This window comes from Notolepis coatsorum (genome assembly GCF_963971535.1).
Source record: "Notolepis coatsorum genome assembly, chromosome: 18".
Classification (NCBI taxonomy): domain Eukaryota; kingdom Metazoa; phylum Chordata; class Actinopteri; order Aulopiformes; family Paralepididae; genus Notolepis; species Notolepis coatsorum.
The window spans coordinates 30,033,202-30,144,535 of record NC_140182.1 but is presented as its reverse complement, the minus strand read 5'-3'; the positions used below and the strand labels follow the sequence as shown (position 1 = coordinate 30,144,535).

Below are 111,334 nucleotides of genomic sequence, written 5' to 3'. Positions count from 1 at the left end.
CTCTCGCTCTCTCTCTCTCACTCTCTCTCTCTCTCTCTCTCTCTCACTCTTTCTCTTCCTCATCTCTCTCTCTCTGTCTGTCTCTCGCTCTGCCTGTCTCTCTCTATCTCCACCCTCTCTTCCCCCCCTCTGTCTTCAGTCCTATAGCAGCAGAGGAGCAGACCCACAGCCCCAGCCATACAGAGAGAGAGAGAGAGAGTGAGAGGGGGAGAGAGGGGGAGAGAGTCAGACGGAGCACCACAGAGGGAGAGGCGGCCGGAAGAAGCAACACCGGGGTGGGAGAGACCCGGCACCATGCCGCGCTGCAGGCTGGGCCCTCCGACCGTGATGCTCCTGGTGGTCCTGCAGGGTGCGGCCGTGGTGCTGCTGTTCGGCTGGTACGTCCAGCTCACGCCCTGCGGCCCGCCGCCGTCGGAGGGCAAGGTCCACGTGCTGCTGGTGTCGTCGTGGCGATCGGGCTCGTCCTTCCTGGGCCAGGTGTTCAGCCAGCACCCGTCCGTGTTCTACCTGATGGAGCCCGCCTGGCACGTCTGGACCGCGCTGAAGACGCCCGGCGCCCGGACGCTGCGGATGGCGGTGCGTGACCTGGTGCGCAGCGTGTTCCAGTGTGACTTCTCAGTGCTGGACGCCTACATGCCGGAGCAACACAACGTGTCCGACATGTTCATGTGGAGCCACAGCCGCGCCCTCTGCTCGCCGCCGGCCTGCGCGCTCACGCCGCGCAACGCGTTCAGCAACGACACGGAGTGCGCGAAGCGCTGCGACGCCCGGGGCCTGCAGGGGGCGGCGGAGGCCTGCCGCTCCTACAGCCACGTGGTGCTGAAGGAGGTGCGCTTATTTGAGCTGGAGTCGCTCTACCCGCTCCTCCAGGACCCCCACCTCGACCTCCGCATCATCCACCTGGTGCGGGACCCGCGGGCCGTGGTGCGGTCGCGCGAGCAGTCCGTCAAGGCGTTCATGAAGGACAACGCCATCGTCCTGGGCAAGGGGGACACGCCGGTCGCCGACACGCAGTACCGCGTCATGCAGGAGGTCTGCCGCAGCCACGTGCGCATCAACGAGCGGGCCACCCTGAAGCCGCCGGACTTCCTCAAGGGCCGCTACAAGATGGTGCGCTACGAGGACATGGTGCGCGAGCCGCTGCTGGAGATCGACGCCATATACAAGTTCGTGGGCCTGGAGATGACGCCGGCGCTGCAGGAGTGGATCTACCGGGTGACCCACGGGAAGGGGAAAGGCACGAAGAAGGAGGCGTTTCAGATCACGTCGCGGAACGCCGCCGACGTCTCGCAGGCCTGGCGCACGTCGCTGCTGCACGACAAGGTGCGCCGCATCCAGGAGGTGTGCAAGGGAGCCATGTCGCTGCTGGGCTACCGGGCGGTGGGCAGCGACAAGGAGCAGAAGAAGCTCGACCTGGACCTGCTGGCCCCCCGGGAGCGCTACCACTTCAGCTGGCTGCCGGCGGCCAAGACGGACCAAGGGAGCGACGACGAGAAATGAGGACGAAGATCAAACACGGACTCATTGCGGAGAAGCGGATTCCTCTGATTATCCTACCTGGATATATAGTTGTACTGTTATAGACCAGGTCTGTCACAGCGGGGGGGGGGGGGGGGGGGGGGGGGGTTGGTAACGTCAATTATTTGCGATGGGAAAAATAGCATAACAACACAGATTACACACACATGATTTAGTTTAGTGTGTTTAGTCTTAAAATCACATTTTCTTAAAATGAGTGGAAACGGCGGTAATGCATTTGACCGAGCCGCGAGCCGATTCTTTCGCTCGTTTTCCGAAAATAACCCAATACGAGTAGTAGGGATGCACCGACGCCACTGTCTAACTGGCGGTGCCGATTCTGTGGACTAACCTCTCACAGTGTCGTCCGAAGCCAAGTGCCAATCCACCGCTTTTACTGAACAGTATTAGACTTAGATCGTCAGTCTGGGGACAATGATGGAGATGTATAATGTTTCTCCATTAGAGGAGATCTAACATGCTTCTATGTGTTAAAAATGCAGCGAGTCCAGTCACTTTGCTTTTATTTCTAGCATGGTACACACTCTGTATTAATAATGGGGGAATTCTCTCATACCGATACTATGAATTTTAGCCTGGTATCGGACCCATACTGATACTCTATTTTAGCCAGTATCGTCGGTACCTGTGCATCCCTAATTATAAACTTAAAATAATTAAGATGGGGAACCCCCCCCTATATCCATTATTCTAACCCAGACATCGTGTCTGTTTGGTTTCCCCCACGGCTGCATGAGGCCTGAGACTGTTGACCAGTGATGCATCTTCCACTGAGGAAGAGAGAAGAGTACAAAGCCAGTATTGTCTGTGACTGGGAGGGAACAGGGTGGTAGAATTACTGTGGCTGGCAGGCAAACTTGGACTGGTGGGGCGCAGAAGTGGAGGAGGGAATAATGTAACTGACTACCCAGGGCCCTGAGCTGGCAGAGGACCCTCAGAGGGTCTGGACTAAAAGCTTTTAAATGTTTTCTTTTGTTGTTGTTGCTAAAAGGTGTGTATGAGTCGCGGCTGGAGAGAGAGAGAGGGGTGGGGGGTCACATCTTGCGCACAGGGCCCAGACTTCCTTGCTATGCCCCTGAACACAATCGTTGTTTTGGAGATTAACTAGACAGATAAAATAGCTAAATGGAATCAATCAGTCATGACGGCCAGTGGATGACTAATGCTAGTTTCTTGCCTTGGGAGTGAGTGCATGATAATGATAATAATAATAATAATAAGGATCTAGATCCGCTCTTTATTTATATTTGTTTACAGGGATTGTTTGTTTGATCAATTGCGTTATTCATAATTATGATGTGTTTTTATCTCCTATGTTCTGAATCTGTAGTGTTTCGCTAGAGTGCTGTGAGGAGGGCTTAGTGTTCTTGGGGGGCTAAGGGATGGGAGGGCCTGTAGCGGGTAGTAAAATCTTAAATCACATTGATTTACAACATGCACATTATACTGAAGAGACCAACGTAGGAGACAGATCAAATGTCAGCCATGAAGTCGTTGGTTTCTCTCATCCATCTCACAGACACTGTCTCTAATTAAAGAAGTTTTTGGCATTTGTCACCATGTGGTGGAAATATTTCTTTACCCGCTCCTCGAGTGCTTACTAGCAGCGTTAGCATGGTGTACTGCGTCTCTAAACCAGGGTGTAGTGTACTGTGTGCGGCTAGCAGCGTTAGCATTACTCTTTCTAAACCAGGGTGTAGTGTACTGCGTGCGGCTAGCAGCGTTAGCATTACTCTTTCTAAACCAGGGTGTAGTGTACTGCATGCGGCTAGCAGCGTTAGCATTACTCTTTCTAAACCAGGGTGTAGTGTACTGCGTGTGGCTAGCAGCGTTAGCATTACTCTTTCTAAACCAGGGTGTAGTGTACTGCGTGTGGCTAGCAGCGTTAGCATTACTCTTTCTAAACCAGGGTGTAGTGTACTGCGTGTGGCTAGCAGCGTTAGCATTACTCTTTCTAAACCAGGGTGTAGTGCACTGCGTGCGGCTAGCAGCATTAGCATTACTCTTTCTAAACCAGAGTGTAGTGTACTGCGTGTGGCTAGCAGCGTTAGCATTACTCTTTCTAAACCAGGGTGTAGTGTACTGCGTGTGGCTAGCAGCGTTAGCATTACTCTTTCTAAACCAGGGTGTAGTGTACTGCGTGTGGCGGGATCATCCCTATGTTCCCCGGGTCCTATGTTCCCCGGGTTCTATGTTCCCTGCTTTGATCTTAATAGATTGAAAATTTTATAATTTTTTATTATTTTATTAATTATTAATGTCCGCCTTGTTTCGAACGGTTAAGCGTAGGCCCTCGTTCGAACTGGTTAAGGTTAGAGTTTGGAATCAGGGCTGGTGGTCTAAAAGTTTCAATCTATCAATCAATCAAAGCGGGGAACATAGAACCCGGGGAACATAGGACCCGGGGAACATAGACATGCTCCCTGTGTGGCTAGCAGCATTAGCATTACTCTTTCTAAACCAGGGTGTAGTGTACTGCGTGTGGCTAGCAGCGTTAGCATTACTCTTTCTAAACCAGGGTGTAGTGTACTGCGTGTGGCTAGCAGCGTTAGCATTACTCTTTCTAAACCAGGGTGTAGTGTACTGCGTGTGGCTAGCAGCGTTAGCATTACTCTTTCTAAACCAGGGTGTAGTGTACTGCGTGCGGCTAGCAGTGTCCCTTATTTATAATGAAGTATGACAATGCTGTCAAGCTGGACAAAAGAAGAAACTTTTCCTTCATGATGTGACAAATGACAAAAATAATAATAATAATAATGTGAACGTATTACTTTGTTATATAACTGACAGGTGTGTTCCAGGGTGGTTGTGTGAAGAACTACCTTAACTTTTTGTAAAACATTTTGGGAAACTCTGTTATGTGCTGTTGTCTGAGGTTGGTGACAGAGGATAGCTCAGAGGGCTAGACCACACACAGGTTTAGGGGCAAGTATCATGGCATTTCCATTATTTTTCTTTTGTATTTTGTATTGTGGTTTAAATTGGGTTATACCATGGATGGTATTACCGTGGTATTATTTAAGTATAAAAGTCATGGCAATCCATGACTTTTACAGTGGCTGGCCTTTACCATAGTATATTATGTATCATGCAACGGCCGATAATACCATGGTAAAACTACCGTGCTACCATAGAAACAAACTCACCTGATACTTGTGTGTGTGTGTGTGTGTGGGGGGGGGGGGGGGGGCTTAAATAAAAGGGTTACAACCACATTCACGTAGGCAGGGGTTGGAAATGCACCTTCTCGCAGTGGGGTTCCTCTTTGCATAGATATCCATCCCTTTTAGATCAAATAATTTCAATAGACAAATTATGAACCAGCACAATCTAGGAGGACTCAGAACTAACTGTGCGCGGAGGAGCCCGTGTGACGCGGTGGTCAGGGACAACAGACGTCTCGCGTTGGACACAGCTGGAACATTATGTCTGCATGGGTTTTAACACTGCAGATTACATGGAACACATTTACATAATGTACGTGCATGCAGAGTACTGGAGCGTGACACGCGTGTGCCCGAACATTTGTATTCACAATGAGTGTACGCAAATTGTTTATTTATGCAAATTGTGTGTTCATGTGCGTGTGTATCATGCATTTGGTTAAGCAGTTTGTCAAACTGTATGTGGCTTCTCCGGCAGAAAGAGCATTTTATGCTTTTATATATATTACTCAGTCTGGTACTCTACATTTTACATTAATCAGTGTCTTACTATTTATCTCCGTGAAAGAAATACTATGAACACAGAGGAGACGCTGTTGAAGTGGAGAGGCATGCTGCCGTGTTGGATCAGTGTTGAATAGCAGTGTTAAATATGTTCAGTCAAGTGATCTTAGGAGAGAAAGGCCCATCCTCTCATTTCAAGCACTTAATTAAGGACTTTGTTTTGCCAATCTTAAAGGAATACTTTGACATTATTATTATTTTTTATTTTAGTTGGTTGCTAACACCACACCACACACACACACACACACACACTAGCTGTGCCACATATGGTTTACAATGAGGAATGCCAACACTTAACTCATTGAGCACCACAAGCTTTCCCCATCTTTCACTGTCTAGCGCCAGCTTTGCTTGACCATTTTCACGATATTTCACGATCTTTGCGGAGATATTGTATATTATAGCTATGGAGACAATAGTATGGCTCATTTGACAGACACTATTTCTAGTCCAACCTGTAAAAAATTGTTTGTTTCTACACACTAGTTTGTAGTTTATTACACGCTAAACATCGCCCATTTCCAAAATAATCCAGTCTTTTTCCATAGATCGCGAGATAAAACGCGTTATATGCAATAAGCCCAAACCGTTCTGGTTGATCCCCTGAAACCCCAAATACTCCCAAATCAAAGGTATAAACCATGTACATATGTTCCTTCACAAAATCATCAAGGAGGGGGGTGGGGGGGAATAATTCCAATGATCCCATCGGCGATCGTGATTACTCGTTTATATGTAATTACACGTGTAACTATAGGTTTTGAGGCGAGCAGATCTGCTAGCCATTGCTTTGCAAGATCTCCTCCGCCTCAGAGCGAGTCTTGATAGTCCAGTTCAGTCATTGTCTCTACTGATCCCTTTCTATCAGAGTTCAGATCGGCATTGCAATTCCAACGTAGGCAAATGAGCCAGGGACGGCTAGAGTGATCCGGATGATCGTTTTAAAACGGGGATCAAAGGAAAAAGGATCTAAAAACGTATTATTACGTGTTTGACGCTCAAGCGTTGGCGGTGAAACACATAATATTACGTGTTTGGCCCCCAATGAGTTAACATTCCAATTTGGAGAAACTGATGGAACAAATATGGAAACTTTATGTGTTTGGTAGAATAAAATAACCAACTGAAATAAATTCTAAATGCCAATGTATCCCTTTATTAGGCCGTTATCTACAGGCATAGATTTTTATTTTAGGCAACGTGGAAACCAGTTTTATCAACATAAAAGATCTTGGTATTTGTAAGGTATTTGATCTTGTATTGAGACTTGTAAAGGCTCCTTACTGCACTGGCGTGGCAGAGCATTCTTGTTTCATGATTATGTGACATTTACTCTAAACAAGTATGGTTGTCAGAAAGCAAAGTTCTCGCTTGGAGATATATTTTTTCTTGAAACAAGTGAAATTATCTGCCAATGAACGCTGGCATGTTTAACAAATGATCTTGAAATTAACTTGATGAGTTTGAAAGAAGACAAAATCCCTTGGTAAGCTTGTCTTAATCGTTCATTCATTTATTCTCAGTGAAATTAAGACCGCAACAAAAGAAGTTGCCAGTATGTACCTTAACATGTTGATGCCCATGTTGTCTTTTCATTGTAACATATAAATGGAAGAAGTCTCTGGGTTTCCCAAAAGCATCTTGATGTGGAGTGTGGCGCCACCTGTTGAGCCACTGTCGCATGACTGCTTAATGATTTACTGGTGTAAATACTTTAAAAAATTTATTTTATGTTACTCCGACATTTCTAAACTGACATATTATTGATTGACTAAATATGAGTTCTGAATGTATTTTGAAGCCAAGAATATTATCTTGGTGCTAAGATGCTTTAGGGAAGCCAGTCCCTGATCAGTAGAAAACAGGTGTTTACTTTTAGAGTAGACACCATACAGTATATTTGCTACATGCTCCCATTGTTCATGTATTCATCATGTCATCACCATATTCCAGAATCAATTGTCTATTGTGTGTCCCCATGGAAATATAAACTCTTGAAGTCACTCCTGGTACTGAAAAGTGACAGAATAATGTTTTTAGTTATTTTTTACACAGTTACATTTTTTTTTCTACACACAGCACATCTGGTTATGCCGAAAGGACGTTTTCACGCATGCTGCTGCTTAGGCTGTCACCCAGATGTGGAGTGGAAAAACTCTTTTTCTTTATTGGTTGATTTTGAACTTGGGTTAAATGGAACCAACTGTGTTGTCCAAATATGCCACACTCCACCTGAAAGTAGTCCAAACTCCTTTGATACAAATGCTTAGAGTTATTTGTGTGTGTCAGTCATTTAGTCATTCTATTCATGAGGTTGACTGGGGAGGAATCTTATAACCATGAGGACATCCTGATGCATTTTAGATAATTATGATATCATATCTTTTTCACTATAACTTTGTTATCGCCCATTGTTGAAGGCAATATGGCCAACTTAAATAGCCTGAAGAATGTGCACATTGTATCGTCATCTTTAGTGCTAAAGTTCTGTTTAAATCATATGGAACAAAGAAGTTACAACATTAAAATACTTTTGCAGTAAACAGTCCAGCAGTTAAAGGTAGAATATGCGATGTCATCAACCAGCGAACTCTAGCCAAATGAGCCCCTCTTGGTATTGCATTTTGTAAACAAAAATTGGTTTTGGTCTTATGCGTGGTTTGGAGTTGAGTGGGGATAGGGGGAGGGTTGCTATTGCTGGCCACCCCTGCAGGCTCTGCCAAGAGAGGTCTGGAGAAATACACAGGATAATAAGAAGAATATAAGAACAATTTCCCTGAATTTCCCCAAGGGGGTCAATAAATGAATATCTTATCTTAAGTTACTAAACTCCAACCCACACATTAGACAACAAAAACGAAAAAGAATGTAAACAATGTGCAATACCAAACAGGGCATGCCTAGAGGGCGCTGTTTGGCGGCATTTCAGATTCTACTATCAAGTGCCTTAACAGCTAGCAATATGTCTCCCCTTATAATGTGAATACTATGAAGCATCTTCTGTATGTGTCTGTTGTATCCACAAGTAAAGAGGGCTTACTGATGTCATGTGATGCTATACTTTGTACAGTTATGACCACGTGATTTGTGCTTCTCTTCTAGACTTGACACTTGACAGGTTGTTTGTTTTCTACGTGTCTATCTACAGTACAACTCAATGACATGTCAGTGGCTCACAGTAGGCCTGGCTGACAGACACTTTGCCTGTGTATTTTTTCCGACGGCAAGATGATTTCTAGATTATGCAGAGTTTATATGGTACTGGTGATTTTAACAATAATGATTGCAATAAATATTTGATTGTATTTCTTCTTTTTTTGCTTTGTTCATGCTTCTTGGTTTAACCTCTTATGATGTGCTTTGCTCATATCCTATATATATATATATATATATATATATATATATATATATATATTAGTGCTGTCAAACGATTAAAATATTTAACTCGATTAATCGCATGATTGTCCATAGTTAACTCGCGATTAATCGCAAATTAATCGCATTTTTATTTTTTTTACCTTAAACAGATCTTTTTCAAGGTCCAAGTTTTAATACTCTTATCAACATGCGAGTCAACAAATGCTTGCTTTATGCAGCCATTTAACACAAAAGGATGACCCTCATGCATTGCAAATTTGCATCAAATTCAAAACCGAGTGATGCACAAAATAACAAAAGAAAATAATAATTTAAAACAATGAATAAAGTGTGCATGAAATAATAGGGGAAAGAAAACGTTAGGAACTTGTTACATTCACACACACAAGGGCTGATTAATCACAAACCCCCCTCTCTCCCTCACACACACTCTCCCAGCTCTCTTTCTCTCTTGCCCCTTCCTCATCTCTCTCACCCCCCTCTCTCTCTATATCTCACACACACATACACACACACTTCAGAAACAAACATAGTATCAATGAGAGCATCAATAATACACCTGAGTGAAGTCTAGTAAAAAAAAAAAAATGTTTAGTTAATCTTGAGTTAAAAAAATTAGTGGCATTAATAGAATCGGGAGTTAACGCGTTAATATCGCGTTAATATTGACAGCCTTAATATATATATATACACACATGCTCACACGCACACACATGCTCAGTCTACACAGAGGCTTTATCAGAGAGGTCAGCCCGCCAATGGAGTCTCAGCCATGTACCTGTTGGCGATGATGGGAATTAGACTGGAAACGTTTAGGTTATTGGTCAGTCTCTACTCTTAGGACAGTCTTATCTCCCCAGGTTTAGCACCTGGACGCAGTGTTGTAGTCGAGTGACTAAATCTCGAGTCCCCAGTGTTCGAGTCCGAGTCACCAAAGAAGAGCCCAGGTCCAGTCTCGGTCGAGTCCCCATTACCCTAGTCTGAGTCCAAGTCATCGAGGTCGAGTCCCCATTACCCGAGTCCAAGTCATCGAGGTCGAGTCCCCATTCCCCGTAGTCCAAGTTCGAGTCCAAGTCATCGAGGTCGAGTCCACTCCACTCTGGCAGTCAAAGAGCTGACATACAAATAAAAAAGGTCTACATGATCAAACTTAAATGACACAGTGGTCACCATCTCAAAGGGAGTTTATTTACTTTGTGACACAATAGCCAAACAAATTCACCAACCATCAATATATTATGCCAAATGATTAGGGCCTATCACAAAAAGAATTTCATAATAATAACTGATAATCAGTCATCATCATCAATTAACAAGTCAGAGTCCTCTTCTGCACCTTCTGAGTCCGAATGCAGTCAATGCTCAAGTCTGAGTCATCAGTGCTTAGGTCCAAGTCGAGTCAGAGTCTGGACTTGAGTACTACAACACTGCCTGGACGTATAAATAATGATCATTTCCACTGAACATTAGAGGTCTGAAGAATCATATTGTTTCTGAGTGTGATGTTATTCTGGAGCAAAGCACTTCAGGTAATATTAATCCACCTTAAAGGGGCACTTCACTGAAGAAAAACAACACCAATTTATTTTGCACATAATCTCATACATATCTCAAAGCTCTAAACCGTTTTACACTCATTAATTTATTTTACAGACAGTTGTTGAGAGTTAATGAGTTTGAATATCTCCTCCTGTGATGTCATCAGAGGACACTGAATCCGTGTGTTGTGTTAATTACAGCTCAATTAAATGATGTAGATGAGAAATATCAAACCCTAATCCTTATCTATTTTTCATCTAAATCATTTCATTGAGCTGTAAGTAACACAACACAAGGATTCAGTGTCCTCTGATGACATCACAGGAGGAGATATTCAAACAATCAATAGCTGTCAAACTAAATGAATGTGTGCAAAACAGTTTAGAGCCTTGGGATATGTGTGAGATGATGTGCAAAATAAAGTACCCCTTTAACAAGTAATGTTTTCCGTTATTGAGTCTTAACATCTTATTTCATATGACAATATGTGAACTAATCTGCCATGGTGCCATTATGGGTGTGATAATCTCACTTATTCTGATACAAATTAAGTTGTTTCAAGGATTTTCTCAAAAACAAGCAACATCATCTTGAAACTGAAGGAGTGATCACCTCCTTAATTAATGATTTTTAATGAATTAATGAATACATTTCCTGGAACAAGTTCAGTTGTATTGGAACAAGTAAAATGACTATCTCACTCCATTGGCAAAATCTCTCACTTGTTAAAATAAGATTAAATATATCAACAGTATGCAATCATGATTAATTGAAAATGGGGGACTGATTGATTGATTGATTGATTGAACATTTTATTAACAGATTGCAGAATGGGTACAATACAGTACGGCTCAATACACACAATTGTTAAGGGGATGCAGACCAGAGAAAGACTTTTGTCTTGTTTACATCAGGGTCCCCCATTTTCAATTCATAGTGACATACACAACACATACATGACATACAGGTATATAGTACTGTTACATTTGTGATATATACGATATGCAAATATACAGTACTGTTACCCAGAGATCCTGACAGAAAATATATACATATGATGGGGAGGAGATACATTAGGAGGGGTGGGTGGGTGGGTGGGAGAAAATCTATACATACGGTGGGGAGGAGACTGTCCATTAGGAGGGGGGGGGGGGGGGGTGGACATTTACGGTGGCCAATTTCGAATTGCAGCCTCCCGTAGGTGCTCTTTGAGAGCGGTTTTGAATGTGGGTAGGGATTAACATGGATTATGTAATTGGTTTGTCATGACAAACTAATAAAAAATCGCGATTTCCGTTCATTGTAAACAATGATGAATGTAGTCACTGTGTGTTGTTGTAGCTACCGGGTAAATCGCGATTTTTTATTAGTTTGTCATGACAAACCATGTGTAAAGGCACAACATATTCCAGTTAACGGTATATTTTTTTAATGATTCATTACGGCGCAATCAATACTTCCATGCGTTCGGGACCTCCATGTTTTGGGGGTATTCATCAGAAAAATCGGATCCGGGATTCGACTCCCATCAGTCGGGCAAGAACTGCGTGTTTTCAGCCTCTCTCCTGGAGCTTAAGGGGGAGCTTAGTATTCCTGCCTCTGAGGAGCGCGTCGCGGCTCATGCGCATGCGCGCGCTCGGCCAATCAGAGCAATTCAGAGCAACGTGGAAGCGCATGTTGGTTGCCTAAAGTGTTCACGCTCCCGGACCCGGCGACCTTTGCCGAATGTCTTCCCCCCTCTATCTCCCATACTTCCTCTCTCTCTCTCTACCGGACTGCCCGGTAGCAAAAACCAATAAAATATCTACCAAAACATATATATATAAAAAGGAAAGACCATTGTGATGGTAAGTTTAGTAAAGGGTCTAAAAAGGTGCCAGTTCCGGATAAACACATTTTAAATTAAGTTTCTATCTACATAGAAATCCAGTTTTGCAAGTTTACACTTTTTGCACTTTTCCCTCTGTAAAGAACCCAGATATGATTATTTAGTGTTGGCTCATGTTCATTAAATTGAGCCTTTCACTTTCACATGATATATAATTTTGTGTTGCATTGCAGTTATTGTTGTACTTTTGTACAAACTATATTTCTCTCAAGCTTTTTCTGTATTTCAACTTCTTCCAGTGTGAAGTAATAAAACCATACTAGCTTTCAGAGTAGTTTCCCCAACACTGCATACACACACACACACACACACACACACACACACACACACACACACACACAAAACAGTGGCTAATACTATCTTGGTCATCATCTTCGTTTTACGTCCCTATTTTCCCACTACAGTGAGGTTGGACGGGGCGATGACTCCACGCCACTGGGCACGGTTTTGTGCCATGTCTTCATGTATCTCCAGATCCCTCATATAATTTTCCACACATCCCCTCCATGTCTGTTTCGGTCTCCCTCTCGGCCTCCGCCCATCCACAATCATCTCCTCCACCCCTCTCAACATCTCCCCCTCCTTCGATCTTCTCACATGTCCAAACCACCTGAGACGTCCATATCTCACCTTGAAATAAATTTCTCTGACCCCACAGATCTCATCCACCTCGGCACTGGTCCTCCCGTCCTGCCATCTGACTCCCGCCACATACCTCAACATCTTCCGATCACAGCTCCTTAACACCACCATCACCCTTTTTGTCATTGCCCACGTTTCACCATACAGGAGAACTGATCTCACACATGCTTCATATATCCCTCCTCTGATCTTTAGATCTATGTTTCAATTCAACAGTAGCTTACTAATTTCCCGCCACTTCCTCCACGCCGCCACCACTCTCGCCCTCACCGCCCTTTCCACTCCCGCCTCACAGTCCATCACATCTGCCAGATAGCGAAACTGCTTCACCTCCTCCAGCACCTCCCCTCCCATCACTAGACCACCATCTCCAACCACCTCCTCCTCTTCCCTCTCACACGTGGGGCATCTAAAATCCCTCACTCCCCTCAGATTTTCCAAACCTGAACATCTTTGGTGACACCATTTCTCACATTCTCTACACTGCACAGAGTTTACTCCCACTCCTCTTCCACAGACTCCACATGGGTATCTTCCTGACTGAATCCTCTCTCCTTCACTCCCTGTTATCATTACCTTTGTCTTGTCGATATTTATCTTCATGCCCCTCTTCTTCATTCCATCCCTCCACTCAACAAACATTCTCCTCACTTCCTCCTCCGAACCTGCCGTCAGCACTAGATCATCAGCATGAAGCAGCTCCACGGTCCTCCTCCTCGTGGATCCCTTGTTGCTTCCTCCATTGGTGGAGGGTTTAATTGGGGATTCTCTGTTGTGAATCTTTGCTGGCAGCAAGACAAATTCCCCCTTGGTAGGGTGGGGCAATCATTCCATATTATAGTTTATTGCTGTAGTTTATGATCAGATATTATAGTTGTAGTTTATGATCAGATAATACAGTTGTAGTTTATGATCAGATATTATAGTTGTAGTTTATGATCAGATATTATAGTTGTAGTTTATGATCAGATATTATCGTTGTAGTTCATGATCAGATATTACAGTTGTAGTTTTAGTTTATGATCAGATATTACAGTTGTAGTTTATGATCAGATATTATAGTTGTAGTTTATGATCAGATATTACAGTTGTAGTTTATGACCAGACATTACAGTTGCAGTTCATGATCAGATATTACAGTTGTAGTTTATGATCAGATATTACAGTTGGAGTTTATGACCAGATATTACAGTTGAAGTTTATGATCAGATATTATAGTTGAAGTTCATGATCAGATATTACAGTTGTAGTTTATGACCAGATATTACAGTTGTAGTTCATGATCAGATATTATAGTTGTAGTTCATGATCAGATATTATAGTTGTAGTTCATGATCAGATATTATAGTTGAAGTTCATGATCAGATATTATAGTTGTAGTTTATGATCAGATATTACAGTTGTAGTTTATGACCAGACATTACAGTTGCAGTTCATGATCAGATATTACAGTTGTAGTTTATGATCAGATATTACAGTTGTAGTTTATGACCAGATATTACAGTTGTAGTTCATGATCAGATATTATAGTTGTAGTTCATGATCAGATATTATAGTTGTAGTTCATGATCAGATATTATAGTTGAAGTTCATGATCAGATATTATAGTTGTAGTTTATGATCAGATATTACAATTGTTGTTTATGATCAGATATTACAGTTGTAGTTTATGATTCGATATTATAGTTGTAGTTTATGATCAGATATTATCGTTGTAGTTCATGATCAGATATTACAGTTGTAGTTTTAGTTTATGATCAGATATTACAGTTGTAATTTATGATCAGATATTATAGTTGTAGTTTATGATCAGATATTACAGTTGTAGTTTATGACCAGACATTTACAGTTGCAGTTCATGATCAGATATTACAGTTGTAGTTTATGACCAGATATTACAGTTGAAGTTTATGATCAGATATTATAGTTGAAGTTCATGATCAGATATTACAGTTGAAGTTCATGATCAGATATTATAGTTGTAGTTCATGATCAGATATTATAGTTGAAGTTCATGATCAGATATTACAGTTGTAGTTCATGATCAGATATTATAGTTGTAGTTTATGACCAGATATTATAGTTGTAGTTCATGATCAGATATTATAGTTGAAGTTCATGATCAGATATTATAGTTGTAGTTTATGATCAGATATTACAATTGTTGTTTATGATCAGATATTACAGTTGTTGTTTATGATAAGATATTATAGTTGTTGTTTATGATCAGATATTACAGTTGTAGTTTATGATAAGATATTATAGTTGTTGTTTATGATCAGATATTATAGTTGTTGTTTATGATCAGATATTATAGTTGTTGTTTATTATCATATATTATAGTTATTACAGTTGTAGTTTATGATCAGATATTACAGTTGTAGTGTAGTTTATGATCAGATATTACAGTAATTTTTGTTTGATGCGAAATATTCCTACAAGGACCCTTTTTTATTTTTTTTAACAGATATTAACAGATAACAGCTCATTTAAACTATGTCGTTTTTACATGTTGTAGATTATCAAATGAATGTTCCAATCTCTGTCTTTGGAAAATGTACTCTGGTTATGGATGGTTTCACAGGAATTCTGTTGCTAAGGAACAGTTTTGGACCCAAATGTATTTCTTGTCAACTATTGCATTAGTAAACATTGCAACAGTAAATTAACTTGGGTCCTTTTAGAATGGAGAGAATAGCCTATTTTCTCTCAAGCCTGATTAAGGATTAGATTATTATGGCTAAGTGACGTGCTGTCATTCCTAAATTTGGAAGAAAAAATATTTCCAATTCGAGGATCCTCTGATAAATTTGACATTTATTGGCAACCATTAATCTCATATATATAGACACATTGGAACGATTACTTCCTGACTGAAGTTACGTTGAGTGTCATGTGGGAGGGAGGGGGTGGGGAAGTTATCGTGGAGTAGGCCTACTTGTTGATTGCAGTTGGTATGTATTTATTTATTCTCTTTCTTCATTTATCTAGGGTCACACAATCTAGCTTTTGTATCACAGATTTAAAGTGCACCTTTGTTTCATTATTTCTATACTGAATAGATTTTTCCGTGTATATACTGTGTATCATTGTGTATATATACTCTTTGAATAAAAACCGTGTTTAAAAATAATAATAATAATAATAATGATTAGATGAACATTTTAAATGAAGCCTACAGATTTAGACTTTGATAGCCTTATTGAGAAGTGAAAATACTTTTAATGAATCTGTATCAGCATTCCCTTATGGTATGGTGAGATGTATGTGTTGGTATGGGGAGATGTATGGGTTGGTATGGGGATAGGGGAGGGGTTGGTATGGGGAGATGTATGGGTTTGTATGGGGATAGGGTAGGGGTTGGTATGGGGAGATGTATGGGTTTGTATGGGGATAGGGGAGGGGTTGGTATGGGCAGATGTATGGGTTGGTATGGGGATAGGGGAGGGGTTGGTATGGGGATAGGGGAGGGGTTGGTATGGGGATAGGGGAGGGGTTGGTATGGGGAGATGTATGGGTTGGTATGGGGATAGGGGAGGGGTTGGTATGGGGAGATGTATGGGTTGGTATGGGGAGATGTATGTGTTGGTATGGGGAGATAGTCTACGAACAGGTCTAAAACTACCTTGCGGGAAAAAAGCTAATCTACGAATTCCAATCTGGCTTCAGAACATCCCATTCCACTGACACATGCCTTCTCTATTTGAACAACCACATCAAACACGAGGTGGCTGCAATCCTACCTGGAGGGGAGAGAACAGATGGTGGAGGTGAACGGTACACCCCCCCCCCCCCCCTTCCAGTGAGCTGTGGTGTTCCACAAGGAAGCATACTAGGACCTTTACTGTTCCTAATTTATGCAAATGACATGTCATCAGCTTGTGACTGCAACTTGTTCCTGTTCACGGATGACACAGCCCTGCTGGTCTCTGACAGGGACAAGTTGCAGGTTGAAAAAGCCCTCAGCTCTGAACTCGGCAGAATCTGCACCTGGCTCGCTGATAACAAACTATCATTACACCTGGGTAAAACAGAATTCATTCTCTTTGGATCAAATAACAAACTCAGCAAGGCCAACGGCTTTTCTGTTACAGTGGGTGACAATATTGTCACAAGGAAAGATTAAATCACCTACCTGGGTTAGTGGGTTCCATCCTAGAGGCAAATCTTTCCTGTGACAAAATGGCAACCAATGTAATCAAAAAAGTCAACCAACGAACAAGATTATTATTTTTTTTGTATCCATTTTTTCTCCTCATTTTATATTTTTCTCCCATCCCAATTTCGTATTGCCAATTCTCCCCCCCTGTCTTGAACATTGCTAGACTATGCCCCCCACTGGTTGGTTGTAGTGAGGATAGAAGCCTTGCATCACGTGTCCCCTCCGGTACACGAGGAGGCAGCCTGTCGCATCTTTTCACCAGACAGCGCGGACTCTCAGTGGCAAGGAGTAACGCGTGGGAGGCTCACGCTGCCCCCGATACTTCCTGTCTCTGCTGTGCAGGCGTCACCCAACCGACCTGTAGGAGTCGCTGTCCACAATGTCCAATCCCCACCCATCGACTTTCCACTCGCTGACTCTGCCAAATGAGCCAGTACGACGGCCGGCCCAAATCGAAGGCAATGCTGAGACTGGGATTCGATACCGGACAAGTGACAAGCGCAATCTCCGCTATGCCACCCAGCCGCCCGAGAACGAACAAGATTCTTGTACCGGATCTCCTCTAAACAAGAATACCTTGAAGACTCTAATTACAGGAGCACTCATTCAAGGGTTCTACGACTATGCTTGCACCTCATGGTACCAAAGCACCTCAAAGGCCCTAGAAACAAGACTACAAACATCACAAAACAAACTGGTCAGACTACTGCTTGGTCTTACTCCTAAAACCCACCTTACCCCTGCCCATTTTGACCACCTAGGATGACAGAGTACAACAACATGCAATGGGCCTGGTCTACAAGACACACTACACCACTAAGATACCCATGTACATGTCGAAATACTTCCCAAAGGTCAGTGAATACCACAACCACTACACCAGAGGAAGCTCAACAAATCATGTTAAACCCAGATTCGGCTCAAACAAGGGACTAAACCCGTTTCGCAATTATGCCACAACAATGTGGAACGCCCTACCCAAAGCTGTAAAGGAATGTGAATCCCTGCCCACATTCAAAACCGCTCTTAAAGAGCACCTACGGGAGGCTGCAATTCGAAACTGGCCACCGTAAATGCCCAAAACCCCCACCACCTCCTTATAGACAGTCTCCTCCCCACCGCATGTATATATCCCCTCCCCGCCCTATGTATATTTCTCTCCCACCCACCCCACCCCCTCCTAATGTACAGTCCCCTCCCCATCATATGTATACTCTGTCAGGATATAGGGGTAACAGTACTGTATATTTGAATACCGTTTATGTCACAAATGTATCAGTACTAAATACTTATATGTCCCTATGCCATAAATGTCATGTATGTTGTGTATGTCATAAATGTCTATATGAATTGAAAATGGGGGACCCTGATGGAAACAAGACTAAAGTCTTTCTCTGGTCTGCATCCCCTTAACAATTGTATGTATTGAGCCGTACTGTATTGTACCCATTCTGCAATCTGTTAAATAAAGTTTTCATTCATTCATTCATTCAACATAGACCGCTATACCAAGAGGTGAATTCACTTCTTTGTACTGTGTCTATGTGTCTTTTGAGGATGTGAGAGTGAGTTTAACCCATAGCACCGCTACTCACCCCAGCCCTTCTTGACTGCGCTTCACGATACCATCCGTTACATATGTATAGAAATTGATGGTCTTAGCTTCCACCCCCCTTTTCAAACCATTAAGTTGTGTCTGTTGTTACTGTTGTCTATTGTATTGTTTTGTGGTGGTTATTGTACTGTTTTGTGGTTGTCTTGTATTGTATAGGTTGCATGGTTTGAAATAAATAAATGAAACTGAAACTGTATGGGTTTTGGTATGGGGAGATGTATGGGTTGGTATGGGGATAGGGGAGGGGTTGGTATGGGGAGATGTATGGGTTGGTATGGGGAGATGGGTTTTTGTATGGGGAGATGTATGGGTTGGTATGGGGATAGGGGAGGGGTTGCTATTGCTGGCCACGTCTCAGACTCTGCCAGTAGAGGTCTGGAGAAATGCACACTACTCAACTCCAACCCACACATCAGACCAAAACAAAAAAATTAAACAAAGAGCAAGCAGGGCACTTTCTCCTAGAGATTGCTGTTTGACAGTAGTCTACAGATTATACCTTTAATCAACTATTTTTGTTGGACTAATTGATCTAATAAGTATTGTTATATTTGAGTTAGGACTTTAGTTTAGTTCCAGGACTGGAAGTTGTATGTAATTTAGGATGTCTAGGAACTCTGACTGTGATATATCGGCTGTTTCAACGTGTGTGTTTTATTGCACACAGTCTTACATATAGACTGTTTGACTTTTTCATGTTGCTGAGGTCGCAATTTCTATTTGGATTATTTGCCTCATTCAATATTTGTGGGCTGGTCGGATGATGCCTCTAGTCAGGGGCGGAGCACAGGAGAGAGAGGGGAGAGAGGGGAGAGAGAGAGAGAGAGAGAGAGAGAGAGAGAGAGAGAGAGAGAGAGAGAGAGAGAGAGAGAGAGAGAGAGAGAGAGAGAGAGAGAGAGAGAGAGAGAGAGAGAGAGAGAGAGAGAGAGAGAGAGAGAGAGAGAGAGAGAGAGAGAGAGAGAGAGAGAGAGAGAGAGACTGCTGCTGCTGCTGCTCACTGTAATGTTGCATCTCTCAAACTCAACACTGCTTTCGGATTGATAACTAATCTCACCACAAACCTTGGGAACTGATTCATGGGTGGAAGTTGAACATTCGCAACAGCAAGTTTGCCCGGTGCTGCTTTGTTGCTGGCCGCGGTGGCAGCAGGTGTAGTTAGGGGCCACTCAGAGAGAGGCTCTACCTCCCGCCTCCTCCCTCCTCGCTGGCCGGTGATTGGCATTCCGACAGATCAAAGATCAGCATTCATTCGCTGTCATGGTAACCCGCAGCTGCGGCAATTGGAGTCGCCGGTGGCGTGCAGCAGCAGCGCCGTGAAAGGACGGGGGAAAGGATACCGGAGGAGGGCCGAACAAGTGAGCAGCAACGGGATAATGGCTACGGAGCCCTCGGATTGAATGATGGGCTCCACCAGCACCACGGCACCGCGCAGCAGCCATGGCTAGATCCACAAACAGAAGCGCCAAGGACGGGGGGGACGCACGGGTCTCCTCCTCCGCTCCCTGCACCGTGGACCGGGCCGCGGAGGCGCGGGACCTCCTCCTCACGGACCCCCGGAGACTGTCTCTCGAGGAGGTGCTGAGATCCTACGAGCAGCCCGTCAACGAGGAGCAGGCGTGGGCGGTGTGCTACCAGTGCTGCAGCGGGCTGAGGGCGCCTGTGACCGGCGGAGTGTACCGGGTGAAGGACCCGTCCTCCATCCTGCTGAACAGAGACGGGACGGTGTCGCTACAACAGGAGCCCCGCAGCGACAACAACAACGGTAGGATCACTTCAGTGCTGCGCATATAGGATATATATTCAACCTGCTATTGTTACTGTCTGCACGCCAAACAATATCATATTCATTCTTCACAATACATCATCGACTCTATTTGATGTTTGTATTCATACAGGGTGTTTGGAAACAGGAGTTTCAATTCATTTTTAACAACCAAGTGTTTTGCTTTTCAGTTGGGTCAAGTGTGTGTTCCTCCAGGTGTCTTTGTTTTTGTCGCACTGAGCCCTCCTGCCCCTAACGGCGGGGCTGGTTTTGGATTATGCCGGTAAATGATTAATTATTCATATAGAACGCAGTTTCCCCTTTTGTATCTTAGACTGGGGCATTTCAGAGAAGTGGAGAGAGGAAGCCCACGGGATAATTGCGCAGTCTTTCGAGCTTCATGGAAAATACCTGCAAAGTGTGTCCCAGGGCAAGCAGGGTCCAACGCTGCGGTGCGGGGCCCAGAAGAGGGTCGCTGGCAGCCTAACTATTAAATTTACAACCAAGACGAGATGAAAAATAAAACTGCGAGAGGAGAGTGGGATATATTAATTGAAAATGGGGGAACCTGATGTAAACAAGTCAAGACTACAGTCTTTATCTGGTCTGCATCCCCTTAACAATTGTGTGTATTCATTGAGCCGTACTGTATTGTACCCATTCTGCAATCTGTTAAATAAAGTTTTCATTAATTCATTCATTCATCATTCATAGAGTGAAGGGAGATAGCAGCGGTGTTGTTAATGCATCATCATGACCGTGCAGATAAAAAAATATATATAAAATATTGGCCACGCATTTTTACAACCGACCCATCCCATGTAGTGATAACAAGATATTAGTTATATCACATTCCTTATCACACGCCATTCCCTTATCTGTCTTCCTCCTTGGACTATAAGTCACCATCTCGTCTCGTGTCAATTCATCATTTTTATTGCATAGTGTGTTGCTAAGAGACTGGCTTGGGGGAGAGAAGGGTGTAATTGGATTTTTCCCAGTTGGGATTTTACAGCTTGGTTAATTCAACCATTTGGTTGTTAATGTTTCACGTGCATGGGCATCTTTCATCCTATAACTTGCCGCGCACGTGCGCCCCGCCATCAAGGCTGGTGTTTGTTTTCTCTCAGCTGTGTGCCATAAACAAAACACAATACAGATCACGTCATTATACAATGGCGCTTTGTGCGCTACGGACTACGGTGATATACGTTGTTGATGCAACCAGCTAGTCCATTGTTGTAGGACAGCTCACTGAAGTAGCACTTTGGTGTTTTAAAGCGACCAAATACACCCCGAAGTATAACCGTATATCAGAAGTTAACTGAAACGTAGACAATTTATTAGACCGTTATAGAGTAAATGGCCAGCTAACCTCTATTTACATTTGTTCTTATTAGAGTATAGAGCAGGGGTTGGGAACCCACATTTGAGAAATTCAGTCTCATCCGGGGACCCAGGCTCATTGAAACACACCAGTACTCTTGTCATGTGGGCACCCAAAATATCATTTTGGTTTTTTCCAGGGTCATATAACCCACTGTTTTGGAGTAATGGACCAAACTGAACTATTAAAAGATGTTCCATGTATAGCTTTAGATATAGTTTGGCTAACTTGACATTTTACAGCCTGGGCTTATAGACTCCTTGTAGAAGTCCCTATCGTTCAAGTGTCCTGCTGCGGTACCAGGCCTATAGTGTACCTGATTACGGTATTAGTCGTTTGTCATAGAGCTGTGTTATAGACCTCTTCAAAGTTGACAACATAAACATTCTAAAGGGGCCCAACACATGTATTTCCTGTAGCAGTGTTTGCTAACGGCAGTCCCTAAAAACCTGGTACATGAGACACCAAGTCACAACCTTTTTGATATCTCATGATACTCACTAACTACAACATGGATACTCTCACATGATACAGTCATGATACTCACTAACTACAACATAGATACTCTCACATGATACAGTCATGATACTCACTAACTACAACATGGATACTCTCACATGATACAGTCATGATACTCACTAACCACAACATAGATACTCTCACATGATAGTCATGATACTCACTAACCACAACATAGATACTCTCACATGATAGACAGTCATGATACTCATTAACCACAACATAGATACTCTCACATGATAGTCATGATACTCACTAACCACAACATAGATACTCTCTCATAATAGACAGTCATGATACTCATTAACCACAACATAGATACTCTCTCATGATACAGTCATGATACTCACTTTAACCACAACATAGATACTCTCTCATGATACAGTCATGATACTCCCTAACTACAACATAGATACTCTCTCATGATACAGTCATGATACTCCCTAACCACAACATAGATACTCTCACATGATACAGTCATGATACTCACTAACTACAACATAGATACTCTCTCATGATACAGTCATGATACTCACTTTAACCACAACATAGATACTCTCTCATTATACAGTCATGATACTCACTAACTACAACATGGATACTCTCTCATGATACAGTCATGATACTCACTAACCACAACATAGATACTCTCACATGATACAGTCATGATACTCACTAACTACAACATAGATACTCTCTCATGATACAGTCATGATACTCATTAACCACAACATAGATACTCTCACATGATACAGTCATGATACTCCCTAACCACAACATAGATACTCTCACATGATACAGTCATGATACTCACTAACTACAACATAGATACTCTCTCATGATAGTCATGATACTCACTTTAACCACAACATAGATACTCTCTCATTATACAGTCATGATACTCACTAACTACAACATGGATACTCTCTCATGATACAGTCATGATACTCACTAACCACAACATAGATACTCTCACATGATACAGTCATGATACTCACTAACTACAACATAGATACTCTCTCATGATACAGTCATGATACTCATTAACCACAACATAGATACTCTCACATGATACTGTCATGATACTCACTAACTACAACATAGATACTCTCTCATGATAGTCATGATACTCACTAACCACAACATAGATACTCTCACATGATACAGTCATGATACTCATTAACCACAACATAGATACTCTCACATGATACTGTCATGATACTCACTAACTACAACATAGATACTCTCTCATGATACAGTCATGATACTCACTAACTACAACATAGATACTCTCTCATGATACAGTCATGATACTCACTAACTACAACATAGATACTCTCTCATGATACAGTCATGATACTCACTAACCACAACATAGATACTCTCACACGATACTCACTTTAACCACAACATAGATACTCTCTCATGATACTGTCATGATACTCACTTTAACTACAACATAGATACTCACATGATAGTCATGATACTCACTTTAACCACAACATAGATACTCACATGATACAGCATGATACTCACTAACCACAACATAGATACTCTCACATGATACACAATCTAGCTCAATCTTCCTCAAAAGGCAGAAAGAAAACACAAGCCCAGGCCTCAGAAGTAGTGCTTTAATCATAATCAAGTATTGAAATAGTTTGGGCGATACAGCCTGCACTATTGAACCAATCCTAGGGCCAACAGGGAGACCCCCCTGACACCACTGCTACAAAACGATTACAGAGGAAACAGGAGTTTCCCCTGATTTAACAGTTTGTGGAGAGGGTGGATTTCATACGGTCTGGTTTAACAGGTCAGCGGTGGAGTGGGTGGTTTAACAGGTCAGCTGCGGAGTGGGTGGTTTAACAGTTCAGCGGCGGAGCGGAGATTGCGCTCGTCACCAATGCAAGAGGCTGCGGTCTCGACTCAGAGAGTCAGCATTGCCTTGGCTCGGGCTGATCGCTATACTAACTCGTTTGGCTGAGTTAGGGGGTGGGGAGCCGTGGGTGGGTCCTGGGCGTTGTGGACAGCGACCCCTACAGTTCGGTCGGGGGGCCTGCTCAACAAGGGTAGGATCTGGAGAGAGGTAGTGCGACCTTCCACACGTTACACTCTCCCAGTGAGAATCTGCGCGGCCAGGCTGGCTGCCGGCTGGCTGCACATGCGTCGGAGGAAAGCATGTGACAATCTCCGGCCTCTCGGACCAACATTAGGGGAAAGTGCGCAACAACCAGGAAGGGGGTTGGGAATTGGCATAACGACTAACAGTGGGATGGGAGAAAAATCTGAAAAAGGAGGAGGGGGAAAAAATATGATAAAATAAAATAAAATAAAAAATAAAAAAAAACAGTTCAGCGGCGGAGTGGGTGGTTTTCATACGGCTCTGTGGGGTTGATGGCCACAGGGTGTGACTGTCCGTCCATCTACCTCTGTTTTTAATAATTTTTCAATGAGAAATATCCCCTTTTTGGCGCCTCCGCCGGATCTTGTTCTGACGGGGCAGAAAAGTTCAGACGACATTAACTTCTTTTGGAGTCGCTGGATACAACACACTCTGTTTGGCCCTTTTGTTACGTCGTCAGCGATGCTGTTGTTTCTGCAAAAGTAGGATTGGATTAGGTTGTAATTTGACTCGCAACCTGCCTGGTTGTAATACTCTCCATTAGGGATGTTCGATATGGGCTTCTATACCGATATTGTCCAACCTCTTAATTTCCGATACCGATATATGTGGGGTTCCCCCCCCCCCCCAAAAACTGAATAATTTCAGGTAATTAACATTACACGTCTCTTGTCGTGGAATTAACACAACATTATTTTTTTGGAATACCGATCATTTCCGATATTACATTTTAATGCCAATATCGGCTGATAATATCGGACATCCCTACTCTCCATCTGTTTACTCCCATCGTTTAGTGGCAGATGAGTGTGGCTGGCCGCTGCTGGCCTCTCCCCAAGAGCACACAACAACCTGTAGAAGCAAACCGTGTCACTCAAAGCCATCGGACTGTTAAACAGAGGCTACTGAAAGCCAGTGGTGGAAGAAGTACACGGGTCCTCTACTTCAGGGGTTCCCAAACTTTTCAGGCCGGGGCCCAGAAAATAAGGCGTCAGAGAGCCGCGGCCCAATGCACATCGTCTGGCCTTTTTTTTTTTTTTTTTGCCAGGCGACCCATTTTTTAAGCCAAATATCACTTCAATCCTATTAAGTTAGTTCAAGTTAGTTATTCATTTATATGTGCTATTTATGAGAGGGCTAACTTGTTGCAAAATAATAATGATAATAATAATAGCCTCATTAAAATACTATTGTTGCTTCGGTTGTTTTCAGCGTTTTATGTGCATAATCTGTTATTTAGTTTGAAATGTTCGTTGAAATAAGTAGATTTTTCGTTTTTGTTTATTTATTAAGTTAATATAAAACCATATAGTCACATTTTAGAATACAATAGAATAGAATTTTAGAATACAACTAGAAACACTGTCCTGGCCTGCTTCTAAGTTCAGTGACCTGACAAAAAAAAAAAAAAAAAAAAAAATTTAAATCATCTCGCGGCCCATCCGTGGCTGCTCGCGGCCCACCTTTGGGTCGCGACCCCGACTTTGGGAACCACTTGTCTACTTAACCCTTTTACTACCACATGACAAAGGGTTAACGACCACACTACAGAAGGTTAGCCGTCTGTAGTGTGGTAGTGAAAGGGTTAACCTTCTGTAGTGTGGTAGTGAAAGGGTTAAGGAAAAGTAGAAATACCCAGATAAAATGGTATCTCTCTTTGATAAAAGTTCTCCAGTCAACATTCTACTTAAGTAGAAGAGAGAAGTATTTTATATTCCATGTACTGAAATGCATATTATGATTGTGTATTCCAGTGCTTGGGAGCATTCAACCCTCAACTCTTCCTCTAAAGGTTATGTTATGTTATGTTATGGCGCCAATTACGTCCTCTTAAAGTTGACGGGCTTCAAAATTGAAATGATCAAAATAATCTTCATACATTTTTGCCATGTTTTCTAGTAACTGATAATAATTATAATAATAACTTTGTTTTATATAGCGCCTTTCATAAGACCCAAGGTCGCTTTACATAGGGGGAAAGAAACAAACAAAAATAACAAACATGGTGGACAGACGCAACATTAAAAGTGGGAAATTAGGGGTTAAAGGCCAATTTGAAGAGGTGGGTTTTGAGGAGTCTTTCGAATGAATTCAGAGTTGGGGCGTTGCGGTGTTCTGCAGGGAGGGAGTTCCAGAGGGTGGGAGCTGCCACGCTGAAAGCTCTGTCCCCAAAGGTCCACAGTCTGGTTCGGGGAATGGAGAGCTTACCAGTGTCTGAGGATCGCAGGAACCGTGACTGAGTGTGGGGGTGGAGGAGGTCGGTGAGGTACTGCCAGAGCATGGGGGGATTTGTAAGTGAGCAGGAGGGTTTTGTAGGTGATGTGGGATTTGATGGGGAGCCAGTGGAGCTGGATGAGGGTGGGGGTGATGTGCTGCCAGGGTTTGGTGCGGGTGAGAAGTTTTGAACATGCATGATGGGTTTGAATCATTGTAGTGGAGTAAAATGAACAATGCTTCCTTTTGAAATGTAGTAGAGCAAAAAGTACTAACCTTCTTAAAAATGAAAGCACTCAAGTAAAGTACAAGTGCCTCAGAATTGTACTTAAGTACAATACTATGTTACTTTGCCACTGTTGAGCGCCATGCAGAAGCCCTAAGCATAGGAAAAGATTATATTGGAAATTTGGACATTCCACATTTTCGCTTTGAGGTTCTCAAACAAACAAACAAACAAACACTTGGGGTAGACTCTTTAGTAGGTGGTGAAAACCCTCTTCTGTTTGGTTAGACATCCTAGTGCAGATGCACTGATCCGGGATCAGTGCCCATGTGCCCTTGATAATCAAACAAAAGTAATCCTAGACAAGCACTCCTCCTACCCTGAGGCCCGGCACACACGAGAGGGATGTGATTACTCATCATAACTCAAGATTCTAGTCGTTGATTATTCTGTAGATGCTCGTGGGAAATGCATAGTATTAAATGCAGGGTGGGCAGTTATTGGAAAATAATGCTAATGTTAAGATAAGGGGGATAAGAGTATTCCTTTTCTTCTCTGTTGTTTTGTTATCGGGAATAGTTCTATTTTCGACATAGGATAACACAAAGTAGCCTAGTTCTCTCTCTGTGTGTGTGTGTATCATGGACAGTGGGAGCTAGCATTGACAAATGCAACTTCCAAATTTGAAGTCTAATTAGGTTCTCCATCGAATAATTGATGACTGATTCTTGACATATCCTGACGCCCAGTGGACACACCACGCTGTGACCCAAAACCAGTCAACACTTTAACATCTTTTGACGCCCACAAACAAAGTTGTGCATCTTCAGAATACTGTATTTAAAACTGAATTTGAGTCATTTTAGTTTAGGAGTTCATCAGTCAATTTCAGAACGGAACAAATTACATAAATGGCTGACTTTTTAAAAGTGTGATCTTTCTTGACAAAAAAAATAATAATATGTGGCCTTTACTGTGGAACCCAGACAACTCTTCAAGTTCTGTGGTGCCATCGTGTGTATAAATGTGCATTATGCACCTCCAGTCTGAGCAGACGTTTCTTTAACAACTTTCAACATCTCATCAATGGATGAATGAATAATGAGGCCTAATGGACATTGTCTTGTTCCACTGTAAAAATGCACTGCAGCTGGAAGGACGCGTATGAAAACAACTGCGCGTGCTGAAAAGCCCCTATAGCCCCTTGTAGCTGATGGTGTTTAGTTACTGTAGCCCCTTGTAGCTGATGGTGTTTAGTTACTGTAGTGATGGTGTTTAGTTACTGTAGCTGATGGTGTTTAGTTACTGTAGTTACTGTAGTGTAGTGTACTGTAGTGATAGTGTTTAGTTACTGTAGTGATAGTGTTTAGTTACTGCAGCTGATAATGTTTATTTACTGTAGCTGATGGTGTTTAGTTACTGTAGCTGATGTTTAGTTACTGTAGCTGATGTTTAGTTACTGTATCTGATGTTTAGTTACTGTAGCTGATGGTGTTTAGTTACTGTAGCTGATGGTGTTTAGTTACTGTAGTGATGGTGTTTAGTTACTGTAGCTGATGGTGTTTAGTTACTGCAGCTGATGGTGTTTAGTTACTGCAGCTGATGGTGTTTAGTTACTGTAGTGATAATGTTTAGTTACTGTAGCTGATGGTGTTTAGTTACTGTAGCTGATGGTGTTTAGTTACTGTAGCTGATGGTGTTTAGTTACTGCAGCTGATGGTGTTTAGTTACTGCAGCTGATGGTGTTTAGTTACTGTAGTGATAGTGTTTAGTTACTGTAGTGATAGTGTTTAGTTACTGCAGCTGATAATGTTTATTTACTGTAGCTGATGGTGTTTAGTTACTGTAGCTGATGTTTAGTTACTGTATCTGATGTTTAGTTACTGTAGCTGATGTTGTTTAGTTACTGTAGCTGATGGTGTTTAGTTACTGTAGCTGATGGTGTTTAGTTACTGCAGCTGATGGTGTTTAGTTACTATAGTTTAGTTACTGTATCTGATGTTTAGTTACTGTATCTGATGGTGTTTAGTTACTGCAGCTGATGGTGTTTAGTTACTGCAGCTGATGGTGTTTAGTTACTGCAGCTGATAATGTTTAGTTACTGTAGCTGATGGTGTTTAGTTACTGTAGCTGATGGTGTTTAGTTACTGTATCTGATGTTTAGTTACTGTATCTGATAGTGTTTAGTTACTGTAGCTGATGGTGTTTAGTTACTGTAGCTGATGGTGTTTAGTTACTGTAGCTGATGGTGTTTAGTTACTGTAGCTGATGTTTAGTTACTGTATCTGATAGTGTTTAGTTACTGTATCTGATGGTGTTTAGTTACTGCAGCTGATGGTGTTTAGTTACTGTAGCTGATGGTGTTTAGTTACTGTAGCTGATGGTGTTTAGTTACTGTAGCTGATGGTGTTTAGTTACTGTAGCTGATGTTTAGTTACTGTATCTGATAGTGTTTAGTTACTGTAGCTGATGGTGTTTAGTTACTGTAGCTGATGGTGTTTAGTTACTGTAGCTGATGGTGTTTAGTTACTGTAGCTGATGGTGTTTAGTTACTGTCTAGCTGATAGTGTTTAGTTACTGTATCTGATGTTTAGTTACTGTAGCTGATGGTGTTTAGTTACTGTATCTGATGTTTAGTTACTGTAGCTGATGGTGTTTAGTTACTGTAGCTGATGGTGTTTAGTTACTGTAGCTGATGGTGTTTAGTTACTGTAGCTGATGGTGTTTAGTTACTGTATCTGATAGTGTTTAGTTACTGTAGCTGATGGTGTTTAGTTACTGTATCTGATGTTTAGTTACTGTAGCTGATGGTGTTTAGTTACTGTAGCTGATGGTGTTTAGTTACTGTAGCTGATGGTGTTTAGTTACTGTAGCTGATGGTGTTTAGTTACTGTAGCTGATAGTGTTTAGTTACTGTATCTGATGTTTAGTTACTGTAGCTGATGGTGTTTAGTTACTGTATCTGATGTTTAGTTACTGTAGCTGATGGTGTTTAGATTGATTAGTTACTGCAGGGCGGCTAGGTGGTGTAGTGGGCAAGGCACTCGCCACCAGTGTGGAGACGCTAGGATTCGCGTGTTCGAATCCAGCTCTCCACATTGTTTTCAGTTTAGCTGGTCGTCCGCAGTAATACACATTGGCCGTATTACGGGGAGGGAAAACTGATGGGTGGGGATCGAACGTTGTGAACAAGCGACTCCTACAAGTCGGTTGGTGCGCCTGCGCAGTAGAATCAGGAAGTGTCGGGGGCAGCGTGAGCCTCCCACGCGTTACTCCTCGACACTGAGAGATCGAGCTGCGCAGGTGAAAAGATGCGACTGCTGTTACCTCAAGTACCGGAGGGGACTTGTGCTATGTATGACTTAGTCCACATTGCAGCCGGCTTGTGGGAGGCAAGAAACAGCGTTCGTGACAGGGGAGGGTTGAATTGGATGATACGAAATTGGGATGGGAGAAAATCTAGAAAAAATGGGAGAAAAAGTGGATAAAAAAAAAAAGATTGATTAGTTACTGCAGCCCCTTGTAGCTGATGGTGACGATGACGGCTGTGTACAGTTGCAAAAGCTTTGGATTTGTCGTCCTCAGACGGGTTCGCCAGCGGAGATTCCAATCATTTCGATCCTCCATACATCCGGCTAGTTGTATTGTGATGTGTTGATATTCTGCCTCAAAATAAATTAGGGTCATCATCAGTGGTGGAACGAACTTCTCACCACAGTTAGGACAGCCGAAACACCACCAATATTTCGCCAAAATCGATCTTCCTTTGTTTGACCGGTAGATGTTTGGTTTTCCCGCACAGGGGACCCCGTTTCCAATGAGTTACAGTGTCGGATGAAAATCTCAAATCTCCTAATCTCGCACACGACCAGAAACTCTCAGCGGTTTTGCACACAATTATTTTAGTTTGACAAGTTACTGAGAGTAAGTGAGTTTGAATATGGCCACCGGTGATGTCATCGGGGACATTGAATCCTTGTGTTGTGTTAATTACAGCTCAAGGAACTGACAAGTGACAAGGTAGCAATCCCTATATAAGACAAGGTTTTGCTATTTTTGCCGTCTACATCATTTCATGGTGCTGTCTCAATAACTGTCAAACTAAATGAATGGGTGCAAAACTGATTTAGAGTTTTTGGAAGCGTGAGATTATTATGCAAAAATAAATCGGCATTGTTTTTTGGCAAAGTCGTCCTTTTTAGATTAACTGCATCTTTTCTGTGGCACGGTGACGCTGCGATTAACCCTTTCACTGTGACAATACAGAAGTGGCAGTGAAAGGGTTAACACTGTTGCCTCATAGCAAGAGGGTCCTGCGTTTGAACCCGACTGGGGGGGGGGGGGGGGGGTCTGTTTATATAGCATTTCCTCCCACACCATAAAAGACGGGTAGCCTACATACTTCCCCATTAGCATTAGAGCTGGATAGGGATGGGTACCGAATCCGGCACTTTTTATGGGTATGAACCGAATCATGTCGGTACTACAGAGTATCGATTCACGGGAGATCCACCGGTGCCACAATTCGCTAGTGTTTTTTTTTTAAGTCTGATGACGTCAACATTTCCATTTACCACTAAATGAAACCTATGAAGTGTGCCGCACGTTCACGTCAACATTCACGTGCACAATACACGCTTACCTAGGATTTGACTTTATTCAACAACAAAGCAGTCGGGGCAATCATGGCAAGCCGAAAACGGTCGCAAGTGTGGTTACACTTTACAAAGCTAGATGCAGACAACGCTCACTGCAATATTATATATATATATATTAACAAATTGTTCTAAATAAATAATAATGATAATACATAATTTGAAGTTTGGATTTTTTTTTTACAACTGAGGTAGATACGGTAGATTACATTTTTAGAGACTAAAGTACCGGAAAAAAGATACCGTTGGGTACCGGTATCGGTTCAAATGTGAACGGTACCCAACCCTAGAGCTGGAGTTGGTCCCCGAGCACTGGACTGAGGCTGGCTGCACACCACTGGACTGAGGCTGGCTGCACACCACTGGACTGAGGCTGGCTGCACACCACTGGACTGAGGCTGGCTGCACACCACTGGACTGAGGCTGGCTGCACACCGTTGGACCCAACGGGGTCAAAGCGTAGACAAAAGGGTGATCTTTGACGAGTGATTTTTATTTTCCATTTTCAGGCTATTTAACTTGATTAATAAATAATCAAGTGGGCTATAGACTTCAATTATTTTATTATATTAATTATTAAGAAAAAGGGCATTCAGACATGATATTCTACATATGAAAAGATATTTGTATATTTTTCTGCAACCACCCCCCCCCCCCCCCCCCCCCCCTCCTCCAAAAAACATCGTACGACTGATTGGAGAGACATTTCGAAGGAGATTGTGTTCATCAATAATAACGACCAACTTGGTTTTCACTTGAAAGAAGTGTCTATTTTTACAGTTTAATTCATAGTGAAGGTGACATGGATATACAGGCTGTATGTGGTCAGAGTCCGAATGAGGTCATGGTGTAAAGCTATAGGATATATAATAGAACTATTTAGATTACTGTATGTGGTCAGAGTCCGAATGAGGTCATGGTGTAAAGCTATAGGATATATAATAGAACTATTTAGATTACTGTATGTGGTCAGAGTCCGAATGAGGTCATGGTGTAAAGCTATAGGATATATAATAGAACTATTTAGATTACTGTATGTGGTCAGAGTCCGAATGAGGTCATGGTGTAAAGCTATATGATATATAATAGAACCATTTAGATTACTGTATGTGGTCAGAGTCTGAATGAGGTCATGGTGTAAAGCTATAGGATATATAATAGAACTCTTTAGATGACTCCCTGTGAGCTCATGCATATAGTCGTACCGCAGTGGAGACATTGAAGGTGTATGAGATCTATCTAACTATGAATGAGAAGTTTATTTTTGAACATGTAATTCTCCATTTCCTCCAAACAAATCACAGTATCTTGTTCCGTCAAACCAAACAATCATAACAACAAATAAAAAAACATTAATAAAAAACATTAAAAAAAAAAGAAAAAGGAATTATAAACAAAAGGTCAAGGGCAATGTGTTTGGTTAGCAGACATGTCCAAAAAAGGAGTAGAGGGAAGCTAAGCTTATTGATCCCTACCCCCTTACATTTATATTTGTTCTTCCATTCATTTGACTAGATATAACATAATTTAGTATATTACAATATAGAATATACTTTTACTTATATTAAAAAAAAGATTAGAAAAAAAACTTGATTCACTTGACAGCAGTGAATATAGTACAGCACTACATAACACAATATAACATAACTTTGTTTATCCTCATTACTCATTTCTGTATTTCTCTAATGTGTATCTTTTTAGCTGCTTTTTAAATTGTGCCACATGTTTACTCAGTTTGATGTATTCAGGTAAATTATTCCACAACTTCACTCCTCACACTAGGGCTGGGCGATATGGATAAAAATCATATCGCGATAACGATATGATAATGTTATCATATTTCTCTATCGATAATTATCGAATTGTTATAAGTATAATTTTTTTTTTTTTTTTTTTATATATAAACAACAGATGTATGTTTATTTTGCAGCAATTCTTTGTCATTGCCGCCATCTTTAGTGTTACATCCCCTCACACTCCAGTTCTCAGGCTGCAGCTGGTTTAAAAGCCAAAGTAAACTGGCTTCTCTGCTGGCTGTGGCTCCAGGGGAGTTGAACAGTTCTGGCTCTGCTCGTTTATTTTCGATCTTTTGGCGCTTTTTTGGTGGACAAGCCACCGCACATGTGCACTGTGACTCGTGACTGGAGTCTAGTTCTGCTAGCACACATAGCCTACTGTGTACAGACGGTTTCAAACTGTATTTTAAATTAGAAAGCAAACTAAATAAATGGACAAGAGAAAAATAAATCTCAATTTGGTCAGTATTGTCATTTGGACAAGCAAAGCCATTACTTTTAAGTTGCAGGCAAGAAAGACAAGTCTGTCCACTGTCTCTGGTTTTAAAACTGCCCTGTTGCAGGTCACAAAAAAAAGAATACCGATATGCACATGCTTTTCAGCGTGGTGTGTACCATTGGTTGTTTAAGATTCCCTCTCCCTCTTAAGTTATATTCTCCTTCCCTGTCTCTGAACCATTTTTGAATGTTGCCTGCGATTAGTTTGTATCTGGCTTTGTATACAATGAGGGCAGTTTTGAAATCCACTAGGTCCATACATTTCAAACTATCTAGCTCTGTCACTCTCAATCCAATCACACACTCACACACACATACTCTCTCACACACACACACTTTTCTGTTTCTTTAAATTTGATTTCTCAGTCCCCATTACCATGGCAACGGATGTCAAGGTCCGTCTACGTGTCCAGTAGGGAGGAGGACAAACTGTCTTTATCATAATCAGACTTGAAGAACAGCTGGATGCGTCTCCATGATACTAACAACTAATGGGTCCCGATTTGACCGTTGTCTGCTCCATAACTGGACCCTGGCTTAACCCTTTCACTGCGACAATACAGAGTTAACCCTTTCACTGCCACACAACAGCAGGTTTACCGTCTGTAGTGTGATAGTAAAGGGTTAACCTTCTGTAGTGTGGCAGTGAAAGGGTTAGTCCAAACCAATGCTGACATCTATTGATATTGGATTTTAATATTTTCTTATTTCGTATCGAATTGGCAGAGGAGAAAAAGTAGATAAAAAAAAATTTCTTGGTCAACTAATGGTCAGGATTTGTCAACAAATCGATTAGTTGATTCAGTCGACAACTTTGTAAAATTGTGTTTCCAATCACACAGAAGAACCTCTTTAAATCGAATGCTTACCAGAGATATGCATTTTTCAGGAACTAACATAAAAACATAAAAAAATCAACTAATTGACCAACAATGTCTCGACAAAGACCAAACCGATTGATTAATCCATTACGGAGAAGTATCATGGTATTTCGGCCGTTAATTTACCAAGTGATGTGTCACCATGGTACCATTTTTGCACTTAATAATACCATAACACCATGGTATAATCCAATTTAAAGCTGCTATATAGATAACATTTTTATGTATAGTAATCATTTAAAAAAAAATAGAAAATGAAAAGGAAAACCCTTTAGAAAGGTGTGGAATAAAAGTATGTATTGATTAATGAATTTATCATTGAAAAACATGTTGTGGGTCCAAAATGAATCTTGCAGCAGGCTTGTATCCCCTCCCTACTTCCCATTTCCCCACGTGGAATGCACCTGATTGGATAGATGACGTGCTGGTGCTCTAGTGCAGGGGTTCTCAACCTTTCTGCTGCCAAGGCACCCCTGTGTTCAATAAAATATTCCAGGGCACCCCTACATACGATAAAGACTTTTCCGGTCCTGTCTTTTTTGCTACAATGATGACAAAAGTGCTTGCTTTCAAAATAATGTTTATTTAAGAAACCGGGAAACACATTTGTGTGTATATGCAGGCTATATAATGCATTATTAACAGGTGTTTCAGGTCTAAATGGCTTAGTACGGTTGACATTACACTGCTTGTAGTAGTAAATCAAATAGCATATTTTTTTTAATAAAATTACAGAAAATTATCACTTAAGTGCTATCTGTTGCAGCGGCACACTTTTCCATAAAAATAGCATATTTGGATAAGTGTGACCATTTCTCAAACTGAAAATCATGTATTTTTTTTTAAATACAGAAAAGGATCACTAAAGTGCTATCTGTTGCAGCTGCACTGTTCTCCATAAAAATTGCATATTTGGATAAGTTTGACCATTTCTCAAAAACAGAAAATCATGTATTTTTTTTTAAATACAGAAAAGGATCACCAAATTACCATTTCTCAAAAAATATAAATAAATACAGAAAATAAGCACTTGTTCACTCGGTGGACATTTCTAGCTCAATGCGAGGTCTGCTGCTGCTGGCTAATAATACCGTCAATACGTGGAGAGATCTTTGGCAACACACATGTCATCCTCAAGGCTCAACTTGGCCCTATATTTTGTTTTCAGAGCTGTCATGGATGAAAAGCCAGCTTCACACAGATATGTGGTGCTGAATGGTATCAACACCTTAACTGCTGCATCATGAGATACTTGGTACTCAGCACCACACTCTGAAACTAGCTCTCCAGGTGCTATCAGATGAGATTTCAATGAGTTCTTCCAACAGTTTGGATGGAAATGAGTCAGGAAGCTTTGTCTCAATGTTGTCTGTAAAGTTTTTTTTTTATCCAAGGTGATCCTTTTCTGTGTTTTATTAAATAATGATTTTGAGAAATGGTCAAACTTATCCAAATATGGTATTTTCATGGAAAACAGTGCAGCTGCAACAGATAGATAGCACTTTAGTGATAATTTTCTGTAATAATAATTTTATTTTTATTTTTTTTAATAAATCTCAAGGCACCCCTGGCAGCTCTCTGCGGCACCCTAGGGTGCCGCAGAACCGCTGCTCTAGTGGAATGCACCTGATTGGATAGATGACGTGCTGGTGCTCTAGTGCAACATCTAGTGGGTCACGACTTTACCACTGTCTGCTCCATAACTGAAACCTGGCTTGCCATGGTATTTTGGGAATACCAGACGACTGCTCTACCTCCTGAACCACTGTCGCCGCAGGACGAGGGCAGACTGCTAGCGCATCGTTCTCTCCGCGAGGTGACCGGCTACTAGGGATGGGTACCGAATACGGTACTTTTAAGGGTATCGACCGAATCACGTCGGTACTACAGAGTACCGATTCACGTGAGATCCACCGGTGCCACATTTCGGTAATGCACATTGTCAACGTATCGTTTACCGCGAAGTGTGCCGCACGTTCACATCAACGCTCACGCGCTTACCTAGGATTTGACTTGATTCAACAACAAAGCAGTCGGGGCAATGATGAGCCGAAAACGTCTGCAAGTGTGGTTACACTTTACAAAGCTAGATGCAGACAACGCTCGCGGCAATATTATATACTAACAAATTTCTTTTTTGTTTTTTTTCCCCCTCCTTTTTCCTCCGATTTTCTCCCATCCCAATGTTAGTCGTTATGCCAATTCCCAATCCCCTTCCTGGTCGCTGCACACTTATCCCCCACAGTCGGTCTGAGAGTGTGGAGGCTACCACGTGCTTCCTCTGACACACGTCCAGCCAGCCAATCAACCGCTTCTTTTCACCTGGCAGCGTGGACTCTCACTGAGAGGGTGTAACGTGTGGAAGGATCACACTATCCCACTTAGATCCTATCCGCGCTTAGCAGGCGCCCCGACCGAACTGTAGGAGTCGCTGTTTACAACGACCCGGACCCACCCCGCCAGCTTCTCCCACCCTCTAATACTGCCAATTGTATTAGTGTGAACGGCCAGCCAAGCTGGTGACAACCCCGGAGCTGTGAGCTGGATTCTAACAGGCGAATCCAGCCGCTCCGGGGTTGGTGACGAACGCAATCTCCGTTACGCCACCCACTAACGAATTGTTCTAAATAAATAATGATAATTTGAAGTTTGGAAAAAATTTTTACAACTGAGGTAGGTAGATGACATTTTTAGAGACTAAAGTACTGAAAAAAGGTACCGGTTCAAATGTGAACTGCACCCTACCGGCTACAATCTGGCGTGTCTCCAGGATCTGTGCCGACACAGACACCCGCCCACCCTGGACACAGACACCACCCACCCTGGACACAGACACCCACCCACCCTGGACACAGACACCCACCCACCCTGGACACAGACACCACCCACCCTGGACACAGACACCACCCACCCTGGACACAGACACCACCCACCCTGGACACAGACACCACCCACCCTGGACACAGACACCCACCCACCCTGGACACAGACACCCACCCTGGACACAGACTCTTTGAAACACTCCCCCTCTGGCAGGAGGCAGCGGTCCATCGGTACCAAAACCTCACGTCAACAGCCTCTTCCCCAATTTTAAAATAACACCAGATCAGGGACCGAAACACATCGGGGGAAATACCTGGGAAATGTCAATAGTGATTACTGCGCTTTTCAATAGCCGGCAGGTTGTCCTCAGAGGTGCCGCTGTTCCCTCCTGACAGCTCTCCAAAGGAGCTGTTCTACAACGCTCCACCACTCCTGACCCCTGACCCGCCCAGTCGCATGTAGGAGGAAAACACTTCAAACTGAAGTTTCAAGTTTGATTTTATTTGTCACGTATATTGTATAAAGTACATGTACATTCCAGACTCTGGCACTCCCTGCCCCCACATATCCGACAGTCTGACTCACTCTAATCATTCAAATCACAACTGAAAACCCATCTGTTCAAACTCTCATATTCACTATAACCTCTGCCACTGTCCTATACCCCCCTGCTGTTTGTTTGTTTTTTAATTTCACTGTTTTTATACTTCCGGTTTGTTTTATTTTTTACCTTGACTTTTAACTGCCTTGCTGTGTTTTTTTTTCTATGATCTGTAAGGTGACCTTGGGTGTCGTGAAAGGCGCCACCAAATAAAATGTATTATTAAATGCTTTGTTCTGTATGAGCCCCTGAGAATGTGCTTCATACAGTAAAAGAGGAATAACACTATACAAACTAAAGTACAATCCAAGCACAATGAGGTACAAATGAGAGACAATGAGGTACAAAAACCTTTTTAATAAGGCAAGGTGCAAATGATGATGAGGTATATGTATAATGTAGTGTTAAAAGTGTCTACACTGCACTGAAACGACACTTAAGCGCTAGCGTCTCTTTTTCTCCACCCCATGTCTTTGTTATGTGTTGCGGTTTGTGTGGAGAAAGCGGACTCCGTTTCGGTGTTGCTGTTAAGCCATTCATATTAGTATTCATCAATACGACCTCTCGAGATCGCTACACTAATTTCCCGTCACTGTCCTACCCCTGCCGTCCCCGTTTGCTGTGGGCTTGGAACATTGTTCTCTCTTGTTGTTGTAACGGATTCTTCCCCCCCCCCCCACGTGTGTTTACTGACCAGTAACCGTGGGACACCGGGCCGGGTGGGGGGGGGTTTATCCCTGGATGTGTGACCCAGTCCGTTGATTATTAGAACCTGTCCGACCTGTTCAGGGGGTCTCATATGATCACCCCAGCCTTGTCCCGGGCGAGGGCATGAATAGAGGGCGTCCTCGGGCCTCGGGGGGAGAGAGGTCTAATGTTCTCCTCTAGTGTCAGTTGGGGACCTTGTTGTCGTCGGGTGCCTTTTTCCATTGAGGCAGAGGGACAGAGGCAGGCTGTGTGTGTGTGTGGCTAGTCCTGCTCTCAGCACTTTGATGTGGGTGGGACAGGAGATACTGTCTGCTGTAACCGTCTCATCTGCTCCCCCAGGCCTCTCTCTCTCTCTTCCTCTATTCCTCTCTGCCTTACTCGCTTCTTTCTCTCTCTCTCGACAAGATGGATGCTCTGATTGATCTCTCTCTCTCAGGCCTCCATCCATTTAACTCTCTCTCTCAGCGTCTGTCTCTGCAGACACCACTCCCCCCCCCTCTCTCTCTCTCCCCCCGCCTATTTCTCTCTCTCTCTCTCAGTTTCTCTATAGTTTCTCTGCAGTGAGAGCTGCTGAATGGGGAGTTTCAGTCCTCCTGGGTGTCATTACTGACATCTGAGCTGAGAGCTAGAAACACACACACACACACACACACACACACACACACATGCACACAAGTATATTCACACACACACATACATGCACACATATGCATACACACACATACAGTACATGTTTACACACTGACCCATGTATGCATGCACACATACTGTATACCTGCACACATACTATACACACACACACAGTACAAACATACACACACATTACTGCAGACATGGCACACACATACATGCATACATATACAAACACACACACATTACTGCAGACATGACACACATACAGTATTTTACAAACACACAATCATACACACATTAATGCAGACATGACACACACACACCAGTGGAGGTTATTGCATGACAACTAGTGAGGCAGTGCTTCACTAGTAATCTAAAAAAAATATATATATTATTATTAACACATTGGTCGGCAAAATCGCTTTTCAGCGTTATTGCCCGCCATGCGTTGACGGCCAACATCGCTGTACAGCGTTTTTTAGATCAATATTTCATTTTTCGCCATGGCATTCATAATTCATCCACCCAACCCCCCGATGCCCTAGCGGGACCCTAGATGGGTCGGCAAAGGCTCAATACCGTCACCTGGTGGATGGTCGGGCGAGTTGCACTCTCGCCAAAACCGGATGTTGTCATCGGTGCGTCGAGGAAATTCCTCCGGCAGTCACATCTCGCTACGGGACTCCTGACGGACACTATAGTACATATGGATTGCTTTCTAAACTTAATAATCGATATGATTTCGGCGTTTATTGCGCCATACAAACCGGAAATGGATCTAGGCGATCGCCGACGAATAATTGGGATCTTTCTCCTCCAGTATCATTGGCGCACGGTAAGAGGACACTAACGTTATTTTCAACCCGATTGTGCATTTCCTTGTTTGCAAACCATCTGATCAATATATCCACCCATACTACATAAAGCCGTTACTGATTATCAAGGAATTATAAACGACCCCCCCCCCCCCCTTTCCTCCACGCATGATGAAGCATAATGTATACCGATCATATACATTTGAATTTTTTAATATAGTGTGTATGGGAAAGAAACGCCAATCGATAATCTATCATATGCGTTTGGGCCTATAACTAGCGTTTTTGGAATTACAGCAGAAAAGATTAAAACTTACTTATATTCTCGAAGGTATTAACACAACAATGTATGAATGAAAAAGTAACTGTCCCACATCCTGAACGATAGATAATCGATGTTGAATGGGCCATAGTAATGCAGATATAGCAATAAAATTTTAAAAGTTATAGCCCTGCAAAGAAGGTAAACATCTCCATAGGCTTTTAACGGTGGCAGAGAGGGGTATGAGATGGGCACAACCCCCGGCGGTCAATGTGTTAACACATTGTCCGCCATGGGTTATATCCATCAATATAGCCAGTCTGCCACCGTTGAAAGCCTATGGAGATGTTTACCTTCTTTGCAGGGCTATAACTTTTAAAATTGTATTGCTATATTAACATTAATATGGCCCATTCAACATCGATTATCTATCGTTCCGGATGTGGGAACGTTATATTTTTTCATTCATACATTGTTGTGTTGATACCGTCTTGAATATAAGTGTTTATAAGCTTTTCTGCTGTAATTCCAAACGCTAGTTATAGGCCCAAACGCATAATTCCTTTATCGTCAGTAACGGCTTTATGTAGTATGGGTTGATATATTGATCAGACTGTTTGCAAACAAAAACTCAGGCTGAAAATAACGTTACTGTCCTCTTACCGTTCGCTGATGAGACTGGAAGAAAAAGATGCCAATTATTTGACGCTGATCGCCTAGATCCATTTCCGGTTTGTATGGCGCAATAAACGCCGAAATCATATAGATTATTGCGTTATGGAAGCGATCCATATGCACGCCAGTGTTTGTCAGGACCCACGTAACAAGATATTACTGCCGGAGGAATTTCCTCGACGCACCGATCACAACTTCCGGTTTTGAGAGTAACTCTCTCACAATCATACACACATTACTGCAGACGTGACACACACACATACAGTACATACAAACACACAATCATACACACATTACTGCAGACGTGACACACACATACAGTATATACATACAAACACGCAATCATACACACATTACTGCAGACATGGCACACATACATACATACAAACACACAATCATACACTCATTACTGCAGATAATGGTAGGAGTGGTCATTGAGGTATGATGTCAGCCATGTCGGCGCAGAGCCAGCCACTCCCATTCCTGCGAGGGACGTGAGGAGGATCTGATGGTTTACTGTGTCAAAGGCTGCAGACGGGTCTAGGAGAATCGGGACAGAGGAGAGGCCTTTTGCTTTTGCTAAGTGAAGTGGTTCTGTGACCACAATGAGGGCCGTCTCTGACTGTGGAGTGACCAGTCCTGAAGCCTGACAAGGAAGCATTGGTGTCCTTGTTACGTGATTAGGGTCTAGGTCTAGAGGTCATTCTTTAGTGATACAAAAGGGCAGTTTTAAACACACACTCTACTCAAATCAGCTGACCTGAACAGATTGTCAGCTTTAAAGGAAAACTCCAACATTTTGGGAAATTAGCTTATTTAACATCTTCCCTGGAGAAGATACATATCTGTGGTAAGTTTTTAAGGGGCTAGCGTTACACAATAAATGAGTTATAATAATACCATCAAGTGTGGATTCACTCGCCCAAACCCTGTAGCCATGCATCGCAGTCATAAAAGGGGCTAACTAGGTCGATAGTCCAGCAACGTTATGACTGTCCTATTCATCAATCTCACAATATTCTATTCATCAATCTCACAATATTCGCTAACGTTAGACAGATGGAATACAGCCTTCCATCTAAAAACATAAATGAAAACTTACCACAGTCATGGTATCCATAAACTTCAATCGGTTTGGATCCTTTGAATGAAATGAAAATGTAAACAAACACTGGCCTCATGTTAGAAAGTAGCACTGGTGACGTGAAATCACTGAGCCCAGAGAGGAGTGGTTCGGGCCGTTCGGCAAAAAATAGTTCAGAGTATATTTGCTTTGAAAACGTAAATGTCTAATTCAATAATTTTTTATTTCTCCACGTGGTAAATGCACAGGTCACAACATGTTTACAGGAACGAGTTTTATTTGGAGTGTATTTCGTGACTGTAGGGAACTTCAGGGTAAAGGTCTGACCCACTTCCAGTGATGAAGCTAAGTTACGCTAACGGTGCGGGCGTTCCCTAAGCCTAATGCATGCAGAGAGACAAAAAAGGTATGTATCTTCTTGTCTAACTCCAGGGAAGATGTTAAATAAGCTAATTTCCCAAAATGTTGGAGTTGTCCTTTAAGAAGTTTAACTTTAAAGCAATGTTCCTACATTGCATACATTACTTTTTTTTTTTTTTTTTTTTTTTTTTATGTTTTTGGTAGATTTCTATTGGTTTTGACTACCGGGCAGTCCGGTAGAGAGAGAGAGAGAGAGAGAGAGAGAGGAAAAATGGGAGACAGAGCGGGGGGGGAGACATTCGGCAAAGAAAGGCGGGTCCGGGAATCGAACCCGGGTCTGCCGTGCCGCGACGCAGCGCGTTACGTGGTTCGCCACTTGGGCGCCCCCAGTACATACATTACTGCAGACATGTCGCACACACATACAGTACATACAAACACACAATTGTACACAGAGAGACTGCATCGCTAGGAAACTAATAAACCCAGGGCTCCCTGCTTCCTTCCATAGCCATAAAGAATGTTTATGACAGCAGTTACAACACACACATATACAAATGGACACACAAACACACACACAGCCAGAAATGCGTGAAAATACTTCCTTTATGGCAGCAGTTATGACAACAATTTTCATTCGAACCTTTTAGTAAGAAACTGCAGACGTACATGCACACACATACATGCACACGCATACACACAGAGGCATGGCTGAGAAATAAACTAGATGAAATCTCCTGCCTTCCTTTGACTTCCATAATGTTAGCAAGGTGGAGGGAGAGATTCAGCAGTTTACACAACAAATCACTGTTGTCACTCACAACCGAGTGACAGAATTAGATGTTCTTCTTCGCAGGTGGTTCAGGGTAACATGAAACACACTCTGTACCGCTGATGTTGTGAGTTATACTCTTTAAAAAAATAAAAGTATTCTCTTCCCCTCACCTGTATTCTAGATTTGTTCCGCACAAGCAAATCAGAGAACCGCTTGTCCACAGAATGGAGATGGATGGAATTTGGACGCAAATAGGGGTGTAAAGTACTTTAGTAATTGTACTTCGTTACAATATTTAAGTACTGTTTTTGGGCATTTGTACTTTACTCGAGTATTATTAGGTTTGTATATTTGTACTTTTACTCAATTACATTTCAGAGAAAAAAAACATACTTTTTACTCCTTACATTTAAAATGCAGACCTACAAAGTACAAATCTCGCAGGTCCAACCATTTTAATTAGTATATTAGTTTCTCTGGCCGAACTAATGTTAACGTTATTAGTCCTGTGGCCGAACTTTATTTAAAAACGGCCAATCAAATCCCCATCAATGGAAAATTAACCCGCCCATACCCATGCTGATTGGTCCTTGTGCAAATGTTTTTTTTCACTTTTTAGTACTTAAGTACATTTAAAAGTAGAAACGTTTAGACTTTTACTCAAGTGTGTTTTTTGCCAGATACTCTGACTTTTACTTGAGTACGATTTTGAGACGGTACCCATACTTTCACTTAAAGGGGAACTCCACTATTTTGGGAAATTAGCTTATTTAACATCTTCCCTGGAGTTAGACAAGAAGATACATACCTTTTTTGTCTCTGTGCATGCATTTTAGCTTTGGGAATAGACGCTCCGTTAGCATAGCTTAGCTTCATCACTGGAAGTGAGGCAGGACAGTAGCCTTACAGTGCCTTACAGTGTATTGCAAGGTCTGACATTGACCAAATTTTATATGCATGACCTTGGTGGGCTCTAGGTCAACTCCTGAAAAGGGGGTCAATGTCAGACCTTGCAATCAAAAGTTAGGGGGCGCACTGAAATTATGGCAAGGGTTATTAGCCCCCTAACTTTTGATTGCAAAGTCTGACATTGACCCCCTTTGCAGGAGTTGACCTAGAGCCCACCAAGGTCATGCATATCAAGTTTGGTCAATGTCAGACCTTGCAATACACTGTAAGGCACTGTTAGGCTACTGTCCTGCCTCACTTCCAGTGATGAAGCTAAGCTATGCTAACGGAGCGTCTATTCCCAAAGCTAAAATGCACGCACAGAGACAAAAAAGGTATGTATCTTCTTGTCTAACTCCAGGGAAGATGTTAAATAAGCTAATTTCCCAAAATAGTGGAGTTATCCTTTAAGTATAATTTCTGGGTACTTTTTACACCCCGTAAAGATGCAATAGATTTGTGTTTTATTTTTGACAGGCATAATTGTTACCTAGCTGTACAGAACCTCTAGGAATATGAGGTAACTTCACGGAAAAAGTAGTTTTTAAAAGCTTTAAAATATTGTCGGGTCTAAACACAGTGCACCCATACCACCTTCTCACTCCTCACGCCGATTCAGAGTCTTGGGTTACGACACGGTGTACCGATGCACGTACCGGTCTGATCCAGCGTACCGATGCACGTACCGGTCCGATCCAGCGTACCGATGCACGTACCGGTCCGATCCAGCGTACCGATGCACGTACCGGTCCGATCCAGCGTACCGATGCACATACCGGTCCGATCCATCGCCGTCACTGAACAGTATAGACATTAGGCCAGCAGTTTGAGGTCATCGCTGGATAGAAATGATTGACACATGATCTCCTTTTCTCCCTTTTAGGAAACTTCTAACATGCCTTTTTATGTGTCTGTAATAATATGACACATATTGATTGACATGGCTACAGTGTTTCAGTCTGGTGTCAGCCTGATATCTGATACCAGTGTTTCAGCCTGATATCTGATACCAGTGTTTCAGTCTATCTGATACCAGTGTTTCAGCCTGATATCTGATACCAGTGTTTCAGTCTGGTGTCAGCCTGATATCTGATACCAGTGTTTCAGCCTGATATCTGATACCAGTGTTTCAGTCTGGTGTCAGCCTGATATCTGATACCAGTGTTTCAGCCTGATATCTGATACAAGTGTTTCAGTCCATCTGATACCAGTGTTTAAGTCTGGCCTGATATCTGATACCAGTGTTTCAGTCTGGCCTGACATCTGATACCAGTGTTTCAGCCTGATATCAGTGTTTCAGCCTGATATCTGATACCAGTGTTTCAGTCTGATATCTGATACCAGTGTTTCAGCCTGATATCTGATACCAGTGTTTCAGCCTGATATCTGATACCAGTGTTTCAGTCTGATATCTGATACCAGTGTTTCAGTCTGATATCTGATACCGGTGTTTCAGTCTGGCCTGATATCTTATACCAGTGTCGGTATCTGTGCGCTCCTATAGAACGCGTTCAGGATACCGGTATCCCCGGTACTGATCCAGTACTGATCCTGTGTGTTTCATGTCCATGGTTCCCAGCAGATGACACAGATGGACCTCCCCTCCCACCCGTCGCAGAGAGGCAGGTGAGTTTGGACTCATTGATCTTACATCCCATTATCATTTCTCTGAAACCTTTTGTAGAGGAATATAACTGATCAATGAATGTACTTAGTCAAATATAGACTTGGTTAAACACAGGTTTATTATTACCCAAATAGGTACAAGTGAATCAGAGTTATAGATGGATGACTCGATGGAGACATCGGGCTGATGTGTCCCCAGAAGAGGTCTTTATGGTCGAGAAGGGGATTCTGGGTAGAATGGCCTAGGAATTGGATTGGAGGGTGGCCAGGAGAGTGGGAGGGGTGAGTTAGAAAGGGGGGGGGGCAAGACGCTCGCCACGAATACTAGAGATGCTGGGTTCGCCTGTTCGAGCCCAGCGCTCCACGTTGCTTTCAGTTTAGCTGGTCGTCCGTACTAATACACATTGGCAGTATTAGGGGGTGGGAAACTGATGGGTGGGGATTGGGCGTTGTTGACAGCGACTCCTACAGGTCGGTTGGTGCGCCTGCACAGTAGAATCAGGAAGCGATGGGGGCGGCGCCCCTCCAAAGCGCAGACCCCTGACGCTAAAAGATCGTGCCGCGCAGGTGAAAAGATCCGACTGCTTTTACCTCGAGTATCGGAGGGGACTCGTGCTATGTATGACTTAGTCCACATTGCAGCTGGCTTGTGGGAGGCAAGAAACAACATTTTTACCGGCGCCTTCCCGCTGTGTTTTGAACGCTGCCAATGAACATTAGTTATCAGCCTATCCCTATCGCAGGTGAGCAAATCATAGCAGGGAGGGGGGGGCCCCACCCCCCGCCCCGAGATGCATCCAGCTGCAGCCCCACAGACTATATTGGGCTCCACTGTCTGCGCCCTGTTCGCTGGCGTTACAAAATCTAAGAGGATAGTCTACAGTGGGGGCGGGGCCCCCTAAGCTCCGTGGCCCCCCTGCACCGCAGGGGTGGCGGGGGCCTCCGCTACGCCACTGGTTGGAATCAAATACTTTTAGATGCAAAGCGCCTCATACACTCGCTCACTCATTCGCTCGCTCACTCACTCACTCACTCACTTACGGTTAGCCTCTGCCCATTGACTGATGTTGAGAATCTGCCCTGATCATCTATAACATTGTGTGTCATTGTTCCTGCATTATTTGGCTCAGACTATTGCTCTCCACTTGCCGCCAGCACAAATGACCAACACCTATTTAAAGGAACACGCCAACATTATGGGAAATTCGCTTACCGTCTTTTATTTTGGTAAATCATTTATGTATTAGCGCTCAAAGTGGCAAACTGCACTCAAATCAAATCGGGATCAAAAAAGACATCTGGGGAAAAAAACTAAACAAACGACATTCCAAAAGACCTCCATGTGAAACGCATTATAATAATAGTTCTAATAATAGCTATAATAACCTTTCCCCCTCTTCATCCCTCCGTGCAGCTGGTCCAGTCCCTGGGCGTGGCCATCTACCGGGCTCTGGACTGGGGGCTTGACGACAGCGAGGAGCGGGAGCTGAGTCCACAGCTCGAGGGGCTCATCGAGCGCATGGCGGCGGGGGACCACGGCCCGGGGGCCGACCGCACGGCAGGGAACGTCACCACAGACGAGGGCTACAGCGGGCAGGAGGAGGAGGGGGAGGAGGGGGAGCAAGAGGACGAGGAAGGGGCGTCGAGGCCCGTGTGCCGGTTCCACCAGGTGATGGCGCTGTGTGCGTCTCGGCTGGTCCACCCGGGCCTGGCCCCGGAGCACTACCAGGCCGTCTGCCGGGCCCTGTTCGTGGAGACGCTGGAGCTGCAGACCTTCCTCACCAAGATCCAAGACGCCAAGCAGGTGGGTGGAGCTCGGGTGACGGGTCATTCTAGATCACAGCGAGCAGCCTGGCTGACGGGTCATTCTAGATCACAGCGAGCAGCCTGGCTGACGGGTCATTCTAGATCACAGCGAGCAGCCTGGCTGACGGGTCATTCTAGATCACAGCGAGCAGCCTGGCTGACGGGTCATTCTAGATCACAGCGAGCAGCCTGGCTGACGGGTCATTCTAGATCACAGTAAGCAGCCTGGCTGACGGGTCATTCTAGATCACAGTAAGCAGCCTGGCTGACGGGTCATTCTAGATCACAGTAAGCAGCCTGGCTGACGGGTCATTTTAAATCACAGCAAGCAGCCTGGCTGACGGGTCATTCTAGATCACAGCAAGCGGCTCGGGTGACGGGTCATTCTAGATCACAGCAAGCGGCTCGGGTGACGGGTCATTCTAGATCACAGCAAGCGGCCTGGCTGACTGGTCATTCTAGATATGCCGTGGCCGACACCAGAGGCTCTTATTCGTTTTTTGTAGATGCATTATTTTTACATCTTTTTCTATCAACATTTTCTGCCTTTTATTTGCTAGTTCACAGGCCAGATCCTCTGAGCTCTGTGTGTTTCTGAATCTTCATTAACACTTTGATTGCCTAAGGCTAAATTCATGATATACCATCCGTTGCCAGCTCTATTTAACATGGAGAAGTTCCCCTTCTTTGCAGGGCTATAACTTTTTAAATTCTATTGCTAGATTGCCATTATTAGGGCCCATTCAAGGTCCTATATGTATTGTTCATTGTGTAGCAACGTTAAACTTTTTCATTCACATATTCATAGTAAAATATGGTCTAAAGTATAAGTATGTTTTCATCTCTTTCTGCAGCTTTCTCCAGAACGTGATTTATAGCCCCAAATGCATTATATTGATGATGAAATACAGTTTGATAGCGATCGGTGCCAGATGAAAAATTTCAAATGGACGTGCTTCTAGGAGTTTCTACGTATCATCTGATGATGACCGGATGGGCGGGGGATCGTTTATAATTCCGTGGGCAACGTTATACCATTCATCTAATGTGGGTGATATGATCATCAGAGCAGTTTATATCGAACATGTTAAAAAATAACGCTGAATCTTACCGTATCTTCCTCGCGCCGTTGGACGATGAGCGTGGAACTGAAATATTCCTATTATGGGATGTAGAAATATCCAATCCATTTCCAGGTTGTATAATAGTATATACGTCCAAATCATGTTTATCCAGTTATTTGCAAGCGATCGATATCCAGTGTGTCAAGATGGAGTCCCGCTAATGATAGCGAGTGCCCGGAAGTAATATGGGTGATCACCACTTCATCCACATGACTTCCTGTTTGGCGCTTCTGCCGATCGGCCACCAGATGGCGCTCTTGAACCGCTAGAGGGTTGAGAGGAGGCCAGCACTGTGTCTCAGGGCTGCGGAGGAAAAATATGATTTCGATCACAGATTTTTGAAATATTGATATTAAAGACGAGTTAGGGCGTCCTCGGCAACTTTAGCATGGCTAGGAAAGACGCCTAAACACGTTTTCGGCACTTAAAGTGTTAAATAGATGGTCACAGTAACAAAGGCAGACTAATGGCCGAATAAAGTGATCAGATTGATGTTTATCTTCTTGACGCTGTACCAGTTCTTGGAATTCTGTATTTTATTTTTCTGTACTTAACTCTCTGTAAAAATAAATTATTTTATTTCAGTTGTAAAACTGAAACGTCTCAATTTCAACATTGTTATTAATTTAGAACATTTTTTTATTCACTGTTGTAACACACAATAAATTGCATGAGCATGTATTATGTTTTTAAATGTTTAAATATCAACATTATCTGGCCATCCTATCAACTCCTCTGACCTCATCTGGTCTTTCCAAAGACTCAAGAGATGGGATTGTAATATATCGTCTAGTATATGACACTCTTGTACTAAACATGTAAAGGTACTGGTTCGCTACCCAACCCTAACGGTACCACTGCGTTGTTTCCTCTCGTCAGATGCTGAAGAAGATCCGCACGCAGGAAACGCAGGAAGACCGGTCCACCGCTGAGCTTGACGCATTGAAACACACGGACTGGGTGAGAGACGCGCTGTGTGTGTGTGTGTGTGTGTGTGTTAGGCCTATCAATTGTCCATAAGAATACCATTTGAATATGCTGAAATGAGGCTCAAGTGAGGCAATTATGAATATCAACAATAACATTTACATATTATTACCACATCCAAGCAGGCATGAAATGCTCACAGTAAACAGGTTGACTGTGTGCTGTGTTTGCTCTTATGGGTGGTACCAATGGGAAACTATTGTTCTATTAGTTTGCTGGATTTGTAAATGGCTGTGCTTTGTAATACCCATTTTTTTGGCTTGTATTACAACGGGGCGAGGAGTTAGGGCGAGGAGCTAGGGAGTGAATCTATGAGTCAATACAATGTCCTCACAAGTACAGTAAAACGTGTCCGTGTGGTGTGGCAGCGAGTGAAGGTATAAACACCTAATCGCTTGCTAAACACTCATCGTAAATCCCATCATTAATGCAGCTATACACTAAATCATAGTGTGTGTGTGTGTGTGTGTGTACGTCACGCGAAAGCACTATCTCTAGTCAACTATGTGCCTCCTAGAACATTGCGATCATCTACTACTGGTCTATTGACGGTTCCAAGCCACAGTCTAAGGAAAATTGGGGATGCAGCCTTTGAAAACTATGCACCAAAGTTATGGAACACACTACCGATGGACATTAGTGAAGCTAGATCTCTTAATATTTTCAAAAATAAGCTAAAAACGTACCTCTTCACCATAGCCTTCTAATACACCCCGCTGTTGATTGTACTGTAGCACTATTTTACTCTGTCCATTCTATTGCATAATTTTACTATCTATTCTACTATTCTATTGCACTGCTACTGCTACTACTTAGACCGTACTCGCGCTTCCTTCTCCCACACTATAAAGACATGCATGGTAGGCAGGGACTACAGATGAAAACTAGCTCATTAGCTAATTCTGGCACATTTACATTGATGTGGAAACTGAAGGTGTTTATTAATGTGCACTGTCCCTGGGTAATTTTTTTTTAAATGTTTTATTATTCTTTTCTATGGTTGATGCTTGACTATGTGTGTGCGTGTCCTGCCAGGCCCGTCTGTGGGTGCAGCTGATGAAGCAGCTGAGGCAGGGCGTGAAGCTGAAGAAGGTCCATGAGCAGCCGTTCAACCCGCTGCCCACGGAGTTCAGCCTCACGCCCTTCGAGATGCTCATGCAGGACATCCGGGCTCGCAAGCTCCAGCTGCGCAAAGTCATGGTGAGTTACAGCCAGGTCCAGCTGCGCAAAGTCATGGTGAGTTACAGCCAGGTCCAGCTGCGCAAAGTCATGGTGAGTTACAGCCAGGTCCAGCTGCGCAAAGTCATGGTGAGTTACAGCCAGGTCCAGCTGCGCAAAGTCATGGTGAGTTACAGCCAGGTCATGAGGAGTTACAGCCAGGTCATGGTGAGTCATGGTGAGTTACAGCCAGGTCATGGTGAGTTACAGCCACGTCATGGTGAGTTACAGCCAGGTCATGGTACAGCCAGGTCATGGTGAGCGCTCTGTGGGTGGAGTTACAGCCAGGTTATGGTGAGTTACAGACGGGTCATGGTGAGCTTTGGGTGGAGTTACAGCCAGGTCATGGTGAGCTGTGGGTGGAGTTACAGACGGGTCATGGTGAGTGCTCTGTGGGTGGAGTTACAGATGGGTCATGGTGAGCTGTGGGTGGAGTTACAGACGGGTCATGGTGAGCGCTCTGTGGGTGGAGTTACAGCCAGGTCATGGTGAGCGCTCTGTGGGTGGAATTACAGACGGGTCATGGTGAGCTGTGGGTGGAGTTACAGACGGGTCCATTAACGTCACTGTGGAAATGTTGGCGTTGTAATGGCTTCTGTGATTTAACGCGTGTCTGAACCAAATGGGCTTCAGGGGCGGGACTTAGAACCAGGAGGGACTTGATTGACTGTTGACTGAAGGATGTGTCCGCAGCGGTTAGAGAGGCGGGGCTTGTGACCAGAAGGTCGCCAGTTCCGTCCTCCTGGACCCCGCATAAAGAATCTGGCTGGGGAAGTGAATGAATAACCCTCTCCCTACCCTGGGTAGATGAAGGTTAAAAACAGAACCTACCCTGGGTAAATAAAGGTTAAAAACAGAACCTACCCTGGGTAAATAAAGGGTAAAAACGGAACCTACCCTGGGTAAATAAAGGGTAAAAACAGAACCTACCCTGGGTAAATAAAGGGTAAAAACAGAACCTACCCTGGGTAAATAAAGGGTAAAAACAGAACCTACCATTGGTAAATAAAGGGTAAAAACAGAACCTACCCTGGGTAAATAAAGGGTAAAAACAGAACCTAACTATATTTCAGTGCATAATTCCATATGTAGGACACAAGTTACAAATGGTCTTTGTTTCTAGAGGGAGAACCATCTTCTTTATCAAAAGCGGATCAATGAAATGGATCCTTCTTAATTTGATGGAAAATTATGTCACAACCCTTTCTGTCCTCTGAAGGAAACACACTCTATAAAGATAAGGATTTATAGGTCAGACAGGCCTGAGGCTTTCGTCCAGAGAGCTCGTCACTCTGTGACCTTGAAAGACAAATGGGTCCTGATGCTTAGTTGAAATGTATGACGTGTGCCCAAACGGAAGAGGAGACCTGCCCCTCAGTGCTCATCTTCCTGCTTAATATTAATAGGATGTTGCTATGATGCATTTGACATAAAGACGTCCGTGTACAATACTTTTATCAGGTCTAAATCCACATATACAATTCTTACAAGACTTTTATCTGGTCTAAATCCACATATACGATTCTTACAAGACTTTTCTGGTCTAAATCCACATACAAATCTTAAAAGACATTTATATCGTCTAAATCCACATATACAAATCTTACAATACTTTTATCTGGTCTAAATCCACATATACAAATCTTCCAAGACTTAAATGGTCTAAATCCACATAGACCAGATACAAGTTTCCACATATCCAAATCTTACAAGACTTGTATATGATCTAAATCCACATACAAATCTTAAAAGACATTTATATCGTCTAAATCCACATATACAAATCTTACAATACTTTTATCTGGTCTAAATCCACATATACAAATCTTCCAAGACTTAAATGGTCTAAATCCACATAGACCAGATACAAGTTTCCACATATCCAAATCTTACAAGACTTGTATATGATCTAAATCCACATATACAAATCTTACAAGACTTTTATCTGGTCTAAATCCACATATACAAATCATACAAGACTTTTATATGGTCTAAATCCACATATACAAATCTTACAAGACTTTTATCTGGTCTAAATCCACATATACAAATCTTACAAGACTTTTATCTGGTCTAAATCCACATACACAAATCTTAAAAGACATTTATATCGTCTAAATCCACATATACAAATCTTCCAAGACTTAAATGGTCAAAATCCACATAGACCAGATACAAATCTTACATGACTTTTATCTTGTCTAAATCCACATATACAAATCTTACAAGACTTTTATCTGGTCTAAATCCGCATATACAAATCTTACAAGAATTGTATCTGGTCTAAATCACATATACAAATCTTACATGACTTTTCTTGTCTAAATCCACATATACAAATCCTACATGACTTTTATCTGGTCTAAATCCACATATACAAATCTTACATGACTATCTGGTCTAAATCCACATATACAAATCTTACATGACTTTTATCTGGTCTAAATCCACATATACAAATCTTACAAGACTTAAATGGTCTAAATCCACATATCCAAATCTTACATGACTTTTATCTGGTCTAAATCCACATATACAAATCTTACAAGACTTTTATCTGGTCTAAATCCACATATACAAATCTTACAAGGCTTATCTGGTCTAAATCCACATTAAATTATCTAAAAAGAGTTTTGAGAATCTGCCGCAGGGCCGTGGACAGACATTTTGGGGGCCAGGGGCTCAAGCAGAAAAAGGGCACTCACCCCACACACTATTCCCCACATTGCCACACCATCACCACCCATAATCACTTGCTATGTTTTACATTGATAAAGTGTATTTCTTTGTGGATAGTACTATACATTTCTCTATTTATATTTAATATAATTTCAATCAAATAAAAATACAATTAATACAATTGACTGGGGGCAAAAGGGCAGGTGCTCAAGCCCCCCTCGGGCCCCCTCTGCATGTGCCTGCTCTGCCACATGTCTGGGCAAGCAGCAGTCTCACCAATATGCTGTAATAGTATAAAAACACAGGTGAGATGAGTAAGGATATCTGAAGGCAGTGTTGTAGTCGAGTCACTAAGTCTCGAGTCCCCAGTGTTCGAGTCCGAGTCACCAAAGAAGTGCCCGAGTCGAGTCCCCTTTACTCTAGTCCAATTCATCAAGGTTGAGTCCACTCCACTCTGGCAGTCAAAGAGCTGACATAATCTTTTTTTTTAAAAGGTCTACATTAACTCAATGGAGGCCAAACCCGAGATAAATCGGGTTAACTCGCCATGCGTTGGGCGCCAGACCCGAGAACGTATATAAACGTTGTTGGTGGGGATTGAGTTAAACATAAATGACACAGCGGTCACCATCTCAAAGAGTTTATTTACTTTGTGACACAATAGCCAAACAAATGCACTAGCCATCAATATCTTATGCCAAATGATTAGGGCATATTACAAAAGAATATCTAAAATAAATAACTATTTATCAAAAGTCCGAGTCATCGTCTGAATGCAGTCAATGCTCTTATGTCCGAGTCATCAGTGCTCAAGTCCAAGTCGAGTCACAAGTCCTGAAAATCAGTCCAGGACTCTGACTTTAGTACTACAACACTGTCTGAAGGCAGAAACTATGTTTCTTTATAAAACCTTCTGAATTATAATTATAATCAAATAATATTTGTACTATCGTACATAGTGGGGGCCGGAGAATGATTTTGGGGGGTTGCGAAACGATATGTAAATAAAATAATGTCTGATCCAACAGATACTTAGAGCGGTTACCTGGACGCCCATACCAAAGTCAGACACACAACTCATAGCTCAGAGGACGAATAGTAATTATAAGAGTCCCCTGGCCTCTCTCTCTCTCTCTCTCTCTCTCTCGCTTACTCTCTCTTTTTCCCTCTCCCTCTCTCTCTCTTACTTCCTCTCTATCTCTTTCTCTCTCTCCCTCTCTTTCTTCCTCTCTCTCTTTCTTCCTCTCTCCTTCTTCCCCTCTATCTCTCTCTCTCTCTCTCTTCCCAAATGTCAGTCTTTATGGCATTTCAGGTATATTAGACCTGTTGCATGGTGTAGAGTGATGGGACAAAAGGTCATGATTCCAACCACAACATGGTATATCAGCACATACTGTACAGAGGAATGCAGAGTGTAACCCAGAAACACTATATAACGAGGAGATGGAGCTCTCTGGGAGTTTTGAATGGATAAATCTGTAACGGCAACAATGAAACTACTGGCTACAAAACAAACATATTCATAGACGATAATTAAATGTGACGTGATTTTATGTTGAGTAAAATGTCCATCTACTGCATTTTGAGGTGAAATGTGAGTTTTAAAGATGTTTAACATTAATGGCGATCTAGGGGCGGCTAGGTGGTGTAGTGGGCAAGGCACTCGCCACCAGTGTGGAGACGCTAGGGTTCGCGTGTTCGAATCCAGCTCTCCACATTGTTTTCAGTTTAGCTGGTCGTCCGCAGTAATACACATTGGCCGTATTACGGGGAGGGAAACTGAAGGGTGGGGATCGAACGTTGTGAACAAGCGACTCCTACAAGTCGGTTGGTGCGCCTGCGCAGTAGAATCAGGAAGTGTCGGGGGCAGCGTGAGCCTCCCACGCGTTACTCCTCGACACTGAGAGATTGAGCTGCGCAGGTGAAAAGATGCGACTGCTGTTACCTCAAGTACCGGAGGGGACTTGTGCTATGTATGACTTAGTCCACATTGCAGCCGGCTTGTGGGAGGCAAGAAACAGCGTTCGTGACAGGGGAGGGTTGAATTGGATGATACGAAATTGGGATGGGAGAAAATATAGAAAATGGGAGAAAAAGTGGATAAAAAAAAAAAACATTAATGGCGATCTCTGGTTGCTATGGTAACGAAGGGGGGACGGGGGGACGAGCGGACTTCTTTTGACGGAGACTTTGGTAACGCACCTCTCGCACCTCTGGATATTTCAGTTTTTAATTGATATTAAGAATCTCTTTTGCAAGAGAGACCTGGCAAATACAGCAACATTAGCCATTAAGTAGAACAAAAGAAAGATGTGAAAATAAAGTTCATCATTGGCAAGAAGAGCATAGATATGATTTAAAGGAGTGTGTTAAACATTGTTAATTCATCGTGTTGATGTTGGAACGTAGAGGTAACCAAAGACCTGCATTCGCGTGGCATGTCATTCCTCTGTGGAGTTTGGGGGTGGGGGCGTGGTGTTCGCTGGTTCCTTGTGGTGGCGGGGGGCCGGGGCCGGGGTAGATGGAGCGGCCCGCGGGGTTGGCATTCCTGTCACCGTGCATGGCGGTTTGAGTGGCACGCGGGCTGTTTGTGTTTTCCTTCGGTCATGGCGTGCTTTATCGGGGGGGGGGGGGGGGGTGTCTTGGATGGGGATGTGGTAGGGAATGGATTGATGTGTTCGGGGGACTGACTGTTCCGGGGGGGTTCACATGCCTTCGAGCGACATTGTACTATTGTACTTATTTTATGCCTATTCTTAAATCTGCACTTTTACATTGCACTACTTTTATTGTCTTTTATACCTATTATTATGTCTGAAATGTATGCAATTTTTTTTATTTTGTCAATTTGTTTGCTGATTTTATGCCTATGTTAATTTTTTTATACTAATTGCTGTGGTGCACTCTGGACTGAGAGTACTATGTAGATAGTTGTTCATATTTATTATTGTTATATTGTAGAAATGTGTGCATTGAAATGTCTGTAAAGTCTCAACTACATTGAAAATGAGGGTGACCTCGATTGTAATTTCGAGAATAAATAAAGGTTGATGATGACGTTGACCTCTGACCTGTGTGATGCAGGTGGATGGTGACCTTCCTACCAGAGTGAAGAGGAATGCTCATGAACTCATCCTGGACTTCATCAGATCCAGACCTCCTCTCAAACCGGTCAGTGGCCTCGGCTTGGTAGTGAATGAATGAATGAAATTATTTTATTTTATTTCAAACTTTTTATTTAAACTCAAAGGCAACGGAGTTGTCCCTCATTTACAGCCACGTCGAGTGTACATACAGAAATAAGCAAAGAAAGGCATATAAAATCACATGGCATATAAAATCATAACAACCATACCATTGTTTATTTTAGATGGGTGCGTAGGAGAAAATGTCCATAACCAAGAGAAGAGAGAACTCTCGCACACTGTCCTTTTACTTGTAATAGGCTTTACTTTAGGTTTACAACGTGTTGGTCCTTAGACCTTCATCAGGTTTCTTTTAACCTGTTAAGCTCTAGCCCTATTTTCTGAAAATCCGCCTGAAAGTATGAAAGTACATGGCCAAGTAAATGGAAGATCGCTCCACTTCTACAAGGTCGATTTGCATGTTCTTGGTATCTAGGAACATCTATGGACCTCAGGGAATGTATTCACAGTGTCGGAACTATTTTGTATGTTACTATACTTGAGTACATTTTGATGAAACGGAGGAGAATATAGATCATAGTTTTTCTTTGCATCTTTGACAGTGAATAACACCATGCTAACATTGTGGTTGGGCAGATTTCAAAATTTAATTATGAAGTCTAAATTACCTTATTATGGCTAAGTCATACATCTATGGATAGGGAAACGGCTCCTCTTTCCAATGGCATTTGGATTGATTTAGTCATTTCCTCGCATTTTTACAATAAAAGAGCGATAGAATTCTCATTATTCCGATACATTCTTATTTTCGGAACATTTAAAAAAACAACGGTAAACAAACATAGTGCTGAAAATATACACTTTCGACTGCTGTTTTGATAGGGTTAGGGTCTTTACTCTTGGCTACATTTGAAAAAGAAACAACATTAATTAATACGGTCTGTATTGATCGATTTATGACGGGAACAGCAGGCTAGGCCTAGGGCTCTTAAAATACTTTCTTTTTTTTACCTGATGAACTGAGGAGTGAAAATCTTTACTCAAAATAAAATCTATTGCAGGTAAAAGGACAGTGTGCAGGAGTTCTCTTCTCTTACTCAATGTGCAGTTATTAAATACCATCTTTTCAGGAGGAAAATGCATGGCCCAGGGGCCTTTATCAGATGTCTTGATAAAGTGCATTTATATTATAATAATGATGATATTTTATATAACCAATTAAATGGCAAGGTCTCCCTCTCAATGTCCTTGTGTCCTACCAGGTCTCGGAACGCAGCCTGCCCCCTCCCCCTCAGGAGCAGCAGTCCCTGCATGAACGCCTCCTGGCCGGCATCAAGCAGGAGAGGAAGCTGAGGCCCGTGGAGCTGCCCAGCTCCAGACGTGAGGACATCATCATTACGTCTCCCTGTTTGTTGTGTCCGTCTCTTTCTTCCTCTCTCTCTCTCTCTCTCTCTCTCTCTTCTCCTCTCTGTCTCTTCATTTATCTCTTTCTTCCTCTCTCTTTCTTCCCCTCTTTCTTCCTTTCTCTCTCTTTCTTCCCTTCTCTCTCTTTCTCTTCCTCTCTATCTCCTTCCTCTATTCCTCTTCATCTCTCTCTTTCTTCCTCTCTCTTCCTCTCTCTTTCTTCCCCCCTATCTCTCTTTCTTCCTCTCTTCCTCTATCTCTCTTCCTCTATCTCTTTCTTCCTCTCTATCTCTTTCTTCCTCTCTTCCTCTCTCCCTCTCTATCTCTTTCTTCCTCTCTTGAATTGAATTTAATTGAAAACCTTTATTTATCCCCGAGGGGAGATTCAGATGTCCTTTACAGCATAACAGCAATTTAAAAACAGCAATTTAAAAACCGTTAATACATAACATACACTTATTAGTATGTGTTAAAAACAAGATGGACAAGTACACAGGGATAAAAATAGCTAAAATAGAGCTAAAAGTGGTGTAAATAAAAAGAAACGAGTCCAATCATGATGTTAAATAATTAAATTAATTGGTTACAGTCCACAACCCAGCTCCTCCAGTCCACGGCAGTTGGCCCGTCCTGGCCCTGCCTGGTTGTGGAGCCCAATTGCCACCGGCACAAAGGACTGCCCAAAGCGCTTTGTGGTATGTCGGGGGGGGGGGGTCGCATTGCGGTCAGCTCATCAGAGGGGGTGGCAGGGGTTCTCAAGGATAGCATACAGCTTCCTCCTCGTCCTCCCCTCTACCACCACCTCCAGACTGTCCAGGTCTGCTCCCACCACAGAGCTTGCTTTTTGACCAGTTTGTTTATTTAGTCTGTGTTGGTGTTGCCCCCCCAGCATACCACAGCGAAGAAGAGGGCACCAGCAACCACAGACTGGTAGAACATCTGCAGCTGTTTGCTGCAGACATTAAAAGACCTGAGCCCTCTCAGGAAGAACAGTCTGCTCTGTCCCTTCCTGTAGAGGGCCTCTTCATCTATCTCTTTCTTCCTCTCTCTCTTTCTTCGTCTCTTTCTCCCCCCCTCTCTCTCTCTATTCCTCTATCTTTCTTCTTCTCTCTCTCCCTCTTTCTTTTTCTCTCTCTCTCTCTCTCTCTCTCTCTCTCTCTCTCTCTCTCTCTCTCTTTAGCACTGTTGCCTCGCAGCAAGAAGGTCTTGGGTTCAAACCCCAGCAGGGGGCTTTTCTGTGTGCAGTTTGCATGTTCTCTCCCCGCGTTTGCGTGGGTACCTCCGGGTACTCCGGTTTCCTCCCTCAAGACATGCATGCTAGGTTTCATGCCGTTGCCCTTGACCAAGGCACCGTGTGACTACCCGCTGCTCCCAAATAGTTAGGATGGGTCAAATGCAGAGAACAAGATTTCCCCAAGAGGATTAATAAAGGTTCAATTTAACTAAGACATCTTATTGCAACCATTGAAGATGGTATCATAAAACAAAAGAAATTAATAGGACAAAGAATAATCCTTCATTCACATACAGGGCTTTGATGTGTGTGTCTGCAGTGCGCAAGTTCAAGTTTAGTTTTATTTGTTGCGTATAAAGTACAGATGTACATTACAGTGAAATGCTTGGTTCTGTATGAGCCCCCTGAGAATGTGCTTCATACAGTAAAAAAGTGAAAAGAAGAAGTTGACAGGGTTTGCCGTCACTTATGCCATTCTGTCTCCCCAGTTGAATTAAACCAAATATTCTTTTTTGGAGGGATGCAAAATCACAGGCGTTATAATGACCACCGGGAGGCGGTGTAACACAAGATAAGATTATAGACCCCCACCCATAGCAAACATTATGAGATGGCGAAAACAATCTTGTGCCAAGATTATATTTATTTGCTGGCATAAAGTGAAAGCAGAGGATGGAACTCGTGAGATCCTGTAGTGACTGACCCAGGGGTGTAAAAAGTACCCAGAAATTATACTTAAGTGAAAGTATGGGTACCGTCTCAAAATCTTACTCAAGTAAAAGTCAGAGTATCTGGCTAAAAACACACTTGAGTAAAAGTTTAAAAGTTTCTACTTTTAAATGTACTTAAAAGTAAAAACCTTTTTTCTGACTGTCTATTCTTCTGATAGCAGGTGTTTAATCAAAGATCCCCGCTTTCTAGTCTTGCACAAGAACCAATCAGCATAGGTATGGGCGGGTTCATTTTCCATTGATGGGGATTTGATTGGCTGTTTTTAAATAAAGTGCGGCCGCAGGATTAATAACGTTAATGTTAGTTCGGCCAGAGAAACAATATACTAATTAAAATAGTTAGACCTGCTAGATTTGTACTTTGTACTTTGTATGTCTGCATTTTAAATGTAAGGAGTAAAAAGTTTTTTTTTTCTCTGAAATGTAATTGAGTAAAAGTACAAGTACATGGGTTTGAGTTTACAGTAGATCTCACTTGGCTGTCGACACTCTCCACTGTGCTGTCTGAAATCAGAATTGGAATCGGAATCAGAAAGGTCTTTATTGCCAAGTAGTTTTCACATGCAAGGAATTTGCTTTGGTCGCTTTCGGTGCAACATTAGCGGCCAGCCAATAATAACTGCCAGATAATAAAATAAAAAGGTGGAATCAAATAAAATGGAATATGAACTAAATTAAGATAGAAGCACAATAGAATATAATTATGAAATAAAAATAGGCCAGGGCTGTACAACTGTAAAACAAATGTGGAATAAAATAAAATGGGATATAAACTAAATTAAATAGAAGCACAATAGAATATAGTGTAATTCTAAGTAAAAAAAATGGAAAATAGGCCGGGGCTGTACACTAATTATAATAAAATAACAATACAGTGGGATGGGATGCCTTTATACCTGCACAAATGGAATTCTAAAATGTGGCAGAACACAGAAATATTACAGGGGTCATTCTGTAGGTTGATTTGTAGCCTAGTGCCGCTGTTGGCTGAACATTACAGTTACAAGGTTATCTGATGTCAGAGGCGATGGTTTGGTGGCCCACCGTAAGGGATGTTTGGTTTGGTGGCCGACTGTATGTAAAGGATGTTTGGTTTGGTGGCCCACCATAAAGGATGTTTGGTTTAGTGTTCAACCGTAAGGGATGTTTGGTTTGGTGGCCCACTGTAAAGGATGTTTGGTTTGGTGTGCAACCGTAAGGGATGTTTGGTTTGGTGTTCAACCGTAAGGGATGTTTGGTTTGGTGTTCAACCGTAAGGGATGTTTGGTTTGGTGGCCCACTGTAAAGGATGTTTGGTTTGGTGGTTCACCGTAAAGGATGTTTAGTTTGGTGTTCCACCATAAAGGATGCTTGGTTTGGTGGCCCACCGTAAAGGATGTTTTTGTAGCCTAGTGCTGCTGTTGGCTGAACATTACAGTTACACGGTTATCTGATGTCAGATGTAAGGATGTTTGGTGGTCCACCGTACAGGATGTAAGGATGTTTGGTTTGTAGCGTGTGAGTGTGTTGTTCCCACGGAGGTTTTCCACTAGAACATATAGAGCAGGTTTCCTATTTCATGTATTATATTGAATAGGTGTTTTCGTTCCAAGGTCAGGGTTATGTGCATCGACCATATATATATATATATATATATATATATATATATATATATATATATAAAAAGTTGGTTTTGCTGAGAGGAGGCATACACAAATGCAACACTGCACAAACAAAAAGGAAGAATGAAAGGAAACGGAAGAATGAAAGGAAACGGAAGAATGAAAGGAAACTGAAGAATGAAAGGAAACTGAAGAATGAAAGGAAACTGAAGAATGAACGAAAATGGAAGAATGAAAGAAAACGGAAGAATGAAAGGAAACGGAAGAATGAAAGGGAATGGAAGAAAACAGAAGAATGAAAGGAAACGGAAGAATGGAAGAAAACTGAAGAATGAAAGGAAATGGGAGAATGAAAGGAAACGGAAAAATGAAAAAACAGAAGAATGAAAGAAAACGGAAACGGAAACTGAAGAATGAAAGGAAACGGAAGAATGAAATAATCTGAGATATTTCAAGAACCAGATTATTAAACGGGTATTACTGAACATAGCTCCGGTCAAACTGATCATCGTTCTAAATGAAAGTGTTAGTTAACAGATGTTTTTAACAAGGCTGCATGCTGAGCCCCCTCCTCTACTCCCTCTTCACCCACGACTGCACTGCTATACATGGCACCAACACCATTATCAGGTTTGCAGATGACACAGCGGTGGTGGGCCTCATCAAAAACAACGATGAGTCGGCCTACAGGGAGGAGGTCCAGCACCTGGCGGCGTGGTGCGCCGACTGCAACACAGAGAAATCCAAGGAGCCCCTCGTGGACTTCAGGAAGACTAGAGCCAGCGCATATATATATATATATATATATATATATATATATACCTGCATATAATCTATATACCTACTTATATACTCCGCAACGCCCAAACTCTAGACTCATTAAAAAAAACTCCTCAAAACCCACCTCTTCAACTTGGCCTTTAACCCCTAATTTACCACTTTGTATGTTGTGTCTGTCCACTATGTTTGTTACTTTTGTTTGTTTTTCCCGCTATGTAAAGGGACCTTGGGTCTTTTGAAAGGCTCTATATAAAACTAAGTTATTATTATTATTATTATACACCTGCATATAACCCATATAACTCTGTATGATGGCATGTACAATAATGCTGTACTGTATATATATTTATATATATATACTTTCCCTACCACACTACAGACGGTTAATCTTTCACTACCACACTACAGAAGGTTAACCTTTCACAAGTAGACATTGTTATAGGTTTAATAACCTGAAACAGATCCATTGCATAAAGGTTTCTAGCCAGAGCTAATTTGAAACCTCTATCCCTGGCTAAGGTTTCTTAACCTTTTACAATTTGTATTTAAATGTGTATTTGAATAAAGAAAGCAGCAGGTAACAAGTTACAATACAGGTGACGATGCAAATGTCTACATTTGTATTTGTAAAATGTACTACAGCCTACCACCCTGTGTATTCTGAGTGAGTGTACTACATTGTGGACGCAGCCTTCTTCCACCCTGTGTATTCTGAGTGGGTGTACTACATTGTGGACGCAGCCTTCTTCCACCCTGTGTATTCTGAGTGAGTGTACTACATTGTGGACGCAGCCTTCTTCCACCCTGTGTATTCTGAGTGAGTGTACTACATTGTGGACGCAGCCTTCTTCCACCCTGTGTATTCTGAGTGAGTGTACTACATTGTGGACGCAGCCTTCTTCCACCCTGTGTATTCTGAGTGAGTGTACTACATTGTGGACGCAGCCTTCTTCCACCCTGTGTATTCTGAGTGAGTGTACTACATTGTGGACGCAGCCTTCTTCCACCCTGTGTATTCTGAGTGGGTGTACTACATTGTGGACGCAGCCTTCTTCCACCCTATGTATTCTGAGTGAGTGTACTACATTGTGGACGCAGCCTTCCAGCCTGTGTATTCTGAGTGAGTGTTTACTTAGTCTCTGGTGTCTTCTGGTTTCTCTCTCCACCAGCGTTCGGTTCCATGCCCTGCCTGGCTCACACATGTCCCTGTGACGTCAAATCCACTTCCTGCATCGACCTGTCCGTCGCCGAGTCCGGGCCGCGCCCCTCGTCCCGCCCCCGCGTCCTGCTCAAGGCCCCTACTCTCGCTGAGATGGAGGAGATGAATATATCCGAGGTGAGGAGAGGGGGGGGGGGGGGGGGGATATATCCGAGGTGAGGAGAGGGGGGGAGGGAATATATCCGAGGTGAGGAGAGGGGGGGGGGGAGGGAATATATCCGAGGTGAGGAGAGGGAGGAGGGAATATATCCGAGGTGAGGAGACTGGGTGAGGGAATATATCCGAGGTGAGGAGAGGGAGGAGGGAATATATCCGAGGTGAGGAGAGGGAGGAGGGAATATATCCGAGGTGAGGAGAGGGAGGAGGGAATATATCCGAGGTGAGGAGAGGGAGGAGGGAATATATCCGAGGTGAGGAGAGGGGGGAGGGAATATATCCGAGGTGAGGAGAGGGGGGAGGGAATATATCCGAGGAGAGAATCAGCGGGCGTGTCTGAAGGTTCAAGTTTTGTTTTATTTGTCACATATAAAGTACATGTACATTACAGTGAAATGCTTGGTTCTGTATGAGCCTCCTGAGAATGTGCTTCATACAGTAAAAAAAAAAGTAAGTAAAAGAGGAATAAGTCCCAACACAGTACAAGGAAGTAGAAATGCAGACAATGAGGTACAAAACATTTACATTTTAATTTTTAAGGCAAAATGCGAGGTATGGATGTAGTGCAAATCTCTTTTAATAAATAGATAAATATGGCGGCTGGGTGGCGCAGCGTACTAAGCGCTTGTCACCAACGCAAGAGACACTGGTATCGAATCCGGCTGTCAGCGTTGCCTCCGGCTTGGCCGGCCGTCATACTGGCTCTATTGGCAGAGTCAGTGGGAGGGAAGCCGGTGGGTGGGTCCGGGTCGTTGTAAACAGCGACTCCTACAGTTCGGTCGGGGCACCTGCACAGCGAGGGAAGGATCTGGAGGGAGGTAGTGTGACCTTCCACACGTTACACTCTCCCAGTGAGAGTCCGCGCTGCCAGGTGAAAAGAAGCGGTGGGCTGGCTACACATGTGTCGGAGGAAGCATGTGATAGTCTCCGCCCTCCCAGACCGACGGTAGGGGGTAGAGTGCGCAACGACCAGGAAGGGGATTGGGAATTGGCATAACGACTAACATTGGGAGGGGAGAAAAACGGAAAAAGGGGGGGAAAGATAATGATAATAAAAATAAATAAAAAATATGATGTGTTAGTGTCTGAAGTGAGTGTTAAGGTGATGTTTGTTTAAAGTGAGTATGTGGATGTGTGTGCAATGAGTGTAGATGGATGGGTTAGTGTTACATAGAGTCGTTGAGCCTCCTGATGGCCTGGGGTTCAGTTCATAACGCCTCATAATGCCTACCTTATTTATTAGATATTTTGAGTATAATCACTTGAATGAATTTGTATTATAATAGCAGTGAAACGCCGGAAAATGTTAAGAATATCCGCGTCATTCTTGGCTATAGAAGCTGAGAGTAATGCGTTGACGGTTTATTTATATTTCTACTGCATACTGTTTAGTACAGGGGTGGCCAACCCGCGGCTCGCGAGCCGCATGCGGCTCTTTGCCCGTCAATGTGCGGCTCTTCCATCCATAAAAAAAAATAAAAAAAATATTTTTTTTTATTTTTTTTTTACTTTTTTTTTTTTTTTTACTTTTTATTTTTTTTATGTCACTCATTCCATAAGGACGTAGAATAAACATTTACAATTTTTTTTTAAATGGTCCATTTGCATGTTCTTGGTATCTGAATCTAGGGACATATATGGATCAGTGTCAGAAATAGTGTGTCTGTTACTAGGCTTGAGTAAATTGTAATGAACCAAAGGAGAATATCAATTCTATTTAAAAAAAAAATTATCTTTGACTTTAAATAACACCATGCTAAAATTGACCAGACCTGAAAAATCTAAGCAAATGAATAAAGGGAAGATGATTAAACAGAAGGTTTTGTAGATACAGTACTGAATTCTGCCATCTTTTTTATAATGTAAATTTCTCCACCATTTTTCATCATATTGCAACACCGTTTTTTGCAAGACGTTCACAGAAAGGTAGAGAAACTAACTGCGTTCTGTTTTATGGCAATAACGTTCAGGTTTGTGGGAGATAATCCCAAAAAATAAGAGAAATTAAAAAGTAAATCCAGAAGTCAGATGATTGACAGGGGCTGGTGTGAGCTGGGTAGGGTAGTTTTTCGAAATTTGAAAGCCCTGAGTCTCTTCCTTCAAAAGACTACACTCACTTTTGGCTGTGCCACTTCCTCCTGTCAATATGCGCCGGTTTCCGACTCAATGCCCTGAGATTTCTATAATCTTATATTTCACTAATAACAGTTCAAATAATTGGTAAACAAACATAATGCTGAAAATATACACTTTTACTGTATATCTCGGGCTTAAGAGGTTAACCCTGTGAGGCCCAAATTAAAAAGAAATTAGCAACTTCAGAGGCCAGAGGGTGGGACATATAAACACATTTACTATCAAATAGCATTGTGAGGCTGAACAACAGGACCAATTGACTATACATGTGCTTAAAGGGGAACTATCTTATAAATGGCTTTTTTCAGTGTTTACCATTGTTTCTTAGCTATGTGGACTTATATTAATAGGATATATGTCTCTAATTCTCATATTGGCGAATTCTTCCAATTCTCCTCTCACAATATTCACCCTCACTGAACTGAGTCATCTGAAAATGTGCATATCTGTGATGTCAGAGATTTCTCAGCTGCATAATAATGTGGCAGTTGATGTGGCAGTTGGCACCAGGCCACACAGTGGTTGGAGCCCAGCCTCAAAACGGCTTAAGATCTTGAGGTAGAAAAATGCGGTTTTTAGTACTTGATTAGAAATACAAAACAATGCATTTTTTTTGAAAAAAACCTAGGTGTTCCATAGACTCACAGGAATTGTGTAAAAGTGCCCAAATAGTGAAAGAAATAGTAAAATAGTTCCCCTTTAACATTTTTTAAATAAACATTATTTTTTTAAATGGCTAAAAGTGATTTTGTAATTTTGCAACCGTGGGTCTCACAGGGTACTTTTAACCCTGTGAGGCCCAAATAAAAAAGACATTAGCAACTTCAGAGGCCAGAGGGTGAGACCTATAAACACATGAAGGGTGCCGTGACTGAAAAAAAAGGTTGAGAAACGCTGGTATATGGTGTGGACCGTGTGGCTCTTTGTGGTACCACAGTAATTTTTTTGTGGCTCTTAGTCTCTGACTGGTTGGCCACCCCTGGTTTAGTAGGTAGGCTGCAGTGCAGTAGTATGCAGAATGGCCTTTGAGACTCAGCCAGTGCTGAGACTAAGGAGGAAAAGATGGAGTCATTCATCATTCACTTGTGAAACTACTATTGGAGTGCAAAGCATACAAAGTAAAAAACATAATTAAATGTCACTCTTAAATATTAAAGGGGCGCTTTTGCTGCTTTATTTGGCACGTAACGTTTTGCACACATTCATTTAGTTTAGCAGTTATTGAGAGTGAATGAGTTTGAATGTGGCCACCAGTGATGTCAGCTGGGACACTGAATCCTTGTGTTGTGTTAATTACAATGATGTACTGTATATGAAGAAATAGCAACACCTCTTGTAGGGACTGCTATCATTATCATTTCATTGAGCTGTAATCAATACAAAACAAGGATTCAATCACTGGTGGCCACATTCAAACTAATTTACTATCAATAACTGTCAAACTAAATAGAATAGACTAGAAGTACTTTATTGATACAAGTACTTTATTGATACAGAGGGAATCAATAAATCAATCTTTAAACAAAATGGAAAGGACACTTTAAAGGAACGAGGAAAACAAAGGTCACTTTAAGGAAAGAACTGATGTGGTTCTTGTATAGTTTAGAAATAGCAAGTATAGCATAGAGAAAAAACTGTATATTGTATAGTAGTGTACATAGGACCCAGTGCCTTAATCCGTAGCTAACATTGTATTACATCGCAGGACTTTAGCATGTCTATTTTATCATGCCTATTTTATGTCTATTTTATTATTTAGTGTTATTGCACAATCAAAGCGGGCATGGCCACCCGCATTTAACTGTATGCCCTGGTATGTATGTGACAAATAAACCTCGGCACTACAGATCACTCACAGTAAACATTTAGGTAGTCAAAAATCACAAATCACAAATAAGATTTTTTTTTCTTTTTTAAGTGGACGTTTTTCGTGTAAAACACTTTATTTATTGTATTCTGTTTTGTTTTGCACTTTGTGATGGATTCAATGAACAGCTATTATAGAGCTCAATGCCACTGAAGGCCACACCAAAGCACACAGACAACTTTTTAGGGATTCTATGACAACCACACTATGACAACAACCTTGTCTTTAAACATGACACTACCATCATCAAGCGATTCAACACAACAGCATTGCCAAAGCACGGACCAGGACCATAACGTCAGGATGATAAAATATCACTCACCAAAGCAGTGGGCTCACTTGAAGAAAAAGGCAGCACGGTGAACTTTTCAATGACTTTGGGAACAAATCCCTGTAGCTCCTGTGAATGAATGAAAACTTTATTTAACAGAATGGGTACAATACAGTACGGCTCAATACATACAATTGTTAAGGGGATGCAGACCTGAGAAAGACATTTGTCTTGTTTCCATCAGGGTCCCCCATTTTCAATTCATATAGACATTTATGACATACACAACATACATGACATTTATGGCATAGGGACATATAGGTATTCAGTACTGATACATTTGTGACATAAACGGTATTCAAATATACAGTACTGTTACCCCTAGATCCTGACGGAGTATATACATATCAGCTGGCTTTCCATGGACGGCATTGTCAATGCGTTAAGTCGCGGCTGTCCCATCGTATTGCGAGTAAAAGACCGAAGAGTGCGCTCTTTTCTATGCTGGCCGTTGGCCACTTCTTCTTTGAGAACCACTCGCCGTTAAACCCACGGTTACCTTTGCAAGCTGTTTGAGTTATGACCATATCAAGTGGCTGGTAATAATAAAGTAATAAATAAGGTAATATAAAATAGTAATATAAAAGTACAAACACAAGATAGACCAGTGTTATGAAGTCTCTAGTGCAAAGAATCAAGATGGTAATCAAGTAATCAACCTTGTTAATTTTGACGTAACTTCACTAGCTATGTTGTTTACAGTAGTTGCCGTTAGCAATGAAAAGCTTCTTTACCGACTGTAATCCAATCAACTTTGAAATACGAAATGCCGTTTCACTTGGGGCTAGGGGCTCCGAGCCCCACTTGCCAGCAAATTGATGTGTCATCCCTTCTCCCCTCTTACTTCTCTCTTTCTCCCTTCATCCTCTCCTATACCTCGTCCCACCCCTCCTCCTCCTCCCTCCATTCCCTCTCCTCACCGTTTTTCACCTCCCTCTCCTGCTCCTCCTTAACCTCGTTCCCCTAACCTACTCCTTTCCCTCCTCTCTACGCCCTCCCTGCTCCTTGTTTCCTCCACGATGCATTTCCCTCCTTCACCTTCTCCTGTCCTTCCTCTGTTCCTCCTCTCCCTGTCCTCCTCTCCCCGTCCTCCTCTTCCTTCTCCTCCCTTCATTTCCTCTCCTCCCTCATTTTCCTCCTATCTTATCCCTGCTCTGTTCCCTCACTCCTCTTCGTCCTCGTCCTCCTCATCCTGATCCTCCTCTTCGTCCTCCTCCTCCACGTCCTCCTCTTCCTCCTCCTCCTCGTCCCACCTGTAGGAGGAGGAGTCACCAGACGGCGGGGAGCTGCACAGGGTGGAGAGCTCCCCCACGCCGCTGAAACGGGACCGCTCCTTCTCGGAACACGACCTGGCCGTGCTCCGCGGCGAGATGCTGTCCGAGGCGGGCCGTCTGGGAGGGGCCGCCGTGAGGCTGCGCGTGGGCGAGGGGCCTCGGTCCCGGACGCTGTCGGGGGCCGCGCCGCCCCTCACCCACAGAGGTGAGTGTGTAAAAACCATTTTTTCCCCCCCGCCTCCGCCGTTTGCCGTCTCCCCGGTGAATTTATAGGAACACGATAGCATTGATTGAATTGATATATTAACAAATTTTCTCAAAAACAAGCAACATCATCTTGAAACTGAAGGAGTGATCACCTCCTTAATTAATGATTTTTAATGAATACATTTCCTGGAACAAGTTCAGTTGTATTGGAACAAGTAAAATTACTATCTCACCCCATTGGCAAAATCTCTCACTTGTTTTAAGAAAATAAGATTAAATATATCAACAGTATGCAATCATGATGAATTGAAAATGGGGGACTGATTGATTGATTTATGTTATTAACAGATTGCAGAATGGGTACAATACAGTACGGCTCAATACACACAATTGTTAAGGGGATGCAGACCAGAGAAAGACTTTCGTCTTGTTTACATCAGGGTCCGCCATTTTCAATTCATAATGAGCCGAGCATTATGGGAACTGTGTTTACCGTCTTCTCCAGAGTCAAACAAGAAGATGGATATTAATTAATTAATGAAACAGGACTGAAACAGAGGGGTATAGAGGCTGCTAGAATGCATAATCTAGTGTTCAATGTCATGTTTAGGCGACCTAAGACCTATATTAACTTGTTGTTTTAAGTTAGTCTGATTATTGGTATATAAGTGAGATGTCATGTTAACGCTTTCAGGTGCAGGTCTTCTAGAATATTCTCTCGGGAATTCTATCTTAGCCACCATGACATCAGTAAAATATTCCGTTCTCGAAATTCAAACATCATATGTGAGATCATAGCTGTATCTATACGCCATTATCATTAAATCAGGGATATCTTTATAATACTTAATTTTTTTTTAGTCAAGTGTCATCATTAAAGGAACATGCCAACATTATGGGAAATGTGCTTACCGTCTTCTCCAGAGTCAAACAAGGAGATGGATATTAATTTCCTCTCTGCGTTCAGTAGAAAGCTGTCCGGCTGCAAGCCAGCCTAGCACAGCACAAATGAATGAAGCGGATACCAGCTAGCCTAGCTTGGCTAGGGGTCCTTATCCGCCTCTATTCATTTGTGCTGTGCTAGGCTAGATTGTAGCCTGATACATGTAGCTTTCTACTGAACGCACAGAGAGGAAATTGATATCTATCTTCTTCTCTCTCTAGAGAAGACGGTAAGCACATTTCCCATAATGTTGGCGTGTTCCTTTTTAAATGATGACACTTGACAAAAAAAAGTATTATAAAGATATCTCTGATTGAATGATAATGCTGTATAGATACAACTATGATCTCCATATGAATTTGAATTTCGAGAACGGAACATTTTACTGATGATGTCACGGTGGCTAAGATAGAATTCTGTGAGAACATTCTAGAAGACCTGCACCTAAAAGCGTTAACATACATGACACTTGATACAAATTGCCTCCTTCACCACCACTGGTACAGTAGCACCCAACCTTGGGCTACGCAGGCTCAATGGCTACCATACACTGGCACACATCACACTACACAATGGCTGAATGGCTCAGGAGACAGGGATTGATATCAGCCAATTAAGGGAAAGGGATGATTAGGTGGACAGCGAAGGACTGCACTCACAGCTGTATGGTGTCCCTATCACAGTTTCAGTTACTGACAAATCCAGAGGACAGAGTGCCCCCTGCTGGACAACAACACCACTTTCCGACAGCAGCCTTGACCGATCATGAGTCCATGTAGCCACGCTGCCGGATATAATAATAATCGGACTAACTTAAAGGCTACATATTGTAGACCTTATCAACAAGTTAATGTATGTCTTAGGTCCCCTAAACTAAACATGTCTTTGAACACTATTATGCATTCTACCAGCTTCTATACCCCTCTGTTTCAGTCCTGTTCTCAACAGGCTGTTTCTGTGCCTGTAATGAGTGAGCCGCCTTTATTGTACAAATACAATAATTATCGTACATCCAGCAATGGTGCACAAGTATGTACCGTCAAAGAAATTCAGATCAAACTGTCAAACTAGACATTGCAGATCAAATATGACTCAAGATCCAGGAATAGCATATCAAACTTACCGTTAAAAATGTTGTCAAACATGGTAGGTTCAACTTTACATACCAAAGAGAAGATTTACGAGTGAGATATACAGATATAGTCGTCCCGGAGTTGAACTGAAACTCGTATAAACCAATAGACCGCTCACACAGCTGGGTGTAGTTTCAGCTCTCTGCCCACAGAGGGAGCACTGCAGCATGTCTGGCATTTGAAGATCCATGTTTTCATACTTGTTGCGAGAGGACCTTGACATTCTCTAAAGAGGGGACAATAAAAACATTCCTGAACAATGTAATTTTAGTGATTTCATTGATATCAAATGTTCCCCCTCAAAACCACACAGGCCTTAATATAATAAAAATAAATGGGTTAACCCATTCACTGCCACAATACAGAGGTTAACCCTTTCACCGCCACACAACAAAGGGTTAACCCTTTCACAACCACACGGCAGAATGTTAACCCTTTCACTACCACACTACAGACTGTTAACTGTCTGTAGTGTGGTAGTGAAAGGGTTAACCTTCTGTAGTGTGGTGGTGAAAAGGGTTCAAATCAACCAACCAGATCAGCCTGCAGCAGCTTCCTCTTAATCCCTACAACGCAGTCGGGCCATATTTCAGGTGTTTGCGCTGAACGGATTACCGCGCGCAGGCCCGGACTGGCCATCGGGAGCACCGGGAGTTTTCCCGGTGGCCTGGCCTGCACAGATACAAAATTTAAATGATATAAAAAATAATATATATTTTTTTGCCAGGCCATTGTTTTTAGTTGTGGCGGCGGCGTGGTGCGATAGTTAGATAACCTAGGTGGGTGGGGAACAACCAGGATTTCACTGTCTGCGACAGAGTTGGAGAACTATCTGACTCTCTCTCCCTCACGCGGACACACACACACAATGGAGCCGTGCTGCCGCTTGTGATTGGTGGAGGCGGGACCAGGCGATACAACTGATTGACAGCGGAGGCGGCGAATGGAATGGCAGATGGCACACTCCCACTTTTCTGAAAGGAGTTGTTAAATCTGACATTACAAAAAACAATATGTGGTGGTTATGATTGGGGCTGAAGTTGAATAAACAATTTATGAAAGTCAAAATAATTCCAAGATAATTCAAAGATTACACACCTTTGCCACATTGGCTACAAACATAATCACTGCAAAGTTATCAAAAAATAAGAATCTGATCAGACACAAGTGTTAAGTTGTTGTTCCCTTTCTAATTTCCTCAAAAACATCTAGTCTAGTTAATGTGATCAATGTTATTTGACAATTGATGCTTTTTGTTGGAAATTTTAGTCAGTGAGCTCATACTTTGAGCTCATTTTATAGTTAAAATGATTGAGACAACGCAATCTTCTGTCTTCATTGTGCATGCATGCGTGTGCTCACCACACGCGACATGTGTCACTATTCTGGCAGTGGCTACTGTTATTATAGTATTGTAATGAAAGGTCTGTTATTTAATGTTTGTGTAAAGGGCTATTTTAACTGTTGATGGGTAGTGCATCAGTAAAGTGAATATGGTATTGCATGTGCTCTTGCTCTGTTTGAATAGGTGGAGAGAGTGGTTAACTGTATTATAATAGTAAATAGAAAAATATGTTGTGCTCTTGCTTTTTTCTTTTTGAAGGTGGAGAGAGTAGCATTGCTAGTGCCACAACAGTTTTATTTGAGGTTCATAACAGTACATTGTACTAAGCAATTGTTGGCTCATTAGTTTGTGATTCACATGCACTAAAATTCACCAGAATGCAGGAAATTAAGTCTTTGTAACTAAAAATTTCCGGGTGGGGGACCCCCAGATCCCGGCTTAAAAAGTTACCTGATTGGGGCTATATTTCGCGCTATATCTCCCGGTATGAATTATTTCCCCAGTCCGGCCCTGACCGCGTGTCATTTTATTTAACGCTGGCAGCCAGGGAACCGCGTCGCAGCACGGAGAGAAATAATGCGCGTCAGTCCGCGGAGGGTAAACCGTCCCGTGGCGGCCGGTTGCAGGGGGTCGAGAAGGATCCGCCGTGTAATCGAGTTGCAAGTGTTTACATTTAGTCATTTAGCTGACGCTTTTATCCAAAGCGACTTACAAGTTCTGTACAACAAGCCATCAGGAAGGGCACAACTCTATCAGCTGAGTAACAATGTTCATCAAAGTGTTGAGTGCCACTGCTACAGTGTAGGTTAGTTTATTAGGACAGTGCATGACAGTATGGTTAGTTAGGGTTAGATTTTTTATTATTATTTTTTTTATTCAGATAATGGTTGAAGAAGTGCGTCTTTAGTCGACGGCGAAAGATTGGACGTGTTTCGGCTGTCCTAACTGGGGTGGGTAGTTCATTCCACCATTGTGGGGCAAGGACTGAGAATAGGCGACTTCTCTTTGATGACCCTCTTGGAGCTTGGATAGGAGTAGGTCTGAGGCGGCCAGAAGATGCAGAGCGTAGGGGTCTTGAGGGTGTGTAATTAGAGACCATTGACCGGAGGTAGGCGGGAGCGGTTCCCTTTGCCGCACGGTATGCTAGGTCGAGGGCCTTGAAGCGGATTCGTGCAGCAATGGGGAGCCAGTGCAGGTCCCTGTGTGATGGATCCTAATCAATTGAGAAAGATTAGCCGATTTAAAGGGTAACTCTGTAAAAGACAAGCGGGACAAGAGGCTAATGGGTTTTGCATTCTGCGCTTGTAACATTCATCATCCTGCTCCTTCTGCTTCATAAATCTATAAGCGGATGTTGTACTCAATTTAGAATGCAACGTGGTTATTAACGCGCAAAATGGCTTATGATGTCATGTATCAACCACCGGGAATAATGTATGGGTAGTTTATAATCTGCTTCACGGGGTGTAATATTTACAAGTCTATTAAGAGCTCATAGTTATTAGTCTATTAGGATCCATATTCTCTGCAGTGCTGGTAGCAGCTACTCCTCCTTGAGTCCACATTCAGATTCAGATTCCTTTATTGTCACTTATTTCAATACTTTACAGCAAGATGAGTGAAATTCTATTTATTGTGGTCCCTCGACCATAGCGGCTTCCAATAATAAAAATACAATAAATTTAGCATAAAATAAGATGACTAAAATAAAGATTACTGTAATATATACAGTTCTAAAAAGTGTGCAGTGCAATACAATAAATTTAGCATAGAATAAAATAAGATGACTAAAATAAAGATTATTTTTACAGTTATAAAAATTGAGATCATGTGTAAAAAAAAAATTTTTTTTCTTTTTTTTTTTTAAATCTAAGGAAATTAATAAAGGGAAGATTATTAAACAGAAGGTTCTGTAGATACAGTACTGAATTCTCCCATCCGGACCAATGCAATTTGAAATATTATTATAGAATAGGAGGCTTATAAATTACCTTATTATAGCCAATTTGCACAATTATATATATACATATATTATCTTTCAAATGCCCAATTTGGATTTAGTATCACCAGGCGTGCATAAGAACAGATAATGAAATCTACTGTAATCTACTTTACTTTTTTATTTTCCCCACAGTGCAACCGTTTTGAAACTAATTTCGGATCTAATTGTTCCTACATGTTAACAATAGGGAAGAGGAACTTGAAAGCCTTTCAATATTTGTCAAAAACGTTACCTTTTGTGGCTTATTATCCCGAATAATAACAGTTATTGAAATAATTCATACAGAACTCTGAACCTTGAACCCCATAGAATCTTCCAGGAAGTGTAGTTTTAAAAACGTTCAACGCAGAACCATATCTGTGGAAGTCTGCTACAAAATGGCCACAAAAAGACTACAATTCCCATGGTTCAAAATATCCAAAATGGTCGCCCTCGCGGATAGAATTGACCAAATCGAAAAGTTAAATCTATCTAATGACACTTTTAACCTATTGCTAAACTAACGTATTGATGATAATATACATTCTACATGCTGTTGTGACATGTTTATGATGTTAATACTTGAATACGTTTTAAATTAAAATCGCTACTTTTATACAACACTCTGAAAAATATTGATTCATGACCAGATGTAATTTCGGGACCGGTCCCGTCGGGGTGGAAGAGGTTCACCCATATACCTTATCACGAAATTCACAGGAAGTGACATAACATCAACACATCAGAGCAGAATGGTAATTAGCTAATGGTAAGACGGCAGCCAAATATCCTAGTTAATCTCTCTTGAATGTTCTGGAGAGTGTTCCTCGGCCAATCAATGTTCAATTCTATTCTAGGGGGAGCAGAGAAGTCCCGGTCAGACGGCTCAAGGCCAATATGTATCACACTTGGAGTGCTGGTCTAGGATCAGTGATCAGGTCACATGACTCACCGTGACTTATGAGCCAATTCTGGTCTCGGGTCAGCACTCCTACTTTTAACCCGTTCACTGCCGCACTACCACCCTTTCACTGTGGCAATACAGAAGGTTAACCCTTTCACTGCCACGCGACAAATGGTTAACCCTTTCACTGCCACACTACAGAAGGTTAACCCTTTACTATCACACTACAGACGGTTAACCTAGTAAAGGGTTAACCTTCTGTAGTGTGGCAGTGAAAGGGTTAAGACGCTTGATACATTCACACATACAGGGGCCAAAATACCCCCCCCCCCCCCCCCAGTCGGTCCCTGGTTGTGAAGGAGGTGGTGGTTTCCTCTTGTGTAGTTCACTCCTCCGCCAACAGAGGTCCTCTCAAACCTTGAACCTGTGTCCCTGTGTGGCCGCCAGCTGATCCTGATGATATGTACTGATGCTGTTTGCCAGCTACTTCCAGCCAGTCCCTCAGTCTATTTGCCTTCCATTAGAGTCTGATCGGTACCTTCCATTTGCTGAATTGAAAAACACTCAATTGTGCGCACACACACACACACGCTCGCACACACACACCCACGTGCACACCCACCAGGGCACTCAGAGTCTCAGCTGTGGGTTTGTCTTCTTGCGGTTACATAATTTAGAGGTGCTCCCCCCCTCGACCTACTGCGTTTGGCACCAGTTAATTTCTTGTGACCTGGATTCAACTCTTCTGTCAATGGAGGTGGAGAGAGGACCTCTCGCTATAGGATCTGAGCCACAGATTGACGGGAGGCTGACACCAGATTAATGAGAGACAAGTGGCCTCAGTGGAGCGCGTCAGTGTTGCCTCTGGTGTGAGCTTCAGGATGGGACTGGATACAAATAAAAGGGTTGATTTGTACACGGCTTCCCTCCTTCCCTTCCCGTCCTTTACACTTTCCTTACCCTCATTATTTTCCTCTCTTTTTGTTTTAACACTTATTTAACATGTCCTTACCTCTCTCTCTTCCTCTCTCTCTCTTTCTTTTCTTCCTCTATTTCTCCACTATCATATTTACTCTTTCTCTGTATTTCTCCCTTAATTGTTTTTTTTTACACTTTTCGCAATATTTCCTCCCTCTTTCTCTCTCTCTCTCTCTCTCTCACCCTCTCTCTCACCCTCCCTATCTCTTTCTCCACAAGATAAGATAAAATGTATCTTTATAATCTCCTTGGGGAAATTCAGGGGTCAAAGCAGCACAGGGGGGGGGGGGGGGGGGGTGGCGGGAGGTACAGGAAGGGTAATGAAAAGAAAAAGAAAAAGAAGCATAAAAATACAAGAATATAAGGTACAGTACATAATAAAGGTGAGACATGTACTGTATATTATATTTATAATAATAACACAATCCACAATGCATCGATGTCCAGTCCCCCCTGGTAGTATACTGATTCTAGTTTTAGTCACCCCATATATATATATATATATATATATATATATATATATATATATAGCTAACTATGTATGTGCAATACTCCATACTGAGTCTTAATCTACCCTGGTATAAATTAACAGATTAAGCGGATTATCAATAAATATAAACTATGCATACAAATGAGATGTATGGTGTGTGTGTGAGTCCTTGTGCAAGGTGCACCAGAGTCCATGCAGGATTCTGTAATAATAATAATACACTTTATTTGTATAGCACCTTTCATACAAGAAATGCACCTTTCATACAAGAAATGCAGCTCAAAGTGCTTCACGGCAGAAAAAAGACAGGCACAAAATTAGCAAAACGGACAAGTCAAGGTAAGACATGGAACACAAAACCACAGTTCCCCACAATTAGGATCCAACTAGAATCTTATAGTCAAATTTAACCTAGAATCTGTTTCCTCTACCATGTAACTCGATATTGCAGATTAAGTGTTGTTATATTTCGTATGGCATCGCTCCCGCTCTGAGCCTTACGAGATACTCTATATCGCCTGTGATACCTAATGTATCTCCCACGAACAAAAACACATGCACCCCACCTGTATGGGGCCCCGCCCCTTATGGTGGTACCACCCATATAATCATGACTCTGGTCATGACACACCCTTCCTCTATTTTCGTCCCAGCGTACTGGATGCTTTGCACCATGCGAGCTAGCGGAGTGAAAAGATTAAGGAAGATTAATAATGTTGGAAGCTTACCGGAGGTTGCTGGCCCCTGGCATCTTCGACGCATGTTTTCGGCGACACGACGGGCCTGTGATGTTCCTCGTTTGATGACTGCACATCGAGGTTCAGCTGTACAAGGCTGGCTGTCGGGCCAGCTTGTACTCAGGTAGGCCCTGTGTCTTCAGGCATGGGTATTAGTGTTAGTAATGCTGGTTTGTGTTGTTGACACAACCTTGTTGTGTGTTGGCGCCAGGGGCAAGATGGTTTGGTGAACGTTCTCTGCAGGGAACGGTTTCCAAGCTGTCTTGGGCGTGCTGCTAAAACATCTAAAGCTATGCTAACATGCTATCGCTACTGCCGCATGCTATCACTACTGCTAATTGCTATGCTGTTTTAATGTCTCCGCCGTGAGATGTTGTCACTCTCCCGCCTCTTGCCCGGTTCATCAATGAAGGTCAGTCGGTAGCTGTTGTGGGGTTTTGGGTTCTATTTACCTTTTTCGGGTAAATGGGTTGACAACGGGGTAGGTCGTGGCTAGGTTCTAGCCAGGTATTACCTTGTGTTCCGGCGGGGTTTGTTGAACGGTGTTCCCATCTGGGTTGGCGTCGGGTAGTGGGGCTATGGGTCCAGCCGACATGGTAAACATGTTGCGTGTCTGTGCACAGGCAATTGTTGTCTTGGGTTCCACATTGCCTGGCGTTAGGCTGCAGTAGTATAAGGGCAGGGCCGCTTGGGAGAAATGTGAGGCCCTGTGCGTTTTTAGACGCGAGGGCCCCCATCTCCTGGGGCGGCCCTGTGTAGAGGGCTATTGTTTCATTTTGTCACTCTGCTATGAGAAGGCTGTCTTGCTACAGCTTTCTCTCCTCTCAAACCATTCATACTGACGGTCAATCGGTATACTGGGGGAGTAGTGCGGGGGGGGGCTTTGTTTACCTTTTTTGGTAAATGGGCTAAACTAGGGCTGGTGTTCTGTTGTGAATATTTTGAATGAAGACGGGTCTGGTCCGTCTCCCCTTAAACTTTGTGTGTATGGGTTTGCTCATTCTACAGTTTTTGTGGTTTAGCTCTTTTATTCATTTAACCTTTTCATGGTCCACACCACAGTGGAGGGTGCTGTTTGCAATCACCACTGGTGCTCCATGTTAACGTCAGTCCTTTGTTTTTGATATATTGAAACAATGCCCCGCCCGGCCGACACCATGGTCGGCCTGGCGAGTGGCTGGTGGGCTGTTAAGGCTTGTGCCGCCACGGTATGGAATTGGCAACGATTAGAACTGTGTTCGAATTGGTGTTTTTTCTATTACAGAAATGGTGTCTGGTGGAGGGGCCTTGAGGGCCGGCCGACGTCGACACATCGCGCACGGTGTTGGTAAACCACTCCGTCGAGGATGTTGACGTTATTAGCTTTGACCCAGCCGCAAGCTATAACCGCTCAGGGTTCCCCTCTCCGCAGGGGATTTTGGTCTTCTGCTGGAGCGCGGGCGGTATTGTCCTAGGCCCTACACCGCCTCACACCGCGCAGCCAGAAGAAGAGAGAGCACGGCCTCGTCAGCGGCGATGACGGGGCCCTCGACAGGCGGCCATGTTTCCCCCGCCAGTGGTGCCCTGGTTGGAGAATCGACAGGGTATCGCGAGGCCGACAGTCTTGGCGGCCGAGGGATCGGCCATTTTGGGTGATTTCGGTGTTGGTAAACCACTCCGTCGTCATTTTGCCGCGAGCAGCCCGCTCCCCGTTCAATCCTCTCTCTGGTACCCCCAGAAGCGGGGCTCTGAGCGTTCTCCGTTGGCTGCGGGCCGCGAACCTTCATTGAAGCGTATGCGGCCCCATTCTTCGCTTCTCATGGAGACAGGGGCTGACACCCAGTTGATGGCTGAGCCTGGGTCTGTCCGTGAGAATGTTGTGCTGTCAAGCGGCTCCCACACCTTGAACTGTGTTGGTTGAGCCTGGTGTTACGTCTGTCAACTTAAGTGTTGTCAGCAGGGGGGCTCGAAACCTTTTGAGGCACACAGTGCGGGCTTCCCCGGCCTCGCCTTCGCCAGGCCAGGTATCATGTTGGTGCTCCCACTCCTGGAATATTGGCAAGTGGTCGCAGCTCACATGGTTTGGGGTGGTAGTGATATCACTGCAGGGCTACGGTGTGTAGGAACCCATGGGGGCCTTACACCTTGCATGTCCGGCTGCAGAACAACTCCTTCAGCATGTTCTGGAGGGGTGTTCAGTGGGGGGGCTTTTTTGATCGGAAGCCCCCCGTATCAGACAGGCCCTTTTCTGTCGGGGTTCCCCCTTGGGTGCGATTGCCTCGTGGGTGGTGTCGGGGTCAGGTGTTCCGACACGGAACGCGCTCCTCGCACGATTCCAGGGTTGTCTTCGCACAGCGGGGGGGACCGGGCCAACTATCTACAGTTCCTGGCGGACCTGCGCCACGTGACGGCGGGTGCGTTGGGAGTGTCGTCACATATGACTACGGCAGTACCATATGTCGAGGTAGATGGAGAGAACGGTGAGGCGGGGACTTGTGTTTACACAACCCCACCCGTTTTCAGGTTTGGTACAGACCCTGTTGTCGGGGTCTCCAGCAGGGACAGCTCTGGTCGACGAGATCCAATCTCTGTGGACGAAGCAAGCCATCGTCGTGGCGTTCTCCTCCCGGTGTTCTCTGCCCGAGAAGTCGGGAGGGAGGGGTGTAAGACCCATGCTGGACCTGTCCCATGGGAAGGTTCAGCATTTTTTGGATCGTCTCCTACCTGTTGAACACTGTCAGGTGGGGGTCTGGTTCTCCTCCATAGACCTGTAGGATGCGTATGCGCATCCCCGATCTTCCATCCTAGGGCTTACCTACGCTTCCTTTGCAGGGTTAGCGTATGAGTACCAGAGGCTGCCGTTCGGTTTTCTCTGGCTCCCCGCATCTTCACCAAGTGCGTGGAGGCCGCACTGGGGCCTCTGCGTCATCCGGGGTTACGGAGTGTTCTGCCCTGATGGCGTTCTGGTCCTTCGCGGTCAAGGTGGATCGTCAGGTCTCGTACCAGGCAGGTCTCTACCAGCCTGGGGTTGCTGTAGACTGGATGTAGAGTATTCCTCTTCCCAGTCAACGGTTGGAGGGCTATGGGCATCCATCTCAGAGCGTGTTGTCAACACGCTCGGGAGGTTCCGTCCTAGGACGGTTACGGCGCTGTCTCACGTCGCGTTTTCACCGACGCCTCCCTCGCTGGTGACGCGTCGGGCCAACGCAGTAGGGGGCAGCTGGCAAACCATGCTGCCCGGTCTGCGCTACGTTCAATGTGTTGGTGTTGAAAGCGGTCCTTCTGGTCCACAAATGGTGTTGATCAGGACGGACGATACGACGTCAGTGTCGTGTATCGACAGACAGGGAGGAGTACGCTCCCCCTGTCTGCACCAGGCGGCGGGCGGCTGGCTATGGGCGTCCTCCATCTGCGCGGCCTAAGGGCTCCCCACATCCCCGGCAGGGAGAATGTGGGTGCAGGTGTACTGTCGCGGGGCGGCCCTCATCCTGACGGGTGAGGATTGCGTCTGGACATGGCCAGGCAGGTCTGGGACCGATGCCGTGCCGCCAGGGATTCTTCCCCATACATCTGTTAGGTCAGTTGTTGGGACGGGTACGTTGAGGGGCGCAGGTCCTTGATCCTGATGGTGTTACCATATGGAATGCGCATGCTCCCTCCACTGTCGCGCTTACGCGGGCAGATGACGTATGTTCCAAGTGTGGTGTAAGGCGGGGGGCCAGGACTCAGTCTCCTGCCCCCTGGTTGCTGTCCTTAGTTACCTCCAGTCTCTCCTTGATAGACTGTCGGCTTCGACGGTGAGGGTATATGCAGCAGCTATATCCTCCTATCATGAGGGGTTTGAGGGGATGTCTTGTTCAGCCACCCTCTTGTGAAGCGTTTCCTGCTTGGCGCTCGACGCGTTAAGCCGGTGCAACGCTCCTTGGCTCCGACTTGGGATCTTCAATTGGTCCTCGGTCGGTTGTCCTTGGCCCCGTTTGAGCCGCTCGAGCGGGCGCCGTTGGGACAGCTGTCCTTCAGGACCGCGTTCCTTCTGGCTGTCACTTCCGCTAAACGCGTAGGTGAGCTCTGTGCTCTCTCGGTACGTCCAGAGTGCCTGTCTTTTCGGACCGATTGCGGTGTCACTCTGCGACCTAATCCTGCTTTCGTGCCTAAGAATATCCGGAGTTCCTTCCGCTCCCGGGATATTGTGGTTCAGGCGTTTCGTCCTCCTCCTCACACTGGTGGGTTAGATGCGGGCCTTCACCTGTCATGTCCAGTCCGTGCTTGGGGATTTACCTCAGCCGTACTCAGGATTTCAGGGTTACCGACCAGCTTTTTGTCTGTTACGGTGGGGCTCGTGCTGGTAAGGCACTGTCGGAGCAGCGCCTGTCCCATTGGTTGTGCGAGGGTGTTACCCTCTGCTACACGCTGGCTGGGCAGGATCCCCCTGGGGGCGTCAGGGCGCACTCCACTCGTGGGGTGGCTGCCTCTGCCGCTCTCCTGGGTGGGGCCTCGGTGGGGGCCATCTGTGCTGCAGCTTCATGGTCCTCCCCGGGCTCCTTTGTAAGGTTTTTCCTCATGGACATGACCGGGGGTTCTGTCTCCCAGGCGGTTCTGGGGTCTGTGGCCTTTCCTGCTTCCCGTCCTTTGGTCGGGTAGCAGGAGTGTATGGGTATGGGCCGCAGTGTGTTGAGTCACACGTGGTTCCGCCTGTACGGTGTGTTCAAGGGGTTCTGGCTCCCTCTTGTTCGCATTCAGGTGGAGTTGACTGCGCCCCCCCTTCGTTAGGAAGGATGGGGTGACAGGGCTCCCCGCACCCCTTGATGTGGGCTTACGGGTCCTCAGGGGGTACATCTGTCGGGTCTCGCACCCGCTCTTCCCCATTATCTCGTAAGGCTCAGAGCGGGAGCGATGCCATACGAAATATAACGATAGGTTATGTGGATAACCTAGTTATATTAGTATAGGCTAAGCTCCCGCTCTGCGCGCCCTGAGTTCCCTCTTGAGGGATCTTTTCCTGGGACGGGTTTTTGGCGAGGAAGGGTGTGTCATGACCAGAGTCATGATTATATGGGTGGTACCACCATAAGGGGCGGGGCCCCATACAGGTGGGGTGCATGTGTTTTTGTTCGTGGGAGATACATTAGGTATCACAGGCGATATAGAGTATCTCGTAAGGCTCAGAGCGGGAGCTTAGCCTATACTAATATAACTAGGTTATCTACATAACCTATCGCTTTTCCTATGTTGGCTTAATGTTCTTTTCGGGATTGGTTTTGGTTGATTGTTTCATCTTGCAAACTTTAACTTTTTTGTAGACTTGGCCTTTGTTTTTTAATTTGTTTTTTAATTAGGGGTAGGTTGTTCTATAAGCCTTTTGGCTTCAACCCTATCCTTTTCGCTTGTTTATTTGTAAACATTTAGACAAATATTAGTTTATTGTTTATTTGTAAACATTCGAAATAAAGAATTCATTCATTCAATTAGGATCCAACATCCCAACAGGCCTCCCTGTTTTACGGCTCGATCATCACACATAAAACAGACTGTTTTAAAATGATAAAATAGTAGCAAAATAGTGCAATAAAACGGTTAGTCAAATAGGAATAGAAAGAGTAAACTGATGCAATAGTGCAGTTGTGAGAATAGACGACACCGAGGCGTTGGAGCCACACAGTCAATACAGGATATAAAGACGGCTGCCTGTACGTTACTGCAAGCCTGGGCGTGGTTTGGCCCTACCCACCTTCAAAACCGCTCTCAAAGAGCACCTACGGTAGGCTGCAATTCGAAACTGGCCCCCGTAAATGTCCAAACCCCCCCTCCCCCACCCGTCTCCTCCCCCTCGTATGTATATATTTTCTGTTAGGATCTCTGTTTAACAGTACTGTATATTTGCATATCGTGTGTCACAAATGTAACAGTACTGTATATCTGTATTGTATGTCATGATATATATCTGTATGTTGTGTATGTCATTATGAATTGAAAATGGGGGACCCTGATGTAAACAAGACTAAAGTCTTTCTCTGGTCTGCATCCTCTTAACAATTGTAAGTATTGAGCCGTACTGTATTGTACCCATTCTACAATCTGTTAATAAAGTTTTCAATCACCCCACAATCTTTCTGTCCACGGGTTCTGACCCGTGGTTTAACGTACCCCAGGTCTCTCAGGGGTTCTGACCCATCACTAGGACAACCCCAATAATATCGGAGTAAAATGATGCAATAGTGCAGTTCTGAATTTAATCTGAATGTAGTTAAGAGTCAAAACAGTTCTAAGTTCTCCAGCCGTTAGTTCTTCAGACATTAGCCGAGTCGGTCCTTGCCCTACGGCTAAGTAAGTAAATAGTAAGTAAAACTTGATTTATATGGCGCCCTTCTCTGCACACATGCACAAAGTGCTTTACAAGAAACGGTAATATATATATATATATAACATCAGTCAAATACAGTAAGAGGAAACATTTGAAGAAAAGAATAAAACATTCAAATGAGAACAACAACAGAATAGACAACTAAAAAACTAAAAGTCACAAACAGAAAAACGGATGTAGGTGTTTGTAGAGGTATGTTTTTAACTGCCTTTTTAAAAATGGGTTCAGAGGGAGCGGTGTTCAGGGGGAGGGCGTTTCAGAGCCTTGGGGCTGTCACCGCGAAAGCTCGTCCCCTTTTGTTTTAAGCCTGGTCCTGGGCACCACCAGGTGACCTCTCCTGACCTCTCCCTCCAGCCTCCCTCCCGGTGCAGGGCTGGGTGCCCCCCTCCCCGGCACGCCTGTCTCTCAGCTCAGTGGATGAAACCACGGAGGCCTCCGAAGTCGCCTGCAGTCCCGACATCGGCAGCAAGAATCAGTGGATGGTGAGTCGAGTTCAGTTTGGTCCAAACACACAGTGCTCTGTGTGACACTATCCGGGTGTAGGTCTTTAGAATGGATATGGTGTTTTCTATGCATTTTCATATAATTTTTTTTGTTGTTGTTGTAAATTGACATACAAATAAAAACGGCGCCACAAAAAAAAGATATTAAAATAAATTAACAACAAAAAACAAAAAGGGGCTTTCATATCCTTCAACTTTTCAATTTAACTACAAAGTCTGGCCTTGTGACGATTCTCACCTCTTCTCAAACCTTTCCTTCTGTCGTCTCAATGCACACATCAACCTTTCTCATCCTTGTGAGAGAGCCTTTTTGCTTGCCACCCTTAACACTTTCCGTGCTACGGGTCCGGTGCCCCGGAACCCTGTTGAATGCCACCACCCACTTCAATGATGGAGCTCTCATATTTGCGAACGCATAAACTATATCTTAAATTATGGCTATGTGTATAATATGGCCGTTGCTTATCAATGACTTGTTTGCAGTCAACATTGTCGAAACTGATCGTTTTATGAAAGTTCCAGAACATTTCAGAAGATTCTGTGATAATCGCCCTTTAGTGGTATACACTGGATTACACAAAAAAGTTGACATTTTTCGGCCTATTTATGAATCGTTTTCAAATAAACGCTAAATTATCGATAGTATGTGTACTTATGCACGCTATAGTAGCGGGCTGAAAAATCGATTATCCATTTCCTGATCAGCACACACACACACACACGCACACACACACATAGGGTCCACGTTGATATCTCTGTGAAAAAAGCTCTGATTATCCCAAGACTGGTAAAAATAGATTCCTTACCTCAGATCAGATGTTCTCCAAAAAGATTATTCCAATTCCTGATCGTCATTCCAAATATCGATCGCGTTTATTGATCCAACGCTGGGGGGTCGAAACACCGATTCCACGCTGTTCTGATGGTCCACAATGAATCCGATCGGCTTGAGTTACATGCCTGAGAAGTAAAATGTGGAAGCAGGATTTTTTTCCCCCCATGCGTTTCATTCAATCCATTCCAAAGGGGTGCAGTACCACACGGAGAGACGATAGGGTGCGGTATTTTCCCAATGGAGCTCAGAGAGACTTCCAGTGGTAACTGGAGGCTAGATTGATGAAATATGAATGGAAATCGCTAAAAACGATAAACGAGATCTCTCGTCGGCTGGCACTCAACGGTTGGCATGAACTAACGAGAAATCTCGTCGCTGGCACTCAAAGTGTTAATATGTTAAAACTATATTTATACATGTCGTCATTATCCCTTGTATCAAAGTCTATTTTCCCTCAAATACATCACTTCAAATTTGAACAGAACTTCTACTTCCTTTTCCATGTACTTGTGTCCATAGAGGTAGAATGGATGAACAATCCCAGAACAGATGATAGTGGTCCAATACCCCCCCCCCCCCTTCAAACATAAACATTCTAAATTGGTCTCCAGTTTATTCCCTGTCGTGGGGTTTTCTGATATCAATAGCTAACAGGAAGTAAGCTTGGGCTCAAGCTGCCCCCCCCCCCCCCCCCCGGCAATGCAATCCACACAGTCCAGTGGAGTGTTTGATGTGTCGCTATGGAGCCAGCTAAAACTACAGTTGATTTCCTCTCAGGTTTGACGGCTGACAGAAAATCAACGGTAGTTGAAACACTGAGCTGTGTTGTTTTTGTTGTCGAGTTGAAAGCGTCTACACATGAGTGAATATTGCAAATATTATCATGTGAATAGAACTGAGACAGAACACACAACCAGCAAACTGGAATAAGATGTGTTCACACAGCCCAGTACCCCGGCTAATATCAACTTATTCATATTCAGGTTTCCAGGGGTACTTCGTTACAATACTTAAGTACTGTTTTTGGGGATTTGTATTTGTTTTTGTATACTTTTTGTATACTTGTCCTTTTTACTGTACTCAGAGTGTCGTGTCCTCAGTGTCATGTCCTCAGAGTGTCTTCAGAGTGTCTTCAGAGTGTCATGTCCTCAGAGTGTCTTCAGTGTCATGTCCTCGGTGTCTTCAGAGTGTCTTCAGAGTGTCGTGTCCTCGGAGTGTCTTCAGAGTGTCATGTCCTCAGAGTGTCTTCAGTGTCATGTCCTCGGTGTCTTCAGAGTGTCTTCAGAGTGTCGTGTCTTCAGTGTCATGTCCTCGGTGTCTTCAGAGTGTCTTCAGAGTGTCATGTCCTCAGTGTCTTCAGAGTGTCATGTCTTCAGAGTGTCATGTCTTCAGAGTGTCAGAGTGTTGTGTCTTCAGAGTGTCGTGTCCTCAGTGTCGTGTCTTCAGAGTGTCATGTCTTCAGAGTGTCTTCAGAGTGTCATGTCCTCAGTGTCCTCAGAGTGTCATGTCTTCAGAGTGTCATGTCTTCAGAGTGTCAGAGTGTTGTGTCTTCAGAGTGTCGTGTCCTCAGTGTCGTGTCTTCAGAGTGTCTTCAGAGTGTCGTGTCTTCAGAGTGTCATGTCTTCAGAGTGGCATGTCTTCAGAGTGTCTTCAGAGTGTCGTGTCTTCAGAGTGTCATGTCTTCAGTGTCTTCAGAGTGTCATGTCTTCAGAGTGTCATGTCTTCAGAGTGTCAGAGTGTTGTGTCTTCAGAGTGTCGTGTCCTCAGTGTCGTGTCTTCAGAGTGTCATGTCTTCAGAGTGTCAGAGTGTTGTGTCTTCAGAGTGTCGTGTCCTCAGTGTCGTGTCTTCAGAGTGTCGTGTCTTCAGAGTGTCATGTCCTCAGAGTGTCTTCAGAGTGTCGTGTCTTCAGAGTGTCGTGTCTTCAGAGTGTCATGTCTTCAGAGTGTCATGTCTTCAGAGTGTCTTCAGAGTGTCATGTCTTCAGAGTGTCATGTCTTCAGAGTGTCTTCAGAGTATCGTGTCTTCAGAATGTCATGTCTTCAGAGTGTCATGTCTTCAGAGTGTCTTCAGAGTGTCGTGTCTTCAGAGTGTCGTGCCTTCAGAGTGTCATGTCTTCAGAGTGGCATGTCTTCAGAGTGTCTTCAGAGTGTCGTGTCTTCAGAGTGTCATGTCTTCAGTGTCTTCAGAGTGTCATGTCTTCAGAGTGTCGTGTCTTCAGAGTGTCTTCAGAGTGTCTTCAGAGTGTCGTGTCTTCAGAGTGTCATGTCTTCAGAGTGGCATGTCTTCAGAGTGTCTTCAGAGTGTCGTGTCTTCAGAGTGTCGTGTCTTCAGAGTGTCATGTCTTCAGTGTCTTCAGAGTGTCATGTCTTCAGAGTGTCGTGTCTTCAGAGTGTCTTCAGAGTGTTGTGTCCTCAGAGGACCTGGAGGATGACGGCTCATAACGAGCTCAGAGCACCGTCTTGCCGCCACTCACCTCTCGGCCATGTAAGCTGACGATGACGCCGCAGTGTGTAGCATCAGATGGTCGGCGTGGACTTTAAACGCTGATCATAATCCCAATCCAGATTTGTATTTATTATTTTTTTTGTTCTTGGAGAGATGTGTTTAAAGAAGCTTTTAAAAGTTATTTTCATCATAACCGAGTCATCTAGGTTGGCTGAACGTTGTGCTTCCTGTGTTTCTCGTGTCGATGTTCAGGAAGAGTTCAGCCACCCCGTCGAGAGTCTCGCCTTAACTGTGGATGAGGTCATCAACGTGCGCCGAGTGCTGGTGAAAGCGGAGATGGAGAAGTTCCTTCAGAGCAAAGACCTTTATAGTAACCTGAAGAGAGGCAAGGTAGGAATCCTCTCGTAGCGTTCTACATGATGCAATAGATGGTCACATTTAGTACCATATCTATATACTAAGTAAGAGTCATAATAATCTATAGGATAAACTCTATTTTCAACAACTTCATTAAGATTAGTTAAACAGAAGACCGAATTTAAAGGTTACATCTCGGAGTGTCCATTCTATACATTCTAGCTCTATGTGGCTACCTCACCATGATAGGAAAATTAGTATAGCTGCTCCCAACTGGGAATTGCGCATCTATTATATACACAGGAAATACACCAGAGTATGTGGACAATCAACTTTACAGTATATAGTACTAGTAAAGGTAGGCTAAGTTAACCAGTCTTGTATTTAGTGATCACATGGCAAATTTAAGCTAGCAGCCTCTTGGCCATGATTAGCTGATGATACTCATGGCTTCAATTATGACCGCATGAAGATAAACTGGTACAGAAACTAATAGGATGTAGAAGAAAGGGTTAGGGACTTACTATCGACCTGTTCTCTGTCCACGTCAGACTAGGCCATGGTTAGACTAGGTGTTTTTGTTTTCGTTTAGTTGCTGAATGAATACGTTTGCTGTCCCAGTTAAATATAAATGCCGTTTTGGCAGGAAAACGCGTTGCCCTACTGACAACGCTGAAAAGGTGTTTTCGTTTTGGATACTCGCCAAAACTCGCCGACAACGTGTCATGTAATCTGCGCGGAGCCGTTGTTGCTCAACGCCCATGCGCAGTAGATACCGACATCTGCGTGCCCTCACCAACGTCCGGTGACGACAGAGCTGTCCCAAATAGCTGCAGCTACCATGTGTTGTCAAGTTATTGTTATAAGGACCCCAGTCCAAGCTACAACAGTCTGCATTCCCTTAACAATTGTTTGTATTGAGCCGTATTGTATTGTACCCATTCTGCAATATGTTAAATAAAGTTTACATCCATTCATTCTTTCAATCTTAACAAGCATTAAACAAAATGGCCCAGTCATCTATTCACCTTTGTTTAATACATGAGGCGTTGTCTAATGTTATCTAGCTACTGATAGCTCCTGATATCATCAGTTTGGTGCTGACTGGCTAATGTGAGCTAACGTTAGCTGCTAGCCACAATGCTATACTGTTACAATGGCATATCCCTATCGCATTAGCATGTAAGCTAACAAAATCGCTGATCTTTTTGTGAGACTAAACTATCCTCTCTTGGTGGTCAATTGTGTTGATGTTAGTTTTGTTTCATCAACAAATGAGAGGCAGAACACGCAGTGAATGTATCCGTTTTGTTTATTGCACTTTTATTGCACTTTCTTTGCTGAAAAATAAGTGCTACATTGGCTAAATGGCTCACGGAGGCATTTAAAGATGGTGGCTTGTTGATTTTTTTGGCAGGAAGTGTATTGGCACATCCAAGGTAACTACCTCCCCGCGCATGCTCAGTGCTGAATTCGAGACGCGATCCGTTGCGGTCTGACCATGCCTCGTTCTGACAAAACGAAAGTGCTCGGGTCGCAAAACAAATGTCTAACTCGCCTGCCACTACGTTGCGCTCTGGAAAGCTAAACTGATCTTGAAAACTAAACAAAAATGGCCCTGTGTCTAACCGCAGCTCAGTGTGTGCCGCACATCAAGGAGGCAAAAGGAACGTAATCCTGGTCAGAACAACGGGGCAGACTACAATATATTTGCATTTGTTAGCCATGCTAGCGATCTAAACAATCGATCCATACCAAGCTAGATATGTAAAAGGTGAAAGACTGCTGATTTGGCTAAATGACATCCAGCCGTTTTTGTTTGAAACAACTTTTATTCAGGGGAGTGTCATGGTTTCTCCATAGAGCCCCGTCGTACAGGTCCGGGGCAACTTAGTCACGTGACTCAGTTGGTATTGCTGACTGGCTCGAACACGTTATGTTTGTATACAGCGAACAGGTCTATACAACTCTACCTACATGTGTTGTTGTCTTTCTTCACCTTTTTATTTACCCAGATTTGTTGAGCATGCATACTCTTTCTCGGCAAAGCCCTGATCCACACATTCACACCTGGGAACTGCCCAGGACAAATGTAGTCTTTGTTTGCAGTTGGGGGGGGGGGGGGGGGGGTTGTAACTGCCTTGCTCAGGGGTTACTTCAGCGATTATCGAGAGAGTGTTACTCATTCACTTCCCTCTCTCAGATTTCGCTGCAGCTTCGGGGTTTCAAACCAGCAATCGTCTGGTTTCAAGACCAATTTCTCTGGTTTCAAGACTCCTTTCTCTGGTTTCAAGACCCTTTTCTCTGGTTTTCAAGACCTGTTTCTCTGGTTTCAATTCCCATTCCCCTGGTTTCAAGACCAGTTTCCCTGGTTTCAAGACCCGTTTATCTGGTTTCAAGACCAATTTCTCTGGTTTCAAGACTCATTTCTCTCTAGCCTTTAGGCCACTGCTGCCCTGCTGTGTCATCCCCCCACGGGGCAATTCGTTCAGGACAGGCAGGGTGCTTGGAGACAGGCAGGGTGCTTGGAGACAGGCAGGGTGCTTGAAGACGGGCCCCGACGTGACACATTTTTGTATGTTTTCCTGATAATTCTATCTTGGAATGTAGTATAGCCAGAAACCAGTAGCCGTGGTTACAGTACATCATCGTTAGAATGTTGAGTTCTCAAGATTCTACCTCCACGTGTGAGATTGTACTCCGGAAAGGGTTAAAGAAATGACGTGTGTGTGTGTTTCTCCCAGGTGTGCTGCTGCTGTAAGGTTAAGTTCCCCCTCTTCTCCTGGCCTTCCACCTGCCTACTCTGTAAAAGGTCTGACATGTTTTTCTTAAATACACTATTGACTATTTAGAGTAATTAAAGGTAGACTCTGTAATGCTGTCAAGCAACAGCCTCTAGGCAAAAGAGCCACAAGTATTGCACTTTGTTTAAGAGTTTAGTAACTATTATACTGTGGATTTCTCCAGACCTCTCTTGGTAGAGCCTGAGGGTGACCAGCAGTAGCAACCCCTTCCTTATCCCCGCTCAACTCCAACCCACACATCAGACCCAAACACAATTGTAACCAAACAGGGCTTCTTCTTTTTGTCTAGAAGTCACTGTTTGAGAGCAATTTCAGATTCTACCATTAAACCATCAAGATACAGAATGGAGCTTGTGACAGATTCTACCTTTAAACCATCAAGATACAGAATACACAGCTTGTGACAGATTCTACCTTTAAACCATCAATACTGACTGACACTGTTAAATGTGACTGTCCTGTATGTATGTTATGTATTTATTGTGGGGATTGGGAGGGGGGGGGGGGGGGGGGTTTGATGTCTGATGTTTCATGTTGATGTCCCAGTGCTTTTAACAAACTGTACTGCAAACAATTACCACCAACCATCATTTTGTGGCATTAAAGTATCTTGTATCTTGCAATATATGGAATACACAGCTTGTGACAGATTCTACCTTTAAACCATAAAGATACAGAATACACAGCTTGTGACTGTTTGTTTTTCTTGTGTCTCCAGATCAGTCTGTGGATCTTGCAGTGCAAAGGTAACATTTCATCACTTTTTCAGCAGTGCATAATGCTAATGCAGGGTCACATGTCCTTTCACTGATTACTATTGTGCTTTTATAAAGTCTGAATTAACATTTCAAAATAGGATTTTGTATCAAAGCTCAAATGGGAGGTTCAGGGGTTATAGAAGCCGGTCCTGTTACATCACTAACCAAGTGTTTTCAAGCAAAGGTTTTAGCATTTCCTAGCAACGCTAGCGCAAGTCAGTGGGGAGTGAAGCTTAACTGTCTTAACGTTACTCACAAACACCTGTCCACTCCTGTACATACTCTGTGTATAATTATTCTCTCATGTTCTTCTTAAGTGTAATAAGTCAGGCTCTTACAAATACTGTTTGTATTATGTTTACTAGTAATAGCTTCTAAGGTCCTTTTTTGCCCATTTGCACAAATACCTCAAATTATTAACTCATTGACTGCCACGCTGTTTTCCCATCTTTACTCCCTGGCACCAGCGTTATTGAAAATGTTCACGATGTTTGCGGACCCATCGCATATTCTATATTATAGCTATGGAGACAATAGTATGGCTCATTTGACAGGCACTATTTATAGTCCAACATGGACAAACCAGTTAATTTCTACATACTTTCATTTTGTGCGCTATTCCACGCTAAACATCGCCCTGTTTCAAAATAATCCATTCTCGTTTTCTAGATAGTGAGATATGACGTGTTATATGCATATGCGCAAATCGTTCTGGTTGCTCGCCTGAAACCTATATTATTTCCAAATCAAAGGTATATACCAATATAGATGTTTCTTCACAAAATCATCAAGGGGGGGGTCATTTTACGAAGCTGCAATCGTTACCAAAAGCATGTTTTAGGTTCTGTAAAATACGACTTTGTGATCAATACAAAAGCATGTTTTAGGTTCGGTAAAATAGACCTAAAATAGACCTTACCTTAGTCAGAAGGTAGTCCAAAATTAATAATCCCAGTAGTTCCATCGCGATCGTCATTACTCGTGTGCATTGGGCCTGGCTATAATACGGGAAACAATAGGTTTCAGGCGAGCAAATCGGTGACGGATAGCTGTGTGCTGATTCACTTTGAGGGGGAGGGGATTCCTGCAGCCGGAGGTACCTCAGTACTGAAAGACAACTGAGAGACTCAGTTAAAAAGGTAGGCGATACTGCCCACTGTCGGGATTCGATCGTCATTGCAATTATAACGTAGGCAGCGGTGCCAGGGAGACACAGGCAGGTCCACACGAGTGTTTAGAATGGGGAAAATCGGAAAAAATAACCATCTCGGGTTTGGCGCTCAACGGTTTGATTTGAAACCAGAGAAAGTTCGGGTTTGGCGCAGAATGAGTTGACATTCTATTTTTATTATCCTTCATTTGACTTGTTTTTAACATTTCGAGATCTACATCCTAGATTCCTATGTGCACCCTGTCCTAAGCGGATAATTCATTAGAGAGCAGTAGTATAGGCTTCTAGGAGTCCTGAGCCTTCCCTTTCTCTGTTTCATGCTATGTTTGTTCCAGTGGCTGGTATTCCGATGGTTGTTTAATTCTTTTGATGATCTTGATTTGTGCCCCAGTCCCCGGCCCGTGTGGATGTGTGGGTCTGTGCTCTGTAGGTTTGAGGTTCGGGCTGTCTTGTGTGTTTTGGTTTGCTGTGGCTCCTCTCTGTGTTGTGCTGTGCTATGTGTTTGCAAAGTGCTGAGCCGTGTATATTTGGTTCCGTTTTGTCTAGTCTGTTTTGTTCTGTGTATGTGATGGCGTGAATGTATGAGGGGCCGATAGGGCTATACTACTGAAACACGGTCACGTATACAGCTTTTCATCTCAATAGTATTGCCCTAAACAGCCCCTCATATGATTGTATGTGATGTGTATGCTGTGACTGTGGATTAACCGGTGACCACTGGTCTGTGGGGTAACGTTAGTGTGTGAGTTTGTAGTTCCTTGTTGTGTTTGATCTATTGGTTTTGTGATGTGGGTTCTGCTGTCCTGTGTTTATCCCCATTATACTTTTTTTTTGTTTGTGATGTGAATCTTTAAATGTATCCTTTCTTCTGTGCTTTTTTCTTTTTACCATGTCACCAACTTAACATTAAAGGATATGGGATATTCACTTACCGTCTTCTCCAGAGTGAGACAAGAAGATAGATACCAGTTTCCTCTCTCTGCGTTCAGGCGAAAGCCATCCGGCTGCACGCTAGCCTAGCTTAGCACAATGAATGGAATCGGACAGTACCGGTAGCCTAGCTTAAACTCCAGGGGATGCCTTGGCTAACTGTTACTGTCCAATTCCATTCGTTGTGCTAAGCTAGGCTAACGTGCTGCCGGATATCTTTCTACTCGACGCATAAACGGGTCTATCTTCTCGTCTCACAAGTGAATTTCCCATCATGTTGGCGTGTTCCTTTTAATGTTTTTCCATTCCTTTCCTCCTCTACTTTGCAGATGAAGGTTCCTTCTAAGAAGATGGCCCACATCCCAGTCTACACTGTGGGCTTCCACAGCAGTCCCAAGAGCCATGGCAGCAAGAGTGAAGTCTACAAGTGAGTCTATGAGCAGATCATTGGGGCCGAGCAATATATCCATGTTTACTGGGCAATATATCCATGTTTACTGGGCAGTACATGAGCAATATGTCCATGTTTACTGGGCAATATACCCATGTTTACTGGGCAGTACATGAGCGATATGTCCATGTTTACTGGGCAGTACATGAGCAATATGTCCATGTTTACTGGGCGGTACATCAATCAATCAAATCCATTATTTAACCAGATAAGCATCATTGAGATTAAAATCTCTTTTTCAAGAGCGATCTGGCCAAGCAAGGCAGCAGAAAGTTTCAACATAAAAAGAACATCACAATAAAATACAGATAAAACATTCACAGCAAGATCCAATTTCAGGCAAGTTATCGAGGGAACTGAATTCATAGGTTTTTAAGATGGTTTTAAATTCTCCGAAGGTGACCAGTCCTGGCAATTTTAGGTCCTCCTGTAGCTTGTTCCAGGATAAAGGAGCAGCGTATTTAAAAGCCATTTTTCCCAATTCAGTTCTCATAATAGGGAACATCCAATTTCAGAGCATCTTGGGAACGAAGGGCATACTTGTTTTGCTTAGTGCACAGAAACACGCTTAGGTACGAGGGAACCAGCCTAAGCAGAGCTTTGTGCACAAGAGAGAGAGCCATCGTGAAAATCTGCGTGCTTGTAGAGATGGGCAATTTGCAATGGCATATAGGGTGCAATGGTGCACTCGATTGCCACATTTCGTAACAAAGCGTAAGGCAGAATGGTACACAGTATCCAGCTTTCTGAGGTACTGATCAGGTGCATGCATGTAGAGTAAATCACAATAATCGAGTAGTGGTAAGAATGTGGTCGAGATCAGGTGACTTCTACACATGAGCAATATATCCATGTTTACTGGGCAGTACATGCGCAATATAATATCCATGTTTACTGGGAAGTACATGCACAATATATCCAGGTTTACTGGGCAGTACATGAGCAATATATCCATGTTTACTGGGCAGTACATGCACAATATATCCATGTTTACTGGGCAGTACATGAGCAATATATCAATGTTTACTGGGCAGTACATGAGCAATATATCCATGGTTACTGGGCAGTACATGAGCAATATATCCATGGTTACTGGGCAGTAACCATGCAAGGTGCCAACCTGCTCATCGGGAGCAGTCAGGGGTTAAGTGTCTTGCTCAAGGACACTTCGACACACTGCTGGGAGGAGCCGGGATCGACCCGGGAACCTTCAGATTACCAGACAACCGCTCTACCTCCTGAGCAGAGCCAAGCTGATTAGATGGTTTTTTGTTGAAATTCTTTCATATATTTCTAAATGTGCGATTTTTTTTATTATCATCATAAGGTTATTATTTTCGCTGCTAGTAAATTGAAATGAGCCAAATAGTGTTAAATACCTTGCATGCATAATTCCAGTGACTAGCCTAGTCCTAGACAGTGGCACACGGTGGCTTCCCAGTGCATCGGAAACTAAACGTATATTTCATAACACAAAGTGGGGATCACAAGATTATTTTGGTTATTTATTAACATTATGTTCGTTAGGATTCAAAATGATGTTAAAAGAGGTCGGTTGGTGAGCCTGTACAGCAGAATCAGGAAGTAACGGGGGCAGCGTGAGCCTCCCACGCGTTACTCCTCGCCACTGAGAGATTGCGCTGTACAGGTGAAAAGATGCGACGGCTGCCTCCTTGTGTACCGGAGGGGACACGTGATGCAAGGCTTGGTCCTCACTGCAGCTGACCAGTGGGAGGCATAGTCTAGCAACGTTCGAGACAGACGAGGCGAAATTGGGATGGGAGAAAAACAGAAAAAAATAAGGAGAAAAAGTGGATAAAAAAATTTATTATATTAAAAGAAAAAGTTTAGTCTGTTTGTCCACTGGCAACGTGAAACATAACCGAAACAATAACTAAATTTAACGAAAAACAACAATTAAACTTTTGATTCGGACCATTTCAAAGCAACTTGGGTGTGGAGGCACCCTTTATACTCTAGTGTTGCTAACCGGTCTGAACCTTAAGTTTAAGCATGGGACGGACCCACAAGTTGTCTCTCTTCCAACATGGCTGCCTGTAACCACTGGTAACTAGTTTCAAAAGAGAATGCCAAATTTCTGTGCAGAGCGGGTAAACACTATTACTGTTCCACTGTGACTTGTTTACTAGATCCAGTAATAAGACACCCGATTTATAAAATATTTTTGTTGATCATTTGTTGATATATTTCTCACATTTCTGGTTTGATACACCGCTTTCATACTTATTCCAAGGACAAGACAATACACACTTAAGGTGATCGTCCTAGATTCAATATAACTGTCTCAAACTCATAATCTCTATCTGTCTCTTACTCACTCAGTCCCTCTCTCTCTTTCTCTCTCAGTCCCTCTCTCACACCAGCACAGTCATTAACAGACAAGTGTGACTAACAGTCTCCCGTCACCAGACATTGACCCCGGAAACAAAGTCTTTACTTAATGCGACCAATGGGAGATCACACACTCAATCCCATCCAATCACTATCCTCTATCCCCCACCCCACCTCTCTCTCTCTCTCTCTCTCTCTCCCAGAACTCTCACTCTCTTGTTATGTAATGCGTGCAACACCTCATCTCAGGCCCTCTAGCAGTCATTATGTAATAATTATACAGACTACTAAATATCACAGTTCCTTGTCCAGGGTGATTGGAGAAGACGGTAAAGGTAGATTTAGGAGAGAGAGCATGGTGGAGAGAGGGAGAGAGGGAGGGAGGTAGAGGGAGGGAGGGAGAGGGGGATAGAGGGAGGGAGAGAGGGATAGGGAGAGAGAAGGCAGAGTGTATGTAAATGTGAGAGCAAATGTGAGAAAGAGAGAGAGAGACTGTGTGAGGGAGCGAGAAACAAGGTGTGTTAGAGAGAGAAGGTGTGTTGGAGAGAGAGAGAGACTCTGAAACAAGGTGTGTTGGAGAGAGAGAGAAGGTGTGTTGGAGAGAGAGAGAGAGACTCTGAAACCAGGTGTGTTGGTGAGAGAGAGAGAGAGAGCTAGTGTCTGTATGAGGGAGTGAGAAACGAGGTGTATTGGTGTGTGTGGAGAGGGCGTGTTGATCTGCTGAACACCTGTCAATCGCTCTCCAGTCGTGCTGCTGAAGACAGAAACAGATATAGTAGCTTCTAGAACAGCAAATGTTGTGTGGCATTTAATCAGCAATGCTTGACCTTAATCTGCGTGTTAGAGACCAGGGGGGATTAGTCTGATTCCAGTGCAGCGCGTCTTTTAATTTTCTATTTTACGATTTATTTATTTATTTATCTTTTATTTATTCCTTTTGCCTTTTTTTTTTTTTTTTTTACTAGCAAAATTTCAACAAGGTTAATTAAACAAATAATGTAAATCAGTGACTGGGAAGTGAATCTGATTGCAGCACCGTGAGTGCTTTTTCCTCCCCGCATATTATTGTTTATCTATTTGTTCCATTTTATGTTAATGACGATGACCTAGATTGTGTTTGGCTTGTGTACGTTTGTGTTGCAGCTAATTGTGTTTGTCAATCAGTTTGAAATGCATTTGTAGAAGGGCATTTTAGAACGCATGTCACAGTGGCATGAATTCAACGAAAAACATGTTGTACTATTACATTTAAACATGTTGTACTGCTACATTTAAAGGGGAATAACGTCCATTTTCTAAGACTTCACATATGTTCTTCCTGTGTCCCAGGACAGTTCAGTCAGTATGTTCTTCCTGTGTCGGGGAGCGTAATAGAAAGAAGCATTTTGTATAAAAGTATTCTGTACTTCTGTATGACAACTAATAAAGAAACTTGAATAGATATAATGTAGTAAGCATATTATGTGAATAGAATAGAACAGACGTACTTACCTGTAACCCAGCAATGAACTCGTCTAGACCATGTTGACAGACCACGGACAGAAGACGGTAAGAAGCTGATCCATGGCCTCAGTGGTGCACATAGAACAGTCACTGCAATCTTGGCCAAGACCCCGAGACATCCACCACCTTGGACAGCACTACGAGACAACCACTCAGAGAGATGGGGGGGGGGGGGAAGACACACAGGGGTTAGAGAGTTCCCGTGTTTGTAGTGGGCGGAGATGGAGTAATAAATACATGTAGTGAGCATATGCATGCATGGTGACAGTAGAATCATAGTATATAAGAACATTTTGTAATAGATAGAACTACTGCAGGTGTATGGATACAGGATGAGATGCAAGACAATAGCTCGGGGCCGTATGCCCCGGGGGGCAGGAGAAGCCACTCAGAAGGTTCAGCACTGCAGGCCAGACAGAAGGCGGTATGAATCTGTTCCATGGGACCGGTTGAGACAGAGTTAAAAAGGTTCTCCCATGTCTGCAGAAAAGCAGCCATGGGAGCAAATAGACATCCTAACTAAACTAGACAGATTAATCTAAGGGTCAGTCCCCGACCAGGTGCGATCAGGGTAGGTTGAAGGAGAGAGAGAAAAGATGGGTCTTAAGCAGGGATTTAAAAGCTTCGACAGAGCAGTTCAGTCAGTATGTTCTTCCTGTGTCCCAGGACAGTTCAGTCAGCCCCAGGACAGTTTTTTTTTAATCCACTTTTTCTTAGTGATGCACCGATGTGAAAATTGTGGCCGATACCGATATTAATATTGCTGTTCTGGCCGATACCGATATTTACCGATGTCGATATCTCTGTATAGAAAACACTTTTTTATGATAATCAAATAAAGAGCTATTTTCCAAAACGCATAATTTTTTTACTTTTGTAACTTATTTTCAGAAATGACTGATATTTTGAAACTATTTAAGGCCAAAACATGTAAAAAGAAAAGAAAAAAGATTAAAAAATAAAAATAAAATAAAAATTTTTTTTTTTATTTATTTTTTTTTAATATCGGCCCTATCTTGATATCGGTCCGATACCGATGTGTAAAAAAACGGCCATATCGGCCGATATTATATCGGCGGCCGATATATCGTGCATCACTACTTTTTCTCATATTTTTCTATTTTTCTCCCATCCCAATTTCGTGATTCCAATTCTTCCCTCCCCTGTCTTGAACGTTGCTATACTATGCCTCCCACTGGTCGGCTGTAGTGAGGATAGAAGCCTTGCATCACGTGTCCCCTCCGGTACACGAGGAGGCAGCCTGTCGCATATTTTCACCAGACAGCTCGAACTCTCAGTGGCGAGGAGTAATGCGTGGGAGGCTCACGCTGCCCCCGATACTTCCTGTTTCTGCTGTACAGGCATCACTGCCTTGCCCACTGCGCCACTCAGCTGCCAGCCTCAGGACAGTTCAGTCAGTATGTTCTTCCTGAGCCCCAGGACAGTCCAGTCAGTATGTTCCTCCTGAGCCCCAGGACGGTTCAGTCAGTATGTTCTTCCTGAGCCCCAGGACAGTCCAGTCAGTATGTTCCTCCTGAGCCCCAGGACAGTTCAGTCAGTATGTTCTTCCTGAGCCCCAGGACAGTCCAGTCAGTATGTTCTTCCTGAGCCCCAGGACAGTCCAGTCAGTATGTTCCTCCTGAGCCCCAGGACGGTTCAGTCAGTATGTTCTTCCTGTGCCCCAGGACAGTCCAGTCAGTATGTTCCTCCTGAGCCCCAGGACAGTCCAGTCAGTATGTTCTTCCTGTGCCCCAGGACAGTCCAGTCAGTATGTTCTTCCTGTGCCCCAGGACAGTCCAGTCAGTATGTTCTTCCTGTGCCCCAGGACAGTCCAGTCAGTATTTGTGAACACGCACCACTCTCCCCTAAAGCGAGAGAAGAATCCTCCGATCAGTGATGTCACTGGGATGTCAAATCTGGGGCTTCTCCATAGACTATTTTCATTTCATTTCAAACCTTTATCTTAACTCCAAATGCAACTGAGGTTTCCCCCTCATTTACAGTCACGTCGAGTGTACATACAGAAATAAGCCCCCCCCCCTCCCCCGAAAAAAAAGGCATATAAAATCAAGACAATAAGGCGAGACAAAGGAAAGGATAACAAATAAATAAAAACATGTACAACTTGATTGACAAAGGTTAGAGATCAAGGTTTTTAAACTCTGCAACAGAGGGGAGAATCTCGAGCTTTAAAGGAACACTCTGACATTTTGGGAAATTAGCTTATTTAACATCTTCCCTGGAGTTAGACAAGAAGATACATACCTTTGTCGTCTCTGTGTTAGCATTAGGCATCGGGAACGCCTGCACCGTTAGCCTAGCTTAGCGTCATTCACTGGAAGTAGGTTACACATTTAGCCTAGTTCCCAACAGTCACGACATTTATTAATTTATAAATATTTATTTAACAGTCATTTATCGATTAGGGTGAAGTCCAGCAGGATCCACCAGAAGTCTAGAAAGTAGCACTGGTGACGTGAAATCACTGCGCCCAGACGGCAGTGGTTCGGCACATTTTTTTTCGAGTATATCTGCTTAGAAAACGGAAATGTCTACCGGTAATTCAATTATTTTTTATTTCTCCACATGGTAAATACACAGGTCACAACATGTTTACAGGAACGTTTTGGAATTGTATTTCGATTGTATTTGGAGTGTATTTCGTGACTGTTGGGAACTAGGCTAAATGTGTAACCTACTTCCAGTGAATGACGCTAAGCTAGGCTAACGGTGCAGGCGTTCCCGATGCCTAATGCATGCACAGAGACGACAAAGGTATGCATCTTCTTGTCTAACCCCAGTGAAGATGTTAAATAAGCTACTTTCCCAAAATGTTGGAGTGTTCCTTTAAGGACTGTTGGGAGTTCATTCCATGAGCTAGAGGGGCATCATAGCAAAATGCAGATTCACCCTGTTCCCGAGAGTATAGGTCAAACACAATGAATGCGACTCTGGGGCCAGAACATTTTTGTGAACTCTTGATAGGGTTTCAGATGGTCAGAAAAAGCCGCTCCATGGGAACCCACTGTTGTACAGTGTGTAAGTGCATGATGGCAAAACAAAAAGTCCTTTATCTTATGTACCGTTCACCTTTTTTCGGTACTTTAGTCTCTAAAAATTTTATCTATCTACCACAGTTGTAAAAAAAAAATCCAAACTTCAACTTTATTATCATTATTATTTATTTAGAACAATTTGTTAATATATATATATATAATATTGCAGCGAGCGTTATCTGCATCTAGCTTTGTATAGTGTAACCACACTTGCAACCGTTTTCGGCTTGCCATTGCCCCGACTGCTTTATTGTTGAATCAAGTCAAATCCTAGGTAATCATGTATTGTGCGCGTGAACGTTGACGTGAACACTTCATAGGTTTCGTTTCGCGGTAAACTAAATGTTGACGTCATCGGGCTTCAATTTTAGGTAAAATAAATTACCGAAATGTGGCACCGGTGGATCTCACGTGAATCGGTACTCTGTAGTACTGACGTGATTCGGTCCATACCCTTAAAAGTACCGGATTTGGTACCCATCCCTAACTCTTGAGGTTTCTATTCTAGCATTGCCAAAGGGTCTGAACCAGAATTCAACTCTCATTTGGGTGTAAGAGCTCACACAAACAGTCTGGCCTCATTAAAAGCCCCACGTTTTACATCCCAGGGGTTTCTCTCCGGTTCCTAGCTTCAGGAGAGAGTGGTGCGTGTTAAAAAAATACAGACTGAACTGGAATAACGGGTGATTTCTTCAAATGGGAGGCGTTCCTCTTCACGGGCCGCACCTCGTTGTTGCTTGGAGCGTGGATTTTTCTTCCAATAATAAAATCAAAGAAATGGACAAACAAAGGAAACGACAAAGGAACAAAAATAGAAACGGGGAAATAAACAAAACTCCTAGAAAAGGAGTTTGGTTTACTTGCTCACTCTCGTTCATTTGTCTGTGTTGTGGAATATTTAAAATCAGCCATGACGGTGAACTGAGATTTGAGTATTGAGATATGTCAATTAAAAGAAAATCCGACCGTCTGCTCCGTAAAAAGGCATACTACTAGTGTTTCTTTTCTCGACGAATAACATCGCTTCCCCTCCCCCTCCGCAGGTCCCTCCGCACCCTATCGCGTCGCTCGGTGGAGGAGGAGTTCCCCCACCTGTACGCCCACGGCTGCAGCCTGAAGGACGTCTGCGCCGACTGCACCAAGTTCGTCGCCGACGTCATTTCCTCCAGCCGCCGGAGCCTGGACATCCTCAACAACACGCCGAAGAGGGAGAACAAAACCGCCGTCGCCATCGCCGCATCGAGCCCACAGCCGAACCCTGCGCTCCACCCTGCGCCCCACCACCCGCATCCACAGTATTCACACCGGCTTCACTCTGCGTCGCCGCAGCTCCCTTCCACCACGCAGAGGAACAAATGAACCAGTGAGCCAACGAACTGACCGTTGACTGGTCTGACCCCCTCCTGCACTCCTCTGCCCCTGTGCTGACCCCCCCCCATGGGGTCGCCGTACCTGTGCTGCACTAGTTAGCTAGGGGTTTAGCTCCTCTACATTCTCCTTCTCATCCCCCATTACCACCACCACCCCCCCCCCCCCCACACACACACACACCATCTCTTATCCAGCTGAAGTGCTTGTTAAAGGTTGTCAGCCAACCCCCCACCCCCCCCCCCCACCCCCACTGCTGCTCCCTTCAGTGTTGAGGTTGAATATGTTTAGGTGGGGGTACGCAGGGAGGGGGGGGGGGCACGTTATCATGTCATAACTTCACCCCCCCCTCCCCCACTGCTCACAACTGGAAGGGAGGGATGCGTGAGGGAGAAGAGGAAGGGAGGAGGATAGGAGCCAAGTTGAGATGTAATCCTTCTGTTTTAGCTTTGCTTTCGTTGCCTTGTTTCATGTCATGAATGTAATTTGCTCTTAGCGACACTGAAACGTCACGTTTAACTAAACACGCATAATAATAATAAAGTTTTTTAAATAATTTGCAATGGGAATTTGTTTCGAAGTCTGTTTTGCATTTTATACGGCTTGATGGAACTACAACTTGCTGAAGCATGACGGTTGTTGTGACACTATGAATGTAACGGGAGGAAGCCAGTGACTGTAACCGTACCCTTTGTGACCGTCCCAGGATGATGATGCGTGAGCAGAGCTCCATCAAATTCCCTTCTCTCTCTCTCTCTCTCTCTCTCTCTCTCTCTCTCTCTCTCTCTCTCTCTCCCCCCTCTCCCCATGGACATCTGCAATCTGCAGTTTATAAAACTGTAAACACGTTAAGTGAACCTCAGCTGCAATAAATTCGAACGACGAGCACTACAAGTCCTGTGTCTGGGAGTTTGTTTTTCTCATTGACTTACGGATGATCTCTCAGGTACAAAAGTTGCTCTGTAATAAACCACAAGGGAACATGATACTGTATGAATGTTCCATTCCAAAAATATATATATACGTATGTACATAAATACAATTAAATAAAAACATTTGTTGCCTTGTGTTTATTGCTCAGTGTGTACAGGGAGGAGTTATCCCACCCTAATGAGTTGGAAAAGGGTCTGCGTTATCCCACCCTAATGAGTGACTCACTATTTGTTTTGACAATGATTTACATCTATTTTATGCTGAAATAGACAGGGTATTTCATTATTCCGCATCAGGCTAGAGTGTGAAGAAGCGGCTAATCATATAGTCCACGGGTGTACTGATGTTCTGTTAACTCATTAACCCTTTCACTCGGCATTCAATACCATAGTCTCCTCCAAACTCATAGCCAAGCTCAGGGACCTGGGCTTGAACTATGACCTCTGCCAGTGGGTCTTGGACTTCCTGACGGGTAGACCCCAGGTGGTGAGAGCAGGCAACTGCACCTCCTCATCCACGCTCAACATAGGGGCCCCCCAGGGCTGTGTTCTGAGTCCCCTCCTCTACTCCCTGTACACACATGACTGTGTGGCACAGCGGAACAACAACAAAATCATCAAATTTGCTGATGACACCATAGTGGTGGGCCTGATCGCTGCCAACGACGAGAGGGCCTACCTGGAAGAGGTAGAGAATCTGTCGCAGTGGTGTCAGGAGAACTGCCTCTCCCTGAATGTCAGCCAAACAAAAGAGATGATTGTGGACTTCAGGAGGTCGGGGGTCAGGCACTACAGCGCCCTCAGCATCGACGGGGCACCGGTTGAGAGAGTGAACAGTTTCAAGTACCTCGGAGTCCACATATCCGAGGACTTGACATGGACCACACACATTGACAGTGTTGTGAAGAAGGCACGGCAACGCCTCTACTTCCTCAGGCGCCTAAGGAAGTTCCAAGTCAGTCAGAACGCACAATTAGAGGGGGGCTTTCCACTCTCCAGGACATTTAGAACAAGCGGTGCATGGGTAAGGCTAAGAGAATTATCAAAGACTCCATCCACCCAAACAACTGCCTCTTTGAACTGCTGCGGTCAGGCAAGCGATACCGGAGTCTCATGGCAAGCACAGAGAGACTCAGAAGAAGCTTCTATCCTCAGGCCATCAGAATGCTAAATGACAATAAGACTATGTAACAACCATCAAATGCACGCACAGCACACGCATCCACACGCGCACACACTCACTTTAAACAAACAACTCACTGCAGCACCCACTTTACCCACTTTAGAACACCTAAACACACTTTATATTTATTGGCAAAGAATTTGCACTACAACCCATACCTCATTACACCTTACTGTAAATTGTACCTCATCCCATTTCTGCTTTGCACTGTATAGTATATTGTATTGTAACTCAGTTACTTCTACTGTACATTGTATATATGTATATACTGAACACTTTTGTCCATGTACTTTACTTCTATTTTATACTTACTTTATACTTATCTATTTTTGTCTAGCACAGTCTCTGGAGCGTAACAGAAAGAAGCATTTTGTATAAAAGTATTCTGTACTTCTGTATGACAACTAATAAAGAAACTTGAACTTGAAACTTGAACTGCCACACTATAGAAGGTCAACCCTTTACTATCACACCGTGTGATAGTAAAGGGTTAACCTTCTCTAGTGTGGCAGTGAAAGGGTTAACCTGCTGTTGTGTGGCAGTGAAAGGGTTAACCTTTGTATTGTCGCAGTGAAAGGGTTAACCGTTTGGTAGTGTGGCAGTGAAAGGGTTAAGCAGACTTAGTGTTATTACCTGCATTGCTTTTACCCTTTTCTTAACTCTCTGCCCTGCTTTTATTCTGTCTATTTTATGCTTATTTTATGTCTATTGTCTATTTGACTGCTGTGTGAAGCACTTTGGGCTGCAACTCCTCTATGAACGGTGCTGTACAAATAAAGTGCATTTTATTACATCCTCTAAAATGTAACCATTCTATACGCAAAGGTCTCAAGATGGACAATGACTTGAATAGGATTCAACAGTGATTTAGAGTTTGTATATGTCCAGCAGTAGACGTTGTGTGTTCTGTTCTAGAGGTGCATCTCTCCCGGCCCGTCTGTCTCGATCAGATATGCACAGCGACGACCTCTCTGCTATAGATGGCCCTCTTTCCAGACCAGCGCTGCTGATGCAGCAGATGTTGCTATATCGATAATGCGTCTGATTATAGGCCTATAGCAAAACAAATCCAGGGCAAATGTATAATGTTAAAGGAACACTCCAACATTTTGGGAAATTAGCTCATTTGCCATCTACCCTGGAGTTAGACAAGAAGATACATACCTTTTTCTTCTCTGTGCATGCAGTAGGAGTAGGAAGACGCGCACCGTTAGTCTAGCTTAGCGTCAGTCACTGGAAGTAGGTTCCTCCATTAGCCTAGTTCCCAACGTCTTCCTACTCCTGCATGCACAGAGAAGAAAAAGGTATGTATCTTCTTGTCTAACTCCAGGGTAGATGGCAAATAAGCTAATTTCCCAAAATGTTGGAGTGTTCCTTTAAGTATAGGGCTATTCTTGGCTTAAAAGGCGATGGTCTATCAAGTCGGTGTGTGTTGCCTGCCTAAGATAACACACTGACAGAGCTTGCATTTCTCAAGTTATATAGGTGAGAATAGTTTAGTATCCTCCCGAATATGGAAACATCTGTAACAGCCCATGCAACAATAGCCGAGGCGCTGGTAATAAGACCAGCCTGGTAGATTCAAGGAGGCTTTCTGCACTGAAGGCCCTAATGCCTCTGATAAAAACCCTGCTGTTGAGTTTATGTGTTAATATGATAGTATGTAACTGCTTAACTGTTTCCACAAGAGGGCGCTATAGGCGCAAGGAGACGTAGCTATTGTAGCTGACGTCAGGTAAGAGGGTATATAAGGGATTGTTCCCTCCCCCTCGATCTCTTCCCCATCTTCCCCATCTTCCTCATCTACCTCTCACAGAGAGAGAAGGTCTCATGGTGCATATACAATGTGAAATAAACCACGCCGATTAACACTTTGAATGCCCAAACCGAGTTTTCTTGGGTTTACCCCCCGCGGGTTGAATGCCCATAACGAGAATATTCATTTTCTCTCTTTTTTTTTTTTTATTAGTGATCTGAATTCATATTTCATCAACCGAGTCTACCGTTGGTAATCCTGCCCCGCCAGGCGCTCAGATGTGAAAAAAGCGCCCCCTATCGTCTCCCAGATGGTAATTCACCCTTTTGGATTGGATTCAATGAAAATGCATGGGGAAAAAAGACCCGGACTCCACATTTTACTTCTCACGCAAGCAACCGGGGCCGATCAGCTTCTTGCTGGACCATCAGAGCAGCGAGGATTATGTGTCTTACTGTATACGCGGTGGATCAATAAAATGATCGATTGGTCGATCAGGAATTGGAATAATCCATTTGGATACCATCTGATCTCAGGTAAGGAATCTATTTTACCAGTATTAGGATAATCAGACCTTTTTTCACGGATATATAAGCTTTCCCCCTATATGTGATATGGCTGTTTTGACTGTGCGAGTGATCAGGAAATAAGAGAATCGATTTACAGCTTGCGGCACCAGCGTGCATATGTACACATATACTATTGATAATCTAGCGTTTATTTGAAAACGATTCATAAATAGGCCGAACAATGACAACGTTCTAGAATATTACAGTACATCAGCGTTTAGCAGGGATTCTTTTTTTTTCTTCTTGAAAACAAGGGCTTTTCAAAATGATATAAAACGGAAATGAACCGATAGAAAAACAATCCGCTTCGACAATGTTGACTGGAAATGGGTCATTGATAATGCGACGGGCAGATTAGACACATAATTTAAAACATAGATTAGGCGATATTAACGTTAACATTGAAGTGGTTTATCATTACTGTTGTTAGTGTCATTATTTTTATTATTGTTAACGGTATTGTATTGTGATGTCTTGTTCTATGTTGAAAATTGAAAATAAAAACATTTATAAAAAAAAAAAAAAAAACATTGAAGTGGTGCTGGGCATTTAAGCACTAAATGTGCGCCCCCTGCTGGGCATTCAAAGTGTTAAAGGCTAAAGAAGGACCTTGTCGTCATGAACCCATTATTGTTGCTCCCCAGGTGACTCTGTCAACAGGTTATGGGCCCAGATCACGGAAGAGCAAAATAATAAGGGTAGCGAGTTTAGCTGAAAGTATAGGCTAGGTTAGCAGCGGGAGCACCGCGTGGCTAAGGCTAACGGGAGCTAAAGCTACGCCTACCATCAAAAAGAGGATGGCGACAAGAGGAAGGAGCAAGTGGCCCGATCGTTTAACAGAAGGGCAGAAGACTATGAGCTCTGGGAAGAGCGAATGTTATGCTGCATGCACAGAGTGGGACTGAAGACAACGATCTTGACGGCCCCCACGGGAGAAGTAACGGCGGAAGCGCAAGCCCAGGATATCAAGCTAAATGCCGACGCATACTGCGAGTTAGCACCACTCCTAGACGACACAAGCTTGGGGCTGATATTCCGTGACACAAAGGACAAAGGCCGAGAGAGCCTAAAAGTGTTGAGAGAACACTACATCGGCAGGGGTAGACCCCGGATCGTATCCCTCTATATAACACTGACCGCGCTGAAGAAAGCGCACACAGAGACTGTGACTGAATACATCATCAGGGCTGAACAAATCATCACAGCGCTTAAGAGTGCAGGAGAAGCACCGAGCGATGGATTAATGATGGCAATGGTTAAGATATTCCTTTATTGATCCCCTTGGGGAAATTCAGGCATCATAGCAGCATGGGGGGGAGGGGGGAGGGGTACAGGTAGTAAAACAACACAGTATACAGGTAGTAAAAGACAACACAGGCAGTGTAAACAATTTGATCAATATGGTCAATATAATTTACTATCTGACTAGCTGAGGAATATTCACATTATTCACAGTGTCACATAAGGTGCAGTATGCATGAGGTAGTGTTATAATTTACTATCTACTGAGTATACATTAATCAAAGTACCAGGGTAGTCTACGTTGTCCCCCTTGGGTTCCTATAAGTCCCAGGTCAATGTCTGGTAGCAGTCGCTGTCGCTGCCCCCTGTTGTGGGGCCTGGAGGCTGCTAGTCGCTGCCCACTGTTGTGGAGCCTGATGGCCGCTGGTATGAAGGACTGTCCGAGGCGGTTAGTTGAGTGTCGGGGGGGGATGAGTCTGTGGCTGAACGAGCTTCTCATCTTGACTAGCTCGTCGTAGAGGGGGTGGTAGGGGTTCTCCATGATGGCATCCAGCTTCCTTATCATCCCCCTCTCTACCATCACCTCAAGTCTAGGTAGCTCGACTCCCACCACGGAGCTAGCCTTCCTCACCAGCTTGTTGAGCTTGTATGAGAGGACTACCGGAGATGTATAAACCATTCACACTGTTGGTGACACACGGTTCAGCAGACATGTCGCTGGGGGAGTTCAAGGCCAAGCTGCGGAACTTCGAGGCCTCAGAAGACACACACCCGGTCGCTGAGGAGGCGGGAGAGAGGGTACTGAAGGCCCAGGCGGCACCAAGAGAGAAGACCAGACCCCCGACGGAGCTGGCGTGTTGGCGATGCGGAGAAAAGGGTCACCGGAAAGATAACTGCACAAAGACTGTTTGGTGTAGTTTCTGTAAAAGCACGGGGCACACAGACAAAGCGTGCAGAAAGAAGCGTGACCAGAGTGCTCGGTACGCGCACGTGCAAGATGGCGGCTGTGGACAAGATGGCGGTAACGGTGGACGTGAGGCGAGTCGAGACGACGCCCGGAGAGCAGCGGGACGAGAGGACTTCATCTTCGGTGCGCAGACAACGTACGTCACACAGTCAACGCAGCAGCAGCAGGTCCAAAGGAAGGGACTGATCGTGGACACAGGTGCGTCATCCCACATCATCAACGACAGGAACCGATTCAAGAACTTTGACAACACCTTCGAGCCGGAGAGACACAACATGGAGCTGGCAGACGGGAAGCGCACATTCTGGTTGGCGCAGGGGAGAGGAGACGCACAGGTATGCCTCATAAACAGTGAGGGGCGCCGGTGTAAAGTGACACCAGAAGCACTGGATTACAGCAAAACATGTTTTTCGCTATCTCAAAGGCACAGCAGATAAACAGCTTTGTTTCAGAAAGAGCAGCGAGGGCTTAGGGCTTCAAGCCTATAGTGATGCAGATTGGGCGGCAGACGCCACAGACAGAAGAAGTACCACAGGGTATTGTGTGAGTTTGGGTACAGACAGCTCACTGGTTTCATGGAAAACAAAGAAACAGCCCACAGTGGCACTATCAACTTGTGAAGCCGAATACATGGCTCTAGCTATACATGAATGTATTTATAACAACTGCTCGAAGGAATGGATACCTATGTATATAAGAAAACTGTTGTTTATGAAGACAACCAGGGAACCATTGCACTCGCTAGAAACCCTGTGTGCCGACAGAGGTGTAAACATGTGGATATAAAATATCACTTCATCAGATCTGTCATCAGAGAAGAAAGGATGACACTTGTTTACTGTCCTACAGACGACATGGTTGCAGATGCTATGACCAGGCCTGTCTCTAAACTGAAATTGAGAAGATTTGCAGAGGTCATGTAAAATATTGCCTGTTATGTAATATTGACTGCCATATTCTTTTGATGTTTTGAACTGTATTCTTTTCTTTGAAAAGTTGTTTTTGGAAAAGTTGTACAGTATACACGTCATCCATAAGTGGGAGTGTTGAGTTTATGTGTTAATATGATAGTATGTAACTGCTTAACTGTTTCCACAAGAGGGCGCTATAGGCGCAAGGAGACGTAGCTATTGTAGCTGACGTCAGGTAAGAGGGTATATAAGGGATTGTTCCCTCCCCCTGGATCTCTTCCCCATCTTCCCCATCTTCCCCATCTTCCTCATCTACCTCTCACAGAGAGAGAAGGTCTCATGGTGCATATACAATGTGAAATAAACCACGCCGATTAAAGGCTAAAGAAGGACCTTGTCGTCATGAACCCATTATTGTTGCTCCCCAGGTGACTCTGTCAACACCTGCCCTCATGAATAAGTCATCTTCGTGGCTCTCTATTGGCTGCTGCTTCTCTCTGTCATAACGGCTCTGACTTTACAGGCAGATAGCTCAAGTCAAAGCCTCAACCAACACACTCAAATATATAACAAGCTCTCCCCAGGTCTCCCGCCTACCTCTCCTCTCGCTCTTTTTTGGGTTTCT

General features: G+C 43.5%; 2 protein-coding genes across 2 annotated transcripts; both read left to right on the top strand.

The window, feature by feature from the left end:
* Positions 1 to 294: 294 nt before the first annotated feature.
* On the top strand, positions 295 to 1,500 carry chst6 (carbohydrate sulfotransferase 6; the record flags this gene model as incomplete). Its single annotated transcript, XM_084335141.1, has 1 exon — positions 295 to 1,500. One exon carries the CDS (start codon positions 295 to 297, stop codon positions 1,498 to 1,500), a length of 1,206 nt encoding a protein of 401 aa, XP_084191267.1.
* Positions 1,501 to 19,460: 17,960 nt separating this feature from the next.
* spire2 (spire-type actin nucleation factor 2) lies at positions 19,461 to 103,374 on the top strand. The gene is made up of 15 exons (XM_084335490.1): positions 19,461 to 20,253; positions 45,821 to 45,864; positions 47,279 to 47,668; positions 49,674 to 49,754; positions 50,817 to 50,981; positions 56,763 to 56,849; positions 58,087 to 58,204; positions 63,744 to 63,910; positions 69,543 to 69,762; positions 84,970 to 85,097; positions 88,652 to 88,789; positions 91,501 to 91,568; positions 92,279 to 92,306; positions 94,749 to 94,846; positions 102,825 to 103,374. Exons 1-15 carry the CDS (start codon positions 19,929 to 19,931, stop codon positions 103,138 to 103,140), a joined length of 2,373 nt encoding a protein of 790 aa, XP_084191616.1. The 5' UTR covers positions 19,461 to 19,928; the 3' UTR covers positions 103,141 to 103,374.
* Positions 103,375 to 111,334: the final 7,960 nt, after the last annotated feature.

Coding starts and splice junctions, on each gene's coding strand:
- spire2 (XM_084335490.1), top strand. CDS start 19,929: ATGGCTAGATCCACAAACAGAAGCGCCAAGGACGGGGGGGACGCACGG. Junction 20,254..45,820: donor CCGCAGCGACAACAACAACG/GTAGGATCACTT, acceptor GGTTCCCAGCAG/ATGACACAGATGGACCTCCC. Junction 69,763..84,969: donor GCCGCCCCTCACCCACAGAG/GTGAGTGTGTAA, acceptor CTCTCCCTCCAG/CCTCCCTCCCGGTGCAGGGC.